This window comes from Anolis sagrei, chromosome 1, assembly GCF_037176765.1.
Source record: "Anolis sagrei isolate rAnoSag1 chromosome 1, rAnoSag1.mat, whole genome shotgun sequence".
NCBI classification, from domain to species: Eukaryota; Metazoa; Chordata; class Lepidosauria; order Squamata; family Dactyloidae; genus Anolis; species Anolis sagrei.
Genome location: NC_090021.1, coordinates 328,560,489 through 328,704,667, shown reverse-complemented (window position 1 = coordinate 328,704,667; position 144,179 = coordinate 328,560,489). Strand labels below are relative to the sequence as shown.

Genomic DNA, 144,179 nt, shown 5'->3' with positions numbered 1-144,179 from the left:
TAGTCAAGGTGGCAAGGGTTATTAAGTAGAAAGAAGATACAAGCCTAAAAATGTGCAGCAGTTTGCTTTTGCCTTAGTCTACTGGAAATGACAAGATTCTGACTCTTCTCCTCCTCACTTGCAAATTAAGTGCAAATTACTTTTCTGTTTGCAGCTGAAGTGTCCTATATATATATATATACATATATATATATATATTCATATATAAATCTAGAAGAATTTAGTCAAAAAATCAGCCCCAAAATCCTGGGTCATTTTACCCAAATTAGTATAAGTACTGTACCTTAACTCTCATCATCATCATTATCATCACAATCATCATCGTCGTCGTCATCATCTATCTTCGTATCTGAATAGAGCGGCAAAAGGCAAAGGCTTAGTCCATCTTGAGAGAATCTAAAAATTTTAAATTGTCTTGAACAGGCAGGATTACTTTTAATATATGTGTGTTATGGCAACAATTTTTATGCTTATATTGTTTTGTTAATCTTATGGTTATGTTGTTATACAAAGTAAAACATGCAGTTTTGTGATGTTACCTGGGAACCGCTCTGAGTCCCCTTGGGGAGATATAGCAGTATATAAATAATGTTTTATTATTTTATTATAAGCATTGACTCCCTCTACTTTCTCTGCTATGGTGCTGTTTCTGGGCTTTTTTAATGCCTGGATGGGAAAATGGACTGAGGTAGCATTGGTGCTTTTCGCTCTCCTCAGAATGAGCCCTGACTTATTCATGGGTCATATCAAAATCCATAATTTTGGCCACAAACCTACCCTCTGCAACTGATACATAAGATCAACTTATACATTAGGGAAGGCTGAGCGAAGAAAGATAGATGCTTTTGAGCTGTGGTGTTGGAGGAATGTTCTGAGAGTGCCTTGGACTGCAAGAAGATCCAACCAGTCCATCCTCCAGCAAATAAAGCCCGACTGCTCATTGGAGGGAAGGATACTAGAGACAAAGTTGAAGTACATCATGAGGAGACAGCAAAGCCTAGAGAAGACAATTATGCTGGGGAAAGTGGAAGGCAAAAGGAAGAGGGGCCGACCAAGGGCAAGATGGATGGATGGCATCCTTGAAGTGACTGGACTGACTTTGAGGGAGCTGAGGGTGGTAACTGCCGACAGGGAACTCTGGCATGGGCTGGTCCATGAGGTCACGAAGAGTCGGAGACGACTGAACGAATGAACAACAAAATACATTATCTACAGTAAGCTGAAAACGAAGAGGGAATGTAGGAGGAGGAAGAGAAACTGGGACATTTTAAAATTAGCTTAAATGTAGGACAATAAAGGATTGACATTGTCCTGACAAATCAAGATAGTTGGGTGATAGGCAATATATAGGGGCCCCTGTTAGCACAGCGGGTTAAACCGCTGAGCTGCTGAAATTGCTGACCGAAACATAGGTGGTTCAAATGCGGGGAGCAAGATGAGCTCCCGCTGTTAGACCCAGCTTCTGCCAATCTAGCAATTTGAAAATATGCAAATATGAGTACATCAATAGGTACCGCTTCTGCGGGAAGGTAATGGCACAGTCATGCCAGCCACATGACCTTGGCCTGCATCAATAGGAGCATAGTGTCTAGATCTAAGGAAGTAATGCTACCCCTCTATTCTGCTTTGGTTAGACCACATCTGGAATATTGTGTCCAATTCTGGGCGCCACAATTCAAAAGAGATATTGACAAGCTGGAATGTGTCCAGAGGAGGGCGACTAAAATGATCAAGGGTCTGGAGAACAAGCCCTATGAGGAGCGGCTTAGGGAACTGGGCATGTTTAGCCTGAAGAAGAGAAGGCTGAGAGGAGATATGATAGCCATGTATAAATATGTGAGAGGAAGCCACAGGGAGGAGGGAGCAAGCTTGTTTTCTGCTTCCTTGGAGACTAGGACGCAGAACAATGGCTTCAAACTACAAGAGAGGAGATTCCATCTGAACATTAGGAAGAACTTCCTGACTGTGAGAGCCGTTCAGCAGTGGAACTCTCTGCCCCGGAGTGTGGTGGAGGCTCCTTCTTTGGAAGCTTTTAAACAGAGGCTGGATGGCCATTTGTCAGGGGTGATTTGAATGCGATATTCCTGCTTCTTGGCAGGGGGTTGGACTGGATGGCCCATGAGGTCTCTTCCAACTCTTTGATTCTATGATTCTATGATTCTATTCTATGTCTGTGGACAATGTCGGCTCTTCAGCTTAAAAATGGAGATGAACACTACCCCCAGAGTCGGACACAACTAGATTTAATGTCAGGGGAAACCTTTAGTAAGCAATATATAGAGGAATTCTGTTTCTCTGATTGAAGACTGTCTTGCAGACAAAACATTATACTCCACTTTTTCTGGAATTTTAAGTTACTAAAACCACTCCCCAAAATAGAAAATATTCTACTGAAAGGTCCGTCCCCGTCCCCGTCCCCCCCCCCCCCCCCACTGAATTCCATAAAGCTTTCCATTTTCCCACTGGAAAATATGGAGTTACAGCTTTCCCAAATGTTTCCTCAAGGAGGAAATTGTACGTATCTAAACACAAGCAAAGATCTGTATCTTGAACTGACTCTAATTCTCCAAAAAGGACCATCTCTCATCTCTTATCTTGGTGACTTTCTTTTCCAGGCTAAGCTTTGCCATCTGTCTGCGGATTCTCAGTGTCTCCGCCTCTCCTTCCTTTTCCGGTTCTCGGTGGTTATACTGTGTATGCAAAGGAGCACATTAGACCTCTTGCGAGCTGTTATCACCACTGTTATCAGTTTTTCACATACAGCTTCCTGTGATTTTTGTTTGAAAGCAGAACAATGCTTGGAGTCAAAACAGTCGTTTATAACATTGTTCCAAGCGGTTTGAGAGAGATTGATCCCCTGTACTGTATACATATGGGTAAGGATGACCAATGGCCACTTTTGTCAAGAACGAGACACAAACGTCATATAAATTATGGATTTTGTAGAAATCACAAGTGCCCATAAGGTAGCCCTTTCTTGCTGGGACAATCTGGGAGCTGTCCTCCAAAAAGTAATTTTTTTCCAGGCTCTTTATTTACATATCCTCTTTCCTCCCCAAAATTCAAGGTATCGCGCCAGCCTCCTCTTTGGCCCCTTCTACACTGCCATATAATCTAGATTATCAAAGCAGATAATCTAGATGTTATAAAGCAGTGTAGATGGGGCCATAGAGAGATTTACTACCCCAGGATTCTTGTAATAAATGGAAATATCCTTCCACCTTTCTTGCAAAGCAGAACAGGAATACTTCATTTCTAAAAAAAAATCAAGTAGTTGTCACCAGTGAGGCTTACATATTTCTTTTTAAATGCTGTCTTGATTTTCTTATGTTTGATGTGAATGGTGAAAGGTGCTTGTTCTATCTTTGTAGGTGTGGGTTATTCTCTATTTCTGTGGTCCATTGACCACCAGTAGTCTGCAAGAACAAAAATATACTCCACAGCCTCACCATTACTACACTTTTATGTATTTATTTATTTATTTATTTATTTATTTACAGTATGTATATTCTGCCTTTCTCACCCCACAGGGGACTCAGGGCAGATTACAGTGCACATATAGATGGCAGACATTCAATGCCATAGACACACAACATATATAGACAAACACAGAGGCAATTTAAGCTTCATGAGGGGATGCTTGAATTCCAGCCACCAGGGGAATTCATGGTCCACTTGTGACACCGAGTCCTTGATGGACTATTTCTTCATTCTTTTAACTACTGCTAGAGATTTTTATGGCTTCGTAAATTAATTAAATTAGCCTCCCAGCATAAGCAGTACTTAAATTTCCTACTTGACAGATGCAACTGTCTTTCAGGCTGCAAAGGTCGACAGCAAGCTAGACAAATGGTTGGGAGCTTACTCCAACCTGGGCTGGCTTTGCACTCATGACCTTTCAGTCAATGGTGATTTAATGCAGCTGACTCCTAGCCAACTGCGCCACAACCCGGTCCTCGAAACCACATGGCAACGAGAGCTACCAGTCTCACTAAACCCTCTTATAGTGCTGAGGCAACAGGGATATTGGGAAGGGATAGGCTGACTACTCACTGAAGATTACTACTACCACATCAGCTCTAGATTATTAAATGTGGTTTTCTGTGAGCGAGCAAATGGTGACTACTGGATGACATATGTTCTGTATCAGAAACTAGAGCTGATGTGGCCTATCCAATGCAATTTTCTGAATCAGCACCCCAAATAACCAAACCGAATCCAAAGCTGACCAAAAGCCGATTCATAACCCTTTTGGTGCTAATGTTGGAGAGTGGTCCCTGGTCAAAAAAAGGTTGAGAACCACTGCTCTATTTGGTATCCATGCTCTTTCCGTGCCTTCCTTGATTTATGTACTGGATTGTGAAAAGCAGAGACAATATTACACAAATGTATATCACACAGGCCTTCTACATTTCTCCTGTTCTGCCCATGAATAGGATTACAGTACTTCAATGTTAAGGACTCAAGTCCCCCTTCCAAATGTGCAAGCCACACCAAAAACAGCTTAGGTCTATTCTATTTGTGCAAGAGACACTCAGGAAGGGCACAAAGGCCATATTCCCCCCAGTCTTGATTTAATGTCCAGTATACAGCTGGAAGTTTGAATAAATCCAAAGGGGATGTGCATTTCAGTAAGAGATCCTGCTGGATGTTTTCTGATATTGCAAGGAAGTTTGGCAAATAATAATACACTTTATTTGTATTCTGCTTTATCTTCCTGGAGGGACTCAGAGCAGATTACAGTATGCGGATATAAGGCAAACATTCAGTGCCGTTTACACAGTGAACAACAACGACATACAGTACACAGACACAAGTAAAGGCCTTCCCTTCTGTCTCCAGCATCTGGATGTGATGCTCACTCCAGTCATGGCAGTGAGCATCACATCATGGCAAGGTGCTCTTGTTCCAATTTTTCCATGCCAAGAGGCCTGTTGTCCATAGACATCTCCAATCATGTTGCTGGCATGTCTGCATGGTGTGCCAAAGTGGTACCTATTGATCTACTCACATTACATGCTTTCAAACTGCTAGGTTGGCAGAAGCTAGGGCTGACAGCCGGAGCTCACCCCAACTCACGGATTCAAACTGCCAACCCTCCAATCAGCAGATTTCCTGCAGCTAATGGTTTAACCTGCTGTGCTACTGTGGTCCTAAAACAAAATCCTCACTTCGGGACATTGTCTACTCTCCAAAATTTGAACATTGCAAAGTTCTGAATTCTTTTCTGCAAATTTTGAAGGCTGGAGAAATCACAGAGATATGCGTATGAGGGTTTAAATTTTGTTATAAGCTGCTGTCAAGTTGACTTCAAGTTATTGCAATGCCATGAATGAGAGTTCTCCAAGTCACTGCTCAGGTCTTGGAGACATGGGACAACCATGGCTTCTTTGGTTGAGTCGATCCATCTGAAATGCAGTTGCCTCTCTTTTCGAGAGAGTCGTGTTTTTCATTATGTGGCCAAAATACCAGTCTCTGTTAATCATCTTGTCATACACCAAGCCCAAAGTTTCCTGTCCTATCTCAACTCTTGTGAAAACTGAAGGTGATTCATCCCAGCAAGAAAAAAACGGAAATAGTTACAATATCTCATGTACATAATTCATATTAGTCTCTTGGTTATCTTCTGAGCCATTTTGCTCATAGACACTTGAAGACACAAAGAAGGACGGCAGAAGTGTAGGTCTCACTGTTGTAATCAGGATACCTCTCTGAAGTTAACTAAGAAAACTAATTCATTTTAGTTAAGAAAGAGATTTTGTGGACCTTTTTACTCCTCATACAAAGGTTCCCACATGGCATAGCCCACTGGTATCTTCAGTTTTTCTCCCCTACACTTGCAACTAAAAACCCAGGGTTTCCTTAATCCTTTGAGCCTAGGAAGAAACTATCCCTTCAGCTGTGTTAGCCAGATAATGGGAGACTCTAGATCAGGGGTCCTCAAACTAAGGGCCGGGGGCCGGATGCGGCCCCCCAAGGTAATTTACCCGGCCCTCGCCCAGAGTCAACCTAAATCTGAAACTACTTAAAAGCACACAACAACAACAATCCTATCTCATCGGCCAAAAACAGGCCCACATTTCCCATTGAAACACTAATAAGTTCATATTTATTAACATTGTTCCTCATTTTAATTATTGTATTGTGTATAAGTGTTTTTTGCACTACAAATAAGATATGTGCAGCGTGCATAGGAATTCATTCATTTTTTTTCAAATTATAATCCGGCCCTGCAACAGTTTAAGGGACTGTGACCCGGCCCTCTGTTGAAAAAGTTTGTGGACCCCTGCTCTAGATGATATCAAAGCTCTCAATACAATAGAATAGCAATACCTTTTTGGAGTGCTCCTTACAACACTTTATCACATAAATGACCATCGGGAAGTACCGGTAATTGTCTTAGTTAATGGAACAGGCTTGCCCAATGTTTATTGATTCCATTAATTTTTTTCATGTCAGGAGCAACTTGAGAAACTGCAAGTCGCTTCTGGTGTGAGAGAATTGACCTTGCCCAGGGGACTCCCAGATGTTTAATGCTTTACCATCCTTGTGGGAGGCTTCTCGGGCTCCTGCATGGGGAGCTGAGCTGACAGAGGGAGCTCAACCCGCTCTCCACAGATTTGAACCGCTGACCTATTGGTCAGCAGTCCTGCTGGCACAAGCATTTAACCCATTGCCCCACCGGGGCTCCATTAATGATCACTTACAACTACTGCAGCCTCTAGTCAACCAGGTGGATTTCTATAAAGGTTCTTTGTATCTGAACTCTTCTTCACATGACAAGCTTCCAACACACATACAGCACAACTACGTCTAAGGTCTCTTCTAGGATTAAAAGGACTAAAGAGGATGAAAATGTCTAAAACATGACAATTTCCCCCACATCCTCAAAAGGCCTGTTTGAGGGAGGGGCATTTGGAGGTATCAGAAATAATTTTTGGTGAGTCTGTGCCATGGGGATGTTGACCTTCCAGGTCTCCTGAGGCTTTCCACAGTTGCCTAGTCCTAACACACCATCCAAATGTGTGTGTGTTTTTAAAAGTTTATCATGTCATGATACATGTACCCAAACTTTCCAAAGCCATGCACCCGGCCAAAGATTCCTCCACTTTATTGTTATACCTGAGAATAGGCTCTAGGTCCTTATATCTGTGAACCCTAGGCTATACATGGCTTGGAGTTCCTTATTGAAACAGTCTAGTAGTTAATAATATATTTTGTAAAAAAAAATAATTCTCATCTGGTTGGCAGATTATTTTTATTTACTGTGTCAGAAACAAATTGAGAATACAGTTATATTGTACAGAAAAACCACAAACAAAGTATTATACTAGATTTCCTTTGACCAGAACCTGGCCACTTGGAATGCCTCTGGTGCTGCTGTGAGAAAGTCCTCCGTTGTGCATGTGGCAGGACTCAGGTTGCATTGTAGTAAGTGGTCTGTGGTTCACTCTTCTGCACACTCGCATGTTGTGGACTCCACTTTGTAGCCCCATTTCTTAAGGTTAGCTCTGCATCTTGTGGTGCCAGAGCACAGTCTATTCAGCACCTTCCAAGTTACCCAGTCTCCTGTGTGCCCAGGAGGGCGTTTCTCATCCAATATCAGCCACTAATTGATGTTCCAGGTTTTTACCTGCCACTTTTAGACTCTCGCATGCTGAGGTGTTCCTACGAGTATTTCTGTAGATCTTAGAAAGCGGTTACTTGGTTCAAGGTGTTGTTATGCTGACTGATATCCAAACAGAGGATGGGCCAGAGATGTCAATGCCTTGGTCCTTTCATTACAGACTGCTACTTCCCGACGGATGCCAGGTGGTGCAATACTGGCTAAACGTAATTTTTCCAGTTGTGCAGGGCATAGACATCCTGTGATAATGTGGCATGTCTCATTATGAGCCACATCCACTGTTTTATTATGGTGAGATGTATTCCACAGTGGACATGCGTATTCAGCAACAGATGAAAGAGATCTTTTCAGTTTCTATAAGGTTTGCTGGTTAGATGCCTTAACCACTCTAGCCAGGAAACGTCTTCTTCCCCACATAATCCTGCCTGAGCTGGTGTTGTTGAGTTCTGCTTGCTCTGCATTGAACTGGAGGAGGGAACCCTGTGTAGTTTCCTTGTGGCTGGATGTTGGATGACTCATTTTTCCATTGACACAAGGCAGCCCCTCAAACTGTGAATTGAAATAGCAGACCAACAGAGCAAGAAGGGTTTCGTAAATGTTTCCTTTACGCTGTTCTACTTCTGAAAAATGTCCCACCCCCCTCAAGTTATCACAATGAAAAAGGAAATAAGAGGGAGACTGGTGGATTCCATGGATGAATGGCTTTGAAGCATAGAGTTCTTCTTTCAGTACCTTCATGCCCTTTTTGGCACTAAATTCTCAAAGACTGGAAATTAAACTTTGACTTATGATCAGGAAACCATTGCTTTGTTGTTTCTATCTAATTTTCCCTAGAGTTTTCTATTTTTAATATTTACAATATGCTCTAATTTGGCCAGGACAGTCTTGTTTAATCATCTACTTCTGCAGCTGCTTAGAATGTCCTACTTTCTCTTTCTGGCATTTCTGCTACACAAAGTTGTAGTTTTGTTAGGTCGTTAGCCATCTCTGACAATGAGTAACACCTTTCTCTGACACCTGAGCTTCAAACGCCAGCGATGAATCCAAAAGGATTCCCATACTGTGGGCCTGTGTCCTCAGGGAGAGTATGACCCTATCGAGCACAGGTTACCACCCTGTACCCCGATCGGCCTCATGACTGACCAAGAGGACCTCTGTCTTGTCTGGTTTAAGTCTCAGCTTGTTAGCCCTCATCTAGTCCATCACAGTTGCCACGGACTGGTTTAGGATCCGGGGAGCTTCCCTGGAATTAAGTGGGAAAGAGTGGCAGAGTTGGGCGTCATCTATGTAGAGATGGCACCCAACTCCAAAACTCTGGATGACCTCACCCAGCGGTTTCATGTTGAAAAGTATGGGGAAAAGAATGGAACCTTGCAGGACCCCACAGGTCAATGGCCAGGGGTTTGAGCAGGTGTCTCCCAGCATCACCATCTGGATACGACCCTCCAGGAAGGAGCAGAGCCACTGCAACGCAGTAAGTCTGAGACCTATTCCAGAGAGCCGATCCAGAAGGATATAATGGTCCATGGTATCAAAAGCCGCTGAGATGTCCAAGTGGACCAGCAGGGACACACTCCCCCTGTCTGGTCCTCTGCAGAGGTCATCCACCAAGGCGACCAAAGCTGTCACCATTCCATTACCAGGCCTAAATCCAGACTGTGAGAGATCAAGATAATCGGTGTCATCCAAGAATTCCTGAAGCTGAGAAGCCACCACCTCGCTCCAGAATCTTGCCCCAAAAAAGAAAGGTTTGAAATAGGTCAGTATAGTGTTCACTCGCTACCTCGCGGTACTCTTACCGCGGACTCGTTGTTTCGCGGGTATATACTGCAGACTCGCTGTTTTGCAACCAGGAGGAGGGAGGTAAAGAGGGCGAGGGGGCGACTCTTCTTCCCCCCTCACTCTCTTTAACTCCCTCTTCCTCCTAATGGTTGCCGCTGGGGCTTCTTGCTACCACTTGGCAGCAAGAGGCCCCAACAGCAACCAGGAGGAGGGAATAAACAACAAACAACACTGTCATTGTGACAGGTGACATCGCACAGGCCCTGGTGATTTGCGATTGCGATGCTGTGGCTGTGTGAAGCCGCACTTCCAGATAGACAGCCAAACTCTGCCCTCTCACTGTGCCATTTCTTCAGGGAAGAGAAATGGATGCTTCCACAGAAGCTGGGGAAGGCTTCGCCCATCAATAGACCCTAATAGCTTCAACATGGAGAAGTGATGGATCGGCAACAACGTCGTGCAACAGGGACCCTTAATGACAGTACTGCTACTGTGCCAGTTTGCCACCTCCATGCAATGAATACCCAAATTACTTCCAAGTATGACCCATATACACTCATGTATAGGTTAATAGCAGGTGTTGGGGCCAAAATTGTGGATTTTGATACGACCTATCAAGGACCATTCCATGAAGAGTGGAAACACTAGTGACAACTCAAGGAGGAGGTAATGGCTCCTGCCTGCCACCACCATTTCCTTACCCAGGCATTCAAAGAGGACAGAAGGGGCACCATGGTGGAGAAAATAGAGGAGGTTGGTGCTGTTTTTCAGGATCTCCTGGGATGGACAAAGCTCTAGTCAAACAAAGAAGTTGTTCTTTTATGTATATAAGAATTAAAGTACAGTATGTACATTGATCCATGGATAAATTGATCTTGGTTTTTGGAGTTAAAATGTCTACACTTTCTAGACCTAGACGTGAGCATATAGGGCATGGAAATTCCATAAACTCAAAGACCCTTACTGTCATGTAAACTGTGTGATGAAAGAGGGTGGGCAGCCTAAGCAAAAACTGTGCGACCAGACCACAATGAGGAAGTTTATTTCAGAAGCATGCAACTTTTCAGAGCTCCCTTTCTGATGAATAATAATTTCCATGACCTTGCCATTTTCATACCCCACCAAGTCTGATTAAGATGGGTTTGGGAAAGAAAGTCCACAACCACAACTTCCTATTATCATCACCCTAGGACTCAGGTCCAGATGTGTGGCACTCCTATTATCCCTTATCTTGAAATGAGATACACGTGGGAAGCTCTGCAGTATTTTGACAGTTCTAGTCTACCTTACAGAGTAGTTGTAGGAGGTCACTATCACAATGCATATGAGATGCTTTTTCATGTGGGCTGAACATAATCCTTACAAAGGATTATGTTGTTAACTGCCTTCAATTTGACTTAGACTTGTGGCAACCCTACAAATGCTCGGGAGCTCCAAATCAGCCTCTTATCAACAGACTTGCTCAGGTCTTGCAGACTTGGGGGCCATGGCTTCCTTCTTTGAATCTATCCATCTGTAATGTGGCTTTTTTCTTTTCCTACTGACCTATTGGCTTTTCTAGTGAGACAATCTGTTTAGTCATCTTGGTTTCTAGAGGAAGAGTACAAGTCTTGTTTAATCTAGATCCCATTTATTTGTCTTTTTAGCACCCTGAGGTATCCATCAAAGTCTTGTCCTGCACGTTTCAAATGTGTTCGTTTTCTTATGTTTTCTTTCTTGTCCTGCTTTCACAACGATTCATAGAAGGGAAAATAAAAAGATATAGAACAAGTCTGGGCAAACTTGGGCCCTCCAGATGTTTTGGACTTTAAAAAATGTGGACCATTTCCGCTACCTTGGCAGACACCTCTCCACCAAAGTCAACATCGACACCGAAATACAACACCGCCTGAGCTTTGCGAGTGCAGCATTTTTTTCAAATGAAGCAGAGAGTGTTTGAGGACCGGGACATCCGTAGGGATATCAAGGTGCTTGTTTATAAAGCTATTGTCCTAACTTTAGTGCCAAATGACATATCTTTATGCTTCAAGGTATGTGTAATTTAGAATTAATCTCAGTCCAAAATGTGCCTTCTGTTCCAGAACTAAACTTGCAATTTCTTCACAAAAGCATAGATACACATGCAGCCTTAAATCTGTACCTATTAGTATTGCCAAGGTATGAGGAAAAACATGCAGGCAAAATTCTGCCTAGGTTATTTAAAACGGCCAGGCTTGTGTCCACATCTCGAGGCTGTTGCCACCAAGAAAAGCCAGCCTTATGATTTGAGATGTAAAGATATTTCCATGTCACCTGGAGACAAAAAGAGCCATTATTCCTTTTTCAGTTATTGTAAATATGTATTACCATTTCCCTCATCATCGGTGAAAAAATACCAACAATATTAAACTCCTCCTGCAGCATAAAAAAGTGTCTCTGCAAATAGCACTTTGAGATACAATTTACCGGAGGAATCCTGGAGTTTGTGGTTTCCACAGATTCTGTATCCAAGGTTTCCACAATCCACGGCTTGGGGGGTGGGGGGCTGGGGATTAATTCTCTAAAGTGCATTTTGCTTTTGGCATTTTCTATAAGTGACATCTAGTTACCATTTTAAATCATGAATTTGAACATTCATGGATTTTGGTATCTATGTGGTCCTGGAACCAAACCCCAGCCCATTTTACTTAAAAGTCTATGCCAATGTTTTTCAACCTGGGGTTGGGACCCCGGTGGGGGGGGGGGGCTGTCACAAGGAGCTGTCAGAGGGGTCACCAATGACCGTCAGACAAAATATCATTTTCTGTTAGTCATAGGGGTTCTATGTGGGAAGTTTGGCCCAATTCTATCATTGGTGGGGTTCAGGATGATCGTCGATTGTCAGTGATTTATAAATCCCAGCAACTACAACTCCCAAATGTCAAGGTCTATTTTCCCCAAACTCCACTCATGTTCATATTTGAGTATATTGAATATTCATGCCAAATTTTGTCCAAATCCATCACTGTTTGAGTCCACAGTGCTTTTTGAATGGAGGTGAACTACAACTCCAAAACTCAAGGTCAATGCCCACCAAACCCTTCCAGTATTTTCTGTTGGTCATGGAAGTTCTGTGTACCCAGTTTGGTTCAATTCCATCATTGGTGGAGTTTAGAATGCTCTTTGATTGTACAAGGGTTGAATGAAAAATAATGCCTCCACCTTCATAACTCCTCAACAGATGGCAGTACTGGTATGTGGCAGGTACTGGCTTGTTCAGTAGATTCTCCTCGACAGTTCCATTTTGGCAGAAAGGTTTAGCATTGAACGATTGTGTTGTTAAAGTGCGAAGTATAGAACCCTGCGCAGACAGTCAGTCAATGCGACTTAAGCAACGTGCAGTCATTGAATTCTTGACAGAAGACATCAGCGAATGCAAGCTGTTTATGGTGATTGTGTTGATGTGAGTACTGTGTGTCGTTGGGCGAGTAAGTTTAAAGATGTTGAGGTGAGAACATCCAACTTGCATGACAAACAAAGAGTTGGACATCCTGTGACAGCAATCACCGAGTTTCACAAGCAAAAGGTTGACAGATTGATTCAGGACAATCGTCGTATGACTCAGAGAGAAATTTCAAGCATAATCAGCATTTCTGTTCCCGATAATGAAAGAAGATCTACAGGGACATCATTATGCTTCTGATGAAGACGTTGAGAGAACTGTGAGACACTGGTTGCGGAAACAGAGTGTCGACTTCTCCCGTGACGGCGTCAGAAAACTTGTTAATTGTTGGCAGAAATGTATCCAATTGACTGGGGATTATGTGGAAAAGTGAATAGTGGTAGTTAAAGAGCACATTCTAAAGATTATTTCTCCGTTTGATTTATTAAAATATTCCCATCCAAACCCAAGTAACGAAGGTGGAGGCATTACTTTTCATTCAACCCTCGTAGGTGAACTATAAATCCCAGCAACTACAACTCCCAAATGAAAAAAATCAATCCCCCTCCGCTACCCCACCAGTATTCAAATTTCAATGTATCGAATATTTGTGCCAAATTTGGTCCAGTGAATGAAAATACATTGTGTATATCAGATATTTACATTACAATTCATAACAGTAGCAACATTACAGTCATGAAGTAGTAATGAAAATAATGTTATGGATTGGGGGTCACCACAACATGAGGAACTGTATTAAGAGGTTACAGCATTAGGAAGGATGAGAACCATTGGTCTATGCTAAAATGCAGAGGAGCACATGAAAGCAATGATTCCCTAGAATCATAGAATTGGAAAAGACCTCATGGGCCATCCAGTCCAACCCCCTGCCAAGAAGCAGGTATTTGATGTGGAGGTTTAACAATGATGTTTTCCTCCACTGTTTCAGGGACTGGCACTATACCAGTGGTTCTCAACCTTTGGCTCCCCAGGTGTTTTGGCCTACAACTCCCAAAATCCCAGCCAGTTTACCAGTTGTTAGGATTTCTGGGAGTTGAAGGCCAAAACATCTGGGACCCACAGGTTGAGAAACACTGCACTATACAGTATTTGTACCCATTCAGTACAACTGTTTCTCACGGGAAACTTTCTTTCCAGGGAATCACCACTTTTCGTGGCACTGCACTACTAGCAGAAGAATCGAAGTCCCCTCACTAAAAATCCTAGGACGCAGTAGGAGGCAACCATGGGAGCTAAAGCAGCATCAAACATTTATAATGGGGTGCACCTACACCAGACATGGGCAAACCTGGGCCCTCCAGGTGTTCGACACTTCAACCCCCACAATTCCTAACAGCCAACAGTTAGGAATTATGGGAGGTGAAGTCCAAAACACCTGGAGGGCCCAAGTTTACCTGTGCCTGGTCCACACTGTAGAACTAATGCAGTTTAACAGCCATGGCTGAATGTTATGGAATCCTGGGATTTGTAGTTTGGTGAGGCACCTAACCTTCTTTGGCAGAGAAGACTAAAGACCTTGTAAACATCTCCCATGATTTCATAGCATTGAGTAGGAGCCCTTGGTGGCGCAGTGGGTTGAACCCTTGCGCGGGCAGGACTGAAGACCAACAGATTGGAGGTTTGAATCCGGAGAGAGTGCAGATGAGCTCCCTCTGTCAGCTCCAGCTCCCCATGCAGGGACATGAGAGAAACCTCCCACAAAGATGGTAAAACAACAAAACATCCAGGCGTCCCCTGGGCAACGTCCATGCAGACAGCCAATTATCTCACACCAGAAGCGACTTGCAGTTTCTCAAGTCACTCCTGACAGAAAAAATAAATAGCATTGAGCAATGGCATTTCATGTAGTATCAAACTGCAATAATTGTACAGTGTAGAATGATATACTCCAGAATGAAAGGGGATGGGAGACCTTATGTTTTGGCTTCTGGTCTTTTCTCAGACCTCTTCCCTCCCTCAACACTTCTCTCAGTTCCTTCTGACTTCACCTGCTTTCCTTTCTTTTTTCAGTTTTCTCTTCCTCTTTGAGAGTCTGCCTCTCCCTTTTGTGGTTGTTTGGGAAGGCTGGTCTTAATCAATGAGCAGAAAGAGAAAGAAGAGAAGGAAACAGAAAGGAGAAAGCAGCAACTCCAAAAGTAAACCCCAGTGAGTACACACACAGCCTCCATAAGGACAAACATCATTCCCATAAATATTTGGGCAGATGTTTAGACCATTACTAAGAACTTGTTATCATTGTCATGATTAAGAACTTTTGATGTGTACTTGTTTTAAAAAACCCTTTTTGTGTGGTTTATCAAAATAATAATGATAGGAATAATAATAACACCACATGTAACACAATCTTTTGGCCCTTGGTTATCAATATCATTTCTTCACTGGTTCTATCATAACTTTGTTTTTGCAGAACATCCTGTAGCACATTTTGCTTTAGTTTTCCAATGGCTATCTCGAAGAGCAGCGTTTCTCAACCTTCCTAATGCTGCAACCCCTTAATACAGTTCCTCATGTTGTGGTCACCCCCAAAAAATCATATTAGTTGCTACTTCATAACTGTAATTTTGCTACTGTTGTGAATTGTAATATAAAAATTTGATATGCAGGATGTATTTTCATTCACTGGACCAAATTTGGCAAAATACCCGATACGCCCACATTTGAATACTGATGGGAATTGTGGGAGTTGAAGTCCAAAACACCCAGAGGGCCAAAGTTTGGCCACGCCTGCTGTAGATGCACCCTTAAACACTGGTGTTTTTTTTTTTATTCTTGATTGGAAAGAGAGCAAATATGGTTTTAAAAACAAAAACTACATTGTACCTGTTTCCATGATACTGGTTGCTAGGTTTTTCCGGGGTGGCTCTTGATATTCTTGCACCAGAAGTCCTTCGTTTCAATTGGGTTTGCTGTTGTCGGCTGTTTTGCTTATCCGCACAAACACTGGGAACGTAGCCCTCATGGATACAGGGTTGTACTGTATTCAAAGCCCTCTAGGAATAAAAAGATATTTGCCTGTTAATATAGAGAGAAAAGGATGGGATCCTTCTAGCTTCTTAGAGTGGGGAATCCATAGCCTGGAGGCAGTCACAGAAAAAGTCCTATCTGTCCCTATTGACTTGTGGTATCCAGAACTAGACACAGTATTCTAGGTAAGGTCTAATCAAAGCAGAATAGAGTGTGATTATGACTTCCCTTTCTTTTTACACTGTACTCCTATTGATGCAGCCTACAATTGCATTGGCTTTTTAAGCTGCTGCATCACATTATTGGCTCATGTTCAGCTTGTGGTTCATTTATTTATCCTGTCAGAAGCAAAATGGGAATACAGGTGTTATATATATATATATATGAACACACAAAGTTAAAAACTTGGTATTATAGTAAATTTCCTTTGACTAGAAGCTGGCCACTTGGAGATACTCTGGTGTCACTATAAGAAGGTCCTCCATTGTGCATGTGGCAGGGCTCAGGTTGCATTGTAGTAGGTGGTCTATGGTTTGCTGTTTTCCGCACTCGCATGTTGTGGACTCCACCTTGTGGCCCCATTTCTTAAGGTTGGTTCTGCATTGCGTAGTGCCAGAGTGCAGTCTGTTCAGCGTCTTCCAAACCACCCAGTCTTCTGTGTGCCCAGGAGGAAATGTCTCATTCGGTATCAGCCAGTGATTGAACTTCTGGAGTTTTGCCTGCCACTTTTGGACTCTTGCTTGCTGAGGTGTCTAGAGAAGGGGGACTAAAATGATCAAGGGTCTGGAGAACAAGCCCTATGAGGAGCGGCTTAAGGAGCTGGGCATGTTTAGCCTGAAGAAGAGAAGGCTGAGAGGAGATATGATAGCCATGTATAAATATGTGAGAGGAAGCCACAGGGAGGAGGGAGCAAGCTTGTTTTCTGCTTCCCTGGAGACTAGGACGCGAAACAATGGCTTCAAACTACAAGAAAGGAGATTCCATCTGAACATGAGGAAGAACTTCCTGACTGTGAGAGCCGTTCAGCAATGGAACTCTCTGCCCCGGAGTGTGGTAGAGGCTCCTTCTTTGGAAGGTTTTAAACAGAGGCTGGATGGCCATCTGTCAGGGGTGATTTGAATGCAATATTCCTGCTTCTTGGCAGGGGGTTGGACTGGATGGCCCATGAGGTCTCTTCCAACTCTTTGATTCTATGATTCTATGAGGTGTTCCTGTAGATCTTAGAAAACTATTTCTTGATTTAAGGCATTGGCTTGCTGGCTGATATCCGAACAGAAAATGGGCCGGAGATGTCACTGCCTTGGTCTTTTCATTATTGGCTGCTACTTCCCAACGGATGTCAGGTGGTGGGATACTGGCTAAACAGTATAATTTCTCCAGTGGTGTTGGGCGTAAACATCCTGTCATAATAAGGCATATCTCATTAAGAGCGACATCCACTGCTTTAATGCGGTGATATGTGTTCTACTCTAGGCATGCGTACTTAGCAGCAGAGTAGCAAAACTCAAGGGCAGATGTCTTCACTGCATCTGGTTGTGATCTCCAGGTTGTGCCAGTCAACTTTAGTATGATATTATTTCTAGCACCCACCTTTTGCTTGATATTTAGGCAGTGCTTCTTAGAAGTCAGAGCATGGTTCAGAGTTTTATTTATTTGTCATGTCAGGGCAACCAGTCAATTATATTACATTTCTAACAGAACAAAGCAAACAAACAGACAAAATACAAAATTTGTGAGTTTGGTAGTTGATTAAATGTCCTTTGACCAGTATCTGGCCACTTGGAGTACTTCTGGTGTTGCTGCAAGAAGGTCCTCCATTGTGCATGTGGCAGGGCTCATTGCAGCAGGTTTGCTCTTCTCCACACTCGCATGTCGAGGATTCCACTTTTCTGAAGGTTGGCTCTGCATCTTATGGTGCCAGAGTGCAGTCTGTTCAGCGCCTTCCAAGTTGCCCAGTCCTCTGTGTGCCCGGGGGGGGGGGGGGGAGTATTTCATTTGGTATCAGCCATTGGTTGAGGTTCTGGGTTTGAGCCTGCCACATCTCAAGCTCTGAAGATGACCTAGGAAGGAATCCCACTGGGGCACTGCAGTACACCAAAATACCCGGGGGTTACTCTGAACCGTGGCAGGCATGGTTCAGAGTAACTCGCGGATATTTTGGTATGCTGCAGTGCTCCAGTGGAATTCCTTCCTAGGTCATCTTCAGAGCTCGAGATGCTTGTCTGTGGTTCACTAAGACACTAAGTACCCTACATTTCTCCCGGTTGAAATGCAATTTGTTAGCTTTGGCCGAGCTCTCTAATCTGTTAAGGTCATTTTGGATTCCAATCTTGTCCTCTGGGGTATTAGCTCTTCCTCACAATTTGGTGTCCTCTCCAAATTTGGTAAAGCATGCCTCCTATTTTGTCCTCAAAGCCCTTGAACAAGATGTTGGATAGCACTGGGTCCAGGACATAACAGTTATAGCATTATATGGGGCCATAATAATAAAAGAGCAGTGGCAAAAAGTTGTCATTCAATTCAGGGGAAGCCCCAGGATTTGCAAAGGTACAACAAATATTTTAAAACACCATCAGTGGGGTGGACCCTTCCAGAGGAAGAAACAGTAAAATGAGTGTATCCAATGTGTACGGAAAGGCAACTAACTCTTGTGGCATGATGGAAAACTCAGTGCAGGGGCAGAATTGAGAACTAGAAAAGTGAATCTGTGTCCGTCTGGAACTCTACACGAGAGCCTTCTATGCTGCAATGTCTGTACTGCTGACTTGCAAGGAAAGTCCATGATTGTTATTATTTTCTCAAAGGCTGCTAAATGGGTGGTGACAAAACAATTGAGCTGGTTGTCTGAATTTTTTCCCCCTTCTTTTTTCCTTTGTTTAAAATGTGAGCTCACGCCACAACTGACTGTCACTTCCTGGCTCTGGTTTCATACATGTGTGGCAAGAAAAGTCGATGCCAGTGTTTGCTGGGAGGCTCTCCGTCACTCCACAAACGCCATCAATAGAAAATGCATCTCTGAAGATCTTAAATTTGGGGATTGCTTCTTGCAAAGGTAAGACATCTATTTTGTTTTAGCACAAGTGTTTGGGGTTTTTTTAAAAAGAATTATTACTGATGTTCACTCAGGCCCCTTCTACACTGCCATATAATCCAGATTATCAAATCAGATAATCCCCATTATCTGCTTTGAACTGGTTTATATGAGTCTACTCTGCAGTATAATACAGATTGTCCAATCAGATAATCCACATTATCTGTTTTGAACTGGGTTATATGAGTCTACACTGCCATATAATCCAGATAGTTAAATCAGATAATCCACATTATCTGCTTTCAACTGGGTTATATGAGTCTACACTGCAATATAATACAGATTGTCAAATCAGATAATCCACATTATCTGCTTTGAACTGGTTTATATGAGTCTACACTGCAATATAATACAGATTGTCAAATCAGATAATCCACATTATCTGCTTTGAACTGGGTTATATGAGTCTACACTGCCATATAATCCAGATAGTTAAATCAGATAATCCACATTATCTGCTTTCAACTGTGTTATATGAGTCTACACTGCAATATAATACAGATTGTCAAATCAGATAATCCACATTATCTGCTTTGAACTGGTTTATATGAGTCTACACTGCAATATAATACAGATTGTCAAATCAGATAATCCACGTTATCTGCTTTCAACTGGGTTATATGAGTCTACACTGCAATATAATACAGATTGTCGAATCAGATAATCCACATTATCACTTTGAATTGGTTTATATGAGTCTACACTGCAATATAATACAGATTGTCAAATCAGATAATCCGCATTATCTGCTTTGAACTGGTTTATATGAGTACACTGCAATATAATACAGATTTTAAAATCAGATAATCCACATTATCTGCTTTGAACTGGGTTATATAAGTCTACACTGCCATATAATCCAGATTATCGAATCAGATAATCTTGATTTTATGTGGCAGTGTAGAAGGGCCCTCTGTGTTTTCTTTGCATTGCCTATGTGGAGGGAACTTGAGTTTGGGAAATTTACTTTTGGACTACATGTCCCCAAATCCCTCAGCCAACACAACCAATGAATATATTTGACTGGGAATTTGGGGGAATGCTGTCATCAAAAGTAACTTCTATAAGTTTCATCAAGGAAAATACGGGACCCTTCCACACAGTAATCTACCTACTACAATACCGTAGTATGCAGTGAAAAAATGCCATACCACAGTATATAGAAAATCTCAATGTGTGTTCCCTGGGAAACATCCTTGCAGACAGCCAATTCTCTCACACCAGAAGCGACCTGCAGTTTCTCAAGTCGCTCCTGGCATGAAAAAAAGCTTGCCAAATAGTACTCTGTTCTTTGCACTTCTTCCAATCCCCTGGTCCTATACTACGCTGTTTTGAACAATCCCATACCTGGTTCTTTTCATAGCCTGATGATCATGCCCATCTTAGTACTTCTGGTAATTGTGTGTTTGTTTGTTTGTTTGTGGATTGTTTGAGTGAGTTTTAAGGCTGTTGTTTAATAGCCTTATGTTTTATTTGGTGGTGTTTTACCTGCTTGTTATGCTTAGCTATGTTTTATTTTAGTTGTATTTTTTTTTTGTTCTAATGGACTGTTTTGCTCTGATGTTTTGTGGACATCTTGTCCCATGTGTAAGCTGGCCTTAGTCCCTTTGGGGAGATGGACGTAGGCTACAAAAATAAAGTTGTTATTATTATTATTACTATTATTATTATTTAATACATAACAAGATTGGTACACAGCAAACAAGATCGCTCTGCTGGCTGTTGTATTGGATCACACGTGTCTAGGACTGTGTGATGTATCGGCAAATAATGTGTGCAGATCCCAGTAGGGTCGCCTTTTGCAACTGGCAGATGGTAATCTTGTCAGTGCTGATTGTGTTTAAGTGCAGGCCAAGGTCTTTAGGCACTGCACCCAGTGCCTGATTACCACTGGGACCACCCTTACTGGTTTGTGCCTTTGCAGTTCGATCTTTAAATCCTCATATCGTGTCAGCTTTTCCAGTTGTTTCTCTTCAATCCTGCTGTCGCCCGGGATTGCAACATCGACTATCCACACTCTGGTTTTTTAACATGATTGGAGCCCCTGGTGGCACAGTGGGTTAAACCCCTGTGTCGGCAGGACTGACAGGTCGCAGATTCGAATCCGGGGAGAGGCGGATGAGCTCCCTCTATCAGCTCCAGCTCCTCATGCGGGGACATGAAAGAAGCTTCCCACAAGGATGATAAAAACATCAAATCATCCGGACGTCTCCTGGGCAATGTCCTTGCAGACGGCCAATTCTCTCACACCAGAAGCGACTTGCAGTTTCTCAGGTTGCTTCTGACACAATTTTAAAAAAAAACCACGATTGTGAGGTCAGGAGTATTGTGCTCCAAAACTCTCAGTCTGAATCCTGAAGTCTCAGAGTAGGTTGACGTGTTCATTTTCTGTAACTTTTTCAGGCTTGATCCCACTAGTTCTTTGACGCAGGCAGATGGTGTTTGTGGCACAAGTTTCAGTGAACCATCTGAGCAACGGTTTTATGCCTCTGCTTATAGTCTGTGTGCACGATTTTCTTGCAACACCTGAGGATATGATCAATTGTTTCATCTGCTTCCTTGTAGAGTCTACATTTGGGATCTGTTGTCGACTTTTCAATTCTGATTCTGATGGCATTTGTTCTAATGGCTTGTTCTTGGGCTGCCAGAATCAGGCCCTCCATTTCCTTTTTCATTATTATTATTATTATTTGATACATAACAAGGTTAGTACACAGCAAACAAGATCACTATTCTGGCTTTTGTATTTGATCACACGTTGGATACTTCCCAAGTGTCTAGAACTGTGTGGTGTATTGGAGAATAATGTGTGCAGATCCCAGTAGCGTAGCCTTTTGCTGCTGACAGATTTTATTTATTTATTTATTGGCATTATATATATCCCGCCCTTATCAGCCTTCAGGCGACTCAGGGCGGTCTACATATCGGTACAATTCGATGCCATCAATACATACATTCAAAAAGCAAAAACAATTAAGTGCATTTAGACAAAAAATACAATTTAAAAAGAGCTATATCCTCTCATTCTAATCCTCATCCGTTTCATCGTCTTGGCTGTTCCTGGGTCATTCTCCATCTCAAGCTTGACTATCTATTCCGGGGTTCCGAATGCTTGCTCGAAGAGCCAGGTTTTTACTCTCTTCCGAAAAGTCAGGAGGGAGGGGGCTGATCTAATATCCCTAGGCAGGGAGTTCCACAGCCGAGGGGCTACCACAGAGAAGGCCCTGTCCCTCATCCCCGCCAAGCGTGCTTGCGAAGCAGACGGGATCGAGAGCAGGGCCTCCTCAGATGATCTTAACTTCTTGGAGGGTTCGTAGGAAGAGATGCGTTCGGATAGGTAGGCTGGGCCAGAACCGTTTAGGGTTGATTTTGTCAGCACTGAGTGTTTTTAAGTGCAAGCCAAGGTCTTTAGGCACTGCACCAGTGTGCCAGTCACCACTGGGATCACCTTTACTGGCTTGTGCCAGAGTCTTTGCAGTTTTATTTTTAAATCCTCATATCATCATCATCATTATTTTCTTTCTTTTTTAATACCACATAAAAGATAGAGAAAATGCGTCTAGAACATAGCCATATAACCCGGAAAACCTACAACAACCCACATCAAAGATACATTCTGATTTTTAAAAAAAAGTATCCATTGATTTCTCTTTGATCAAACAAGATAATTTGTCAATCTATTTCTAGCATTTTTATAATCTGATTTTCACTTGAAAGTCAATCTATACTCTTCCGTTTGCGCATGAAGTTTTCCCCCTGCTAAGATCATAGTGGAGTATCTTAAAGTTTGACTTTTTAATCTTTTCATTTGATAGACGCAGTAAAAATAAAGTTGGATCAAGTTCTAGTTTGGTTTTGAAAATTTCTTGTAGCACATTCTGCTTCATCTTCTAAGCATTTTTTTTTTGCCTTTATGACACGCCCGCCACGTATGATAAAACGTTGCTTGGTAGGAACTTTCCTGTAATGAAACTTGTGGTGATTCCCCTTAGAGAATTAAAATAAATAAATGCTAGAAGCCAGTCCTGCCCCTAATGTTGAAGTCTTTCTCACAACTGTCTCTGGTACATTGGTTTTGCAGGGTGACATAATGCTTTAGCTTTGCTCGTGGACCAGATGGTTTGTTTGTTTTAATTATAGTATTCTCAACTCATTGTTTCTGTTTTAATGGATTTTGATACATTATTATTATTGTTAACACATATTATTTTTGCCAATAATGTCACTCAAGGTAATACATAGCATAGCATATAACATGCAACCCCAATTAACAATTATACAAAAGTATACATAATTCTTAAAACAGTTTCAGAACAGAACTTTGCAGTAGGAGAGTGACAAATATAGGTAATGATTGGGTTGCTGTGAGTTTTCCAGAATGCATGGCCATGTTCCAGAAGCATTCTCTCCTGACATTTTGCCCACATCTATAAAAAGCATCCTCAGAAGTTGAGGCGTCTGTTGGAAACTAGGCAAGTGGGGTTTATATATCTATGGAATGATGTCCAGGGTGGGAGAAAGAATTCTTGTCTTCTGGAGGCAAGTGTGAATGTTGCAGATGGCCAACTTGATTAGCATTGAATAGCCTTGCAGCTTCAAAGCCTGGCTGCTTCCTGATTATTTACTGTCCAGAAATGCTGGACCACTCTACAAACCACAATATCAAACTACACAGAGAAGCCATGGAAATCCACAAGCATGTGGACAATTTCAGCAGAAAGGAGGAAAGAAAATCTGGCTGCCGGTATTTTAAAAACTCTAAAATCAGAACAGTTATTAATGAGCAACACTCAGAAAACAGGGGAAATCCAGACAGAAAACAATCGGGGCCAGCTAACACCTCCCAAAAAAGGATTCCCCCAAGCAGGAAGCAGCCAGGCTTTGAAGCTGCAAGGCTATTCAATGCTAATCAAGCTGGCCAATTACAGCATTCATACTTGCCTCAAACAGACAAGAGTCCTTTCTCCCACCTTTGACCTTCCACAGATATATAAACTCCTCTTGCCTAGTTTCCAACAGACCTCACAATCTGTGAGGATGGCTGCCATAGATGTGGACAAAACGTCAGGGGAGAATGCTTCTGGGACATGGCCATACAGCACGGAAAACTCAGACAACCCAGTGATTCTAGCCATGAAAGCCTTCAACAACACATAGGTAATTATCATCTGGACTCTTCAGACTTGACAGCCTTATAGAATATAGCCTCTTTAACTAGCAATATGTTTGGCTCAGAGTTTTGGAAAAGTTCCTTTTTGAATTATGCTTCCCAGAAGCCTCCAGCCAAGCACTGGCCATGCTGGCTAGGAGAGTCTGAAAGTGAGAGTACAAAATACTTTTTCCACAATCAGGTATTTTTACTAGCTCCAGATATAGGCAGACTTCCACTTTTTGGAATTTATTTTGTCAGGTGCAAAACAACCGGCTGGTGGGGAAGTGGGGAAGGGTGCTGCTGACATACACTGAGAAATAAGGAACAACGTTTTTCTCCGCACATGTTCATCACCGCAAATTGTTCTCGCACCAAACTAAGCTTCTGGTACTTTCACATTAAAATCCACTCCTTCTTTCTTCCAAACTTTCTTGCTTTTAGTACCTTATGTGAAGGTGCATCTACACTGTTGAACTAATGCAGTCAAGCACCACTCAATGGCCGTGACTCAATGCTATGGAATCATGGGAGTTGTAGTTTGTCAAGTCTTTAGCTTTCTCTGCCAAAGAGTGCTGATGCTTCACAAAACAATACTTTAATTGCCATGGTTGCATCCAAAAGGGCTGGAGGATTTGTAACTCGATGTAGCCCTCAAGTTCTTTGGAAAAGAATTCTCATTGTTTTTGTTGATGATGATTGCTGTCAAATTGACCGTGACTTATGACAACCCTGTGAATTTTTTGATGTTGGTTTGTGTTGGAGCTCAGCCTGTGATTGTGTTTCAGGATCAGGGTGCTTTGGATGTGGGGAGTGATGTCAATGACTTTCAAGATGGCAATGGTTGGTCAGTGAGATTGATGCAGAGAATGACCTGGAGACCCCTATTCAAAGTGTAGTTTCCCATGAGAATATCCCTGAAGGGTGTGGGGATGATGATGTACTCCCTGAATTGCTAGCAGAGAGTTCCCGGGATTTGGGGCTTGAAAACAACTCGGCACCTGCAGAAATTAATGAACAAATAGATAAAAGGCAGGAGATTAGTCAGAACAGACAGGCCGAACAGTGCCTTCGACATTCTGTCAGGCTCCGACAGAAAAAGATAAGGGAGTCTCAATTAAAGTGAAACCAATTTCTGAGTGTGGGGAATAGCTTAATGAGGGGATAAAAGTTCCAAGTATGGGAAATGTAGTCAGATGAAGCATCATTTAGAATCAAGTTAAGTTCTCATCCTTGTTTCATGGAAACCTTGCTTGGAAGATTCATGCTGAAGTATTTCTTGTTTCATGATTTTGATTCTTGTATTTTATGATTGCATACTCAAGCCTTGGATTAATGTTTCCTGGGTTTTATTACATTAGAGAAGTGTGGTCTTTGTTTTCATTGACTTTGCTGAACTGTACCCTGGACTATTTTGTTCTTGCTTATCTTTTTACTTAATTGGATTTACATATTTCTTTAAAGTGCTTTCTATTCTGCTGCTTTTTATTTATCTTCAATAAAAGGATTGTTTTTACCTATTCAACGTGTGGTGATTAGAACCAGAGGGCTCTTCCTGTCCTGGGGTGCAACAGTTTGTTCGCAGGTTATACATGTTGGTTCTTTGTATCCTAAAAACGTGGTCACAGTCGACTAGAGGGCGAAAACTTCTTTGTATCCTAAAAACATGGTCACAGTTGACTAAAGGGCGAAAACTTTACCCTGGCAAGGGAAACTTCGTACTCCAGACGTTTAATGAAGTTTCTAACACAAAATCAAAAAATTTACCATATAATCAACTTTCTCCATCTTTTCAGGATAAAGCAATGGAGAACAGACATGTATAACCCAGGAAAAACTTGTATGAATGATGTGCATATTTGCATCTGCTCATTTAAAGTTTTTTTAAAAAACACCGAAATTGGCAAGTGGCCATCTTGCAGGCTTCAAAGTCCAGTAACGAAGCAGCAAGTCTGGATGTTGCAGGCAGAAATCCCAGGACCAACAGGTCTGTGTGCGAACCTGCTGTCAAGTCCTGGATTTTTTTGCCCTTTGTGGAAAACTCACAATTTGGTGCTGTCTGGAAGTGCCCTTTCAGTCAGAAAGTTCTTCCTAATGTTCAGGTGAACTCTCCTTTCCTGTAATTTGAACCCATTGCTCTGCATCCTAGTTTCCAGAGCAGCAGAAAACAAGCCTGCTCCCTCTTCCTTATGACATCCTTTCAAGTATTTGAACATAGGGATGGGTGTCTCCTTTCAACCTTCTCTGCTGTAGGCTAAACATATCCAACTCTTTAAGATGCTCCTCGGAGGGATTCATAGTCTCCAGACCTTTGATCATTTTAGTTGCCCTCCTCTGGACACGTTCCAGCTTGTGAATATTCCTCTTAAATTGTAGTGCCCAGAATTGGACACACTATTCCAGGTGAGGTCTGGCCAAAGCAGAATAGAGAGACACCATTACTTCCCTTGATTTAGACACTATACGCCTTTTGATGCAGTCAGCTTGTTTGAAATGTGCTTCTGCAGGTAACATAGTGAACAACATGTTTAGGGAAAGTCTGGGCAAAGTGGGGTTGCATGTGGTTACTTTAGAGTCCTTCAACTCCTCCAGACTCCCTAGCCTTGGACTCGTCTGCCCCCTCTTAAAAAAAACTAAAAACACTTGATAACTTTCCTGGAAGTTATCAAGAGCTGCCTTTCATCTTTGAAATAGGTTGCAGGGCCCCCTATTTTTAAAAAAATACCTGTTTTTCAAAACCAAAAATAGGTCACATATATTTTTAAATATATGGCGTTCTGCCCATTTCTCTACATTGAAAGCTAACTCCCTGCTGTTTCCTTTCTCAGCCATTTCTGCCTTGTGGCTTGCTTTGTTTTTCCGAATTGGGCGTTAACCTCCGTGGACTTCTCAAGCAATGCTTAACTGGTTCAGGAAGTGACTTTATATTGGTCCTTCCATGCAGGAAAGTTGGCATGACCAGTCTGGGTGAATGGGGTCATTCCGGGATGTGAAGATACTAAACTCCCTACATACAAGAGTTAAATGAAAAATAATGCCTTCACCATCGTTATTTGGGTTTGGATGGGAATATTTTAATAAATCAAATGCAGAAATAATCCTTAGAATGTACTCTTTAACTCCCACTATTAACTTTTTGACATAATCACCAGGCAATTGGATACATTTCTGTCAACGATGAACAAGTTTTCTGAAGCCGTCACGGAAGTAGTCAACACTCTGTTTCCACAACCCATCATGCACAGATCTTCCAATGGCCTAGCAAAGCAATAATGTGACCCACATGTTCTTGTAAAATGCCAATCATGCTTGAAATTTCTCTCCGAGTGATATAACGACCATCCTAAATCACTCTGTCAACCTTTTGCTTGTGGAATTGCTGTCACAGGACGACCAACTCTTTGTTTGTCACCCAGGTCAGATGTTCCCACCTCAGCATCTTTAAACTTTCTTGCTCAACGACACACAGTACTCACTTCAACACAATCACCATAAACAAAGAAGCCCCCGGTGGCACAGTGGGTTAAACCCCTGTACCGGCAGGACTGAAGACCGACAGGTCGCAGGTTCAAATCCGGGGAGAGGCGAATGAGCTCCCTCTATCATCTCCAGCTCCTCATGCAGGGACATGAGATAAGCCTCCCACAAGGATAATAAAACATCAAATCATCCAGGCGTCCCCTGGGCAATGTCCTTGCAGACGGCCAATTCTCTCACACCAGAAGCGACTTGCAGTTTCTCAGGTCACTTCTGACACGACCAAAAAAACCATAAACAGCTTGTATTCTCTGATTAATCTACTTTGGGGTGACACCTTCTGCTACCAATTCAATGACTGCACGTTGTTTAAGTCACATTGACCAACTGTCTGCACGAGGTTCCATTCTTTGCACTTTAACAACACAACCGTTCAATGCTAAGGCTTCCTGCCAAAATGGAACTGTAGAGGAAAGTCTACTGAACAAGTCAGTACCTGCCGCATACCAGTACTGCCATCTGTTGAGGAGTTACGAAGGTGGAGGCATTACTTTTCATTCAACCCTCATAGATACTGCAACAGACCCACCAAAGTAGTATCTAGGGAAGTGAAAAAAACCTCGAGTAAAGAAAGGTCCCCAAAGGCTATAGAAAGATAGGTGCCAAATGTGGCGCAGGGGTACATTTTGAACACTTTCCTATAAGGATCTTGCTTCTTCAAAAGCTGTACTAGCAGGCTTAATTGTTTCTGAATTATACATACATAATACTTTTCCATGGTGTTTCTGTATCCTCTTTCACAGGGTGAGTATGTTGTCCTCAGATCCTCATTTGTGAAATATGAAATCAAACTAGGAACTGGTTACTTTCACAAGAGAAGAGAACCGTACGTTATTGCAAAACCAGCCTGCGTGTGCCAGAGGACATTGCCTTCATGATCAGAAATTAGTACTTTCTAGAGATAGGGATTTTAATTAGGATCACAGTCGGCTGGCAAAGGATTCAATTTCCTCTTTCCATCTGCTGTGTATTATTGATCCTTGCACAAAATTTTCACAGCTGCTATATATTGGTAAGGGGGAAAAGATGCTTAGAGTGTTTGTAAACATATATTTTAACACAAAGTTTGGCAAAATTACTGTTTTTGAACCACAGCTCTTCTAATCTCCCGAGCTGGGGACTTGGCGACATTAAAGTTCCACAAACTAACTTCATGAAACTATGGTTTAACATCACATATAATTTGAAATCCGAGAGAATATGGAGCAGGACCACCCCATTAATTAGGTCGAAGGAAGCAGCCACCTCAGCAACAGATGTTGGATGACAGGAAATGTTGGCAGGTGTTAGAAGACAGAGTTGTTTTCACTTCACGTTCTGTCCTTTGTGCTTCCCGTTCTGGCCAGCTGTCCCATCCCATTGTCAGCGTTGAGGTAAAACTTAAAAGTCCATCTGTCTAGCTTCTGTTCATTGGATGTGGGACAACATCTCATTTGCTTCAGACTGGCCATCATTTGATGGCAGAGGTTCTGATATTTTTTAAAGAACAAGAGTTTGGAAATGCTCCTTTTGGACTATAGCTCTCAAAGCACCTTAGCTAGAAGGTCTATTGGCAGTGCTGGGGGATTTTGGGAGCACTATTCCAAAAAATAAACTTCTCCAAGATATTTATTTACTATATTTATATCCCACCTTTCTCAACCCTGAAGGGGACTCAAGGTGGCTTACAGCATAGGCAATATTGAAATTGAATCCAGACAAGACAAAGGTCCTACTGGTCAGTCGTAAGGCCGAACAGGGCATAGGGTTACAGCCAGTGTTAGACGGGGTTGCACTCCCCCTGAAGACGCAGGTTCGCAGCTTGGGAGTGATCCTGGACTCATCGCTGAGCCTGGAACCCCAGGTCTTGGCGGTGACCGGGAGAGCTTTTGCACAATTAAAACTTGTGCACCAGCTGCGCCCGTACCTTGGGAAGTCGGATCTGGCCACGGCGCTCTTGTTACATCCCGGTTAGATTACTGCAACGCACTCTACGTGGGGTTGCCTTTGAAGACTGTTCGGAAACTTCAATTAGTCCAGCGGGAGGCAGCCAGACTGCTCACCGGAGCGTCATACAGGGAGCATACCACCCCCGTTATGTCAGCTCCACTGGCTGCCGATCCAGTTCCGAGCACAATTCAAAGTGCTGGTTTTGACCTACAAAACTCTACACGGTTCTGGCCCAGCGTATCTGTCCGAACGCATCTCCCTTTACGTCCCACCTCGGAATTTGAGATCGTCTGGGAAGGCCTTGCTCTCGGCCCCGCCTCTGTCACAAGTGAGATTGGCGGGGACGAGGAGCAGGGCCTTCTCAGTGGTGGTTCCTCACCTATGGAATTCACTCCCCGGGGAAATTAGATCAGCAACATCCCTCCTTTCCTTCAGAAAGAAATTAAAAACATGGATGTGGGACCAGGCGTTTGGGCAATCTGGCAGATGAATAAAGGACTGTGACGACGGATAGGAATGGACAATGTGGAACGAAATATGACTCTGAGTTGGCGAACACTGTGTCTGAGATTGGCTATCGATTGTGTGATATATTGTTGTTTTATTGTTTTAATTGTTGACCATTTATTATTGTTTTTATATGTTATTGTATTATATGGGCACCAAGATGTGCCTTTTTGTAAGCCGCCCTGAGCCCCCCCTCGGGGGTTGAGAAGGGCAGGGTAGAAGTATACGAAATAAATAAATAAATAAATAAATAAATAATTTAATGCCTTAAAACCAATATACATCCAATATACAATTAAATAAACTTTTCAATTAAAATTTTAAAAACGAACTTACAATCATTAAATATTTAAACATTACAATTACTACTATAAACCACTTTATCCGCAATCATAGACCAGGCCATTCCGATAATCATTACACATAATTCCAAGTCCATCTATTGCACTGTGTTATTCACCAAAGGCTTGATCCCAAAGCCACATTTTCACTATCTTTCTGAAGGTCAGGAGGGAAGGGGCTGATCTAATATTGCTTGAGAGGGAGTTCCACAGCTGAGGGGCTACCACTGAGAAGGCTCTGTCTCTCATTCCCACTAATCGTGCCTGCGAAGCTGGTGGGACTGAGAGCAGGGCCTCTCCGAATGATCTTAATCTTTGAGATGGTTCATACAGGGAGATATGTTCCCTGGGACACAACCATTTATGGCTTTATAGGCTAAAGCCAGCACTTTGAATTGTGCTCAGTAGGAGACTGGCAGCCAGCGGAGCTGATATAACAGGGGGGTTGTATGCTCCATGTATGCCACTCCAGTGAGCTATCTGGCTGCCACCCGTCAGACCATTTGGAGCTTAAACAAGGATTTAACCCATTGCACCACCACAGCTCCCGTATTTCTCAGTTGATTTGAGAACAGTTAATAACACCCACTGGGGCTGGGAGAATGTGATTTTCTCATGTTCACTCAGTGAGTTCACTGCTAAGCATGGATTCAAACCCTGATCTCCAAAATCATAGTCCAGCACTCAAACCACTCTGCTTTCCAGTTTACCTTTCACTTTATAAGCCTGATTATTGGGCCAATATTTGTGGATTTTATAAGCAATATCATATTTTCCAGTGAGTCATGTCATCTCATGTTATGCCCTCAACGCAATAGCCTCAGTTTAGTCATTTTGTACAAAGAGTTCAGACTTAATTTGCTTCCACACCCATTTGTTTATCATTTTTGGCAATCGATTTTACCCTTAAAACTCTCTTTTGTAAAACTCTCCTGCATTCTTGGAATGATTTACTTTCTTGTCAGCTGTCTTCACTGTCCAGCTATCATAATTATAAATACTATGGCAAGGACGATTATGATGTTTGTGTTTCTCCTGATACAACTTTCTATTTAAAGGTTTTGTCTGGTTCCTTCATATCTGCCCTTCCAAGTCTCAATTGTCTTCTGATTTCTTGAGTACAGCCTCTATTTTAGCTAATGAGTGAGCCACAGTCTAGAAATCCTTTTTTTAATTTCAATGACTTCATCAAAACCAATATTTGAGGCACCAGGGAGGACTACTTGTGTTTCTTGGTTTGATACGACCTCAACTGATTCTTACACATAACAAGACAGCAAACATAAATGAGAAAAGGAAATGAGAACGGGTGTAGACAAGATATGGCAGAGATAGGAAAGGCTATGTGAGCTGAAGTGCTACCTAGCTTCAGCTAAAGATGACACATTGCCTAACCTACTTCTGTGTTACTTGTGCAAGATGCAATGGAGCAAGACGGAGGGGAACCACAACCCAATGTGGTCATCTCAGTCATGGAAGCATTGCAGAATCTACTACTATGGCTATGGAACACTCTCCCGGTTGAAGTTAGACAGGCGCCCTCCTTGATGGCCTTCCGTAGGGGCCTAAAAACATGGCTCTTTGAGCAGGCCTTCAACTAAGTATAGTTAATTGACACTGGAATGAATTAAGACTGCGAATTTTGGCTATGACCCCAGGACTTGACGAAGCGGATTTTTAGTTGTGTTGTATCTGTCTGTTTTGTATGTCTAGACCTGCTGTACACTGTCTTCTTTGTGTTGTTCACCGCCCCGAGTCGCCTCCGGGCTGAGAGGGGCGGTCAATAAATGCAATAAATAAATAAATAAATAAATAAATACTACAACAACCAGGACAGGAGAAACAATTCAAAGGCATGCTGGGTAGCAAAGAAGGAGAGCTCAGGGCACATCTTTTAAGTTGCAAAATGCTCAAACTGGTTGCAAATCAAATATTGCAGAATGTCTCCAATATGTGAACTGGTTAAAATCCGGGGAGCGGCATAAGCTCCCACTATTAAGCCCAGCTTCTGCCAACCTAGCAGTTTGAAAACATGCAAATGTGAGATCAATAGGTGCCACTTCTGCGGGAAGGTAAGGGTGCTCCATGCAGTTATGCTGACCACATGACCTTGGAGGTATCTACGAACAACGCCAGCTCTTCGGCTTAGAAATTGAGATGAGCATCACCCCCCAGAGTCAAATACGACTAGACTTAATGCCAGGGGAAACCTTTACTTTACCTAAGTTTAATTATGTTTGAATATTATAATATATTTGTTTTTGAGTTATTATGCTGTGAACCACTTGGGGTCTCAATACTGGGGGAAAGATGGTGTACTAATAGTAGTCCCAGTAGGAATATTGAAAACCGTTCTAGTAATAGTAGCAATAATTGAACATTTGGACCTCCATATTTGTAGGTTTGACTTTTTTGGATTTGATTATTCATGGGTTTAATTTAAAATGTCCTCTGTAGGAATATCTGCATCCTCAAGTCTGACTCAATGGGCAACTTCCTCCAGTCATGCTGGAAGACCTAGATATTCCTATAGAGAACACCTCTTTTGGAATCTCTTGGCCCTCCAGTGCGATCCTATCCAGCAGAAGTTGACCAAAGTGCAGTGCCGGAGAACCTACAAATTCTTGGAGAGGTGTTCTTTCCAGGAAAATAATAGCAATTACTTTATCTGCAGTTTTTCACGTTCACAACAGCCTTGCGCCTCTAACTCTAGAGAATGTGAAGGGCTGAGTGAAATAATAATAATAATAACATTGTTGATATGTTATGACCTTCAGCACCACCACCTCCATCATTAAACTATGAAAGCAATGACGACAATGAAGGAGGAAGAGGATGGGAGAGCAGGTTTAGTTCCTCACCCTGTTTCAACATATCTAATGGTGTTCTTTTTTTCTCTCGTTATAGGCCTATTGATAGCCCAGATGAAGGACATGTTTGTTGGATGATCCTGCGCATGGTGGCAACATGTGCAATTCCACCGTTATGCCATATGAAAACAGCCGGCAACTTTTGGTTGTTGTGTACAGTGTCATCTTTGCTGTGGGGCTCCCAACCAACTTCTTAACAGCCATCCTCACCTTCATGCAGATCAGGAGGAAAAACATCACTGCCATCTACCTGCTTGGCCTGTCACTGTGTGAGCTGATGTACTTGAGCACGCTCCCCCTCTGGATTATCTATGTGCAAAATGACCACAAGTGGACAATGGGGATGCAGTCATGCCATGTGACCGGCTACATCTTCTTCTGCAACATCTACATCAGCATCCTTCTCTTGTGCTGTATTTCCGCCGATCGTTACGTGGCAGTCGTTCAGGCCCTGGAGAGCAGGGGAAAATGGTATCGGAGCCAAAGAACTGCTACTGTGATCACAGTTGCTCTCTTCGCTGTGGTTGCAGTGATCTATTGTCCTGTATTTTTCGTAAAGGACATCCAAAACTCAAATTTCACCACATGCTTTGAATCACCCTTCAACACTCAGCTGGCCTATTACAATGCCTCCCGCTTCTTTGTAGGCTTTATTGTCCCTTTGCTGATCCTGATTTTCATGAACTACAAAATTTTTCAAAGCATTAAGACCAGCTGTAGCCTCAGCCCACTGCAGAAAGCTAAAGTTAAGCGCCTGGCTATTGCCGTCATTGTCATCTTTCTTATCTGCTTTGCTCCCTACCACTGCATTGTACTCATACGCGCCATCTTCTATTTACTGTATCCAAACGAGAACTGTGGTTTTGAAAAAAAGATCTACACCACATCAGTGGTGTTCCTGTGCTTTTCCACTGCCAACGCTGTGGCCGACCCATTCATCTATGTGCTGGCCAGTGAAAATGCCAGAAAGGAAATATGCCGAACTTTCCAGTTCTGTGGGTTTCGGCTCTCCAACGTTTCGCAGACAGAGAGTAGCAAGGTTCAGGATTCTCCTTCTCAGATATCTCCACGAAAGGAGACACTTACAGTTGGAAATCCAGAGAACAGGTAGCACATCTTTCCTCTACGGAAGCTCCATAGCAATAAGAAGAGGGAGATAATAGTCTGATGTTTTTCCTTATGGGCTTGAGGTCGAGAAAAAGCTTGCCTGCTCTAGGAAAGAGCGTGAACCATTCCACTGCACGTGGTGAATAGCCCTTTGAGTACATCATGGTTGTTGTTTACAATGGGATGATGTCATGACATTTGGATTTGCAGCTGGATCTGAACATTTTGCAGAACATGATAATGTACTAGGAATGGGGCACACAGAAGGTTCAAACTGGTGGGTCAGACAACACAACTCACGGGTGGTAGATAATCTGATTATCATCCGCTGGGTTGAGAGCAAGAGTGATGTATAGCTGTTTATGACAATTTTAAATGGAGAGAGGAATAATAAACACTATTGCCTTTCTGGGGTCATTTGTTATATCATGCTGATTCTTGTCTAAACATTTATGTTGTCTTAAATAAATGACCCAATATTTTACTGATTTTATTACTGCTTCCAATACCAACAAGTCTGCTTTAATAGCAATCCTTTAGGCTGCTCTGTACACAATTTTCTTCCTCAGGGATGGCTGCAGGAAAATGTCATAGCCCCCAGGACCAGCCAACTTCCTGAACTCCCAAATATTATCATTTTATTTATTTACTGTACTTATACCCCACCCTTCTCACCCCCAAAGGGGGACTCAGGGCAGTTTACAAACTATGGCAATAATTCAGTGACAGAGTCAGACAATAACAATATCAGTAAAACTGTGCTGGTACGGCTATACCAGGAGCTCCAACTTTGTTTGCTTTGTATTAAATGTTTGCTTACAGTCCAGGGTTTCAGGGATTCTGCAGAGGGGTGGCTTCCTTTGGTTGCAGTCGTAGGGCAAGTCACCTGTCCATCGTCATTAAGTTTTGGTTCTGCCCCTTGTTCAGGGCAATTGGGAAGGGAAGGGAGCCATTTTTAGTTAGTCTCAGTAAGGAAAGCTAGTTTAGAGGTCATGTACAAGCTTCTCCTGTACAAAAGCTTCAACCCTTAAGACTTTCTGGAGGAGAACAGTCTTAAGAGCATCCAAAAATCTCCAAAGATTTCCAGGGAAACAACCCTAAAGCTTTGAGGAATTTCAGAGGGTAAAAGTTTGGAAGACCAAAGAACTCGAGCTGGAGAATCTACTGGCCTTACTGGTAGGTCCACTCGGTGCTTGAGACGCAGTTCGACCCGGTAGCGGAGCCCACATCAGTAAGACTTAGATTACAGTCAGCCCAGGAGAAGTTAAAAAATAGATTTTCCTTTAAAGTAAAGAAGCAGTTATTTAAGACAGTTGCCTGTCCTTCGTGGGCAAGATTAGGAAGCCACCAGTTGCATAAAATCCTGGAAGCATTTGTTTAACTTTATTGAAGACAAGAAAAGTTTCTGTTTGATTGTTCATTAATAAAGGACTTTGTTATACTTCTATAAGCCATCTAATGACCATTTGTGGTGGAAAATCTCTGATGCAGTAAATAACTTAAGAGATTTTCTTGTTGCTGTTACAAAGTCGAGAACAACTGTGCCAATTTTGAAGGTCATCCAAGATACAGAATTATCTTTATCAAGGTTTTTGGGCACTCAAGAAAGCCACATTTTGACATTAAAATATTTTGTATAGTCCAATATGAGCATACGAAAGGAAGACATTTTTCAAGTAACAATACTTCAACCCACTGAGGACAGAATACTTTGAATCCAATATTTCATGGTGTTCATGCCAACATGGCACTGAAAATACGTTGCATAGGTTTACCTCTGTGAATGAGATTACTCATGGGGCCTGTTATGCAAAAATAGCCTTTCTCCCCAAACTTTTTCATTTCATGTTGTCTCATCATATGTCTAAAGTATGATAACTTCAATTATAGCACAGCATAAATATTAGCTGATGCCAGATATCACAAGTTGGCAGTCAATTGGGTAACAAGAACCAAGGCTTCGGGTTCACCAATTCCTCAGGTGGTCAAGACGGAGGAACAGCGCAGGTGGCAGAGAAAGCTGCATCCCATATATGATCCCCAGGTGTTTTCCATTCTTTCCGTTACCGAGTTGCTCCAGTGCCAGATGTCTCCATTACCGGCAGAGGTGTTGCTGGCAGCCTTTTGGAAAAAGAGTCTTCAATTACCTTGCTACTATTTCTGTCTGAACAGTAAATTTGTTTCCAGAGCAGCATGCCAAGATTGAGTTTCCCAACCCTAACACCTATTTCTATTGCAATACATAGTTCTCACCACCAGAGAGTAGCAAAGCCTAGCAATTTATTCCAATCACAATCCTGTGGAAGGAATAAAAGTTTTCAACTAGCTTATTTATTGCTAAACTGATTCAAAGTTAACTTCGATATATGGCATATATGGAGAAACCTCCAAGTCACCCAACCATCAACTGCCCTGTTCTTAAGTCGCAGGTCCACTGCTTTCCTAAAGATGCATCTTCACTGTAGAATTAATGCAGTTTGGTGTCACTTTTGCTGCTATGGCTCCATGCTTTGGAATCAGGGGAGTTGTGGGTTTATAAGGGCTAGAGCAGTGATTCTCAGCCTGGGGTCCCCAGATGTTTTTGGCCTATAACTCCCAGAAATCCCAGCCAGTTTACCAGCTGTTAGGATTTCTGGGAGTTGAAGGCCAAAAACATGGGGACCCCAGGTTGAGAACCACTGGGATAGAGCCTCACCAAACTACAACTACCATGATTCCACAGCACTGAGCTATGGCAATTACGTGTAAAGTGGTGTAAAACTGCATTAAGTCTACAGTGGATCGGGCTTAGCACAGTGGGTTAAACTGCTAAGCTGCAGAAAATCTTGCCGGTTGAAAGGTTGGCAGTTCAAGCCCAGGTCAGGGTGGGCTCCCACCGTAAGACTGCTCACCTTGCAGATCAAAAACAGCAATGTGAGTAGACAAATAGGTACCGCTTTAAGCAGGGAGGTATTAAAAGGCCATGCTGGCGACTGGGTTGGGAAGACACCTATGGACAACAAAACTCGGCATGGAAGATGGAGCGATTGCACCTACCTGTGGCCAGAGTCGAGCACAGCCTTCAGATGCCAGAAATGGAAAAAGATGGGGAAAGCCTTGACCTCTGTTTATGTATTGCCTGTCCTTGTTAATTGTATAACGGCATTGAATGTTTGCCGTATATGTGTTCTGTAAGCCCCCCTGGGTCCCTTGGGGGAGATAGAGCAGAATATAAATAAAAGTATATTATTATATATTAGATGTACCCTAAGTCTTTCAATGATCCAATTTTCTTCTTTTCCTTCTGCCTTCTACCTTACTAGACATTAATGACATCTCTCCTCGTGATACTGCCAAAGTTTGACAGTCTTAGTTTAGCCATCTTGGCTTTAAAGGAGAGTTTAGGTCTGCTTGGCTCTAGGACACATTGATTTGTATTTTTAGCCAGTCTTGTTATCTACAGAACTCTTCTCTGGAACTTCAATTGATGTTCTTCCTATAAGCTTTCTTTACTGTCCAGCTTTCACAGCTAGATATAGAAATGAGGAATATGATGGCATGGACTATTCTGATTTCAGTATTCAATTATCTATCTTTACACTTCTGGATCTTAACTAATTCCTTCACAGATGTTCTTCCAAGTCTTAGCCTTCTCATTTATTGGCTTATCCACATTAACACATTGGCTTGACAAGCATGGCTGTATCTAATCTCATTATTACATGTAATTTAATTATAGGATGCAAAATTGATGGCTCTTTCTTATTCTGCAAAGCAACTTCATTTTCTCCCAGAATGGATATAGAATTCAGGCCACACCACCATGTACTAAATGCTCTAAATTGCCCTTTTGGAAAGAAAAAAAGCCTACTGATGTTGCTATGAATTATGACAATGATCAGCCTTCACATTGACATAAAATGGACACACCACGTGTATTATTAGGTTGCTGTACGTTTTTCAGACTGTATGGCCTTGTTCCAGAAGCATTATCTTCTGACATTTTGCCTGCATCTATGGCAGGCATCCTCAGAAGTTGTCAGATCTGCTCACCTAGCAGATTGACAACATCACTGTGAGTAGACAAATAGGTACTGCTTTAAGTAGGGAGGGAATAAAAGGTGCACATAAGGACATGCCAGCGACTCAATTGGGAGGATATCTACGGACAACAAAGCTCCTCAGCATGGAAGATGAAATGCCAGCACCTCCCTGTGGCTGGAGTTGAGCACAGCCTCCAGATCCCGGAAACCTCTGAGGTTGCCTGCCATAGATGCAGGTGAAACGTCATGAGAGAATGCTTCTGGAACATGGCCATACAGCCTGAAAAATTTACAGCAACCTAGTCATTCTAGCCATGAAAGTCTTCGACAATACATTTGTATTTTTAATGGATTATAAACAAAATTTCCAGGATATTTGTATGAAATATTAGTATGAAGCTAGAAGGTAGATGCTGAGATGAGTAGAGGGTGAGCCCTAGTATTACCACGATTGGAAGGAATAGTCCCTCATATTGTGTGAGTTTGTGCCACACAGTTTCAGTTACTTGCCAAGATTCCCTTTGTGGATTAAGACAAGGGCAGTGGAGCACCAGGGTATCTGCAATGAGCTCTTGAAAGTAGACCCCTCCCTTGCTGAGGTGAAGAATATTTTCTCTACTCCAAGAAAAGCTCTTCCTCTGCTGATGGAAACAATGAACTGCTCTTCTGAGAAAGAAGATTGACTCTTTTCTCTGGGGAGAGAATGGCAGCCAGGATGCGAACTCCTTTCTCGCTGGGCAAAAGCACAACTGAACTGCCATAATTTCTGTCCTCAGAGGAAGGAGACAGATTCCTTTCTCTGGGGAGAGAAAGAAAAGAAGGCTTCAGTTGTTTCTCTCCACAGAGGAAAAGGATTGACTCCTTTCCCTAAGGCAGTGGTTCTCAACTTGTGGTTCCCCAAGATGTTTTGGCCTTCAACTCCCAGAAATCCTAACAGCTGGTAAACTGGCTGGAATTTCTGGGAGTTGTAGACCAAATTACCTGGAGACCCACAGACTGAGAATCACTGCTCTAAGGAAAGAAGCACAACTAGGCTTTGGTTGCTTCTCTCTGCAGAGAAAGGAGTTAGAGCTGTTTCTTGGCAGAGAGAGGTATATGGCTCCACTCAGCTGGGTTTCCTGCTAGATCTGGCATCCAGGAGGGGAGGACTGTGCCCCAATATGTCTTTCTTTTAACTTTGTACTGTATCAGCTATCAGTGGCATGCTGAATGGGGATTTGTTTGTTTATTTATTTAATGCATTTCTATACTGTTCTCTCTCACTCTGAGGGGGACTCAGAGTGGTATACAACGTGACAAAATTCAATGCTGTCAATATGAAAATGAACAAAATCTGGCTACCAGTATTTTAAAAAACTAAAATTACAACAGCTAAACAACAGAGGGAAAACAATCAGGGACATCTAATCACCTCTCAACAAAAGATTGCCCCAGGCACTGCTAGGTCATCAAATGCTAATCAAGGTGGTCAGTTGAAACATTCACACCTAGCTCCAGCAGACAAGAGTTCTTTGTCCTATCCTGGTCATTCCATAGATATATAAACCCATTTTCCTAGTTCCAACAGACCTCACTACCTCTGAGGATGCTTGCCATAGATGCAGGCGAAACGTCAGGAGAGAATGCCTCTAGATCATGGCCATATAGCCCGAAAAAACCTACAACCACCCAATGCTGTCAATATACATACATATAAAAACAATGCATAGCATTAACTAAAATCAATAACATATAAATATGAATTAACCATTAAAGCATTATACATAAAACATCATCACATAAAACACAGAGCATTGTAACATTGCACCATTCCCATTGTTGTCATTTAGCTGCTTCATTTATGGCTATACTAGCTGTGCCCTGCCACGCGTTGCTGTGGCCTATAGTAAAACTTATCAAAGTTGAGGTAGATATCTGGACTATTATGAAAGAGAGGTACCTACCTATTCCTTCCCACTTTTCCTCCCACTTTCTCTCCTTTCTTCCTTCTCTACCTCTTTCTTTCTTTCCCTCTTTCACTACTTGGTTTCATCTTTCTCTCTTTCCTTCATTCCCTCCCCCTTTCTTCCTTTGCCTTTCTTCCCTCCCTGTTTGCTTCCTTCTTTCACTTTTTATTTCCTTTTATTTCACCACCATCATAACAATAATGCAGTGCATTGCCTCTGGGACCTGACACCTCTCCCATTCCCCCTAAAAGGGTCTCATAGGAATAATAGCATCATAATAATAGAAATAACAACCTTTACCCGTCACGTGTTGCTGTGGCCAACCTTCCCTCTTTCTCTCCTTCTTTCCCTCCTTCCTTCCTTCCTTCCCTCCCATCTTTCCTTCTCCTCTTCCTTCTCTATTTCTTTCCTTCCTTCCCCCTTTTTCTTTCTCTTCTAGTCTCTTTTCTTCCTTCTCTCTTTCCTACTTTCCTTCCCTCCCTCTTTCTCTACATCTTCCCCCTTCCTTCACTCCCTCTTTCCTTCCTTCATTCCCTCTTTTCTTTCCTTCTCTCCTTCCTTCCCCCTTTTTCTTTCTCTTCTGGTCTCTTTTCTTCCTTCTCTCTTTCCTTCTTTCATTCCCTCCCTCTTTCTCTACATCTTCCCCCTTCCTTCACTCCCTCTTTCCTTCCTTCATTCCCTTTTTTCTTCTCTCCTTCCTTCCTTCCTTCCCCCTTTTTCTTTCTCTTCTGGTCTCTTTTCTTCCTTCTCTCTTTCCTTCTTTCCTTCCCTCCCTCTTTCTCTACATCTTCGCCCTTCCTTCACTCCCTCTTTCCTTCCTTCATTCCCTTTTTCCTTTCCTTCTCTCCTTCCTTCCTTACCCCTTTTTCTTTCCATCCCTGTCTCTCATTTCTTCCTTCTCTACCTCTTTCCTTCCTTCCCCCTTTTTCTTTCTCTTCTGCTGTTTCTCTTTTCTTTCCTTCCATCTTTCCTTTTCTTTCCTTTTCTTCTTCCTTCTTTCTCTAACTTTCCTTCCTTCCCCCTTTTTCTTTACCCCCCTTTCTCTTTCTTCCTTCTTTCCTTCCTTCCCTTCTTTCCTGGATTTTGACAGGGCGTGAAGGGGCGGCGTGGGGTTTGGAGGTGGCGTGAAGTAAAAGGAGGTAAGATTGGGGCAGGGGAGTGATGGAGCGTGGGGTTGTGTGTGTGTGTGTGTGTCGGCGGGGGGAGTGATGGAGCGTGGGGTTGTGTGTGTGTGGCGGTGGGAGGGAGTGATGGAGCGTGGGGTTGTGTATGTGTGTGCGGCGGCGGGGGGAGTGATGGAGCGTGGGGTTGCATGTGTGTGTGCGGCGGCGGGAGGAGTGATGGAGCGTGGGGTTGCGTGTGTGTGTGCGGCGGCAGGGGGAGTGCTGGAGCGTGGGGTTGCGTGTGTGTGTGCAGCGGCGGGGGGAGTGATGAAGCGTGGGGTTGCGTGTGTGTGTGCGGCGGCGGGGGGTGTGTGTGTGCGGGAAGTGGCGTGGTGGGGCTTGGAGTGGGCATGGCTTCCACAGAGGGAACGTTGGCTAGAAGACTGTGTGCGCGCGCCAGGGAACTTGCGGCTGGGCACCAATGCGCATGTTCAGTTGTCTTGCCGTTTTGTGAGTGTGTTGTTGTGTTGTTTTTCATTTTGAGTAGATATGTTTGTACCTTGTGGGTTGTGTTATGAGCATGGGAATTTTGGTTAAGTTTCGTTGGGAGGTTTTTGAGTTTTGTTGTTTTGCCGTTTTGTGAGTGTGTTGTTTTGTTGTTTTTCATTTTGAGTAGATATGTTTGGAGCTTGTGGGTTGTTATGGGCATGGGAATTTTGGTTAAGTTTCGTTGGGGGGTTTGTGAGTTTTGTTGTTTTGCCGTTTTGTGAGTGTGTTGTTGTTTTGTTTTTCATTTTGAGTAGATATGTTTGTACCTTGTGGGTTGTGTTATGGGCATGGGAATTTTGGTTAAGTTTCGTTGGTGTTTTTTGAGTTTTGTTGTTTTGCCGTTTTGTGAGTGTGTTGTTGTGTTGTTTTTCATTTTGAGTAGATATGTTTGGACCTTGTGGGTTGTGTTATGGGCATGGGAATTTTGGTTAAGTTTCGTTGGTGTTTTTTGAGTTTTGTTGTTTTGCCGTTTTATGAGTGTGTTGTTGTGTTGTTTTTCATTTTGAGTAGATATGTTTGTACCTTGTGGGTTGTGTTATGGGCATGGGAATTTTGGTTAAGTTTCGTTGGGGGGTTTGTGAGTTTTGCTGTCCGGTTGAACCAACCTAACAGATTAATATATATAGATTGTACTAGGTGTTATACTGCAATACTATCACTTGCCAAACACCTGCGTGCATAACCAAGTTTTGAGTTTCTTCCTGAACACCAGGAGGGAGGGGGCTAATCTAATCTCATTGGAGAGGGAGTTCCACAGCTAAGGGGCCACCACCGAGAAGATTCCGTCTTTCGTCCCTGCCAATCGCACCTGCAAAGGTGGCAGGACCAAGAGTAGGACCTCCCCATCCAATCTGAACTGGGTTCCAGATTTTATCTGAAAATCATATTATGAAAAGGGGGGCACAAATGGAGCCGTCATGTAATTTGCAAGTACACAGTGATTCTTTGCAAGTTGCAAGAAGAAATCAATGAAGTCTTCAAAATGTATCAGCCTGGTCCTCTCCTCGCTGAACTGATTCTTTCTATGTAGCCTAGTGTTTCTCATCCTGGGGTTGGGACACCTGGGTGGGTTGCGAAGGGATGTCAGAGGGATACCAAAGACCATCAGAAAACACAGTCGTTTCTGTTGGTCAGGGGGATTGTGTGTGGGAAGGTTGGTCCAATTCTATCATTGGTGGAGTTCAGAATGCTATTTGATTGTAGGCGAACTATAAATCCCAGCAACTACAACTCCCAAATGTCAAGGTGTATTTTCTCCAAACTCCACCATTTCACATTTAGGCATATTCAGTATTTGTGCCAAGTTTGGTCCAGATCCATCATTGTTTGAGTCCACAGTGTTCTGTGGTTATAGGTGAACTACAACTCCCAAACTCAAGGTCAATGCCCACCAGACCCTTCCAGTATTTTCAGTTGGTCGTGGGAGTTCTGTGTGCCAAGTTTGGCTCAATTCCATCCATGATGGAATTCAGAATGCTCTTTGATTGTAGCTTAACTATAAATCCCAGCAAATACAACTCCCAAATGACAAAATCAATCCCCCACCAACTCCACCGGTATTCAAATTTGGGTGTGTCAGGTATTTGTGCCAAATTTGGTCCAGTGAATTAAAATACATACCGTATATCACATATTTACACTGCAATTCATAACTGTAGCAAAATTATACTTATGAAGTAGCAACTAAAATAATGTTATGGTTGGGAGGACTGTATTAAGAGGTTGCGGTATTAGGAAGGTTGAGAAACACTGATGTGGCCCTTTCTTCTTGTCTGAAGATCAACCCATTAAAACTGGATAATTTGCACTTCTTTCCTTTGCCAGGAGATGGCCCACAAAAACTGAAGACTCTACACCAGGGTACTTTTCATACTTCAAAGTTATAGTACTAAGGGTGAGTAGAGAAAAACCTCCTCCTGTAGAGGAAGAGATGGCACATTTTAGGAAGAGGGAGAGACAAATTTAGGCAAACAACTGCATGAAAGTGCAAAGCAAGATGGCTTGGCAGGCACACAAAACACAACCTATAAGCCCTCCTTATAAGGAGTACAATGAACTTTGAAGCTAAACAGCAGGAAGTTGAGAATGACTGGCTCCTATTAGTCACCGAACTTCTAGGCTCAAGTACAAAGGGCCTGCCGTTCCTGTTTCTGGCTACCAGGGGCGCACTGAGTGAAGAATCTATGTGGGTTGAATGAAAAGTAATGCCTCCACCTTCGTTACTTGGGTTTGGATGGGAATATTTTAATAAATCAATCTCAGAAATAATCCTTAGAAGGTGCTCTTTAACTACCACTATTCACTTTTCCACATAATCGCCAGAGGATACATTTCTGCCAACGATGAACAAGTTTTCTGAAGCCGTCACAGAAAAAGTCGATACTCTGTTTCTGCAACCAGCGTCTCACAGTTCTCTCAATGTCTTCATCGGGGACGAGAGATAGGGCCTTCTCAGTGGTGGCTCCTCGACTGTGGAACACCCTTCCCATGGACATTAGACTGGCTCCTTCCCTGATGATATTCCGCAGGAAATTAAAGACTTGGTTGTTCAAGAAGGCGTTCGAACAGGAAGTGCAATGATTGGTAATGACTATAGGAATGGAACAACGGAAAATGATATTGGATTGTGATTTGGACGATGAGACGACGCCGATTGGTTTTCGTAGTAATGACGATGTTTTTTGTATAATGCTGGATTGTGAATTATTTTATACTGTGTCTTGAATTTTGTTCTTCCTATGTTGTACACCACTGTGAGTTGCCCCTGGGCTGAGAACAGCGGTATATAAGCAAAGTAAGTAAATAAATAAATAAATCAGAAGCATAATGATGTCCCTGCAAATCTTCTTTCATTATTGGGAATAGGTAGAAGTCAGACGGTGCTAAATCTGGACTGTATGGTGGTGAGATCCAGTCTCTGAAGTTCTGCTATGGTGCGCTTTCATTTCAGGTGTCAGCATCCTGGGTACCCATCGTGCATAGATCTTCTGATAGCCAAGCAAAGCAATAATGTGATTCACACGTTCTTGTGAAATGCCAATTATCCTTGAAACTTCTCTCTGAGTGATACAACTATCATCCTGAATCAACCTGTCAACCTTTTGCAGGGAGCTCTGGCGTGGGCTAGTCCATGAAGTCACGAAGAGTCGGAAGCGACTGAATGAATAAACAACAAACAATCTCTGTCTTTAAATCCAAGGTTAACAACGCATCACTTTAACACACACACAAAATCTATACCAGTGGTTGTTAACCTGTGGGCCACGGACCACTAGTGGACCGCAAGGATGAAAATCTGGTCCACGAGCCTCCTTCCTCTTTATTTATTTATTTTATTTCTGCTCCTTTCGCAACACCTGCCACTCCTTCCCTGTCACTGACCATGGCATATGTTCTGTATTAGAAACTAGAGTTGATGTGGTCTATCCAATGCAATTTCTGAATCAGCACCCCAAATAATCAAACTGAATCTAAAGTTGACCAAAAACTGATTCGTAACCCTTTTGGTACTGATGTTGGAGAGTGGTTCCTGGTAAAGTGGTCCCTGATATTAAAAAAAGTTGGGAACCACTGATCTAGACATATAACCTAATTATTTCTAGTAAGTGTACGTATCCAATTCCTAACAGCTGGTAGGCTGTTGGGAATTGTGGGAGTTGAAATTCAAAACACTTATGGGGGCCAAAGTTTGCCCATGCCTGATCTATAGTATTTGATTCTGTCCGGATGTATCCTCCCCTATGAACCATCAAGATTGCTAAGATCGTCTGGAGGGGCCCTGCTCTCGGTCCCACCGGCCTCACAAGCGCGTCTGGTGGGGACGAGGGACAGGGCCTTCTCAGTGGTGGCCCCTCGACTCTGGAACTCCCTTCCACTGGAGATCAGAACTGCCCCTTCTATCTTGACTTTCAGAAGACAGGTGAAAACTTGGCTCTGGAAATTGGCATTCGACGAATGAGCCACAATCCCGTGATATGGGTGCATGACGACGAACAATGATTTTTTTTTATGATGACTGACCATTGTAAATATATAACTGTATTTTGCTATTTTAATGTTTTAATGTTTTCATGTGATTTAGAATATGATGTTTTTAATGACTGTCTGTAATATTGATGTTGGAAACCGGCCTGAGTCCCTCGATGGAGGTGAGAAGACCGGTATACAAAACTGCTAAATAAATAAGTAATAATAAATAATTCTGTGCAATGGAATTCCTCCTCACAATTGTAGTTGTCCTGGCTGTAATGCTGCCATGGGCCTTGCTTTTTTGTTTATTTTTGTTTCATTGTGGTCTCTTAATTTCTCTTTGATGCTAGCGCACTCTGATCAGTCAATTTGACCATTTGGGATCAATTTCTTGCCATAGGTAATCTTCTTGTCCTATTTTCCAAAAGATGGGAATGCTAGTCTCAATCAAGACAAAACCACAAATAACACTTTTTTTCGCTCAAAAAGATGCTTTGTAGCATCTTTTAAGAGGAAGGGTTTTACCTTTAGTGTGGCATTTGTGGGTTGTTTCATTTATATCTCACTTTTCTTTGCAATGGGATGCAAAGTGCATACTACATAATTTAAAACAATGTTAGAGATCTTGATTTGATAGATGTTAGAGACCTTGATTTGAGAAACAAACACACTAATGGCTTGGAAAATGAAACTAGGATTTATTGTAGGAAGTCCATTTGAAGAAAGGATAGTGCTAATTTTTTTTCGTATCAGAAACGATTTGAGAAACTGCAAGACGCTTCTGGTGTGAGAGAATTGGCCGTCTGCAAGGACGTTGCCCAAGGGACGCCGGAATGTTTTGATGTTTTACCATCCTTGTGGGAGGCTTATCTCATGTCCCCATATGGGGAGCTGGAGCTGACAGAGGGAGCTCATCCATGCTCTCCCCGGATCCGAAACTTTGACTTGTCAGTCTTCAGTCCTGCCGGCACAAGAGTTTAACTCATTGCGCCACTGGGGACTCTTTAGAGTTCTGATGTAACCCAGCTACTTCTTGGAAGAGATGACAAATGGGAAGCAGAAGAGGTGGAGAAACATCCCTAAGAGTCTCAGTTTACATCACAGAAGGGTCAGGGTAGGTAGACATAGGAGGAGGACACTTCAGGTCAATCAAATATTTTAGTACTGCCCACTGGGAGGCATTCTTCACTCTTCAGTGCTAAGCGTTGTTTCATTTGTAATTGAAATAAGGTTTTAAACAAATGTTTTAAATGTATAGTAAGACCCCTGTATCCATGGGAGATACCTTGGTTACGTGAAAACGCCTATGCATCCAAATGCCATTAAATTACTTCACTTTTGGTCCCAGTATACCATAGAATTGCATTGGATGACCTAGGCCCCATCTAAAAAGAAAAGTAATGCAATTTAAAACTCCATCATATAGAATCATAGAATCATAGAGTTAGAAGAGACCTCATGGGCCATCCAATCCAACCCCCTGCATTCAAAGCACCCCTGACAGATGGCCATCTAGCCTCCAAAGAAGCTTCCAAAGAAGGACCCTCCACCACACTCCAGGGCAGAGAGTTCCACTGCTGAACGGCTCTCACAGTCAGGAAGTTCTTCGTCATGTTCAGATGGAATCTCCTTTCTTGTAGTTTGAAGTCATTGTTCTGTGTCCTAGTCTCCAGGGAAGCAGAAAACAAGCTTGCTTCCTCCTCCCTGTGACTTCCTCGCACATATTTATACATGGCCATCATATCTCCTCTCAGCCTTCTCTTCTTCAGGCTAAACATGCCCTGCTCTTTAAGCCACTCTTCATAGGGCTTGTTCTCCAGACCTTTGATCATTTTAGTCGCCCTCCTCTGGACACTTTCCAGCTTGTCAATATCTCTCTTCAATTGTGCAGTGCAAGCTCATATCATGCAGTTCAATGCAGTTAAATTATGTTATATGAGTCAATCATAGAATCATAGAATCATAGAATCATAGAATCAAAGAGTTGGAAGAGACCTCATGGGCCATCCAGTCCAACCCCCTGCCAAGAAGCAGGAATATTGCATTCAAATCACCCCTGACAGATGGCCATCCAGCCTCTGCTTAAAAGCTTCCAAAGAAGGAGCATCCACCACACTCCGGGGCAGAGAGTTCCACTGCTGAACGGCTCTCACAGTCAGGAAGTTCTTCCTAATGTTCAGATGGAATCTCCTCTCTTGTAGTTTGAAGCCATTGTTCCGCGTCCTAGTCTCCAAGGAAGCAGAAAACAAGCTTGCTCCCTCCTCCCTGTGGCTTCCTCTCACATATTTATACATGGCTATCATATCTCCTCTCAGCCTTCTCTTCTTCAGGCTAAACATGCCCAGTTCCCTAAGCTGCTCTTCATAGGGCTTGTTCTCCAGACCCTTGATCATTTTAGTCGCCCTCCTCTGGACACTTTCCAGCTTGTCAATATCTCTCTTCAATTGTGCAGTGCAAGCTCATATCATGCAGTTCAATGCAGTTAAATTATGTTATATGAGTCAATCATAGAATCATAGAATCATAGAATCATAGAATCAAAGAGTTGGAAGAGACCTCATGGGCCATCCAGTCCAACCCCCTGCCAAGAAGCAGGAATATTGCATTCAAATCACCCCTGACAGATGGCCATCCAGCCTCTGCTTAAAAGCTTCCAAAGAAGGAGCATCCACCACACTCCGGGGCAGAGAGTTCCACTGCTGAACGGCTCTCACAGTCAGGAAGTTCTTCCTAATGTTCAGATGGAATCTCCTCTCTTGTAGTTTGAAGCCATTGTTCCGCGTCCTAGTCTCCAAGGAAGCAGAAAACAAGCTTGCTCCCTCCTCCCTGTGGCTTCCTCTCACATATTTATACATGGCTATCATATCTCCTCTCAGCCTTCTCTTCTTCAGGCTAAACATGCCCAGTTCCCTAAGCCGCTCCTCATAGGGCTTGTTCTCCAGACCCTTGATCATTTTAGTCGCCCTCCTCTGGACACATTCCAGCTTGTCAATATCTCTCTTGAATTGTGGTGCCCAGAATTGGACACAATATTCCAGATGTGGTCTAACCAAAGCAGAATAGAGGGGTAGCATTACTTCCTTAGATCTAAACACTATGCTCCTATTGATGCAGGCCAAAATCCCATTGGCTTTTTTTGCCGCCACATCACATTGTTGGCTCATGTTTAACTTGTTGTCCACAAGGATTCCAAGATCTTTTTCACACATACTGCTCTCGAGCCAGGCATCCCCCATTCTGTATCTTTGCATTTCATTTTTTCTGCCAAAGTGGAGTATTTTGCATTTGTCACTGTTGAACTTCATTTTGTTAGTTTTGGCCCATCTCTCTAATCTGTCAAGATCGTTTTGAATTCTGCTCCTGTCCTCTGGACTATTGGCTATCCCTCCCAATTTGGTGTCGTCTGCAAACTTGATGATCCTGCCTTCTAGCCCTTCATCTAAGTCATTAATAAAGATGTTGAACAGGACCGGGCCCAGGACGGAGCCCTGCGGCACTCCGCTCGTCACTTCTTTCCAAGATGAAGAGGAAGCATTAGTGAGCACTCTCTGTGTTCGTCCACTTAACCAATTACAGATCCACCTCACCGTAGTTTTGCCTAGTCAAACTTCATTATATGGCAGTGTAGATTGGATTCATGGAGTTCCCAGAAAGATATCTTCTCTAAGAATTTGCTAGGTCCTCCAAAGCAATTATGTGGAAACCTCCAAAGGAAGCATACCATCAAATTGTATGGAGAACCTAGAAAATGCTTATAGAGACCATTTTTCCCTCTGTGGACGGCCAATATGGGATGCAGTCAATTAAAACATCACATTTAGTAAATCAAGACAATTGAAACACACATTACATACTGCATTGCATACATAATTGCACATTACTTCACTTCAGTCAAAGCTGAAAGCCTGTTTAAACAGGAAAATCTTTGCCTTCTGGCAAAAAAGGAGTTCCAAAGTCTAGGCTCATCCATTGCGAAAGCTCTCTTCTGTGTCGTCACCAGTTGAGCCTGGGAGGGTAGCGGGATGAAGAGAAAGTTCTCCACTCAACGTCATAAGACTAGAGCAAGCTCATAAGAGGAAATGTGGGGTTTCAGATACTCTGAGCCTAAACCGTATAGATCCAAACCAGCACTTCAAATTGTGCTCAGAAATAACTGGCAAAGAGTCAAACTGTTCCACAACACTCACATATACTCCCTATGAACAGATTACACTTCCTCGGATGCACTGAAGCCTGAGACCCCATCTACACTGCCATATGATCCAGTTTCTGAATCTAGATTGTCTACTTTGAACTGGACTCATATAATCCAGTTCAAACCAGATAATCTGGATTCAGAAACTGGATTATATGGCAATGTAGATCCAGCCTGAGTGATCAAAGGAATCCATTTGATTTCAATGTCATAGCGGTGTAACTATACACGCACACCACACTGAGGTTTAGGTATTGTGTGCCTTCATTGCAATGCTAGCTCAAACTTTTCATGGTTTTGCTTCCCCAAGAATTGTTCGAATGGGCTTTCTTTTTGCTTTCTTCTGAGGTTGAACTGTGTGTCGCAGCACATTAGTGTGGTTGGCTGCAGCGTGTACGTGTGTCACGAGAACATAACGAGAAACTTCTGAGTCTACGTGAAATAAGCAGTAAATCATATATTTTTAAAATATATAAATGAAAGGTTTTCATGAGATATGTTGTGTGTGCCATACATTTAATTATTATAATTTATAAAAGTGTTCGTATCTCTTATAAGAGGCTGGTTTTGTGGCAGAATGAAAATTTTATTTATTTATTTATTTATAGTAGTTCTATCCCGTCTCTTCTCTACCCCAAAAGGGGGACTCGGGGCGGAAAATCACATGTAGTTCACATCTTTACCATTCCACACACTGTCTTGATAGAGAAAAGATATGCCATGCAGATGATCAGCAAAGAACAAGGTGTTTACTCTTTGTTATGCAGAACAACATACATACAGTTATGTGAACAGTTGCATTAACTCAGTCAATGTCCTTTGAGACAGATTCAAATTATCCTTAGGTGTCCATGTGAAGGATCTTCTTCCAGCAACTCAGGAGCAAAAATACAAACTGACTTGGTAAGCTCCTGCACATAAAGCCGAAACATGTAACTGTTGCCAAAACAAAGCTCAGCTAGCCTCTTGGGCATGGCTCAACAAATCAGCAGAATGCTTTGCATTTTTCAGTTATATTGTGTTAATTTTGCTTTATTGTTTTGTTTTGCTACTGTAATTATTTTCTGATGTAAGTTTTGTTTTTTGCATTCTGTATTTTATTGTGTTGTTGTTGTGGCTCAGTCTGAGTCTGAGTCTGAAACTGAACTGTTTGGGCCTGTTGGGCCTTCTGACCCTGACTTTCTGCAGGATGACAAGGAGGCTGATGGGTTGCAGGTTCCTGTACATGTTTCAGACAGGGCTTATAGTGTGGCTTCTGAAGAAGAAACAGCAAGCCTGTTCCCCAGGGAAAGGAGTGTGCCTTTAGATAGAGATAGTGAAATTCCACAAGTGCAGGTGGAGACTCCTTTTGGTTCCGAGTGAACCGGCCCAGCTGGGCCAAGATAAGCAGTTGTATAGCCTTGAAGATAATGGTGAATTAATGAGCAGACAGGATCGTTTGCAATTAAGGCTTTGCAGAAACACATGCCTTGCCAGCAAGAAGGAAGCCAAAGGTCAACGCAATGCTTTCATGTCAGGTAAACTTATTTAACGATGTAGCTGACAGGCATTTCTTGTCAGCCCAATGTTGCTTCTTACCCATTAACTTCTGTGGAATTACCTTGGCTTTTGCGGAACACCTCTGGCTCCTTTGAGACTTGATTCTGATCCTGATTTTACCTGTTTGCCATGGACTCTTGTTTGACATTGCTAAGGGATTATGCTTCATGCTATTTGCCTGTGGATCTTGTGAAGCTTGTCTTTGCATTTAAGACTCTGTTTTGCCTATTGAATTTTTGCATATTTATTTCTCTGTTTTGATTTTGCTTTTTCTCAATAAACTACAAAACCTACAGCTTTGGTGTATGGTGGTGTCTTGAGCAAGGTGAAAACTACCCTAAGTTGCGACAGTTGTACTGTATTTTTTGGGCTTGACCTCATGTTAGCCACCATGAGTCCCCATTGGGGAGATGGTGGGGGGTATAAATAAAGATGATGATGATGATTATTATTATTATTATGGTGTATTGGGCATCGAGTCATTGCCTCTGTAAACCGCCCTGAGTCGCCTGAGGGCTGAGAAGGGCGGTATACAAAGACAGCAAATAAATAAACAAATAACACAGTCCCGAACTGATTTTTACATGCTCCCAACAGGTTTAATCTCCAATTTGAGAGAAAAACTGAATGAGTGTGCCACGAAATGATGCAGGTCTAAAACGTGTGTCACCAACATGAAATGTTTGGAAATCTCTGCTTTATGGGATTGATTGAATGAAGCTGTAGTGTGAGTTTGGAAATATTGTAACAGCACCCCATTGATGGCCAATACATACTGAAATACTGTATCTTTTGGTGTTTACAGATTCCCCTTTTTCTCCTTTCTTCCCTTCTTTCTATCGCGTTGAGCTTGTTTGCCTTTCCTGGGTGCTTAGATAGAAATCTCTGGCCGTTTCCTCCTGCCTTTCTGTTTCCAGTTTTTGAACCTCCTCTTCCCTTCCCAAAGAAAGCTGCAAGTCAGGAGCTGCAAGGCTGCTGCCTCCCGCTGCCTTTCTCTCCTCTTTTCTCCTTGTCGCCTGGAGCAAACCTGCCTTTCCCCTCCTCCCTCCTGATCAGAAAAGGCAGCCAGCCAACTCTGGAAAGCGCCCAAGGCCTTTCAAGCCAAGCTCAGCAGAAGAAGCAGCCAAAGGATTGGCAAAGGTGCAAGAACAGGCCAGGCAAGCTGGAAGGGAAAGGGAGAAGAAGAGAAGAAATGCAGCAGAACCACCCAAGAACAGCGGAAGGAAAGTTGCTCCTAACTGCCATCAAGTCACCTTCGACTTATGGCAAGCTTATGAATGAGACCTCCATGTCCCCAAATCATAGTATCATAGTTGGAAGAGACTTCGAGGGCCATCAAGTCCAACCCCCTGCCAAGAAGCAGGAAAAAAAATTAAAATTTTTATTAAGAGTTTTCTACATGGGGGATACATCCATGTTATGAGAATCGTCGACACAACAATTACGTAAAAGCAAATGATAAGGATTGGGGTGGGGGAGGGGGTAGAGGTGAGTGAAGGGAGTACAGGGAGTAGGAAATGGGTCGGGGAGAGTTCGTGATCTTAATTACTGATTTTGCCCCATATAACATTGTTAGTGTTAGTATTATTTTCTAGTCTTGACTCTCACATGTCTAGGTCTGGTTGACATTGAAGTATTTTTTGATTGGAGACCAATCTGTCCTGGCTATGCCAGTCGTCTGTTTATATTCCAGGTGCTGTGTTAGAGTGTCCATATTTATTATGTCTAGGAGTTTAAACATCCATTCTTCCACCGTTGGTTTCTCTTTATTCTTCCATTTTCTTGCTAGTACAATTCTTGCAGCCATTGCCATATGGAAGAATTTGTTGTTGTTCATTCATTCAGTCATCTCCGACTCTTCGTGACCTCATGGACCAGCCCACGCCAGAGCTCCCTGTCGGCCGTCACCACCACCAGCTTCTTCAAGGTCAGTTCAGTCTCTTCAAGGATGCCATCCATCCATCTTGCCCTTGGTCGGCCCCTCTTCCTTTTACCTTCCACTTTCCCCAGCATAATTGTCTTCTCCAGGCTTTGCTATCTCCTCATGATGTGGCCAAAGTACTTCAACTTTGTCTCTAGTATCCTTCCTTCCAGTGAGCAGCCGGGCTTTATTTCCTGGAGGATGGACTGGTTGGATCTTCTCGCAGTCCAAGGCACTCTCAGAGCTTTCCTCCAACACCACAGCTCAAAAGCATCTTCCTTCGCTCAGCCTTCCCTAAGGTCCAGCTCTCACATCCGTAGGTTACTACAGGGAATACCATGGCTTTGACTAGACGGATCTTTGTTGCCAGTCTGATGTCTCTACTCTTTACTATTTTATTGAGACTGGACATTGCTCTCCTCCCAAGAAGTAAGCGTCTTCTGATTTCCTGGCCACAGTCTGCATTTGCAGTAATCTTTGCACCTAGAAATACAAAGTCTGTCACGGCCTCCACATTTTCTCCCTCTATTTTCCAGTTGTCAATCATTCTTGTTGCCATGATCTTGGTTTTTTTGACGTTTAGCTGCAACCCAGCTTTTGTGCTTTCTTCTTTCACCTTGATTAGAAGGCTCTTCAGCTCCTCCTCGCTTTCGGCCATCAGAGTGGTGTCATCTGCATATCTGAGGTTGTTAATGTTTCTTCCAGCAATTTTCACCCCAGCTTTGCATTCATCCAGCCCCGCACATCGCATGATGTGTTCTGCATACAAGTTAAAAAGGTTGGGTGAGAGTATGCAGCCTTGCCGTACGCCTTTCCCAATCTTGAACCAGTCTGTTGTTCCGTGGTCAGTTCTGACTGTTGCTACTTGGTCCTTGTACAGATTCCTCAGGAGAGAGACAAGGTGGCTTGGTATGCCCATCCCACCAAGAACTTGCCACAATTTATTATGATCCACACAGTCAAAGGCTTTAGAGTAGTCAATGAAGCAGAAATAGAGTTATGTATACTTTTGTATAATTGTTAATTGCTATGCTATGTATTACCTTGAGTGACATTACTTTATTTATCGTGTCATCAGCAACCATACCATTGTATTACAATTCTAACAGAGCAAAACAAACACACAGATTAAAAAGAAAAAGAAAAAAACACACAGATTTTGCAAACTTGGTAGTTGGTTAAATGTCCTTTGACCAGGATCTGGCCACTTGGAGTGCCTCTGGTGTTGCCGCAAGAAGGTCCTCCATTGTGCATATGGCAGGGCTCAGGGTGCATTGCAGCAGGTGGTCAGTGGTTTGCTCTTCTCCGCACTCGCATGACGAGGTTTCCACCCTGTAGCCCCATTTCTTAAGATTGGCTCTGCATCTCGTGGTGCCAGAGCGCAGTCTGTTCAGTGCCTTCCAAGTCACCCAGTCTTCTGAGTGCCCAGGGGGGAGTCTCTCATCTGGTATCACCCATGAATTGAGGTGCTGAGTTTGGGCCTGCCACTTTTGGACTCTCGCTTGCTGGGGTGTTCCAGCGAGTGTCTCTGTAGATCTAAGAAAACTATGTCTTGATTTAAGTCGTTGACATTACTGGCAGAATATAATAATATGTGTTAACAACAATAATAATGTTTCAAAATCCATTAAAACAGAAACAATGAGTGGAGAATACTATAATTAAAACAAACAAACCATCTGGTCCACGAGCAAAGCTAAAGCATTAGGTAACCATGCAAAACGTATGGGTTTCAATGGCTTCTCTGTGTAGTTTATATGTGTAGTTTCAATGGCTTCTCTGTGTAGTTTATAGTTTCTCATAAGCTTTGGCAGGCATTTGAAACTTGCCTTTCCTGGCGCCAGCCACTTACAGCGAAGGGGCGGGGCTAATCCAGCAACCGCCAATAGGAAGCCGAGAGCGGAGCAATGAATGGCGGGAGGGGCTAGTAACCATAGCAACTCTGAAGGCACATTCGATCACAGAGAGAAAACCCCTCCTTTCCTTGCCCACCAATAGGAAGCGAAGGTTCAGTCCCTCCTCCAATGAAAAGAGAGAGAGGGATGAGGGGCGTGGCCACAGGCGGCAGCGGGCTCCTTTGTGGAGTGTGACAATGAGGTGGCGGGGAGGGGCGCGCGAGTGAGCGGAGGGGGCGTGGCCTCTGCGGCCGTTGGCCCCGCCCCTTTTCTCTCAGGCGCGGAGGAGAGCGTTGAGGCGAGCGGGCGGGCGAGCGAGCGCCGTGGCTTCGTCCGGGCGGAAGGTAAGCCCATCGGGGCCGCGGGCGCGCCAGGGAGCGGAGGGGGCCTTTCCGGCGTGACGCTCGGAAGCTAGGCCTCGGCGTGGCGGCAGGGAAGCCGCGGCGGAGCCCTCCGAAGAAGAGGAGCCCGCCAAGGGTCACTGGGCCGCGGCTCCAAAATGGCGGCGGAGGAGGAGCAGGCTCTGGAGTATCACACAGGCCCACGCTGAAGCCTCTCTTTTCAGAAGGAAGTGGATCAGGAGCGAGCCAGGAGGGGCTTTGTAGTCTTTGAAAGCCACATTTTACAGCAGGCCTGGGCAAACTTGGTCCCTCCTTCCAGGTGTTTTGGACTACAACTCCCACAATTCCTAACAGCCTCAGGTCCTTTCCTTTACCCCCTCAGCCGCTTATGGAAGCAAACTTAACCAATTTGAACAAATAATACAGAATGGAAGGGTTGTAGAAGAGCATGAAAATTTGAGAGAAAGAACTAGGTCAGTGTTTCTCAACCTGGGGGTCGCGAGGGGGTGTCAGAGGGGTCACCAAAGACCATAAGAAAACACAGTATTTTCTGATGGTCATGGGGATTCCATGTGGGAAGTTTGAGCCAATTCTATCGTTGGTGGAGTTCAGAATGTTCTTTGATTGTAATGAACTATAAATCCCAGCAACTACAACTCCCAAATGTCAAGATCTATTTCCCCCAGACGCCACCAGTGTTCACATTTGGGCATATTGAGTATTCGTGCCAAGTTTGGTCCAGATCCACCAATGCATGAGTCCACACTGCTCTCTGGATATAGGTGAACTACAACTCCCAAACTCAAGGTCAATGACCATCAAACCCTTCCAGTGTTTTCCATTGGTCATGGGAGCCAAGTTTGGTTCAAATCCATTGCTGGTGGAGTTCAGAATGCTCTTTGATAAGTGAACTATAAATCCCAGCAACTACAACTCCCAAATTACAAAATCAATCCTCCTCCAACCCCACTAGCATTCACATTTGAGTGTATTGGGTATTTGTGCCCAGTTTGGTCCAGTGAATGAAAATGCATCCTGCATATCAGATATTTACATTATATATTTACATTATATTATAACTGTAGTAAAATGACTGTTATGAAGTAGCAATGAAAACAATATTATGGTTGGGGGTCACCACCACATGAGGGACTGTATTAAGGGGTCACGGCATTAGGAAGGTTGAGAACCACTGAACTAGTAAAATATATAAGATCATAATTGAAATAAAGGAAGGAAACACAAAAAACAACACCCTCAAAGAGGTTTGGGAAGAAGATTTAGGGATAAAAATAAACGAAACAGAGTGGCAACAATTATGGAGACAAAGACATTTAAAAGAATTATCAATACGGGTTCAAGAAAATTATTATAATAAGCTAATATGGAAGTGGTATCTTGACACCAGTAAAAATAGAATATATAAATAAAAGTAATTCAAAAATTGTTGGAGAGGATGTCAAGAACCAGGAACATACATACATATGTGGTAGCAATGTAAATATGTAAGTAATGTTTGGGAGAAAGTATTTAGAGAAATAAGAGAGATAATGTATATGAAAATTGAGAAAAGTCCTAGTATAGCTTTATTATCATTATATAACAATAAACAATTGAAAAAGGAGGATAAAGAAGTGATAACAAACTTATTAACAATAGCAAGACTGCTCATAGCAAGGAACTGGAAAAAAGAAATAAATATACAAATAGAGGAGTGGTACAAGGAAGCATGGAAACTGGCAATAAACGATAAGCTGACATGTATATTAAAAGTTAAAAAAAGGTATATGGAAAAAAAGTGATTTTGATGTTGTATGGGGAAAATTTGTTGTAAATGGTTTAAAAAATTTACCGCCACAAGAAGAAATGAGATTTTGGACAAATGATATGTAAAAGTTGTGGCTTGAGTTGGGGGGAGGGAAGCACAGTGGTGGGAAAAAAAGGGGGGAAATGCTTAAGCAGAATAAGACTATATGTTAAAGAGTGTGCTGAATAATATGTAACTGCTATAAACAAATGTATAACAAATGTAATAACTATGATAAAACAATAAAAATATATTTTTTTTAAAAAAGGAATTGTGGGAGTTGAAGTCCAAAACACCTGGAGGGAGGGACCAAGTTTGTCCAGGCCCTTTATACAGTCTTTAATGGGTTTTAGGGAATTTCAACAAATAATAATAATATATATACACATACTTCTATTTAAAACTAGCCATCCCCTGCCATATATATATATGGATGCTCTGTGCATAATGAGTACCTTAAAAACAAAAGAACCAATGAACAAAATCACATCAAAATTGGCAACAAAACATCTTGCAACACAAGGAGTGCCCATCACTCAAAAAATTATGATTTTGTCATTTGGGAGTTGTACTTGCTGGGATTTATAGTTCACATACAATCAAAGAGCGTTCTGAACTCCACCAATGATGGAATTTAACCAAATGTGGCACACAGAACTCCCATGACCAACAGAAAACACTAGAAGGATTTGGTGGGCATTGACCTTGAGTTTGGGAGTTGTAGTTCATCTATATCCAGAGAGCACAGTGGACTCAAACAATGATGGGTATGGACCAAACTTGGCACGAATATTCCATATGCCCAAATACGAACACAGATGAGGTTTGGGGAAAATAGACCTTGACATTTGGGAGTTGTATTTAGTGGGATTTATAGTTCATCTACAATCAAAGAGCATTCTGAACGCCACCAATGATAGAATTGGGGCAAACTTCCCACACAGAACCCCCATGGCCAACAGAAAATACTTAAGGCCAACCAGTCCAGCTGTCTTCACCAGGGCAAGAAAATGTAATCAAAGCCCTTCTGACAAAGAGCCACCAATCCATAGATATAGATAGATAGATAGATAAATATGAGACGCACACACATAGTATCATAGATTTGAAAGGGACCCCTAAAGAAGGACAATTATATGTTGCATGTTCCAGAGTAGGCAAACCAGACAATCTCCACATCAACACTGACAAAGAAACAGAAAGAAATACTGTTTACCCACAAGCATAAAGAAATTACATATATTAGAAATCAACACTTTCTCATTACTTTATTTTCCAGATCACCAGACTGGGCCACAGCAATGCGTGGCAGGGGACAGCTAGTAACATATAACTATGAATTAACCGAATTAAAACATAAAATAAAATTTAGGCATAAAGCATAAAAAATTAAACATTGATAATACAATAACATTTATTTGAAACCCACCTATAAACAACATGATTCAAAAACAGTTATTAAAATCACGTCATCTAAAATCAAGTCCGTAGTCCTTCCATTCCCTATTCCTTATTATCTTATTGCACTACAAGTTTTGCTATCCGAAAATTTGGTCACATAACCATGTTTTTATTTTCTTCCTGAATGTCAGGAGGGAGGGGGTGCTCTAATTTCACTTGGAAGGGAGTTCTATAGCCAAGGGGCCACCACTGAGAAGGCCCTGTCTCTCATCCGCACCAGTCGCACTTGCAAGGAAAGTGGGATTGAGAGCAGGGCCTCCCCAGAAGATCTTTATGTCCAAGGTGGATCATAGAAGGAGATACGTTTTGACAGGTACAATTTCCCATTTTTCCAGTCTCTAGTGACTTTTGGCACACCCTGTCTATATTATTATTATTGGGATACATAACATACACACATATGAATATTTTGTAATGCAATGTACATTTACCTACAATATCCCATTCCTATATATGGCGACAATATCCTATTATTCCTATCCAATGCAATTTTCTACATCAGCGCTTCAAATAACCGTAGGAACAGTACTATTTTTTGTTGTTGTTGGGCTGTGTTGTTATTACTCTGCAGAATCAATATTCATGGTTCTTTGGAAGGGGATACTAAATAAAGAAGAACTAAACACCAGCACTGGAACCCTTGTAGTTTAATTGTGTATGTATAGATGTATGCCTATGTGCCATCAAAATGGGCCTACACTGTAGAATGACAACCACTTTTAACTGTCATGGCTCCTTGCTGTGAAATCGTGGGACCTGTAGTTTGAAAAGGTCTTTAGCCTACTCTGGTAGTGCTTCACCAAACTACAAATCTCAGGATTCCATACTCTTGGCATCTGAAGTGGCATCAAATTGCATTGATTCTATGGTGTAGATGTTGCCTCAAACAAGGAATCCTTAAGAGATCCTTCCTCTGAAATAGCACATACAGCACCTGCGATCCATTAGTGGACTCCCAACCAACTACTAACCAGAACTGACCCCTCTTAACTTCAAATATCAGATAGTATCTGGTGCCTTAGAGCATTTAGGCCTTAGATGGAAATATTTACCACAGCTTGGAAAAACTCCTTTTTAAATAACACACATGGCAAGAAAACAACCCTGTTTTATTCCCCTCCCCTCCCCACATCATCCCAGCTGAAAAATCCTGGTAGTTTCCAGCTCTGCACCTCTAACTCACTTTTAAAGTATTCACACATACAGGTCTTTTATACAGTTTTCGTTTCCCCTGTCCAAAATGCTAGAAAACAAAGGTATTATTTTCCGATTTTTGCTTTGCAATTATATTATTCCTGTATTTGCATATCTTCACATAATCTTTAAGATGGACCCAAGTCAAGACAGGAAATGTATGTTTTTTACATACACCTTATACACAAAGTGTGAATGTAATTTTGTGCATGAAACTAAGTTTGTGTATATTTAATTATCAGAAAGCAATGGTGTCCCTAGCCTTTTGGAGGATTTAGAAATTGCTCAGTCTGTACCTGTATTTGCATATATGTACATAAGGAGATTTCTTGGACAAGGGAATCAAGTCTACACATGATTTTTAAATATATTTTTCATACACCTTATGTGCATAGCCTGAAAATAGTTTTGAAGCATCAGAAGGCCAAGGTGTAATTTTACCTCAGCCACCCATTTGAATATTTTTGTAGTACTTCTAAGGGTGTATCTGTACTGTTGAATGAATGTAGTTTGACACCACTTTAACTACCATGACTCAATGCTATGAAATCCTGGGAGTTGTTGCTTTTTGCCTTCTCTGCCAAATATGCTGGTGCTTCACCAAACTACAACTTTGGTTATTCCATGGGGATGCTCACTCTCTGTGTCAGCTACCACAGAGGCAACCTTGGAATATCTGTTCTCCACCCTTAATGGACAATGGGACAAACATTCAGGGAAAAATATTGGACGATTGTGTGGTGTTGTCAGATTTGCAGATACCTCAAAAGTCCTGGTGTTAATCATGGTACGTATAGTTCCATTCAAGGAGGTGGATAGGTGCTATTCTTTACCTTACACTGGTTTCTTCAAGAGACACCCCACCCCCCTCACAATAAAGATGTTATAGACTATAATAAAGTTACAGGCTTACCTCCTCAATATACATTGAATGATAATTCCCTTCTGTAATTTTGAGGTTTTATCTCCACACCATTTAAGATGTACTACTTTTCTGATGTACTATTCCTGCTCTACCTCCTGCACCTATTCTCTCATCATTCCTTCTGTGTTGTGACCCTTTAACAACACATCTTTCAGGGCTTTTTCCTCCCAATTTACCACTACTATGGTCAAATTTTCAAATGTTTCTCATATTTAGACTTGTGCTTTCTCTAAAACACTTTTTCATCTGAATTTTGCATTCATTTGCAAGCCATTCATTCTCCATATTTGCCTTCTTCCTTGTGCCCTTTCTGTAACATTGTATATTCTATGAGCTCCTCATTATTTCTCGACATTATTATTTCACTGCCTTGTCTACTTTGCAGAAATAATTTACATCACAATCTTAACCCTGTTTATTTAGAAGTCGTTCCTGTAAAGTGAAAGTGATTTATTCCCTACTAAGTGGAAGATTAGACGTTTATTTGCTTTCAGTTGTCTGAAGTGACAGTCTTTAATGATCTATCTCCACATTGCTTCAATTAATAATGATCTGTCTTTCTATAGCTCATTTCACTTGCTTTGAGTACTTCACAATGTTTCAGTAGCCTGGCATGAAGGGCCCACATCCATCCTGCTTTTCTAGAACTGGAAAAGATAGACTGTTTTAGAATTTATTTATTTATTTATTTACAGTATTTGTATACCGCTTTTCTCACCCCGAGGGGGACTCAAAGATACTGCCCAGGATTGCTCTAAAATCACAACTTCTGGGGGTATAGTTCTCTATTTTGGAGGGTTTTTTTCATAGTACTAATAGACCTCCACACCACTGTGTCTTAGTGTTCGATCCAAAGTAACCCATAGTATCTGAGGATGCATTAATACTACGCTGTAGTATTACTGCAGTTCAACACCATTTTCATTCCCATAACTCAGTGCGATAAAATCCTGGGATTTGTAATTTTTATTGAGGCTCCAACACTCTTTAGCAGAGAAGATTGCCAAATTATAACTCCTAAGGTTCCATAGCATTGAGCCAGTTAAGGTGGTGTCAGGCTACATTCATTCTAAAATGTAGATTCACCCGAAGTGTGGTTCTGTATACATTTTTATCTAATCCCTTTCTAAAGTTAAAAAAAGTAATCTTAATACATTGTTTATTGTTACATTTTGTAGGGGGGAATTCCATAAGTTAAATGTTTAGTGAAAGTAGTACTTTCATTTCTGCTGCCCATCCATTTTGCTTGTTACATTGGAATGAGAGTGAGTAAGCTCTTTTAGCTTTCACTTTTTCGTGTCAGGAGCGATTTGAGAAACTGCAAGTCACTTTTGGTGTGAGAGAATTGGCCGTCTGCAAGGACATTGCCCAGGGGACACTCGGATGCTTCAATGTTTTACCATCCTTGTGGGAGGCTTCTCTCATGTCGAGCTAACAGAGGGAGCTCATCCATACTCTCCCTGGATTCGAACCTGTGACCTTCCAGTCTTCAGTCCTGCCAGCACAAGGGTTCAACTCATTGTGCCACCAGGGGCTCCACTGCACACTGTATAATATTTAAGCCTAAATTTGCCTTTTTGTTTTGCTTTTCTTGAACTAAATGGCCATGGACTGTGAAGCCCCTCCAAACATTGTTCCTGCACATGGTCTTTAAAAAAGATTCACCAAGGCTTTCCCCTGTGATTCCTTTTACTTGTCATGTTGCAGAAGTTTGCCATGAGCCTTCAAATTATTTCTGACTTAAGGTATCCCTAAATATCACGTTATTTTCTTGGCAAGATTTGTTCAGAGTGGGTTTTCCTTTGCCTACCCCTGAAGTTGAGGAAGTATGGCTTGCCCAAGTTCAGCCAATATCTGAAGTCTGTGGTGACTTACATATAAATATACTGCACCCATATTAACTCCTACTATTACCTTGTAAAACAAAGAATAGAAATGTCAATTTCCATTTTATCACTTTCACTTTTCAAAGCCAAATTGCTCTAATATATCTTGGAAACTGCAAGTCCATTGTGGTGAAACATTGGTTTTATTGTATCTAAATGAGCTATAAATCAGGAACTTCCTGGTTGTTATCATATCTATGCAGTGAACATGCAAGCCACTCAGCTTGTCCCTTCCCCTGAAAATACATCTGTACCATAGGCATGATGTTAATCTAGCTTGCACAGTAGCTGAGGCAATGCAGCAATGTAGTAAGAGTCATGGCTGATGGAAATTACCATCTCATTAGTGGGCTTTCCTACACAATTCCTATCCCCTCACAGCACAGACATGGGAGGAGGGTACAGGGAAATCCCCTTCTACCAGTCAAATTACACATGGTGACATTTGAACTGAGCACAGTGTCTACAAATTCCTGCCAATACCAAATGTGGTAGCCATTAGTCTTGTGCATTTGTATAGAATTGCTATCTGTTTCTCTTTGCTTCGTTTGTAAGGCCCCATTTTCATTTTCAAGCACTTCTCCTGAAAATGGGCGCCTTTCCAAATGAGATTTTTCGTTCTGGGTCCGAAAGAACAAAAATGTTTGGACCATTGGCCAAAATAGGTGTCCTTCCCAGGCTCCCCTTCCCCTCAGTTTTAGGGCTAGAGGGGTGAAAATTGCCACACCTCTACTACTCTTAGCCCACCAAGTTTTATAATGTTAGGCTCATCCCACGATTTTTAGGAATTTTTTTCTTTCTATAAATAAAATCTTTAAAACATCCCCTCTTTTCCTCCTGCTGGCCCCACCCTCTAACTTCTCCAGAAGCAGCAGCAGGAGGGAGGCAGGGCAGGGCAGGGCACCATTCCTTCCTGCCAAATGATGATCCACACACAGCCCAGTGCCCAGCCTCACGTCTTCTTTAACTGTTGGAATCCCCCTTCCCTTCCCATCATTTTTGGCAATGGTATGGTTTGTCTTGGAGCTGCCCCTTTGGGTCTTTGCTTATTGCTGTTGCTGCAGCGTTGGCGCCCTTCTCCTCCATCTCTTGTGCAAGGAAGGCGTCTCCAGCCCCTCTTCTTTGTGCCTCTTACCCCCTCCTCCTCCCTCCTCTTTGGCTCTTGGAGCTGCTGCCGGTGCCTCGGGTAGTTGCTGCTGCTGCCTGGCTTACTTTAGAGTAAGAAGTTCAGAGGAGGGGGGCTGGAGGAGGTACCTTCCTTGCATGAGAGACAGAGGCAGCCCTGCAGCAGCAGCAAGGGATGACCCAAGACAGCTACTCCAAGAGCCCAGGAGGAGGAAAGAGGAGCCACACACTCTCCAGGGCATTTTAGGTAGGTTTCCCCTGAAGACGCAGGTTCGCAGCTTGGGTGTGACCCTGGATTCATCACTGAGCCTGGAGCCCCAGGTCTCGGCGGTGGCCAGGGAAGCATTTGCACAGCTTCGGCTCGTGCGCCAGCTGCGCCCGTACCTCGGGAAGTCTGATTTGGCCACAGTAGTCCACGCTCTGGTCACATCCTGCATAGATAACTGCAACGCACTCTACGTGGGGCTGCCCTTGAAGACTGCCTGGAAGCTTCAGACGGTCCAGCGTTCAGCAGCCAGGTTGCTAACAGGAGCGGCACTCAGGGAGCACACCACTCCTCTGTTGAGCCAGCTCCACTGGCTGCCAATCTGCTACCGGGCACAATTCAAGGTGCTGGCGCTAGCCTACAAAGCCCTAAACAGTTCCGGCCCCACTTACCTCTCCGAACGCATCTCCACCTATGAACCGTCACGAACACTAAGATCTTCCGGGGAGCCCTGTTCTCGGTCCCGCCTGCGTCACAGGCACGGTTGGCGGGGACGAGAGATAGGGCCTTCTCGGTGGTGGCCCCTCGGCTATGGAATGCCCTACCCACTGACATCAGACAGGCCCCTTCGCTGCTGGCATTTCGGAAGAAGGTTAAAACCTGGCTCTTTGAGCAAGCGTTTGGCTAATCAGTGCAATCGAACATAGGAAGACGGTAAATTGAACATAGGAATGGCACAAGGATTACGAGAATGGATTTTGTTTTGTTATCGAGGCATTAAGTATTGATAATAATTGTGTATTTTGTTATTGTGTATGATATGTTTTTTAACTGTTAGTTACATTGTGTAAACCGCATTGAGTCGCCTAACAAGGCTGAGAAACGCAGTATAGAAATGAAGCAAATAAATAAATAATAAATTTCCCACTTCCTGATAAGGAAGAGTGATGACCCCCTAGAAGAGAAGAGTAGATGAGGGTTTACTTTAAACTGTGCTCACAAAAAGCAAGCAAGTAAATGGTACCCGCTCCTGCTTTCTTTCGTTTTGAACTAATTTTTGTTTCGAGTGGGAAGAGGTATTCCTGTTTTGTGCTCTAGCCTGAAACAAAAGGAACAAAAGAACGAATGAAATGAGAGAAACTAGTACCTCACACACCTCTAGTACCCACTGCTAAAGCCGATGGGAAACGTGATTTTTTTTCCAGCCAGCAATATGTAGTTTTCCTAAGGCCTCACTGTTGTTAATTTTGTATTGTAAAAAGGTGAGAGCATAAAGGAACAGAAAATGTGTTTTTAAAAGAATATATTTCCATCACATTTGAAAGCAATATTCTTGAACTGTTGAAAACTCAATCATTTTTTTGCCTGCTGTTCTCAGGTAGGTTGTGCTGGAACACCTGCTGTATGGAATCTTGTTCTGTAATATGGGGGAAGACGAAGGATTGCATCAAACACAATTATTGGTAAGTAACTTTCATTTGATGAGATAAAAAGTAAGCATCACTGGGGTTTTCTACTAATTAGGATAGGGCTAAACAAGTGCAGATTGTGAGCAGGGCGCAACATCCTTGGACTTGTAGATTTTTTTGCTCCAAATTGTAGTGGGTGTGGGAAATGTTACTATATTTTGGGATCCATCTGAGCCCTTTTAGACTCAGGACAGATCTAAAATGTGATCAAGACAAATCTTCACAAAACTTTTTTTTTTTTTGGTAGTATTTTGAGAACTTATGCTTGGGGTTTGAATATGCGATCCTATTTGTAACAAAGCTAAATCTATGAAGAAAGTGCTTTATGCTTATAATACTAATGTGATACCGCAACATTTGCATTTCTTCGATACCAACATCTCTTTTTTGTCACACTATAGTAGAATTAACAATTGTAAGAGGATCAGCTTAGACTTCCAGCATAGCCTTCAGTCCCTCCACTCATACCTTACTTGCTATCTCTTGTGAGAACTGAAACAAACTAAGAGTTCTCTAAGCTCTACATTGTTAATAGAGACTGACATAGTCATCTCTAATGGAGCTGAACAAACTAAAGTTCAGTTCAGGCAAGACAGAGCTATTGAGACTGAGTGGCATTGTCCATGTAAGAATTGGATGAGTTTCTCATCCCAAAAAGACTCATGCTTTGAAAGAAGGTTTGAAGCCTGGAGATACTCTTTGACTCAGCTCTGCATGTAGTGATTAAAGCAACACTTGGCCAGAAGTGCATTTTGCCAGGTTAATGCCAACCACAATCTTACACAGGATTTTTTTCTGGCCACTAATGTATTGCTATAGATACAACTGAAGGGATTGATTCTTGCCCACAATACTCTAAATGGCTCATAGAGCACTTTGTTCCCTCCTCCTGGGAGCCAAGAAGAGATACCATCATATGCAATCCCATTTTGATAGCCATAAAGAAAAGGTAAAGGATTCCCTTTACAGTAATTCTAGTCTTGTCCAAATCTGGGAGGTGGTGCTCATCTCCATTTCTAAGCCAAAGAGCCAGCATTGTCCATAGACACCTCCACGGTCATGTGGCCAGCATGACTGCAGAAGCAGTACCTATTGATCTTCTCACATTTGCGTGTTTTCAAACTGCTAGGTTGGCAGAAGCTGGGGCTAACAACGGGAGCTCACCCCGCTCCATGGATTCAACCCACCAACCTTTCGGTCAGCAAGTTCAGCAGCTCAGTGGTTTAACCCGCTACGCCACCAGGGGTACTTGATGGCCATACTACTCTGATTTTCGGCAGCTTTTTATAAGGGACAGAACATTATTCAACATGGCATGCATTCTCTGAAATTCTCTCCATAAGAGACCTCTTGGGGTTTCCAGTGGCTTTAGACAACTATTGAAGATTCTTTTGCTATTTCAGATTAGAAGTATTGTGATCTGACTATGGATCAAGACTTGGCACTTTATATGGTTTTAATCTATTTTATTGTTTATGTGTTTTAATTGCTCATATGTTTAACTGTTTTTTATAATTTGATAGGGTGTGTTCTATTGTTATGTTCATGCGGCATTGAATTCTGCCGGAGTTTGTAAGTCGCCTTGAATCCCTGGCAGGGTGAGAAAAGTGGGGTAAAAATGAAGTATATAAATAAATGTGGCATGTCAATACTTTCTAGGGATCCATGAAATCTCAAAGTAATCAAAACTGTTTTTACTGTTCAACAGGAATGTGGTAGAGATGCATTTGAATATATTGTTCCCACTACCCCAAATATTGCTCCAGATTTTTGTCCTTCCTTGCAGCAGCTCCCTTTCTATAATCATTAATTTATTAATCTGCCACCAGAAAACAAAAAAGATTTAGAATCTCCTGTTTAGTCTTCTAATTCACAAAATAAACCGTGTTGATTTTATTCTTTTTAAAAATATATCTCCAGTTGGAATTAAATGCCACAGGGACTTGGAGGCATGTGGAAGGAATATAGTCCCAAGATGTGACATTTCAAAGGTTCTACTTTGAGCTCCAGGAAGAGCATTTTGACAGGGGACCAACAGAAACTGCATGACTAAAGCAGCCTTGCTTTTGAGAGAGGAGAGGAAAGAAAGAAAGTGAACATGGTACTGACACCACTCAGATCTGCACTATTCACAGAAAGGAAAAGGCAAGAAACTTCCAGGTGTCACTGAAACCTTGAGAACAGAGAGTCTCTCAAAAATCTCCAAACACCCTTGTTTACCAAGATCAAAGGCTGTTTTAGTTTTGATCTGTTGGATAATGAATTTGTTGGAATATGATTCCTTTTGCAATCCAGGAGGAACAAAAAAAGAAATCAGACTATTTTTGTTTCCCTGTAATGCAGAGATGATCCTGATTGGTGCCATAATGTCTGAAGGCACTTCGTAGTTAAATAATTCAAAACAGTGATTCACTGGTCCCAGGGCAATTGCCATGGAACAGAGTGGATGTGCAAGAGCTTTCCCATTAAGGTAGTAGCTGTTATGTATTGATCTAATCCTAGGTTTTATCAGACATAGCATTTGTCAGGAGGCTGACAACCTGTATTATTATTATTATTATTATTATTATTATTGCATTTACAACATTACTACATTTTCAAAGTTGGCTTGTTCATATTTCTGGAGCCTATATTATTTGTGGCTAAAATTCCACTCCTAGGGCAAGTTTTCAGAAGAATCACAAGACTTAGTTAAGTAATCAAACTGGTTATATTTAAAATGCATGCTCTATGAAAAAGACAGTTTATTAATTTGTTATCTAATGGTATTTTGCTCTGATTTCAACAGGACACAATGTTTGTGCGTGGACTGAAAAGGAAGTGCATTGATGGAGAAGACGATATTGAAGGAACGTTAGCTGGCTTCAAAGCTATTCCTTCTTATAACCTTCAGCGCCAGTCACTGCTAGACATGTCTTTGGTTAAACTTCAGCTCTGCCACATGCTCGTTGAACCTAATTTATATCGTTCGGTACTTATAGCCAATACAGTACGGCAGATCCAAGAAGAAATGACCCAGGATGGAACTTGGCAGATGATAAATGCACAGAATTCAGGGCCATCTTCTCTGGACCGTTTAGTTTCAACAGATATTCTCTGTCGTTCCTCAAAGGAGCAGCCTGAAGAGAAGTTAATTCAAGGTTATAATGGCTTCTCAAAAGACTTTGAGGACACACAAACACAAGAGGGTGAAGAAATTTTGAGACCTCCACTACAAGCTCCCAGAAACCTTCCAGCTAACGTGTGGGAAATGGAGAGCCCTCCAGAAAATAGAGGAAATTTCCATAAATCTTTAGATCAAATCTTTGAAACCTTGGAAACAAAGACTCCTGACTCGGTTGAAGACCTTTTTTCAGAAGTTGACAGTTCATATTATAATCTTGACACAGTATTAACGGGAATGATGGGCAGTACAAAAATGGGACATTGTGATGTACTTGAAACATTTCCTCAAGCAGCAGCAAATCCTAATTCTAATTGTAAATCTGACCTTAATGAGCTTGATCATTTTGTGGAGATTCTTGTTGAATCTTGAGGGAAAGGGTGAAGGAGATACCCTTTTGAAAAAGCCAGTTCTGAAGTAGTAAAAATTCCAAATAGTTGCAAATAATCTTCCAAAAAGAGCAACCCCAAACCCACTTCTATTGCCAGATGTTGTTAATGTGTATAAAATTGATATGCAATTACATATTTTCAGTCACCACAATTAAAATGAGTATTCTAGGCAAGCCTATGGGCTGGCATGAATCCAATAGGTCTTCCAGATTTTTTTTTCTTTCAACATTATGAAACACCACCACCTTCCCTTAGTGCCATATCACAAACTGCTTTGGAAAGCCCCTGGTGTTTCAACAGAAGCATAACTTAAAAGATCCATGGGTGCGTAGGTTTCATCCCACGCTTCTTTGCATTTTGCCCATAGATCTTCCCCTTTGGTCCCAACAATTAAAAATATATTGATTTCCTAACCCTTTCCAACTTTAAGGGATCTAAGCTGGTATAGTAAGACTCCTCCCTTTGACCATTAAATATCTTCCTGCAAGCTACTAGTCTCTAGTCCTTAATGTACAAAGAGTGGCTTTAATGTCCTCATCCTAGATCAACATAGATCCTATCTAGGCTGAAAACCTTTCAGCAACCTTTGACATTTTTCTCTTGCTCAGTTGACTTCAGTGAGTCTATCTTAGAAGTAATTGGTTTGAGGACCAAAGACTGGAGTTTTCCTCTGTCCTTAATTCCAAGCAAATACTTAACTGACTTAACATTCTCTACATTTAATTTACCAGACATGCTGTTGAAGAGCCATAAAGCAGTGGTTCCCAATATCCTAGCTAGCTTTTTCTGTCACTTGTTTTCATTTTTTTTTAAAAAAATAGTTATAGTTTTTTAAAAGAAGTCTTTATCAGTGTTCAAAATCTTTTGGCTATTTTCTGAAGATATATTTTTGCTACAAATCTTCTGCTGGCTGCTTATTTAGTATCCTGAAATATTTGCAGTTGTATTTTTTAATTATTTTGAAAAGGAGAATTTTTTTTTACACCATGGGCCTCTATTAATATAGCTCAGTCAAAATGTGTGAATACATAACATTGAGGTAGGAGCAGCCATCAGCATTCAGTCTTGGAGCACTGTTAAGGATCAGGTTACTCTTACTAATGTGAACATTAGAAGAGAAGCTCTTGATGTGTTTACTCTTTGGTTCAAGCCATGTTTTTGTTATCGTCAGGCATAAATTACACTCATTTTATTTATAAATATTTATATGTACATGTGAATGATTTGGCTGAAGTCTGCCATCCTTCTTAATGTTGTGTTTGAAGGGGATAAAACCCCTATTTTGCACTAATTATTACTAGACTGTTACAGAGGCCTTCAAGAGTGTTCTTCAAATTTGAGTTGCTCCGCTCATGCCAAGAGGGGTGTGCGTGTGTGTTTGGCTGAGTTGGTTATTGACAAGAAAACAATACACTTGTTTAAGTGTGTGTAAATTATCAGAACTCCAGTAAGCGGTTTCTGGCAAGAAGGTGAATTATATGTGGTTGCAGATGCATAAAATTGCCTCCTTTGTTTGCCTTGATGGGTGTGATAAACATAACTGCATGGTGGGGGAAGGGGGTAGAGGAAGTGAGTACATTGGTCTTTTCATAAAAGTTCATGTTCTTGCTTCTCTGTTAAAGAGAATTTCTGCCCTTTGATGAGCAATTTCAGCTGCTTTCCATCAGTTTACTTTGTTCAACATTAGAAATACGGTTTCTAATAATGCCTTCTGATTTTGAGTACAGTACTAAAATTACAAGTCTTGAAACACTGGGCATCTTGTCTTCCAACAGAAGGTCATAGATGCTGCAAGTGTATCTTTGTGCATTATGAATTGCCATGGCCTCTGGCACCAATAAGGGTGTGGACCACACATAACCAGAGCAAGTCGGAGCATAAAGATCCTTGTTTTGTGCATGTACAGCTGAGTGTCTTTGTGTTAGTTTAGGTTGCAACCTGGAATCACTTTGCACAACTAGCCCCTCCTGTCGTGAATTGGGCTACTTGTGAGAAAGTGACTTCCATGATTGAAGCCGTAATAACAAGTGTTTTTTGAAGCAGCTGATTTGAAAATGGCATTGTATGTTTTCCAGTCTTGGCAGGTAGATGCCAACTTCTGTAACTTGGTTTTGTGCCAGACCATGCAGTTTGTAAAGGGATCTTTCTAATGCATTTGAAAGTGATTAATGTCTTTTTATATTAAAGTTGAATATAAAATGACCGCTTTGCTCTTAGTAGATTATTTTTTAGTCTAGACAGCCGTTATGCTGACTGCGAGTTTACATTTAAAGAACTGGACCCATGAGTGTTGTTCTGTAAGTACAAGTTCAACACAAGATCATCCTGACATCAGAGCCCAGGTTGGCTAATACAGAGAGATATGGTCTGCCATATAGGGCTTTGTAGGTCATTAATTGTGCCTGGAAACAAACTGGCAGCCAGTGGAACTGCTGCAACAGAGAAGTTGTCCGCAACCTGGTTGCAGCTCTTTGGACCAGCTGAAATTTCCAAACTCTTTTCAAAGGCCACCCCATGTATAGTATATTTCAATGATTCAAATGAAATAGAACTAAAGCATGTACCACCATGGCCAATTAGTGCTCACATTTTTAGATGTACAAAGGCATTCCTGAACACCTCAGAAATGTGGGCCTCCCAAGTTCAAAGCTGTACACTCAAACTTTGTCTTCAGTGGGAGTGCTGAATCCCTATTCCTCTCAGAAAACAAGCTCATTCCATCTTCCAAGATTATATCTTTGAAAATACTGTATTTTATAGCATTATAGTTGTCATTGCCCCCATTTTTTGGGTCCCAGATCATGTATTTTCAAATCTCTCGCATAATAGTTGCACCCTTGATATACTAGACACCCTCCCCATTGCCCATCTGCTTGCTCGCCCACCGACCCATGCACGCTTCATTTGCTCGCCCATCCACCCGCCCAAAGACCCATTCACCCACTTAACTTGCTCATTCCCCCTCCCAAAGACCCACTCACTTGGACACCCATCCATCCACTACCCACCCCCTTCCAGAAATGCCACTTGAGTGAGTGTGGGCAACTGAGCCAGTCAGTGGGTGGGTTGGAGATGTGTGATAATGGCTGTAATCTATCGTTTAAGATGTTGCAGATGAAAGCACAGGAGGTAGCATGCAAGCACATCATTCCCTCAACTCAGCTTAAGACAAATAAAAAAGCTGGCACTCGATTACATCAAGAAGGTGAAAATGTTTAATTGTTTTGCCTCATGTATCTGCAAGTAAACACCATGCCCCCTTACTCAAATTGGAAATTCTGACCAGACTGCTGTGTTCTTCAATATGCCCTGTAAGAGCATCATTTCACCAAAAGGGTAATTCAGTGTCATCTTAAGAACGAGTGGTCACAAGAGACCCTTATGGGGTCATTTCAGCTGATGGAAGGAAGTTCCCACTTTACATCATTTTCAAGAGAAAAACAGTGACTAAGGGAGTACAATTTTTCCTTGGGGTTCATGTTCGGGTGCAGGCAAAAGGTTGGAAGAACTTCGAACTCATGGTAGATTGGGTTAAAACTGTAGAACAGAAGACCAGGTGTGCTGTGGAAACAGCCAGCACTGCTGGTTTCCGAAGTCACATTGTCATGGAAATGAAGCAACATCTTTGTAACAATAAGACATGAGAGATAGTGGTTCCTGACACCCTCCCCCAGTCCAGTGGCTTAAACCACTGGACTTAATGGTAAACAAGCCATTTAAAGACCATTTGTGTCATTTGTATGGATGGATGATGAGTGGTGATTACCTCGAAATGTTTTGGACTTCAGCTTCCATGATCTCTTGCACTGGCCATATTAGCTATGGCTGGCTGATGGAGACTGTATTCCAAAGCCTTGGGAAAAACAGCAAGTAGATAGATAATAACCTTGTATCTTTTCAGTCTGCTGTTTTCCATAGCTTCTGGTGCAAATGTTTCATGCAAACCAGGGCAAACAGATTTATATTTCTCAATTTTGCCCCAAGATGGCAACCTCTTTCAGGTTTTTGCTTCCCCTGTGAGACCAGTAATATCTGATGAACATTTCCTTCTGCTGCCAGTATTAAAAAGGTGAGGAAAGTATATTTGACCTGGAATAATTCGGTTCCTCTGCAACAATATATTGCATTTGGAATGGCAGGGAAAGAGCCATGACTTCCTTTCTCAATCTCTTATTTTTCCATGCCAAACTCTCCATTTCTTCCATCTGCTTCTATTAGAAAATTCTAAGCATGTATTTGCAATTTTAGTCAGGGCAAGGATGTTTGGATGGATGACCTGAAGCAGAGAAATTATGAACAAGGAAAGGTGAAAGTCCTTCCCTAAACAGTTGTCTTCTTGAAATTGTTCCTTCCCCACCCAATGCTGCATCATAAAGTGAGCACGGCTCTCTGGGATTTTATTACCTAACTGCTGTTGACCAGGTTTGCATTTTGTTTGTGGATTTTTCTTCTCTTCCCCCCTTTCATGCACCTTGGACCTCTCTTTTCTTCCTTTCCTTCTTCCCTTGCTTTCCCTCATATACCTCCCCTCTTTTTTCTTTCCTTTCTTTTCCCTTATTTTCTTTCTTCCTCTCCTCACTTCTTCCCTAAAGAGATAACTCTGAAAAGTTAAAATCCATCAATTATATTAAGTTCATAGAATCATTGAGTTGGAAGAGACCTCATGGCCATCCAGTCCAACCCGCTGCCAAGAAGTAGGAAAATTGCATTCAAAGCACTCTCGACAGATGGCCATCCAGCCTCTGCTTAAAAGCCTCCAAAGAAGGAGCCTCCACCGTACTCCGGGGCAGAGAGTTCCACTGCTGAACAGCTCTCACAGTTAGGAAGTTCTTCCTCATGTTCAGGTGGAATCTCCATTGTTCCGCATCCTAGTCTCCAGGGCAGCAGAAAACATGCCTGCTCCTTATGACTTTCCCTCATATATTTATACATGGCCATCATGTCTTCTCCCAGCCTTCTCTTCTGAAAGCTAAACATGCCCAGCTCTTTAATATGCTCCTCATAGGGTTTGGTTGTCGAGACCCTTGATCATTTTAGTCGCTCTTCTCTGGACACATTCCAGCTTGTCCATATCTTCCTTCGATGAGCTGTTGAGTCAATAGATGAAGGGTCTCTATGCCAAGTTTGGTACAGATCCATTAAGCCATGTAGGAGTCTTTATGGTACAAACTAACCCAACATATATACATACATACATACTTTGGCTTTTATAAATGGAGATTTTCACTTAACACAAGCTTGGCCTTAATCTGTAGAAACAAAAGATCAAGGTTTTCCTGGATTGTACCATTTAAATCTACATTCCAGGTTGTCCACTGTCTCTTCCCTTTGGGTTAAGATTTTAGAGGAGCATACAGTCTTTTGTTGTTTTTGAAAGGGATTGGTCCCATCGCATGTAGGCAGTCCAAATAGGTATAGCTTATGGAAACCATAAAACTGTACCTTAATGCTCCATGGGGTGCGTATGTGTCTTTGACACAAAAGGTTAATCTTGAGCTGTTCCCTGTGAGGACGTAAAACCAGAAAGGCTGTTGCTTAGCAGTGCTTTACTCTTGACACATCACTCTGTTTAATTATTGACGTGAATTGCCCTCCACAGATTATTTCAGGAGCCTACGTACAATTTTGGCTGGACAGAAGCATCTCTGGCAACGTCCTTTGATTGTGCAAGTGGTTTAGGCATTTAGGCAACTGCAATACACCCACACAGATGCCATCTGTGGAATGGCTTAAAAGAAGAGAGGAGACAATGAGTTTGTTGGTGTTTGTCAAATACGACAGGGGTTTTTTTTACACTGCAGAGTTTGAGAGCGCTCATATTTTATGCACAGTAAAAATGGATTTTCCCTTGCTCATATTATTCAGTGGTCTATGAATAAAAACTGGGGACAATACATGGTGGTAAGTAGTGAATTTGGAAATGTGGGTATCAAGAAATAATTGGTAGCCGTTTCCATATTAACAAAGGATTTCCCTAGGCAGAAAGCAGCCGGGCTTTGAAGCTGCAAGGCTATTCAATGCTAATCAAGGTGATCAGTTTCAACATTCATACTTGCCTCAAACAGACAAGAGTTCTTTCTCCCACCTTGGACATTCCACAGATATATCAACTCTACTTGCCTCGTTTCCAACAAAGCTCTCAACCTGTGAGGATGCCTGCCATAGATGTGGGTGAAATGTCAGGAGGGAATGCTTCTGGAACACAGCCATGCAGCTTAGAAAACTCACAGCAACACAATCAAAGCACTCCCAACAGATAGCCATCCAGCCTCTGCTTAAAAACCTCCAGAGAAGGAGACTTTGCCACATTCCAAGGCAGCAAAAGTCTAAGCAGGCTGTGATCAAGTGGTAATTTTTTTCTGGATTATTTGTAGTAAATTGGTAACATTTCTAGACTCTCATATTGTATAACAACAGCAATAATAGGTTTCTCAAAGTTTTAAAAAGCAAGCCTTACTATTGATACTCACAAGGAAGTTTGAGCATATGTTAAGGAAATATTTATTTATTTACGACATTTATATGCTGCCCTTCTCACCCCAAAGGGGACTCAGAGCGGCTTACAAGATATATATATACCTACACTATATTATGTTATTAGCACAGTACAATATCAGTATTAAATATTACTATACTGTACTATACCATTAGCTTAGAGAAGACAATTATGCTTGGGAAAATGGAGGGAAAAAGGAAGAGGGGCCAACCAAGTGCAAGATGGATGGATGGCATCCTTGAAGTGACTTGACCTTGAAGGAGCTGGGGGTGGTGACAGCTGACAAGGAGCTCTGGTGTGGGCTGATCCATGAGGTCACTAAGAGTCGGAAACGACTAAACGAATGAACAACAACAACACTATACCATTATATTATAATATTATTAGTAATGTTACATGTCATATAAATATATAATTATAATATATCATTATTAGTAATATTAATAATACTAATATTAAAAATAACTCTCTAAGATAGGACTGCTGCTATTGCGTGCTTGCCCAGTTGGTTTATATGATGCACCAGACCTTGAAAAACTAAAAACATCCCAGCATTCCATAGCATGGATTGACAGCAATTAAACTGTGGTCAAACTGCATTAATTCTACAGTGTAGAAGAGAGTGATGAAACTCTCCTTTTTCAGGAAGCTCTCCTGGGTGGAAAAGTGCAAGGAGGAAGTGTGCAGGCAGGACATTCCCTCCCTTCGCCTACAGTGTTTGGACAGAGCCAAATAAAGCTTGGAAGGAATCCAACCCAGAAATGAACCCAGTGTATCAGGACTCAGCTCTGCTGCAGAAAACAAATTCCCAGGCTGGCCATGTCCTCAAAGATACCCTGCACCCTCATGATTTGGCTGAGATCCTACTGAGAGGCAGTGGAGCAGAAACCTTCCTTGGCCTCCTTAAACCAGCTTGCAGTCTAGTAGAAAGGGAAGACTGCGTCCCCATCTACACTGACCATTTAGTGCAGTTCAAAGCTATTTTGAAACTGGCAGCCAGATATCAAAATCCCACAAAAGTGCCCAAAAGAAATACCTTAATGCGCATCAGTGCTTTGTGGTTTGTGTAATCACCAGCCAGGCAAAAAGCGGAGTCCAGGATTTCCTATGTAATAATCTGCACAGTGAAACCACTTTGCTCAATACCAGTTTGAAAATGTATTAAATGGTCAGTGTAGATGAGGGCTCAGGTGGACAGACCCATCAGAAACATAGCTGAGAATTTCCTAGCAAATACTTCAAGGCTTAGTTTAATTAGTCATACGTATTTGCCTTTAGGTGTTGAGAATTTTTTCTGATTTTTTTTTTTTTTTTTAGAAAAGGAGATGTAAATGCTGTCTTCCCATTAACCTTCTCCAACATCAGGACCCACAACAAAAGGAATGATTCAGGTAATGACCAGGTGCCGGGTCTTGTTAGTGGCAGCAAGTTTTTGGGATGCCCTTCCTGATCCCATCATTCTTTTCCTTCAAACCAAAATAAATCTCTCATCATTATCTTCCTTCAAACCAAAATAAATCTCAGAATTCTCTTTGATTGCAGGTGAACTATAAATCTCAGCAACTACAACTCTCAAAAGACAAACTCAATTTTTTTTAGTGATGGTCATTCCTTGGGTAAGTAAGTGTCTTGTGGCCAAATTTGGTGGCAATTCGCCCAGTGGTTTTTGAGTTATGTTAATCCCACAAATGAATATTACATTTGTATTTATATAGATAGATGGGGCAGGCATGCTAAACAGTTTAACACAACAAGGCCAGAGCTGATGTTCTTACTAATTTTGGGTCTGCTCCCCATGCGCTACTAGTAAGTTTCCACAGGGTGTTATTACATGCAGCTACTTTGTGCTTGGTGTTCGTGCAGTGTTTCCTAAATGTTAGTGTTTGATCTAAGATGATGCCGAGATATTTAGGATGTGAACAGTATTGAAGGTCTTACCAGGTAACTTTGTGGTAAGACGCTATTTATTTTTTGTTCTTGCTTATTAGTCTTTTCCCAGTAACAGAAAGAACATTCCCCTTGTGAAATGTTGCTCTTTTGTTGACTACTGCTTTTAAAGTTCTTCACTGTTTTAAAGGACACTCCCAAATTAGAGAAAACCCACTGGAGTGGGTAGTGGGTGAATGAATACTTTGGGAAATCCCATCGATTTAGTGGGTCTACCAATAGAATTCAGGTCTCTATTCCCCTGCTTCAATGTGATGATGATAATGTATGGCTTTAAAAGCCGGCGCCAAGACAGAATTGGAGAGTGTAATGCTAATCCCAAAAAGCAAAAAATTAACAGATGCGCTGATAAGGGAGCTTTTGATAGTTATCTTTTGGCAGCTGTTTTGGCATGAAGATACTAGGAAATGGTAGCAAGAGGTTTGAATGATAGGAAGCCCTTTTCAGCTGCATCAAGTTCCAATATAAGTAGCCAGATGTGATATTCCCAGAGGCCTAATTTATCTTGGCTGTCCTAGTGTTTTATGTATAGGGTTTTTAAGGGTTTCCAAGGTGCTTGTTTATAAGGCTATTTTCCTCCCTGCTATACACCTGCAATACGTGGACTATCTATTGATGTCACATGCAACTCCAACCTAGAACAATTCAATCAGCGTTGCCTCCAAGAAATCCTCCAAATCTCTTGGGAAGACAGGTGGACAAACGTCAGCGTGCTGGAATAAGAAAAGACCACCAGCAGTGGGAGGAGAGCAATGTCCAATCTTGATAAAATAGTGAAGAGTAGAGACATTACACTGGCAACAAAGATCTGCATAGTCAAAGCCATGGTCTTCCCTGTAGTCACCTACGGATGTGAGAGATGGACCTTAGGGAAGGCTGAGCGAAGGAAGATCGATGCTTTTGAACTGTGGTGTTGGAGGAAAGTTCTAAGAGTGCCTTGGACTGCGAGAAGATCCAACCAGTCCATCCTCCAGGAAATAAACTTAAGCGGCTGAGGGAGAAAAGGAAGGGCCCCGAGGCTGTTAGGAATGGTGGGAGTTGAAGTCCAAAACACCTGGAGGGCCCAAGTTTGCCCAGGCCTGAAAGGAAGGGGGCTTATATCTGTCGTGTCAGAGCAATCAGTCCATTATATTACATTTCTAACAGAACAAAGCAAACAAATAGAAAAATACAAAACTTGTGGGTTTGGTAGTTGGTTAAATGTCCTTTGACCAGTATCTGGCCACTTGGAGTGCTTCCAGTGTTGCTGCAAGAAGGTACTCCATTGTGCATGTTGTGCATTGTGCAGGTTGCATTGCATCAGGTGGTCAGTGGTTTGCTCTTCTCCACACTCGCATGTCGAGGATTCCACTTTGTAGCCTCATTTCTGAAGGTTGGTTCTGCATCTCGTGGTGCCAGAGCGCAGTCTGTTCAGTGCCTTCCAAGTCGCCCAGTCTTCTGTGTGCCCAGGAGGGAGTCTCTCATTTGGTATCAGCCATTGGTTGAGGTGCTAGGTTTGAGCCTGCCACATTTGGACTCTCGCTTGCTGAGGTGTTCCGGCGAGTGTCTCTGTAGATCTTAGAAAACTATGTCTAGATTTAAGTCGTTGACGTGCTGGCTGATACCCAAACAGGGGATGAGCTGGAGATGTCTCTGCCTTGGTCCTTTCACTATTGGCTGAAGTCCAAAACACCTGGAGGGCCCCAGTTTGCCCAGGCCTGACAGAAGCCTTGTCTTTCCAAGTTGCTCAAGTTGGTTAGACTGCTGTCCAATGAGAGGCCCCCTCGCTACCGCCTCCCCCTTCCAAAAGAGGGGGGAAAAAGAGGCTGCTTTTTATTGGCCAGCACGACGAAGCCGACCCCGCCAGGTTGGGAACCAATCAGAAATCGGTTGCTGGGCTAAGTGAGGCGTGTCGAGCCAATGGGATGAGAAAGAAAGAAGAAGGGAGGGGGGAAGGAGGAGGAAGAGGAGGACGAGGCGGCAACGCTCAAGGCAGCCTCGCGCGCCCCCTGTGGCCAATGAGCGCGAGGGAAGGCAAAAGGGGGAGGAGCCAACGGCTCTTGTTCTCGAGAGGGCGGCTCATTCGCTTCACGGCGCGCGGAGAGAGCGGTCGGTGGTCTTGTTTCTGTCGCCTCAGCTGAACGAGGGAAGGAAGGCAGGCAAGGCGAAAGCAAGCGAGCGGCCAGGGGGAGGAAGGCACGGTCCGAAGAGGTCGTCGTCCTCCTCCTCCTCGCCTCCCTTGGCGGTGCTGCTGGAGCCGGGCTGAGGAGGGCGAAGGAGCAGCAGCAGCTTGGAGGCCAGAGGTGAGGGAGCAGCAGGAGGAGAGGAGGGCAGCGGGGCGTGGTGGGCCTCCCCTCCTGAGGGCAGCAGCAGGCCCAAGCTTATTATTAGGGGGCGCTGGTGTTTCTGATTATTATTATTATTAGTAGTAGTAGTAGTAGTAGTAGTAATAGTATTTGGAGGATCTGGTGTGTCTAAATTATGTTATTTGTCTTAAATACATTATTATTACTTTTATTATTATTATTAGGAGGAGGAGGACTCTGGTGTGTCTTATTCTTAAGGGGCTCTGATATGTCTCTTATATTATTACTAAGGGACTCTGGAGTATCTGATTATTATTAGTAGTAGTAGTATTTGGAGGCTATGGTATGTATAATATTATTTGGAAGACTGACTGGTGTGTCTTAATTACATTATTATTATTATTATTATTAGGAGGAGGACTCTGGTCTGCCTTACTATTCTTAAAGGGCTCTGGTATGTCTGCATTTTATTATTACTAAGGGTCTGGAGTATCTGATTATTATTATTATTATTATTATTACTATGTTATAATTAATATTAGTATTTGGAGGCTATGGTGTGTCTGAACTATAATATTATTTGGAAGATTGACTGGTGTGTCTTAATTGCATTATTATTATTATTATTATTATTAGGAGGAGGACTGGTGTTCCTTATTATTCTTAAGGGGATTGGGTATGTCTCTATATTGTTGTTGTTGTTGTTGTTGTTATTATTAGGGGGCTCTGATATGCCTCTATTGTATTACTACTAAGGGGCTCTGGAGTATCTGATTATTGTTATTATTATTATTATTATTATTATTACTATATTATAATTAATATTAGTATTTGGAGGCTATGGTGTGTCTGAATTATAATATTATTTGGAAGACTGACTGGTGTGTCTTAATTACATTATTATTATTAGGAGGACTCTGCTCTGCCTTATTATTCTTAAAGGGCTCTGGTATGTCTGCATTTTATTATTACTAAGGGGGTCTGGAGTATCTGATTATTGTTATTACTATGTTATAATTAATATTAGTATTTGGAGGCTATGGTGTGCCTGAATTATAGTATTATTTGGAAGATTGACTGATGTGTCTTAATTACATTATTATTATTATTATTATTAGGAGGAGGAGGAGGAGGAGGACTCTGGTGTTCCTTATTCTTAAGGGGCTCTGCTGTGTCTATATTATTATTATTATTATTATTATTATTATTATTATTGGGGGCTCTGATATGTCTATTATATTACTACTAAGGGGCTCTGGAGTATCATGATGATGATTATTACTATATTGTAATTAATATTAGGATTTGGAGGCTATGGTGTGTCTGAAATATAATATTATTTGGAAGATTGACGGGTGTGTCTTAATTACATTATTATTATAAGGAGGACTCTGGTGTGCCTTATTATTCTTAAGGGGCTCTGGTATGTCTCTATATTATTATTATTATTATTATTATTATTATTATTATTAGGGGGCTCTGATATGTCTCTATTATTACTAAGGGACTCTGGAGTATCTGATTATTATTATTACTATATTATAATTAATATTAGTATTTGGAGGCTGTGGTGTGTCTGAATTATAATATTATTAGGAAGACTGGTGTGTCTTAATTACATTATTAGTATTATTAGGAGGACTCTGGTATGCCTTATTATCCTTAAGGGGCTCTGGTATGTCTCTATATTATTATTATTATTATTATTATTATTATTATTAGGGAGCTCTGATATGTGTCTATTATATTATTACTAAGGGGCTCTGGAGTATCTGATTTATTATTATTACTACTACTACTATATTATTGTTATTATTAGTAGTAGGAGTATTTGGAGCCTCTGGTGTGTCAGAATTATATTATTTGGAAGACTGGTGTGTCTTAATTACATTATTACTATTAGGGAGCTCAGGTATGTCTATTATGTTAATATTCTTCTTCTTGGGGGGCTCTGTTGTGTTACTGTTCTTAGGGGACTCCATGATGTCGTTGTCTTCTTCTTCTTCTTCTTCTTCTTATTATTATTATTATTATTATTATTATGGAGTTCTGGTGTGTCTGATTTTTATAATTATAATTATTTTATTAGTAGTAGTATTTGGAGGCTCTGGTGTGTCTGAATTATATTATTTGGAAGGTTCTGGTATGTCTTAATTACATTATTATTAGGGAGGCTCTGGTTTATCTTATTCTTAGGGGGGTCTGGTATGTATGTATGTATTATTATTATTATTCTTATGGAGCTCTGGTGTATCTTATTCTTAGTGGGCTCTGATGTATCTGATTGTTATTATGTTAGTTTTTAGTATTAGTATTATTTGGGGCCTCTGCTGTGTCTGAATTAGATTTTTATTAGAGGGTTCTAGTGTGTTTTAATTGTTAGTATTAACATTGGGGGCTCTGGTGTGTCTTAGTTGTATTATTATTAGGGAGATTTGGTGTGTCTTTAATTGTTTTACTGTTATTATTTGGAGGCTCTGGTGTGCCTTAACTATATTACTATTATTATTAAGTTTGTATTCCGCTTTTTTTCTCCACATGGAGACTCAAAGGAGCTCACAATTAAAAACAGTACCGTGCAACTTAAACCATACAAATATTAAAACAGTATTAAACATAATTAATATTGAAAAAGAATTCATGTTAAAATCATAAACGCATATAAAACCACAGCACTCCCTGTTATTGTTATTGTTGGTTTCTGGCGTGTCTGAATTATATTACTACTGCTATTGTTGTTAATAATAATTCATGCTTATTATTTGAGGGCTCTGGTGTATGTGAATTATATTATTACTGTTAAGAAGAAGAAGTCCAAATGGTGGAGGATGTTGGAAGGGCTTTGGATCGACTTTGGGGGCTCGGTGATGTCTGGATTATATTAGTATTATTTTGTACCCACCTCTTCCCATGGATCCAGTCGGAAAGCAACAGCATATTCATTGATGATATATCAATTAAAAATACCTAACACCTGAGGAATGAGGGGAAGCTTTTAGTTCAGGGGCTCTGAGGTGCATGATTTATTTTATTAGTATTATTAATATTATATTTTACTATACATCCAAAAGAGGAATACCAGCATATTAAAATAGAACATATACCATCTGGAAAAATATCTAAGATATGAGGATGATGAAAGTGCCCCACAAAGTTCAAGAATTGGGCCTATGAGTAAGAATCGTGGGACTTGAATGGATAGTAGTAGGTAGTTATTATTAGGGGGAGGCTTCTTGTAGAGAGAAATAATGGGAATTAGAGAGCAGACACACTTCTCCCCATCCCCCAAATAACCATGTGTTAGGTTATGGAGGCAAATGGCAGAGGCTGAGGTAGAGGGGAAGTATAAAAGGTAAGGGTAAAGGTGGTGGGGTGTGACTCGGGCTTGGGGTTCCGTGGGGAGACCAAGGTCTTTATCAGGTGGTGGTGGGCAGAGATATGGTAGATAAGGCACAAGGGCGAGGCAAATAATATATGGGAACTCAGGTGGTATTTGGTTGGCAGGGACAAGAGCTTTGTGGGGTGACCATGACTGGGGGTGGTGTAGAAATTCAGTTTGTTTAACATGGACAATTGCACTGTTTTGACTTGTGGTGAGACTTGCTGGTTTGAGGTTGTTAATATTTGGGGTGTGTGCATGTTAAGGAACTGTGTGGTATGGGAAGAGAAGACAATGTCGCTCTTGAGGCCTGTCCATATCTCCTGGGTATTGGAGACTAGGAGAGCAAATACACTATAGAATCAATGCACTTTGACATCACTTTAATGGCAATGGCTCAGTGCTATGGAATCCTAAGATTTGTAGTTTGGTGAGGCACTAGCACTCTTTAGCAGAGTAGGATAAAGTCCCTATAAAACGGCAACTTCCAAGATTCCGTGTTGTTGTTGTTCATTCGTTCAGTCGTCTCCGACTCTTCGTGACCTCATGGACCAGCCCACGCCAGAGCTCCCTGTCGGCCGTCACCACCCCCAGCTCCTTCAAGGTCAGTCCAGTCACTTCAAGGATGCCATCCATCCATCTTGCCCTTGGTCGGCCCCTCTTCCTTTTGCCTTCCACTTTCCCCAGCATAATTGTCTTCTCTAGGCTTTCCTGTCTAGAGACAGGAAAGCCAAGATTCCGTAACTGGCATTAATTCTACAAAGTTACAGGGGTGGCAAACTGCATTAATTCTACAATGTAGATATATCCTAGGAATAGGTTGAATTAGTGTTTTAGAAGGAGCTTTCTAGTGCTAATTGTTTTGAGCGCTCAGTAGAGGTCCTCGTTTTGGTTTTCAGGGTGAGTGGTTGGGGCTAAAGCAGCCTCTGCGGAGGAGATAGGTAGTTTAAAGAAGGGCAACAGATGGTGCCCTTAAACTTTTAGGGAAAAGTGAAAGCAGAATACATAGGGGATTTATTTATTTTCTGTATCAGGAGCAAACCAAGGGTACAGTTGTAATGTATTTTTTTAAAAAACCCACAAAGTTTGAAAACATGGGATATTACACGTGGTGAAGTATTCTGATGAAGGAAGTGAAGCACCAGAGTGGTACTTGCATGTGAAGAGGTTGCCTGAGGTCCTGTTTTTGGATAGGATTGATGAACAAAGTGCTAGATAACGGTTAAGGACTTGTAAGAAACTACCAAAACATTTGGACACTGAGACAGACTGAAAATGGTAGACAAGTAAGATTGCATCAGGTGCTCTGTGGAGGCGTTTGCTGCTGCTTGTTGAAAAGGCTGGTTTTAGATGGAAGGGGTTAAGCAACTCATCAAAATTGTAGTAAACAAGTGAGTTAAATCATAGATAGGGCTCCTGCAGCTCTCCTAGTATTGCGGAATTATTATTATTAGTTGTTGTATCATAATCATGATTGTTTAGGTAGTTTCATTGATGTACATGGCATTTTCCAAGTAAAAAAAATAGAAAACAGTAGCTTCTGCCACAGGCATACCTCTAAAATAGATGTATATGCAGAGGGGAGGGGGAGGAGAAAGAATAATAAAAATATAAAAACAACATTTCCCATCATTCCTGATTTTGGCCATTTTAATTGGGGTTAATGGGAGTCAGAGTCCACATTTGAGGGCCACAGTTTCCTTAGCTCTGGATTTGAAGTTCCTCAGGGACTAACTGTAGAATATATAGGCCAGTTTTATTAGAGGTGAATATTTCTTAAATTGTATGAAAGGTTGTGAGTAGGAAGGCTTTAGAAGAACTAGACTGGAAATATCTAACTGGTTTTTAAAGGAAGTAAGCTTATGTGTGTTAAATGTGAGAGTCAGTGTGCTTGAATGTTGGAGTAGAATCTGCATTTTGTTTCCCATTCAGCCATAAAGTTTATTAGATGACCTTGGCTGGTTGTGTTCTCTGTCTATCGTACTAAGCAGAGTTGTTGGGACAATGTGTCAAGTACCATGTATGCCTCCCAGAGTGTTTTGGAAGGAAAGCAGAAAATAAATGGAGCGAATATATGTATGTTATAAATTCAGGGGCTTTCAGTGGTTTGTGGTAGACTGAATGTTATAGGACATAGATTTGAGGTTGAAATGAAAGGAGGCAAGAGAGATATTGAAGGAGGGAATTTTTGGTTCTATTCTTTTTGCAGATGAGGACTGGGGGAATTCACTCTAAAAAGGAAAGAAGTTGTGTAGTAGTGGGGAAACAACTGGAAGCTTAGATCAAGAGATTGTGGAGGCTTTTTAAACAGAAGCTAGATGGCCATCTGTCGGGAGTGCTTTGAATGTGATTTTTCTGCTTCTTGGCAGGGGGTTGGATTGGATTGCCATGAGGTCTCTTCCAACTCTATGATTCTGTGATTCTATGATTAGGGCAATCTTCCTGGGCTAAGACTGACTTGAAAGCTGGGCAGTTGAATGGATGAGAGAGTTAGACACAGGCCAGAAGCAATTCTAACAGTGAAGGATCTGAACAGTGTTTATCATGGCATTTAATCCTAATATTTGTCACAGTGACCACTTTAGATTGGTTGAATTTTGCCTGTTTCATGGGAAGTTTAATCAAGTGATGAATAAGAAAGTAGAAACTGGACATGTTTTAGTAGGACTAACTATGCCAAAATGGGTATTTCGTGCAAAAGGGGTTGGATTTTGGTATGACTGGTATACATTTTTTTGTGGCTAGTAGTAATTGTGATGGATACAGTGAAAGGGAAAATGAGAAAATACTGGAAATTGCAGTTGAGGTAAGAGCAAGGTATGGATGGAAGGATCAAGTTTGGGTGGGGCTTATTGAAAGAAAACTTGTTGCATAAAAGGACTGAGATGACTGAATGTAAACAGAAATTGAATAGTTGTGGGGGAAGAGCCTGGAAAAAAGACTTGAACTGGTTCAGCTTGAGGTTAGAAGAGAGGCATGTTTTGAAATATTTTTGTTTACTTAAAACGTTGTCTACTGCTTGAAAGAGACAGCATGGTATAGTGATTTGAGTATAGACTACAAGTGTGGAGACCATGATTCGAATCTCCCCTCAGTCACAGAAAGCCAGAGCATGACCTTGGGCAAGTCACACACTCTCCGTCTTCAAGGAAATTAAAGAGACATCCCCTCTAAACAAATCTTGCCGAGCAAAGCCAATGACAGGTTCACCATAGGGTCATCATAAGCTAGAAACAACATGAAAGTATATAACAACAACTGCTACTCCAGCTAGAAAGGCTTTCAGAGTGCCTTGCACAGTAGTAAAAAAAGACAAAATAGTTTCAGACCCAGGCTTACACATGGTACACACACACACACACAAAGAAGAATTGGAAAGGAAAACAAGTACTGTAAGTTTTGACACATATTCTCGATAGCATGGGAAATCTTAGCTGAGCAAGATTAAGATCATCCGGGCTAGGCCCTGCTCTTAGTCCCACCTCCCTTGCAGGTGCGATTGGTGGGGACAAGAGACAGGGCTCTCTCAGTGATGGCTCATCTGCTATGGAACTCTCTCCCCAGCGAAATTAGATCAGTGCCCTCCCTCTTGGCCTTCAGAAAAAAAGGGACCAAGCCTTTGGGTAGTAAGCAATACAAGGAATGATGAGGATCATATGCAATAGATATTGATATTTGGAACGGCCCTAGACTAGGATTGTTAAATTGTGTGATTTTAACGTTCATATTAATATATTTTAACTCAATGATTTAATGTTTAAATGTTGGGTTTTTATGATTTAATTAATAGCTGTATGTTCTTGTTTTATGTTAGGTTTTATGTATGTGAGGCATTGAATTTTGCCGTATATATGTTGGAAACCAGTTTACAGTTTGTTTTTGAAGGTGCTGTGATGGGGTTGGATATAGCTATTTTTGTTGTTCATTCATTCAGTCTCTTCCGACTCTTCGTGACCTCATAGACCAGCCCACGCCAGAGCCCCCTGTTGGCCGTCACCACCCCCAGCTCCTTCTACGTCAAGCCAGTATAGCTATATGTTGGGGTAAATCCAAGGGAGTGTACAACAGGATGCAGCATTTAAAGAGAAAGTGGATGTAAACAGCACTGAGTACACGTCACTTCCATTGAGTGAGCCTTAAAAAGTACAGTGAATGTGTGGGTTGAGTGCATGAGAACAGTCTTAAAGGTATAATATTTCTCTTTGAAATGTGAGGCTGGTTGGCACCCTGGATCACAACTTAGGTTGTGTTTTTGTTATAAGCAGCAACTGTGTAATTTGTCCAGAGAGCAAAAGTATGATTGCAAACTCCCATCTTGCTATTGTGGGAGGTACACACAATAATTTCCAAGAAATTCTATCGAGTTGCTTTTTATGTGAGCTATATTGAATCTGGCTCCCTTGTGTCATAGTCTTATAGGAGGTGAAATGTAAAGGGGGGTTGAATCTTTCACTCCTCTCTACTTTATTTCAGAATTTATGAACACTTTAGTAGCATTAATGCTCCCTTTAAAAGAATACACTAATTGCAGCTAAAACTAAAGTGCTTTCTGTCTCTGCTGTCTGTCTCAGGGCTTCCTGAATTTTCCATAAGGTGCCAGGCTTTGATCTAGTCTTAATCATTTATATATCTCTCCAACTTGCTAGTAGCAGATGTCATCAGTAATTTCTGTTCACAAGAGTCTTGAAGTTTATAGACCGGGTATTTATTTTATTTATAAAAGTTGTGCCCAATAAAGTAACATTTAAATACATAATTAGGGATGGCTCAGAAAAGCACAGTGAAGAGGAATAAATCCTGACAACTTTTTCTATGCAGCTCCCATAGTAATATTTTGTAGAAATCTTGGCTCAGCTTTGGAAGCTGTTTTCAGAGGTGTGTGTGTGTGGTGATGGTAGGAGGTTCCACGCATAAGGAAAGTTTGCTTTAACTTGAGAAATCTAGTGTAGATGGAATTTGCTTGTGGTTGGGGTGTCTAAAATCCAACACCATTTTATATTCAGCCTATGTATAAACTATGCTATTTGATTTTTATGTAACATCATGCTTGAATTTGCAGCGTGTGTTGCACCTTCCATCTTCGGTGCTGACCTCATGTCAGATTGCCTACATTTATTTTAATTTTGGTAAATCTCTAAAAATGCAAGTGCTCTCATGATACCAGTTTATTTGCTTGTTCCCTCAGGTCCTCACCATAGAGTAGTATCTGTTAAAACCAACAAAAATATTACAAAAAAGAGAACAAGCGTCTTTCAAATTGTTCAGTCTAGCTCTTAAGGAAAGCAACATAATGTGCGTAGGGGAAATTGATTATCATAAAGCCCTTAAGTTTTATCAGGACTATGTCCAGTTTGTTCTCCTGTTCTTCTTTTCCCTTTGCTATTCTCCCTGAAGAATGTTTGAATAAGTATAACTCTACAAAATGAACATATAACCTGATCCCAAGAAAGGTATTGTTCTATTCTGATTTTTAAAATATTTTCCTCCTCCTTAATGAACAAGTATGCCTATGATTATTTTGTAGCAGGATTATTAGTAGTTAAAAGGTAATGGAGATAACAGTACTAGTCCTAAGTGAGTTTGACATTAGCTGCCGTTTGCAATTATTTACCAAATGATCGATCCCTGACATTCATTTAAGGTGTATATGCAATCACCATGCATGAATATTATCCAGGAATTAAAAAACTGTGTGTATAACAGGAAGAATGTTGAGTACTGAGAAGAATTGAAAGCACCCTGTAGTATGTAAATTGTATGTTATTACCTGACACTATGTGTAACTTCTCCCTCACAATAACCTTTGGGCCCACACATCCAAAATAGCTCCTGTTGGTGAGGGGGAGAAATATTGTTGTCGTACTAGGGTTAGGACAGGAGAGGGTTTTACCAAAAGCCCATAGAGTATATGCAGCTTGTTAAAAGAAATTGTGCATTGTGGATTTGATCATCCTTTCTAAGGAGCCCCCGGTGGCACAGTGCGTTAAACCCCTGTGCCGGCAGGACTGAAAACCAACAGGTTGCAGGTTTGAATCCAGGAAGAGTGCGGATGAGCTCCCTCTATCAGCTCCAGCTCCTCGTGCTGGGACATGAAAGAAGCCTCCCACAAGGATGGAAAAACATCAAAATATCCAGACGTCCCCTGGGCAATGTCCTTGCAGACGGCCAATTCTCTCACAGCAGAAGTGGCTTGCAGTTTCTCAAGTTGCTCCTGACATGACAAAAAAAATCCTTTCTGAAACATCATAGTGACCAAATTTTTGTTTACTTGTTTTCTACAGTTGCTTCACTTCATTGAAAAGGATTTCTTTGGCTGTTACCAGAGCTGTGATTAACAACTTTTGGGGTTGAGCTCTCTTTGCACTGAATCTGGACTGTTCTGACCTGAATTCATATTTCCTTTTTCATTTTAAGGGTAAGATTTTTATTATTATTCAAAATGTATTTCCTTAATTCATTCAGTGACGTTAGAATGGTTTTATTCTTCTACACTGAAAGTTTGTTCAGATATTGCAACAGATAGAAGTAGAAATTTAACCTATTCTTCTTTAGCAATAACTTATCTTCTCATTTTATGGCCTCAGAACAATACTTTCATTTATCTTTCCTTTAATTCCTGCAACCAGTACTATGAGTCAAAAGAAAATGTAGGAAAAGCTGACTTTAAAACTCTTACAGTGTGTAAAAATGTGTACAACATGATTGTAAACTAGGAGACAGGAAACATATTTTGATTGTTTGGTTTCCCCAGTTTCTAAACATAATAATAATACCCACCTTGTTCTTCTAATGTTCAGATCACCTGGTTTTAAGCCATAAAGAATGTACAGAAATCTAAGTTAGGAATTGACTTAGGAGTTAAGAGATAATCAGTTCAATAAAACAATGGGTCATATACAGAGAAGTAAAATTCTTGAAAATTTGAAGCAATAGAAGACATGTTTTTTTAAAAAATGTTCAGATAGATAGATAGAGATAGATATGATACTAATACTTTGTAGATGTTCAAAACCGCTTTCTTTTTAATTGTATGTTTAAAACAACAAAAAACCCAAAACATTCTTTTCTTTCCTCTCATTCTCCATATTGTCAGGGGGACATAAAGCACACATTCCCAGAAAAAGAACAGAGAAATAAAATAAAGACTAAAAATTGCAGTGATCTGATACTGTATACAATCTTACAGAAAAGCCTCTTTACACAATTTTTAGATAAAATTTCTGGGGCATAATTATATGAACACTTTGTCTTAAACACTTTATTCATATTTCTAGAAGAAAATATTCCATAATCCTTTGAAAATGTGTATTGTTCTTTCTAAACAAGGAAATTTGAAAAAACAAGGGGAAGATCATTTTCCTGTTTTCCCTTGTCTTTGTATCTCTATTTAGTCAGCAAACTTTAAAAGAAAATACAAGGCAAACAAGGGAATCTAGTTCTGAAAATGCGAAGAGTGATAACTTACTACATCACAATCCAGATCATTGTGGGACACATCTTCAGAAGAAATGTTTCTGTCTGTTTCCTTCAGGGAAACCTGAGGAAAGGCTCTGTTGGTCTAAATACACTGAACTGCAATACATTTTCATATTTCATTGTGTTGACATCTAAGCAACTTTCTGTTTCATTTGTAGTGTTGTCTGAAGGCGTATCTGTGATCAGGAACTTTTCACATAAAAGCAAAGCCAGAAAATCAGTTAACTTTTCATTGGTTCAGGTCACAATACTCTAATATTTAAGTTATGTTTCATAAGTTTTCATAGGATTTGGTGGAAGCTCTGCAAATTGTTAAAGCCCAAGTTGTGTCATTGCTATGGTAGACATACTTGCCAAATGAACTTGTTTTGCTTAGGAAATGCTAATACTAGGTTTTGTACTCTGCTGGCCAGGATGCAGTGGCAAACAGTCTTAAATAGTTGAGTGTTGTGGATGGTACTGATAGATTTGTGGCTACTCCAGATAAGGTGTAAAGAGAAGTAAATCTCAAAATTCTTGGCCACATCTTCACAAAAGAATGTAGAATATAGTACAACTCACAGCGCACCCATATTCTATATTTTATTGTGAAGATGTGGCCAAGAATTTTGAGATTTTCTTCTCCAACTCTCTAACTTCATGTTGTGTACTCTCAGAGCTCACGAAGGAGAAAGGGCACAAACTGTTCTTTCCCCAGAACACATAGGGAATGTTGACCACATTTTGTGTGATGTCTTTGTTTAGAATTCTTAGAGGTACTTCGCCTTTTGACTGCAGAGCAAAAATCCAACAGCAACCCACTCTCAAGCTGGGTATATCAAGACAGGACTCCTAACCCAGGTGAGCAAGGGAAGGGGCAGACATGCTACAGAGTGTGACTACTTTGGCAGATTTTTTCCAACACTTCAAATGCTTGCTCAAATATTGGAAAGTGGTATTATCCATAGATAAGGAAAATACCCATCCTATTTGTGGGTAAGCATTTTTCCAGCAAAGACCAGGCTGTTAGTCAATGCTCCTGCATATTTTTGCTTTGCAGGATCACGGTCCAGATGAATGGAGCAGAACAATCCATCACCAAAAGGAGACCCAGTTCTACTATGACTGCTGAGGAGGGAAGGGTGTGTATACTCCTCTATGAAAGTGAAGCTTATGCTGAGGCATAAGCACTGGCAGACCAATTGGTGGCAACACCCATTCTTCTCCCACACTTTCTCAAATACCCACTGTGCATCCAAGTACACAGATGGTGTGCTGTAACTCTTGCTTATTACTTACTGTCTCTTTCTGTTCTCTACAGACCTCTTTTCTGCAAGTACAGGATCAACTCCATTCTGTAGGGACCACATGGGAGACCCACCCCATGACCAGCAGTTATGACCCATGTACTCCCATTTGCTCTTTGATAGATTCGTGAATCCCCTGCATAAGTGGTCAGCAGTGGCTCTCCTGATGTTGTTCACTATTGGCCATTATGAATAGAGCTGGTTTGGGAAGAGAAGGGAGGGAAAACACACCTTGTGTTATCTGATAAGTGTGCCTTGAAGAACAAAAAATGTGTATTGGTCAGATGGATTTGCTGGAGTGTGGGAGGCTGTCAGTATGCTTGCCTGCAGTGGCTCTCTGCCCTCTTATAGCCTAGATTTGAAGTTGAAAATGTATTAAAACATGAGCTATTTCTCTTTGATGCTGGGACAGAAAGAAAAAAAGCATCCTGTAATATGTAAAATGATCAAGGGCCTGGAGAACAAGCTCTATGAGGAGCGGCTTAAGGAGCTAGGCATGTTTAGCCTAAAGAAGAGAAGGCTGAGAGGAGATATGATAGCCATGTATAAATATGTGAGAGGAAGCCACAGGGAGGGGCTTGTTTTCAGCTTCCCTGGAGACTAGGATGCGGAACAATGGCTTCAAACTACAAGAAAGGAGATTCCATCTGAACATGAGGAAGAACTTCCTGACTGTGAGAGCCGTTCAGCAGTGGAACTCTCCCGGAGTGTGGTGGAGGCTCCTTCTTTGGAAGATTTTAAACAGAGGCTGGATGGCCATCTGTCAGGGGTGATTTGAATGCAATATTCCTGCTTCTTGGCAGGGGGTTGGACTGGATGGCCCATGAGGTCTCTACCAACTTTTTTATTCTATGATTCTATGTATCTCAGCTCTTTGCTGCTTTAACTGAGCAGTTATGGAAGTGTTATGTGGAGCATGTGCTGTACATTTGGAGAACTTCTCATTTTATTTGTGTGGTAGTGTTCTGTGCATGTTCTAAGTGCCAACTTAGATGGGGTGTCATAAAGTAAATTACATTTCAGTATAATTCAATAATATTTACAAGTTCAGATTTAAATACTATACAAATAGGCTTAATGTTGCAGAACTGTATATACACAATGCAGTTCATTGTTCTTAGTTCCCTTACTTTTGCCCCTGACATTGACTATGTTTGATGAAGCACTCAAAAGGTAAATTGGATGACTTCCTTTTTGGAGGGTTTTAAAATATTTTAAAACTGTAACTTATTTCAAAACAGCATACTGCAATTGTTTTGTTACATTGTCTATTCTGTGATCCACCTATACATGTTCCCTACCCCACAACATCCTTCATTTAGCATTATAGAAATACAGCTCTCTCAGTTTTATTAGTTTTACTTATTCTAATTTTATCCATTGGGTATAATTATTATAATACATTTACTAATTATTCATCCACAATCTTTCTTGGTTGTTTGGGTGGTTTGAATTTGCTATCACTTTTAAACATGAAACTTATAAATAGTTTCCATTTATTATCAAATAGATATTCTTTTATTTTTCCTTTTGCTAATCTTCATTTTTCCATTAGAGGTATAGCCCAAATCTTGTTTAACGAATTCTTTATTTTTACAGTTTCTCATTTGTTTTAGGTTCTGACTATTTCAAGTTTTGCGACACATAACATGAGCAATATAAAACTTTTATTTACCAAATCCTCTTACTTTTAAATACGGAAATCATTAATAGAACTCCCTTGGAATGTATTGTTCCCCCCACTATTTAGCTTCTCCCAAGGAGAACTTCATTCCAGAATCATCATACTCCTAGGCATGTTAAACACACGCGTCTCCAGTCCCCTATTTCATCACACTTTCTCCAACATAGTTTAGATATTTCATTATTAATCCAATGCTATTTAAGTGGCTAATAGTACAATCTATGCATTATTTTCAAAGTATTTTCTTTCAGTTGTGCTGAAATTGATTTATACACTTAGTTTTCCCAGTTGAGTTCCACTGTTTATCTTCTATTTTAAACCTTTTAAGGAGGTTTTATGCTCCCTTTTCAAATTTCATGTGTTGTGGTGTTTTGTGTACTATAGCTCCCAGAACTCCATATCATTAGGATTTGGGCTTTTGGAAAATTGGTGTCCAAAATCTTTGGAATGCTAGAGTTCCCAGCTTTGTGGATTGAGGTCCTGGAGGTTTCTGTTTTCAGTGTGTATCTAACAGCCATTCTTTTCTGCCTCTTGTTTTGATCCTTGGCAAAAAGATTTTTTTTCTTCCCTGGATACATCTTGAGCCCTTATCTTAGGAGCACTATATGTACTCTTCATCAAGCAGTTACGTAAATGCTGTTTTCCTATTTGCTACTGTTTATATTTTTGTTGTGTTTTGGGTTGCAAATGTGAGCAAAATAATATGAGATCACAACCGTAGAGAGTAAGATTCTTATTTAAAATAATTTGTGTCCTTAGACATTGCTTTAGAATGATGATATATCTTTCAAAGAGCAGGAACATTATTGCAACTGGAGGTTGCATTTAGTATTTAAAACCTACTCCCCTTATAGTTCATTTTGAACAGTTAATTTTGTTATGAGGTACATTTTTCCCTTCAGTTTGAGTGGTTTTGGGTTGGCCTTAGGAGGGAAATGCACTTTAAGCTGGTCACTCACCAGCTTAAATCTTGGGGAAAATGGGGGAAATTGATTTTTTTCTTGAAACCTTGTTTTTCCAGAAAAAGAAAAAAATTGGGCCCTGTATTGTATTTCCAAAATACCTATATGAATTTTAGAGGTATTGAACTATAACGCTTACCACTTGATAAGAAAGAAACAAGTAATTCAATTAGAAAAAGTTGTTTTTCTAGTCTAATGACAGGGAAAACTAAGATTTGGATAATAATTTCCGATACAATTTTTTTCAGAAATGATTATGAGAAAGTAGTTGTTTTTGACCAGGAGCTATTATCTCTAAACTGTTCATAAATTGTAATTGTCTTTCCTAGCTCAAAAACCAGTGTTAGTGTATGAACTAGCTTGTGGCTTTTCCCCTCAAAATTAATTTTTTGAAAAGGAAAAGTGATTGTACTGAACAATCTGTTCTTTCTGTTATCGAAGGCTTTCATAGTCAGAATCACTGGGTTGCTGTGAGTTTTCTGGGCTGTGTAGTCATGTTCCAGAAGCATTCTCTCCTGATGTTTCCCCCTCATCTATGGCAGGCAATTTCAGAGGTTGTGAGTTGTGATCTTTAACTCATTTCTGCCTCTCATGAAATTAGATATCTCATTTCCTACAGATATTTTACACAACACAGTATTACAACTGGGAGAACAACAGGAATCCTTAAATAGTTCAGTGAATCAAATAAAGAGGGCTCCCTTGATAAGGTATAAGGAGTTATTTCTAAAACAGCATAAGTGGTGAATCTGTGCTTGAACTATAAACAGTTTAACTTCAGGTGATAGATCATGCAGTGAAGTTTCTACAGACACACCCAAGATTCCTGAAAAACCTAAGCGGAAATCATTTCTGTGATATTATCTTTCTTTATACAAGGATTGTATGGACAGGAGGGTGAAATACAGAGTAATGTTTTATCAGGTTCTCACCTCTTGCCTGAAAATTACATAAAGGCATACATCCACAGTAGGACCCAAAAATCTGATTATGCACTTCACTACCATTTGATCCAAAATTAGAGTTGACCTCTTTTATATTGCTCTTATCCTTAATGCTGCGACACGCCCTATGCACTTTACTCATTGGCCCTATCCTCCAAGCTGTTGTGCACCAGGCGGTCCAGCCATATTGAGGCTTGAATTATGTTATTGCTCTTGATTTTGATGCTTGTTTTATATAATGTTTTATGTTTTAAATTGTGGCTTGGCCCCATGTAAGGCGCCCCGAGTCCCTTCGGGAGACAGAGGTGGGGTATAAAAATAAAGTTGTTGTTATTATTATTGTTATTATAGCTAGCACCACGATGCTGAATGTATTTATGTATATATGTTTTGCATTTCAAGGCCTGCCTTTTGCAATTCATAGAACTATCTTATGGGAAACGGGCCCTCTTTTTTCATCTTTTTCTTAGCAAATAGGTTTAATATTTGTCATGCTTGTGATGAAGGAGAAACGGTGTCCCTCTGCAACCTGTTTTAGGAACCATTGCTCAAAAGGTGTTCCTTCATTGTAGTGCCTTAGGGCAACAGCGGCAATGCCGTCAAGAAAAGAATGTTGTTGTTGTTCATTCGTTCAGTCGTCTCCGACTCTTCGTGACCTCATGGACCAGCCCACGCCAGAGCTCCCTGTCGGCCGTTACCACCCCCAGCTCCTTCAAGGTCAGTCCAGTCACTTCAAGGATGCCATCCATCCATCTTGCCCTTGGTCGTCCCCTCTTCCTTTTGCCTTCCACTTTCCCCAGCATGATTGTCTTCTCTAGGCTTTCCTGTCTCCTCATGATGTGGCCAAAGTACTTCAACTTTGTCTCTAGTATCTTTCCCTCCAGTGAGTAGTCGGGCTTTATTTCCTGGAGGATGGACTGGTTGGATCTTCTCGCAGTCCAAGGCACTCTCAGCACTTTCCTCCAGCACCACAGCTCAAAAGCATCGATCTTCCTTCGCTCAGCCTTCCCTAAGGTCCAGCTCTCACATCCGTAGGTTACTACAGGGAATACCATGGCTTTGACTAGGCGGATCTTTGTTGCCAGTCTGATGTCTCTACTCTTCACTATTTTATCGAGACTGGACATTGCTCTCCTCCCAAGAAGTAAGCGTCTTCTGATTTCCTGGCCACAGTCGGCATCTGCAGTCATCTTTGCACCTAGAAATATAAAGTCTGTCACGGCCTCCACGGTTTCTCCCTCTATTTTCCAGTTGTCAATCATTCTTGTTGCCATAATCTTGGTTTTTTTGACGTTTAGCTGCAACCCGGCTTTTGCGCTTTCTTCTTTCACCTTGATTAGAAGGCTCCTCAGCTCCTCCTCGCTTTCGGCCATCAGAGTGGTGTCATCTGCATATCTGAGGTTGTTAATGTTTCTTCCAGCAATTTTCACCCCAGCTTTGCATTCATCCAGCCCCGCACATCGCATGATGTGTTCTGCATACAAGTTAAAAAGGTTGGGTGAGAGGATGCAGCCTTGCCGGACGCCTTTCCCAATCTTGAACCAGTCTGTTGTTCCGTGGTCAGTTCTGACTGTTGCTACTTGGTCCTTGTACAGATTCCTCAGGAGAGAGACAAGGTGGCTTGGTATGCCCATCCCACCAAGAACTTGCCACAATTTATTATGATCCACACAGTCAAAGGCTTTAGAGTAGTCAATGAAGCAGAAGTAGATGTTTTTCTGAAACTCCCTGCCTTTCTCCATTATCCAGCGGATATTGGCAATCTGGTCTCTCGTTCCTCTGCCTTTTCTAAACCCAGCTTGAACATCTGGCAACTCTCGCTCCATGTATTGCTGGAGTCTTCCTTGCAGGATCTTGAGCATTACCTTACTGGCATGAGAAATAAGGGCCACTGTACGGAAGTTTGAGCAGTCTTTCACATTTCCCTTTTTTGGTATGGGGATATAAGTTGATTTTTTCCAGTCTGATGGCCATTCTTGTGTTTTCCATATTTGCTGGCAAATGGCATGCATCACCTTGACAGCATCATCTTTTAAGATTTTCAACAGTTCAGCTGGGATCCCGTCGTCTCCTGCTGCCTTGTTGTTAGCAATGCTTCTTAAGGCCCATTCAACCTCACTCCTCAGGATGTCTGGTTCTAATTCATTCACCACACCGTCAAAGCTATCCTCGATATTGTTATCCTTCCTATACAGATCTTCTGTATAGTCTTGCCACCTTCTCTTGATCTCTTCAGCTTCTGTTAGGTCCCTGCCATCTTTGTTTCTTCTCATACCAATTTTTGCCTGAAATTTACCTCCAATGTTTCTAATTTTCTGGAAGAGGTCTCTTGTCCTTCCTATTCTGTTGTCTTCTTCCACTTCCATGCATTGCTTATTTAAAAATAGTTCCTTATCTCTTCTGGCTAACCTCTGGAATTGCGCATTTAACTGGGCATATCTCCCCTTTTCACTGTTTCCTTTTGCTTTCCTCCTTTCTTGGGCTACTTCCAGTGTCTCAGCAGACAACCATTTTGCCTTCTTGGTTTTCTTTTTCTTTGGAACGTACTTTGTTGCCGCCTCCTGAACAATGTCGCGGACTTCTGTCCATAGTTCTTCTGGGACTCTGTTTACTAAATCTAGTCCTTCAAATCTGTTCTTCACTTCCACTGTATATTCGCTAGGAATGTTAGTGAGATCATATCTAACTGGTCTGTGTATTTTCCCTGATCTCTTTAGTTTTATTCTAAATTGGGCAATAAGAAGTTCGTGATCTGAGCTACAGTCAGCCCCAGGTCTTGTTTTCACCGACTGGATGGATGTCCGCCACCTTTGGCTGCAAAGGATGTAGTCAATCTGATTTCGGTGCTGACCGTCTGGTGAGGTCCATGTATAAAGCCGTCTTTTAGGTTGTTGGAAGAGAGTATTCGTTATACACAGCGAGTTTTCCTGGCAGAATTCTATCAGCCTGCGTCCCGCTTCATTTTGTTCTCCCAGACCATGCTTGCCTGTGATCCCAGTTGTCATTTGACTTCCCACCTTGGCATTCCAGTCTCCTGTAATGAAAATAATGTCTCTTTTTGGTGTATTATCCAGTAGGTCCTGCAGATCCTCATAGAACTGATCTACTTCTGCTTCTTCAGCAGCTGTGGTTGGGGCGTATATTTGGATCACTGTGATGTTGAAAGGCTTTCCTTGCACTCGAATTGAGATCATTCTGTCATTTTTTGGGTTGTATCCAAGCACCGCTTTAGCGAATTTCTTATTAATTATGAAGGCTACTCCATTTCTTCGGTGTTCCTCTTGTCCGCAGTAGTAGATCTGGTGGTCATCTGATGTGAAGTGGCCCATTCCAGTCCATTTCAGTTCGCTGACCCCTAGAATGTCTATCTTTAGTCTTGACATCTCACCAATAACAACATCCAATTTGCCCTGGCTCATAGATCTTACATTCCAGGTTCCTATGGTGTGTTGATCTTTAGAGCATCGGATTCGTCGTTCGCCTCCAGTACCGTCGGCCGCTAGCCTTCCTTTCGGCTTTGAGCTAGCTGCGTCATCACATCTGGGGCTAGTTGAACTTATCCTCTGCTCCTCCCCAGTAGCATTTTGGCCATCTTCCGACCTGGGAGTCCCATCTTCCAATGGCATACCGACATACCTCTGGTTGTACTGGTCCATTTAGTTTTCTTGGCAAGGATACTGGAGTGGTTTGCCATTGCCTTCCCCAGGGATCACGCTTGGTCTGACCTCTCTGCCACAACCGTCCCGTCTTGGGTGGCCCTTCACGGTTTCGCTCATGACATCATTGAGGTGCTCAAGCTCCAGCGCCCCGACAAGGCGGTGATCCTTTGCTGGAGCAAGAAAAGAATGCACACCAGCAAAGTTATCTGCTCTGTAAATGCACACTTCATAAAGAAATGCACAATTCCAGCTATATAGAGCAAACATGTGCCACAAGGGGATGGGATGTTAATCTTAGAAGTTTTTTTTGCAATTTCATAGTGCCTGAAATTAAATGAACATGTTTGTTTTCAGAAGCGAACCATTTCTTTCTTTTCCTCTCAAGGCCTTTCTGTTAAAGACTGCAATGCTGCCTATTTTAGTTTTCTCCAGGGAGCCTAGGATGGTAGGAATACAATTCTGTGCTAGTGTTTCATCCAGGACCTGGTCAGATCCATAAGGAAGAAGGAACAGGCTTGTTTTCCAATGCCCTGGAAACTAGGGCTTGGAGCAATTTGTTCAAATTACAGGAAAGAAGATTCCACCTGAACATTAGGAAGAACTTCCTGACTGTAAGAATTGTTGAACAGTGGAACTCTGCCTTGGAGTGTGGTGAAACCCCTTCTTTGGAGGCTTTTAAACAGAGGCTAGATAGCAATATTTTGGGGGTGCTTTGATTGTGTTTTTCCTGCATGTCGGGTTGGACTGGATGGTCCTTGTGGTCTCTTCCAACTCTTAAATTTCTACCTGCTTAAGATTAGCAAACTTTACTGTGTGCATAACTGCCAGGGGTTGAGAATTTACTGTATATTGACTCTCTGGTTGCTTGAATGGGTGAGGCTACACATCCCATTTTGCTTGCTATGCCTCCAAATTGCCCAGGAATTATTCCAAAATCTTGTAGACGATGCTACTAGCCATAGTCCTTTTTTAGTGGCTGAGTGGTGAGAAGCCTTTGCTTTTTTTTCAGAAGAGGAAGTTTGAACACCTTTGTTTCATACAAATTTACTTATATTTTCAATCCAAGAAGGACTAGGACATTATTTATTATACATCTCAATTGGACAAATTCATATATCAAAGCAGATGGCTACATATTTTTGTCATTGTCACTGGTGAATTTTGTTTAAAATTGTTTTTAAACTATTGTTGAATTGTATTGTCGAAGGCTTTCATGGCCGGAATCACTCAGTTCTTGTGGGTTTTTTCGGGCTATATGGCCATGTTCTAGAGGCATTTCTCCTGACGTTTCGCCTGCATCTATGGCAGGCATCCTCAGAGGGTGAGGTCTGGAGCTGGGAAAAAAGGGGGTTTATATATCTGTGGAAAGACCAGGGTGAGACAAAAGGCTACTGTAAGATGGGCTAGGTGTGAATCTTTTCAATTGACCACCTTGATTAGCATACAATGGGCTGACTGTGCCTGGAGCAAACTCTTAATGAAAGGTGATTAGATGTCCCTGCCTGTTTTTCTCTCTGTTGTTTTAATTTTAGAATTTTTTAAAACTGGTAGCCAAATTTTGTTCATTTTCATGGTTTCTTCCTTTCTGTTGAAATTGTCCACATGTTTGTGGATTTCAATGGCTTCTCTGTGTAGCCTGACATGGTGGTTGTGAGAGTGGTCCAGCATTTCTGTGTTCTCAAATAGAATGCTGTGTCCAGGTTGGTTCATCAGGTGCTCTGCTATGGCTGATTTCTCTGGTTGGAGTAGTCAACTGGGCTCTACAGGCCAATGGATACTCCACCTCAGACATCAGAAGAGCTGCAAGACCAAGAACAAGCCACAAGAATAAAGATGAAGATCCACCCAGAGGAAACGTGTCCCTGCCATACATCAAGGGAACCACTGACCGCATAGGGAAGCTGATGAGGAAACACAACATACAAACAATCTACAAACCCACCAAGAAAATTCAACAAATGCTACGTTCAGCAAAGGACAAGAGGGATCCTCTCACCTCTGCAGGAGTCTACCGTGTACCATGCAGCTGTGGACAAGTCTACATAGGGACCACCAAACGCAGCGCCCAGACACGCATCAAGGAACATGAAAGGCACTGCAGACTACTCCAACCAGAGAAATCAGCCATAGCAGAGCACCTGATGAACCAACCTGGACACAGCATTCTATTTGAGAACACAGAAATGCTGGACCACTCTCACAACCACCATGTCAGGCTACACAGAGAAGCCATTGAAATCCACAAACATGTGGACAATTTCAACAGAAAGGAAGAAACCATGAAAATGAACAAAATTTGGCTACCAGTTTTAAAAAATTCTAAAATTAAAACAACAGAGAGAAAAACAGGCAGGGACATCTAATCACCTTTCATTAAGAGTTTGCTCCAGGCACAGTCAGCCCATTGTATGCTAATCAAGGTGGTCAATTGAAAAGATTCACACCTAGCCCATCTTACAGTAGCCTTTTGTCTCACCCTGGTCTTTCCACAGATATATAAACCCCCTTTTTTCCCAGCTCCAGACCTCACCCTCTGAGGATGCCTGCCATAGATGCAGGCGAAACGTCAGGAGAAATGCCTCTAGAACATGGCCATATAGCCCGAAAAAACCCACAAGAACTGAGTATTGTTGAATTGATATATGTAGTACTGTCTTTTACAGTTTTATACCTTATTTTTTTGTATTTTATGTTTCATGTTTCTTTGATTTTGAAAGCTATGTTAAACAGAGAAGTGGGGTGAAAATGGCAATTAGTGCTCTTCTGTGTCAAGGCCACTTGAGACATCCTCTGTAAATGGAGCCTTGTTAATTCTTTGTTAATAGCTGACAAAGGAGCCTGTCTGGGAAACTGTAAAATGGTTTCCTCTTGAATTCTAGGTCTAGTAAACAAATGCTGAGTACAGTGGAGTAATTGCAGCTCTAATTTTGATGAGTTTCGGGCTGGCTAATTAGATACGGATGAATATTTCATTTTGGATTTTGGTCAGTTTCTCTTTTTTCCATCTTAGATCTATCACATCACATCAGTTTGTGTTTTAAAAGATTGAATCGAAGTATGAATTTTATGTGCATTTATCCTAATATTTATATCTGTGTGTGCATTGTTTTCATCAGAAAATTGTGTCACAAGTACAGGAGGGGGCATGAGGCTAAAACAAAAGCAGTGGGAGCTTTTAATTGCTTTGTGCTACAGATTATTCATTTAATTATTGCTTTCTGTGATGCAATAGCAGCTACTTTGCTGTAACTAGCAGTTAAGACAGGTTACTCCTTTCAGAAGTGGGGCTCAGGAATAGCATTTCTAATGCTTCAAGAATGAAAGAATTGGGGGAAGAATTTTCACGTTTAAATCATTTGAATAGTTTATTTTCACTGCAATATGGACAGCATTAACTATGTCTCAGTTCTTATATGACATTATATACATAAAGCCATAAAGAGCACATCCTCCACTTGATGCAGTCATGTGAGACAGCCAATTCTCTCATACCAGAAGCGACTTGCAAGTTTCTCAAGTTGCTCCTGATACAAATAAAAGCTCACATATTATGTGACATGCCCATTGAGATCTCCCTGTATTTCTGTACTAGTATGTGCTCAATGTGCATCCAGGCATTTCTGTCCCTGTGTAATATAATATTGTTGGTTTTGGTTCTTCCCCTTTTGTGGCAGAGGGGCATTTGATTTCTGTGTGCTTAATTGCATGTTTAGACTTGGATCCAATCTCCAGGATCCCCAAATGTCTCATTAGTTATGCGAAAATGTTGGGGACTACAGCAAGTAGCTGGTGAAGAGAGAAGTTGAGTATCTTTCATCCAAAATATTTGGAACCAGGAATGTTTTGGATTTGGGTTTGTCCCCCCCCCCCGCCTCAGATTTTGGAATACCTGTTTTTGCATATACAAACAAAATATTCAAATACAGTACAAGTGGAGGTTCCTTCATTGGAGGCTTTTAAACAGAGTCAGGATGGCCAGCTGTAAGAGGTAATTTGATTGGGCTTTTCCTGCATGGCAGGGGGTTGCCCTGAATGACCCCTCTTGGTCTCTTCCATGATTCTATAACACCTTGCAGAGTGTGGACTTTTTTGGTCAAATAGCTAACTCATTGGAAATGAATAATGTATTTGCCAGTTCATTAGGTAGGATCAAAAGCTCTGGTCTAACATCTGGAGGGCATCAGGTTGGGAAATGGCTACTATGTTTTAGTTCCTTTCCAGTCTTTAATTTGGGAAACTTTGACAGGATCATTCCTTTCTTCCTCCTATTCATTTTCCTTTTTAGATTTCTTTTTAAGTGCTTAAAGTTGTCTCTAATGCACTTCATGATTGGAAAAAATAGAGCAGAAAAACTATTGCAGTAACATACACTTTTATGCTGCTTCTATCCATGCTGTTAATTCTTAAACAGAGTTGTGTAACATGAGTGTAGAGGCAAGCTTTTCATAGTTGCTGTTTGAGCTCTTTCTCTATCTGCCAAGAACCATAGTTTACAGGCATGTGAGAGAAGAACATATGGTCAAAACTATTTCAAGAACTCAGCCTGTTCAACTTTTAAAGAAATGTAATTCAAATTGCAAAAGGTAAACACTGACATTTCAAAATTGTTTCATATCTTGTTTTCATGAGAATGGGAAAAAATCCTTGGCCTCTAAATGGGCATTGAAATCACAAAATTATACAAAAGAGTAGTTTAAAAAATTCTGTAGCTCTGCATTACAATGTTTACTTTGCTTGTTATGAAACAGAAAGAAGCTATATGTCTTCCTGCATTAACTATTAGGAATCCTGTTCACAAATTCAGGCTGCTGATATTTCATTAGGCTTTGACCATCTGTATCTAAATGTCTCCTAACAACCTCAAGTATTAGAAGGTAGTTGGGTGTAAAATTAGTGGGGGGGGGGGGGGGGGTACTTGGAAAATCAGATTTAAAATCGGTGGCATGTGAAAAGGCCTGACTACCCTTCCAGTTAAATAGGTACTGATGTGAATGGCTTATGCATTTTCCCAGTGTTAAATAATATTCTTCCTCTCAGTTGACCCACTCTAGATTTGATTCCTGCTTAACCCCAAATATATTGATAAGTAGAAACCAGGATCATAAGGTTCCTGGTATGTTCTATCTGGTACGTTCTTATCTAACCTGAGTCATTGCCACCATCATGCAGAAGGACGACTGGATGGAAATGTTGTAAATGAGATAAATACTTGTTTTACTGTATGGTGGACTGTGTCATGCAAATCAGTTTATCAATTCTTATTATTTGTCATTTTAGGTTCATGTTGGGGAGGGGTCTAAAACGCAAGCTGAGTGATTATGAAGAAAACATGGCTGGTGTGTCAAGTGCCTTTGATTCCAGTCGCAACCTGCCATATCCGCTCAAGAGGCAGCTGGTGCTCAATGTGTGCCTCGCCAAACTTCAGATGTACAAGATGCTGGTGGAGCCTAATTTGCACCGCTCTGTCCTCATAGCCAACACTGTCCGGCAAATCCAGGAAGAAATGAGGCAAGAAACTAGCCAGCAGCTTGTTAATATGTGTGGCGGTCTCAGCACCAGCCCTTCTGGTTACCTGAATTTGGATTTGTTGGGCATGCCTTCTCACTTTTTCCCAGGCATGAATCAGCAGGAATCAAGTGGTTATGAAGCACGACCGATGGAAAGCCCCATGGAAAATAGTTTGTTGATGGTTTCTGACAATGACATGTCATCAGCCATTTCCTCAATCCTGAAAGATTTGGACTTCATGGAAGATGTGAGTCCCCCTACATACCTTGCTGGGTCTGGAGATGATCAATCGAAGGCTTTGGAAACGCCATGTCTGAGGTTGGATGATGAGAGACAAGACTTGAAAGGTGTGGAATGTGCATTTGGATCCTTTGAAATTTCAAATTCAACCAGTTACTTGAAAGACTTGGCTATCGATGACATCTTTGAAGATATTGATACTTCGATGTATGATTCAGACTTTGACTGCCCCCCACTGGCTCCTTCGAGAGCCTTGCCTGTGGCGAGCACGGAGGAGATCTTCAAAACCTTCCCCTCTTGCAACTCATCATCAGCAAGCAACATCCCAATAGGTAGAAGTGATCTCAGTGATTTGGACCATATCATGGAGATACTTGTAGGATCATGACACTTCTTTAAAAATCCAAAGATTCCCTGTTCCATGCTGCCACACAGTGCTGGTCTGAAGACAACCAGGAAGTGGAAGGAAACAAGCTGCTATGCGATAGGCCAAATAGCAGCTAGAGGCATTATCTTTGAGTGATTCTCCAAAACTCACATATAAACCAAAAAAATGGCATGTTGTCATATATAAAATGTAGTATTTATTAAATCAATTGTGCAATCGTTCATTTTGTAGTCCTTCTGGGATATAGTGAGGAATGTGTCCTTTGCAACAGCCTCTTTATTCCCAAAGTTCTTACTTTTAAAAAATGTGCAATTTTTAATCTGTCAGAAGAAATTTGCATAACAACAATTTTCATAAGGGGAAAACATCTTCTGAATTCTAAAGATTCTATTTTTAATATTTAATATTAAATTTTCATTGGCATTCAGTGGAGGTCTGTTTTCAGATTTACAGCCCCTGTAAATACCAATATATTTTAAAAATATTTAAAAGCTTACAGATCTGTTCCCAATGAAATGCTTGGTGGTAAACCCCCCCGCATTTTGTAAAATATTTGAAGCTATTTATTTTTGTAAATTTTTATAGTCTTTTTACATTTTACTACATTGTTCTATTTGGGTCTGAAGGTAAATTTCTAGTTGGACGTGGCTGGCACTACCTCTATAAGCAGAAATGCTTTAACTCTTTTCAGTGCTTTGTCTAACTGCAGCTTTTTTGTTTTCATGGATGGTGTTTTCTGGTGGTATAAACGAGAAATTTGCCAGCAATACAGCTTCTTTGTGGAATTTTATGGTATTTAATTGTACACATTTACAAATGTAATTTATATGTATATTGTCCGATTTAAAAACTTTGTCAGTATTATGTGCATCAATTTTGGGTGATAATGAGTTTTAAAATTTTTAGTATTTACTGTACAGGTAGAGCTATTTTAAATTCTGAAGAACATTGTATCTTTGCAACACAGTTCAAAATTTTATGTGCAATATATCACTTAAATGGAGCATTTTATACATAAATGTAAGGAAATGCGTCCAAGTGACGGGCACAAAATGCCAGATAACAGAGAATTTGACATGTTCTTTATTTGCTGGCTAGTCAGCCCTGTAAAATTGAATGGGACTTGTCTAAGAGCACAGCTTTTATCTTTCACAATTCCCTTTCATCTGGAGGAATTTTACTGCAATATGTTGGAGATTATGTGTTTTCATGGCTGTGTTTATTCTTTTCTTACATGGGAAATTGAGCAAACGGCAAGATCACCACAATGGTGTATTTAGGGATCCACCTAGCTGCTGCTGCATTCTAGAACTGTACAAGTTGGTTTTCTCATGTCCTAAAGTAATCTGGACATCAGGGCCTAGCAAGTGAGAGGGTTTGTTGGGAGTCCCATCCCCCAGTAATGTTGCCCATAAGGACGCATCTACCCCAGCTTTCATTGGACTGAATCCTGGTGTTAGTTTCTATTAAAGTACCCGTTGTCATATGGTCAGTGACCACATAATTTCCTCTGATTCAATAGGTCTGCTTTACTTAGGGCTACCACTATGGTTGAGCCTATTGCTGGCATTTCCAGGTTGCCTTAGACCAGTGGTTTGCAAACTGTGGGTCCCCAGGTATTTTGGCCTACAACTCCCAGAAATCAAAGCCAGCTTACCAGTTGTTAGAATTTCTGGGAGTTGAAGGCCAAAACCACTGCCTTAGACAGTGCTGTCTTGGTCTTATGTTAGCTGAGTGGTTGCTGTATTCATTTCCCCATAATGCAGTTCTCTGAGCACCTGGCTTCTCGGGTGAGGGCAATATGGATGAATGAAAGAGGGCAGGAGAAGGCACTGATTGGATAAGTGGTTGTAACTAGTTGGATACACACACACACACACACACATATATATATATATATATATCAATCAACTCGATGGAAAAGTTACAACTGAACCCAAAACTTCCTGAACTATGATAAGCCCTCCATATTGTCAGAGTTTGGGGCACAGGACCCCCGTGAAAGTGGGAAAAATGAATAACATGTATTTTAAGCAGGGAAATATATTTCTTGGAATGTCTAGGTCCTAAAGCAAAATGGCTTAAGATCAAGGTAATTTGGGATAAAATCTGTAGTCTGGAGAAACGACTTAGTTGTTACCACAGTAAATATTAACATATGACTGACATAGACAGGATCGGGAGCTCCATAGACAAGTTGAAAAAATGGTTGTTCAGATATGGCAGGTGCCGTTACAACTGTCTTTTTGGTTACCATTCATTTTCTGCAGTACTTCTATTTGACTTTTGGGGGGATCCACTGAGCTTAAGTAGAACCTTTAAAAGAAGCAAACCCTAATTTTAAAAATAGAAAAAATGTGGTCTTTGATTATAACCTGAAACATTTTCATTAATGTACCTAGCTCTTCATGATTGAGCCAGATCTCACATTTAGTACAAAATCAGTCCTGTTTTGTTGGCTCAGTGCAGACCATGGCAAGTCAAATGTATTTTATGTGACTGAAATCATAGCAGCAGACCTTTTGGGCAAAGGCTTGCCCATCTTTGGCATAAAGGGATTAGGTAGAAAGAATGTATGCAGATTGTGCATAAACGTTTCTTTGTATGTTTTTATAAAATCTTGAAGATGGTAAGAGCCTTCTGCACTGTGATGAAGCAGACTTATGGTTAAAAATATTTTTAAATTCCTGTGATAATAAATATTTCAATCTAACCTCTTCTATTCTGTGGTTGTAATTCTTGTTATGCTAAAAATGAGCAAGCTCATAATACTGAAAATGCATTTTTGATTTGTTTGTAGATGTTTTAATACCGCAAGTTGGGGCTAAATATGTCTATTTCACTTGAAATGGCTAGGTCCTCCCTAGACAAGCTACCATGGATATGGTCTTTTCCCTGGGATCTTACCCTTTCCCCTGTCTTTGGCAAGGCAACACAGTGATATCGCACTCTGCCTCAATAATCCGTTAGGGAACGGTTCCTGACAAGAAATAAAAATTAAGAGTGATGCTCTATGTCTTCATTATTGCAAAGGACTAGAGTACAATCTGTTTTCAAAAGAGAAGGAAACTAGCAGTCTAAAAGCTACCTCTGGGTCTGGATATGTTATCCTTATGACCAGTTTGCTTTGGTAACATAGTCCAGCAAAAAAATATTTTTCTTGATGTCTTGATTTTAGGCCTGCTCCTGGGTTTATCTGGGATTCTGATTCAGAACATTGCATTGGAGAGATTGCATCAGCTATGTGGTTATCATGATTTCTTAATGGGTGGGCAGATGAAGACTGGTATATGGCATATGTTCTTTATCTCAAAAAAAAAAACCTTGAGTCGATAAGGGAAAACTGATGCCATTTTTGAAATCAGCAGGTCAGAAATAGGCCTAACATTTGAGACACCAAAGTGTGTGTGTTGGCCAGTATTCAGTACTGTTCAATATTTCTACATGCTTTGAAAACTTGAAGGTACCATAAATGCCCATTTTCTTCCACGTTACACTATGGGAGGTAGCTGTCATCTAATGTCAACTGTAAATAGCTTCCAAAGATGGACATTTGTTGTGACACCTGGTTTCTGCAAGAGCTTTCTAACCTGCCCCAAGAAAAGGAACTACTTGTAGCCTGTGCAGAGGCTTCCTTTGAAAAGTTGTGGAGCTGAGTAACTTGGGAGAGGAACCCCAATTCCCTCCCAAACTGCACAGTCTACATAAAACATGTTAAGAAAGGAGATTTCCAACATGTAAAGACTGCTATCACATTAGCTGAGCTCACCTATTCCCCTCTGGTTCACTTTCTGCTGCTTCAGAGACAAGAATGTTCAGCCCAGTGGTTTCAAATTGCTCCATTTAAATATGTGGCTGATACGTATGTGCATAGCCTAAGCATTCTTACAGAATTCCAGGCTCAGTTGATTACCAGACAAGACAATCATGTAAGCCTAAAGTGCTGTCAGTGAGCTTGCCCTATGACCTAGAAATCGCACCAGGAATGATCTAGTTGCCACAATTCTAATAGAACATACTTAAGAACCATGACTCTGTACTGTGAATATTTTATTAAAGGCAGTGTTACAAAACATCAGTGCAGACTTGGTAAGTTCTTGTCAAATGTTCTATAGGAGGTCTGTATTATTCAAACTTAAAATCTGTCCATTTAGAGGCCTTTGTATACATGCAGAGACATGACTTCCTTACTTTGTGTTTTTCCACCACACACTTTAAAAGCCTGTCGATGCCCAAAGGCAGCTGAAGTTTCACTGAACTATTGCTCTAAAATGAGTAATAAATACACAAAACTGTTTATCCTAAATTGTTGACACTGTCAAACAGGTTTTACTGTAGAACAACCTACAAGCTCTTAAATTAAGCTTACGAGTATAAACTAGGCCCCATTTATACTGGCATTTACTGCAGTGCTAGGACAAATTCTTACCCTTGTCACTTGTCTTGTCAGACAAGAAAAATGTCTGGGCCAGGCCAACACAAGCAAGTAATGATCCAGGAAGATGGACTAGAAGGCTTTAGAAGAGGGGCGAAATTGTGGCACTCCAAGTAGCGTCCAACTGTGGTCCCTATCATTCCTGGTCATGCTGAGCCAGAAAAGAGGAGTCGTAACTCTCCAGATGATGTTAGAATGCATGTTTCTTATAAGGAATCGCCCCTTAGAGGATTTCCTGCTCTTAATATAGCTCACAAACTTAATTGCAAGCTAATATAATTATAAAACATGAGTCAGATAATCCACTTGCATTATTTATGTTACGTTATTTACAGATATGGGAGAGGTAGAGAACTTAACTCTCTCACTCTGAGGCTCTCTCTACTGCCCTCTGGCATCCTCACCTCAGATGATGAGGTTGCTGCAAAAGCCTCCTATAGTGTAATTGTTGACCCTTTCAGTCCCCTTCCCCAGCCCATACCTCCTTTATCCCACTCCCAGACCACTGCTCTTCCCAATCCATCTCCACTTCAGAGGAATGGACATGGGGTTTAAGTCATGGCTTTCCTGTAGCTGGCATCACTAGTTAGCCAGAGGTGTGGAAGGGAAAGCACAGAAAGTCACAGCTACCATCTCAGGATTTCTTCTGAAGATGTGAGACAGCCACATCTATTTCCATCAGTCCCAACTTTTGCAGTCCAGGACCACAGCAAGATCCTTTGTGGGTAAGGAAAACCTATGGTGAGCCTCCCTTTTACCCCCAAGGGGCCTTTTGACTCCATCTGCCCACTCATCAGCCAAGGCCTCCTCACTCAATGCCTTCATTTCTCTTCTGCACAGATGGATTGGTCTTCCTCGGTGGAGAGAAGCACTGGAAACCCATCTGTGCAGCAGCAGAGGAAACGTTAGCAAATCAAATCTGCAATAGTTAAACCCACCACTGTGGAGGGCTGACTGTAATAACTTTCCACCAATCCCAGATCTTATTTGGTGGATGCATTTGAGCTCTGTAGAGTTGAAGGAGTTACCCTTCACCTACTTCAAGACTTTGTGGGACTTACATGATGTGGCCTGGATCCCTTGTATAGAAAAAAGAGGAATGTTCAACAAAGGGGTCATAAATGATCCAGGGAAGAGGCTGGAGAAGCTTCTTTTGAAGTTTCCTAATTTACTTCCTAATTTACACCCAAATCATTAGTTTAAATGGCTTTTCAAACTTTTCAAACTTCACTGAACTCGTACCAGTGACTTGAAATGTGACCATCACTCTTTATTTTCACTACACTGCAAGAGAGTGCTAGTCACATCATTCAGAAAGGACAGCAGTGCCTCTTTTCCCAAATATAAAATGGCTGAAACCTTTGTTTTTTCAAAAATATTGGCTGTAGAATTCGTAGGCACTGAACTGGATAGAACAAGCTGTTGACAGAGCTTATGTACGCATAGCATTTGTTGAGGAAAGCAATAGGATTTGCTTAGCCCATAAGGGTCCTAGAGCTTTTTAATGTAATGCCAACACTACTGGCCAATTCAACCCATACACCTGTGCTATCACGTTAGAAATAAAATTATTTGAACTGCTCAGGAGTATCAGTTTTAGAACACGATTGAATCAGATACAGTCAGCCATTCACCTTGGTAGATTTAAGTGTTCTCCCTAGGAATCTCTAGGTCCTCCAATGCACCTCCGTGGTCAACTTCTGCTAGAAACTGATAATAGAATCTGCCAGAAAGACCTAGAGCAGTGGTTCTCAACCTGTGAGTCCCAAACGTTTTGGCCTTCAACTCCCAGAAATCCTAACAGCTGGTAAACTGGCCAAAACACCTGGGGACCCACAGGTTGAGAACCACTGACCTAGAGATTCCTAGGGAGAATACCTCTCTAGGTCTCCACTACAATTCTATGGTATGAAAAACCTATAGATTCTTAGATGTTCTCTCAGGCGAAAAAAATACAATAAAATTGTTATTTGCAGTTCTTTGCTTTCATGGAAGTCTTGTGTGCCTAACCCCAGCAGATGTGGAGGGCTGACTGTATTTTACTTTTCAGTTCAATGAAGAGCACAATCAAGAATGTAAGGATAAGTAGGTATCAAATCGTCTTCCCATAAGTTATACAGAAAGTCAGTTCAGATGCAAATTAATGTAATGAAGACCCATGTTTACAAAATAAAAGGCAACTCCTAAGAGTAGGGATCAGTAAAAAGATAGGCAGGGGCAACAAGTAAAGGCTGTCAGGGTTTGTAAGAACATGTGAGTGAAAGGATGGTGGCAAGGCACACCAAAAGCACGTGTTTAATCCTGGCCATAGCTAGAAAAGTTGGGGAAAGGCTCTTCAGTCCCGTAAGGCTATTTCACATGGCAAGAGTGAGTTAGCACCACAAACACTTCAATACGCCCCTAGTAGTTCATCAAATATCAGGAATCCTGTGCGCCTCTTGACAGTGTCATGAGTTACATTGCAGCCACAACCTTGGAGTGAAACATCTTTTCAGAGGCTTTTTCTGGATGAAGATTAGTAATAGGTTATAAGGAATTAAAAAGATGAATGACACGTATTTGTATTAACAGATGTTGCTGCTAAACATTTTCATCCTTAGGCTTTGTGTGGTAAAAATCCTCTTCTTTTGGGGAACAGTTATATATTGCATAATTCCGGTGGATGGGGTTTTCTTTACGAAGAGGTTATATGTGAAGAGATGACTCCGTCTTGCATCAGGGGATACAGAAAGCTGTGCCAAAAAACACACACAAAGGAAAGGAATGTGAAGGTCATTTATGCACTATACGGTAGCAACACAGGATTTACCACAAGGATATGCAACCACCCCAGTCTGAATTGTAGTGTATGTGCTTTCAAGTCAACTGCTGGCTTATAGTAACCCCATGAATGTCATAGTTTTCTTAAGCAAGGAACAACCCTAAGGGTGCAATTAGGACAGGGATGGAAATCGTTCAGACCTTATAGATAAAGTTGAACTACAACTCCCATAAGAAAATAACCAATGTCACTTCAAGACTCTAATACTTAACCACTAAAGCCACATAGCTGTTTAGCCACATGCTTCAATTTTTTAATTCATTGCTATATTCCCATTGGGTTGCAAATAAAACAAAATATATATTTAAAAGTGTTGAGCTAGTGGGCTTATTAATGAAAGACCCTCCTCATAAATGCACAGCAGAGTAAATTAGCAGCAGCGTCACCCGGCACCAGGAACCCAAAGTGATAAAAAGAACAAAAACACACAGACCAATGTTATCTCTTCCATAGGAGGTTTTTCTTTGTAGCAAAATAATATGGTTGCGCTATTTACAAGAACTACATTTCCGTAACACAAATATATAGTAGCTTTACACACAGCAGTCTTCACACTGGAGCTTCCTCACACAAGGCTTCTCTCACACAGAGGTTTACCTCACATCACTCAGGACAACACTAACTTTTCTTTGTAGCAAAATAATATGGTTGCACTATTTACAAGAACTACGTTTCCGTAATACAAATATATAGTAGCTTTACACGCAGCAGCCTTCACACTGGAGCTTCCTCACACGAGGCTTCTCTCACACAGAGGTTTACCTCACATTCCTCAGGACAACACTAGCTTTGCTTTGTAGTAAAATAATATGGTTGCACTATTTACAAGAATTACGTTTCTGTAACGCAAATATATAGTAGCTTTACACGCAGCAGCCTTCACACTGGAGCTTTCTCACACGAGGCTTCTCTCACACAGAGGTTTGCCTCACATCCCTCAGGACAACACTAGCTTTAGCTCTCTGATTCTAACAGGGTTTGGCTTACTATTTCAGAGCTTGACTCACATTTTTGTAATTCAAAATACCTAGTTCATTTTTTACTTTCTGACAAAAAGTACAAAACCACATTTCAAAATCCCAACACTGCACCATAAGTCATAAAAACATATCGTCAATGGCCTTGTAACTGGAGTCACAGGATTATTATAGTCTCTATTTATTTCTGGACTACTATAAATAAAGGCTCAGCATTCTCCAGGCTTGCCACCCCATTTGGCATAGTGAGCAGAACTACTGAAGCAAGCATATGCCTCTGGGTTGAGCTGGATTTCCCGTTTCTATAGACATGTAAATTCATGGTTTGAAGAGGAAACCCCAAAGTCCTCAGGAATTCTGCTTTTCTACTGGGGGAGAAAACCAAATAGACCTTAATTTTTCAAATGGTCATATGGGGAGATGAACAAAGTGTGTCTTTTCACATATGAGCCTTTTTGAGTCTTGTTCAAGAGAGGAAAGCTGGGCATAAATAAATGGGAGAGGAAGACTGGTCTGATCAGCCCTAGCAAGCTTTGCTAATGGTAAGGAATGCTGGGAACTGCAAACTACTAACGCAGTGGTTCCCAACCTTTTTTTGGCCAGGGACCACTTGATCAGTTTTTGGTCAACTTTAGATTCAGTTTGGTTATTTGGGGTGCTGATTCAGAAAATTGCATTGGATAGACCACATCAGCTCTAGTTTCTAATACAGAACATATGCCATTCAGTTTTTGTCATCTGCTCACCCACAGAAAACCATATTTAATAATCGAGAGCTGATGTGGCAGTAGTCATCTTTCGTGGGTAGTCAGCCTCTCCCCACCCAACATCCCTGTTGCCTCACACTGTAAGAGGGTGTTGCGAGACCAGTCACTCCTGTTGCCATGCAGTTTCAAGGCAACAGTGTAGTATGACTGCAGACCATATCTTCGTTCTTGCAGACCACTGGTGGTCCACTGACCACAGGTTGGGGACCAATGTATTAAAACAAGGTGTAAAGTAATTTGGACATCACTGATACAAGAATCAAGAGCTTTGGGGATTTCTTTTTTCACCAAAACTCAAAACTGACATTAGGATGATAAATCCTGTCGTCTACACCCAATGGTGTCCTTGTTGTACAACTCAGACACTGATCCATGTCTAGTGTAGTCTCAAGTGCTAAAGGAACTACCAAAAAGATTCCTTTATGTAGGGAATTGATTATTAATTTCTTGGAGAACTCCCCATGACGAGGAAGACAAAATAATAAAATGCATAAAACAAAATACATCTGGAATACTGTGTCCAATTCTGGGCACCACAATTGAAGGGAGATGTTGACAAGCTGGAATGTGTCCAGAGGAGGGTGACCAAAATGATCAAGGGTCTGGGGAACAAGCCCAATGAGGAGTGGCTTAAAGAGCTGGGCATGTTTAGCCTTCAGAAGAGAAGGCTGAGAGGAGACATGATGATAAATATGTGAGGGGAAGTCAGGGAGGAGAGAGCAAGTTCATTTTCTGCTACCCTGGAGACTAAGATGTGGAACAATGGCTTCAAACTACAGGAAAGGAGATTCCACCTGAAGATTAGGAAGAACTTTCTGACAGAGAACTGTTCAGCAGTGGAATTCTATGCCCTGGAGTGTGGTGAAGGCTCCTTTGGAGGCTTTAAAGCAGCGGCTGGATGGCCATCTGTCAGGGGTGTTTTGAATGTGATTTTCCTGCTTCTTGGCAAGGGGTTGGACTGGATGGCCCATGAGGTCTCTTCCAACTCAATGATTCAATGATTCTATCATTTCCGACCAATGGCAACCCTTAAATTGGGAATTTTCTTGGCATTATTTGTTCAGAGGGGACTTGCCTCTGCCTCGACCAAAATTATCCAATGACCGAGTGCAGATTTAAACCTTGGAGTCCAGAGTCCCAGGCCAGTGCTCAAACCACTACACCATGCTGGGTATATAAAATACATAATTATGAAGCCTAATTATAGTGACAGTACAATCTGGATTTTTCAGGTTACAGGTATTTTTAGCACAGAGTAAATACTGCACCTACTGATGAGTTCCACATGAAATAGAACAAGGCATTCTTTGGAGAGTTTATTTATCAAAAACCAGTGCCAAGTGTTGTGTAACTTTCTCAAAATAGTAACTGCATAGTTCATGACTGGAAAGGCGAGAGAAAATTTGCCATCTCAAAGAAGCACTGGGGAAGTTCCTCACCAAAGTACAGCTGGCTCAGACGTTTCTGCAGTGCCTTTAATTCTGCATTTGCATTTTCAAGGCAACAAACATTTCTTTGGTTTACAGTAAGAAGGCACTCTCTTCTTGTCATCTTATGCAAAACCTACTTGAGCCACTCCTTACTTGAAAGACCAGTTTGGCACAATTATCCAATCTGTCCTTTCTGATTTGACTTCCTGCTATCTCATGACAATATATGCTTCAGTATCACCCAATCTTGCTTTTCTTCCAAGGTGTGACTTAATCTTCATTTGCTGCCTGGTGGATTATTCCACTACAGAGAGGACCTGTCCTACACCACTCTTGTCCATCTGATCACTTCATTCCTTTAGTTGAGATGAGCAGCAATGCAAGCCATCTGCTTTCTGGAATGCAGTCCGCACCCATTGCATTCAGAATCAAAGCAAGGAGGGTGTGCGATTAAAGGCTGCCATGTGGAATGTGCCTGTTCAGGAACCCAACCAGCCATTTTTTCTGTCCAAATACTCTGTTCCTCTTCATGGCCTAAATATCCCACAGATCTTGGAAGCCAAGCAGGGTCAGTTAGTACTTGGACAGGAGACCAACAACTAATACCAAGTATTGGGGGTTATATTTTAGAGGAAGGAACTCACAAAAACACTTACTTATGAAAACATCTACAGAGACATTTGCTGGAACACCCCAGCAAGCAAGAGTCCAAAAGTGGCAGGCTCAAACCCAGAACCTCAATCGATGGCTGATACCAAATGAGAGACTCCCCCCTGGGCACACAGAAAACTGGGCGACTTGGAAGGCGCTGAACAGACTGCACTCTGGCACAACCAGATGCAGAGTCAATCTTAAGAAATGGGGCTACAGAGTGGAATCCACGACATACGAGTGTGGAGAAGAGCAAACCACTGACCACCTGCTGCAATGCAACCTGAGCCCTGCTACATGCACAATGGAGGACCTCCTTGCGGCAACACAACACGAGGAACTCTATTAAGGGGTCACGGCATTAGGAAGGTTGAGAAACACTGGTCTACAAGACGCAGCAACAAGCACCAATCACAAGAGAACATAAAATTTGATTGAACGGACAAAGAGATGAAAATGCTTCCTCGGTTCCTGGTTTTACCTTGGTTTGAATTAGTGATTTGCACATGTTCCCGTTACATTGACCAACACCGGAATCTTCCTTTTCTTTCATGCAGGTTTCCTCCAAAATATCATCTTCACCTTCTGAAAGAACCTAAATAGATATGAAACATCACATAAAGCACTTCCAAGTAACGCAGGTTTTATGGGCATGTTATAAGGCCAAATTTTTCCCTCTGTTGTCACAGAAGCCTGTGTCCTTCACAAATGAGGAAGAGGAACCGACAGCAGAAAGGTTATCTTCTCCCGCTGCAGCAATGCCCCGAAACCCCTGTGCTAATCCCTTTCTTTAAATAAGATGCCTTGGGCCTTTGACTGCGGTACATTCTGTCCTTCTTCTTTCCCAGAATAAAATGGAGAGAGAGAGAGACACTGTGAGTTCCTTAGAGAGAGCAAGATAAAAATACCAGAATGGAGGAATCTCTTTCTTCTTCTTCCTTAAACAGGGAACATCGTGTCATTTGTACTGATCACCTCCCTACTTCTTTTTTTTAAAAAAAAATAATTTGTTGTTTTCTAGTGTACACAAGGGAGTGGCGTGAGCTTCCGCTGTTAGCCCTAGCTTCTGCCAACCTAGCAGTTTGAAAACATGCAAATGTGAGTAGATCAATAGGTACCGCTCCGGCGGGAAGGTAACGGCGCTCCATGCAGTCATGCCGGCCACATGACCTTGGAGGTTTCTACGGACAACGCTGGCTCTTTGGCTTAGAAATGGAGATGAGCACCACACCCCAGAGTCAGACATGACTGGACTTAATGTCAGGGGACTACCTTTACCTTTACCTCAGTGTACACAAGAAACAAGAAACAAAGCAGACAACAGAAAAACAAAATAAAAACCCAGAAAAAGGGGAAAAAGAATAAAAAGGTATACAGAAGAGCAAGCATGTTTACAGAATGGTATATAGTCAGTGCTCGTTAAACATGTGAAAAATCAAATTTGACTGTACAGTTATTATACCTTAATATTTCTTGTCCCTCTAACCCAGGGGTCCTCAAACTTCTTAAACAGAGGGCCAGGTCACAGTCCCTCAAACTGTTGGAGGGCCGGATTATAATTTGGAAAAAAAAATGAACAAATTCCTATGCACACTGCACATATCTTATTTGTAGTGCAAAAAACACTTAAAAACAATACAATATTTAAAATGAAGAACAATTTTAAAATATATAAAATTATTAGTATGTCAATGGGAAGTATGGCCTTGCTTTTGGCTGATAGGATTGTTGTTGGTGTTGTTGTTGTTGTTGTGTGCTTTCAAGTCGTTTGAGACTTAGGTTGACCCTGAGCGAGGGCCAGGTAAATGACCTTAGAGGGCCATATCCAGACCCTGGGCCTTAGTTTGGGGACCCCTGCTCTAACACCCGTGAACCCAACCCCTATTATTATTATTATTATTATTATTATTATTAACTTTATTTGTACCCCGCTAGCATCTCCCGAAGGACTCGATGCGGCTTACACAGGCCGAAGCCTCAAAACACAATACAATAGAGAACATAACACAACAATAGCAAAGCAAATCAAACAATAAGCAAAATAACAACAATGGCAGTACATCAAGACATTATTAAAAACTGGTTCGGCCGGCGCACTGGGGTACAAGGGTTAAAAGTGCTGAAATGGCAGGAGGCACGTAGGATTAAAAGTGCGGTGTGCAGCGACGATTAGTTATGCTAAGGTGCTACTAGGACTTGGGTGGGGATTCCTAGTCTGAGAAGGCACAACGGAACAGCCAAGTTTTTAAATTCCTTCTGAAAACGGCTAGAGTAGGGGCCTGTCTGAGATCCTTTGGGAGGGCGTTCCAAAGTCGGGGGGCCACCACAGAAAAGGCCCTGTCCCGTGTCCCCACCAAGCGCGCTTGCGACGTGGGTGGGATCACGAGCAGGGCCTCTCCAGATGACCGAAGCGAGCGTGTGGGTTCGTAGATGGTGATGCGGTCACGCAGGTAGGGTGGTCCCAAACCGTGTAGGGCTTTGTAGGTGAGCACCTGCACCTTGAATTGGGCTCGGAAAATAAATGGCAGCCAGTGGAGCTCCTTAAACAGAGGGGTAGACCTCTCTTGATAATGAGCCCCGGTTAGCATCCTGGCTGCTGCCCGCTGGACCAATTGAAGTTTCCGAGCCCTATGACCCCTATGACCTTCGACACCCCTCAGTATGGATCACATAACTAATCCACTAACCTACATGTTTTATTTCACTAAATCCCCTTTATGGTGCTCTTCAAATCTACTTTTGTCTTCTTTTCCAGATACCCAAGTGCCAACCTCAATTTTTGTACAAATTCGTCATAAATAATAATAATAATAATAATAATAATAATAATAATAACTTTATTTGTACCCTGCTACCATCTCCCCAAGGGGACTCAGTGCGGCTTACATGAGGCCGAGCCCACAATACATCAGCAAAAACAACAACAACAGCAATACAAAACAATAAAATAAAACTCATAAACAAAAAACAAGCAGTAAACTTTAACAATAGTACGACAACACTTAAAAACCTATGGCTGGGCCAAATGTAATAATTAAAATTTTAAAAAATAATGCTGAGCATGACCAGGTGAAATATATAACTAGGATAGAATTTCAGAGAGGAGAATTTCAGAGTGTGCAGACAATCCTAGATCATTGATAAAGTGCATTTAGGGACATATTGCTGGGAGTTTCCTTATTCTGGGAAGGCACACTGGAACAACCATGTTTTCAGGCTCTTCCTAAAGACTGCCAGAGTTGGGGCATGCCTGATGTCCTTGGGGAGTGAGTTCCAGAGTTGAGGGGCCACCACCGAGAAGGCCCTCTCTCTCGTCCCCACCAATCGCGCCTGCGATGGAGGTGGGAGCGCGAGCAGGGCCTCTCCAGATGACCGAAGAGATCATGTGGGTTATTTCCTCCTCTGCTGCTATTTGTCAGTGTGACCGTATATACTCGAATATAAGCCGACCCTAATATAAGCCGAGGCACCTAATTTTACCACAAAAAAAACTGGGAAAATGTATTGACTCGAGTATAAGCCGAGGGTGAGAAATGCAGTAGCTACTGATAAGTTTCAAACTAGATATACATACTAATAAAATTACATTAATTGAGGCATTACTAAATATTCAAAAATATTTACATAAAATTGTAATTTAAGATAAAGCTGTCCAACTCTGATTAAACCATTAGTCTAACCTTCTTCAATGTAAATGTGTTTACAAATCCTTCCAATAATAATAAAGGGAGTAAAATAATAAAAGTAATAAAAATAATAGAGAAAAATAATGGAAATGTAATAACAGTAATAGAGTAAAAGAATAAATGTAACTAGCACTAATTTATCTAGAGTAGAAGAATAAATGTAATTATTTATTTCGTATCAAAAGAATTTAATAAATTAGTATAAAACTGATAAAAATAGAAGGAGCGCAGGCAGCGAAATATCTTTTGAACAAATCATAATAATTAGAAAGTAAAATAATAAATGCAATAAAAATAATACTACGTAATAATATTGTAAAATAGTAAATAACCTTGACTCAAGTATAAGACAAAGGGAGATTTTTCAGCCTAAAAAAGGGGCTGAAAAACTTGGCTTCTACTCGAGTATATACAGCACTAATTTATCTATCAAACCCTTAATAGTTAACTCTTTTTCCCCCTTCCATGTTTTGTCTATAATTAGTTTCGCAGCAACAAAGCAATATTAACAAATTTCTTCATCTCCTGCGCTAATGCACCTTCTAAATATTCCTAATAAGAAAATTTTCAGTGTTTTCTTGCCCTTTTTGTTAATCATATTGTTTGTTTGTTTTCACCACTTTTTTCCAGAATTCTTGAAGTATATTACAGGTCCAACCTACGTGGAAAAAAGGATCCCTTCACCTTCTTACATCTCCAGCAAGCCCCTCGTCCTGTTTTCTCTATTTTAGCCAATAACTCTGGAGTTTTGTAGGTGCTGTAAAACATTTTAAACATATTTTCTCTAATTGAGCCAACTAGATGTTCTCATTCTTCCAAATCAATATTTCTACCTAAATCTTTAGTCCATGTAAACATTACAGTTTCTATCTGGTTACCTACTAAGTTGTATTCTAAACTGTTTTTGTAGAGCCTGAAGATTAGGCCTTTGCTGCCCTTCTCGAAGATATTTCCTAATTCCATATCCTACTTTTGCTAAATCTGTCATGTAATTGGAAGAAGCCCCTTGATTGGGGAGCAGAATGGACACATGTCAGTTAACTTGCAGTGGCACAAATGTTGCATAATGGAAAGTCTCTTTACAAAAGAAAACAAGCAATGCAGTTTGCAAGTGGAAAACTATCATGCAAAAAGCCAGCTTTGAACAGTGATTTTCCCTTTCCTCGTTTGAGATATAAAGTTGCTTAGCGCTTTCTGGTTGTTCAGGAATGCTCCAAAGTCCCTTGGACCAGATCCAAAGAGCCAGTAGAAAGCATTTTTGTAGATGTAGTAACGGCGCTCCATGCTGGCCACATGACCTTGGAGGTGTCTATGGACAACGCTGGCTCTTCGGCTTAGAAATGGAGATGAGCACCACACCCCAGAGTCAGACATGACTGGACTTAATGTCAGGGGACAACCTTTACCTAAGACAAATTCAGAGAAGCCTTGAATGCCCACTTTGCATCCTGGGATTTTTTTCCTGTCCCTAAAGGGCCAAATCCCCTAATTGTATGTAGAGTTCCCATTTAAGTCAGTGGTCACAATAGGACTGTACTGTGCAAAGTAGCAGAAGATTGCACTTAAATAAGGTAGTTTATAAAATACAAGATATTAAAGGTAAAGGTTTCTCCTACATATATGGGGACTGTATTGTATGATATGAAAAGGAGAATGGGTTTGAAAAATTGTTCAAAAGGCTCATGACAAGGCTGAGGCATATATGAATGGTTATGAAGACATATTGGTTCATCTTCTAGTTGGGCTTCTCCTAGCACTATAAACTAAGCTATCATATCATATTAAAGTAAAAGGTCAAGGTTTCCCCTGACATGAAGTATAGTCATGTCCGACTATGTGGGGTGGCGCTCATCTCCATTTCTAAGCCAAAGAGCTGGCGTTGTATGTAGACACCTCCTAGGTCATGTGGCCAGCATGACTGCATGGAGAGCCGTTACCACCAAGGCGGTACCTAACTCACATTTGCATGTTATCGAACTTCTAGGTTGGCAGAAGCTGGGCCTAACAGTAGGAGCTCACCCTGCTCCTCGGATTCAAACCGCTGACCTTTCGGTCAGCAAGTTCTGCAGCTCAGTGGTTTAACCCACTGCGATACTGGGGGCTCCAAAAATGAAGGTAGGAAACAAAATTTTTGATATCAAGCCAAAATAGGGCAAACTCCCTTGTCTCATTGGAAGATGCCTGGCACTTCTGTATGAAGATGGCAGTAGCTATTAAGAGGTTTAGCACAGCTGGTAAATCATCAGCAATTATAAGATCTATCAACCAGAATGTTGCATCTTCGAAGCCCCGAGTTGGCGTGAGCTGCCAACTGTCAGCCTAGCTCCCTGTTTACCTAAGCAATTCGAAAACAGCTTTAGCTGTGATTAGAGAAATTAGGTACTGCTAAAAAGCAGGGGAGGTGTTTTACGACGCCATAAAGAAAGAAGATCAGAAAATGCTGTGCGATCAAAAGGAAGGAGGAAATCCTGACGGTTCCTCATAGAGGATAGATCAACAGCCACCCCTGGACTCGAGCCCAACCTTCCATGGCACCTCCTTCTGTTCTGTCTGTCTGTGTATTGTCTATATAAAGCAGCAGTCAATGTTTGCCGTGTATGTGTACTATGATCCGCCCTGAGTCCCCTTCGAGATGAGAAGGGCAGAATATAAATAAAGTATTATTATTATTATTATTATTATTATTATTATTATTATTCCACAAAATTATATATGCCTAGTACCTTTTGATGAAGATCTATTCCAAGCACAGCTAAAAGGTTTTCCTGATGACGAGATTCATTATGACGACATTTTAAACTGGAGAGGTGACTGCAAGAGGTGAGGGTCTTCCATATGTCTGCCGAGTCAATGCTTTGAAAGGAAAAAAAACAATTCAGATTAATCCAAGATTGCCAAACACATACCAAACACATGCCTCATAGTAAACCACTCTTCCACCTGAATGATTCAGTTACAAAGAATAAAGACAGTGAACACACCCAATCTGCAAATGACCTTAAGTAATATATAGGAACAAAAGCAGTGGTTCCCAACCTTTTTTTTTTGACCAGGGACCATTTTGACTCGGGACTACTCTCCAACATTAGTACCAAAAAGGATATGAATTAGTTTTTGGTCAGTGTCAGATTTGATTTGCTCATTTGGGGTGTTGATTCAGAAAATTGCATTGGATAGACCACATCAGCTCTAGTTTCTGATAAAGAACATATGCCATCCAGTAGTCACCGTCTGCTCGCCCACAGAAAACCATATTTAATAATCTAGAGTTGATGTGGTAGTAGTAATCTTTCGTGGGTAGTCAGCTTCTCCCCTCCTGACATCCTCGTTATCTCAACACTATAAGAAGGTTTTGCGAGACCAGATACTCTCATTGCCATGTGGTTTCGAGGCAACAGGTAGTAATGGTGAGGCCGCGGACCATATTTTCATTCTTGTGAACCACTGGTGGTCAACAGGCCACAGGTTGGGAACTACTGGACTAAAACGTGCACTTGGATCACTAGCAATACATCTAAAAGGTTGCTGATTTGGGAAACACTTTAAATTTGAACCTTTCTGCACTACAGGTAAATAAATAGCATTCATATTGATAATTTTCACAGGGCACTGTAATTATGTGATAAAATACTGGTACTTTTCACAAAATTACAATTTCTAGCATTCTTGAAAAACCCACAACAAGCTAACACAAAAAGCAGTTCAATACACGGTAACGTTATGTAGTAATTACTGTATTTATGAATTTAGCACCAAAACATCGCAATGTATTGAAACAGCTGTGGATCTGGGCAGGAGGCAGACTGCATTGGATAATACAGAACGTTGGATGAGCAAAGGTTGGATAAGCGAGACTCTACTGTAGTTAGTTTAGTATAGTCTAAGGGTCTCCCTTTCCCCATGTTTCCTGTATGACAGTTTGGAATATATCTATTTCTTCTCTGCTCTCATTCCGATTGGTTGTTTAAAATGAAAACTTTTCTACTGCAAGCTTTTTGTATCTGACTTCTGCCTTCTTACACTTTAGTATGGAGTGTATGTGATGTGTTCTTTGAGATCTCTCTCTGCTTGTGTGTCAAGAGGGATGTAATGATTTGTGTTTTTCCCTGGGGCTGATGGAGGTGTTGTCCATCAACATCAGGCACTCCACACTTTGACCACATCTGGCCTAAATCCAATTGTTAGTCCCGACCAGAATCGATTCACCTAATATATTCTTAAAAATATAAACTATTACCAAAGTTGTTGCTCTGTACATTCAGGAAGTTCTGTTTTTTCTGTTTTTGCGTGAAGTATTTGTTCCAAACTGCTTATTTTTCCCAAGAACTGCGGTACTGGAATGTCTGGAAAGCTCCGTTTAATGACATCTTCAGTACTGGAGACAGCCTAGAGAAAGCAAAATAATGCATATGCATTGAAGCCAGCAGTGTGATATACACAGTGTCAAAACATGCAGTTTGATTATTACAGTGAACAAAGGAAATCATTGTATATTGGATGTCTCCGAGACATGCTTACAATATCTGTACCAGGGAGCTTCACATTTGTTTAGACAAGCTAACACAATCCCCACCATTTTAGACATCCAGCAAGCCTACAGATTATCAGACATTGGAAAGATATCCAACATAGTGAATCCAGCCAGTCAAGATTAACTAGTAAGCGTTCATGTCTGTGTGATTTTGCTAGTCCCCTCAAATATTTTTCAGACAGGTCAACATAACAAATGCATGCAAATTCATGATTTCGTCTTTATACAACAACCTCCATAACTGCCTAGATCAGGGCTTGCTCCTCTTGTACACCTTGATTTCCCTCCTTGGATGTCTCCCTAACATATTTGGTCACCAAACCCAAAAATAAACAAACCCACAATGTTAAACCTGTGAGTATAGAGAGCTGACTATATTTACCTAAGTTTGGTTTTTGCCTTGGGAGAACTCTCACTGTTGTTTTGCTGCTGATGCTGCTGTTGTTGTTGTTGTGTGTATTCAAGTCGTTTCTGAGCCATGGCAACCCATAGGTGAATTTATTTTTCTTGGCAAGATTTGTACACAGAGGGTTCGCCTCGGCTTCCCTCTTGAGCAGTGTTTCTCAACCTTCCTAATGCCACGACACCTTAATACAGTTCCTCATGTTGTGGTGACCCCCAACCATAAAATTATTTTCGTTGCTGCTTCATAACTGTAATTTTGCTACTGTTATGATTTGTAATGCAAATATCTGATATGCAGGCTGTATTTTCATTCACTGGACCAAATTTGGCACAAATTCCCAATAAGCCCAAATTTGAATACTGGTGGGGTTAGGGGGGGATTGATTTTGACATTTGAGAGTTGTAGTTGCTGGGATTTATAGTTCACCTACAATCAATGAGCATTCTGAACTCTACCAACAATGGAATTGAACTGAACTTGGCACACAGAACTCCCATGACTATCAGAAAATACTGGAAGGGTTTGGTGGGCATTGATTTTGACTTTTGGAGTTGTAGTTCACCTACATCCAGAGAATACTGTGGACTCAAACAATGGGATTTATAGTTCACCTACAATCAATGAGGATTCTGAACTCTACCAACAATGGAATTGAACCAAACTTGGCACAAAGCATTCCCATGACCATCAGAAAATACTGGAAGGATTTGGTGGGCATTGACTTTGACTTTTGGAGTTGTAGTTCAGCTACATCCAGAGAGCACTGTGGACTCAAAAAATGATGGATCTGGACCAAACTTGGCACAAATACTCAATATGCCCAAATGTGAACACTGGTGGAGCATGGGGAAAATAGACCTTGACATTTCAAAGTTGTAGTTGCTGGGATTTATAGTTCACCTACAATCAAAAAGCATTTTGAACTCTACCAATGGTAGAATTGGGCCAGACTTCCCACACAGATCTCCCATGACCAACAGAAAATACTGTGTTTTCTGATGGCCTTTGGCAACTCCTCTGGTACCCCCTTGCTACCCTCAGGTTGAGAAACACTCGATTAAGAGGACCTCCATCTTGTCTGGAATCAATTTCAATTTGTTTGTCCTCATCCTTTCCACAACAGCTGACATGCACCGGTTCAGGGTCTGGGCTGGTTCCTTGGCTTATTACACAATTAATGTGTAATTGTATTTTTAAAAATGTGTTTACATCGTAGCTGCAAGTTTACGATCCAAGACAATAAGGAATAGGAGTTAACTGTACGGGTATAGCTTAGGGCCAAGAAATGCAAAACTGTGTAGACAAAAACCTGATTGTACGAAGACAAGGACACTCTTATTTGGGAATCGTAACACAAAGGAAGGGAGATATTTGAAAAATGTATGAATTAAGAGAGCTTTTTTCCCTCTGTTTTATGAAGAGCAACCCTTTTCCCTCTCTTGTCTGAGACAAGTTATCATACAGCAAAGAAAGATACAGAAAATACATGGTAATACCATGGAAACAGCATTCTTAAACAGGAAAAAGTGGTGAGGATTAAGTAAATAGATTTCTTATCAAAACATACCATAACATTAGCTGAAGTTTCTTTTCGGTTGTGTCTAGCCACTTGTGAAAAACACTGTGTCCATGAGGTAGTGGTGCACTTGTGGTTGAGGTCGGCCCCATTCATATAAACTTGTTTTTCACTTAGCTTTCCCAAAGACTCTGGGCTGTCGCTTGCATTCTCCAACTTGACTTCACTGAATGCTTCAAAGTCACCCCATGAACTGCTGGATTCCACTGCGCTGGTGTCATAAGAAGTCTCCGGTGACGTTTCATGCACATTTCCATTGCCATTCTGGCTATTAGGAAAACTTTTCTGAACTTTCTCCACTTCAAAACTTTCATCAAGATTCCCAGCTCGGTTTACGCAATATTCATGAGCTCCATCACTGTTGAGAGCGGCGATAGATGTCTCGGCTGGCAGATCTTGTGAATACGACTGTCCAGAAAGCACCTCATTGCTATGCATTTCCGCTAAATTCTGGCCCTGCATTCCTGCTACAGCAGCAAGGGAGAATCATTCAGAAAACTGGACCAAAACACTCCAACATCCAACAAAAACTGTTAATATTTCAAAAACGTAACCGGGTACTGCCTTGTGCCTTCAACAGCCTACAAGAATGTTGCTAAGGAGAGCAAGGTGTCCTTCAACGCCTCCCGAAATGTCCAAGCAATGCTTGTTTTTCAGTCTTAACTTGATTCCAATCCAGATTCCAGTCTGCAAAAGAAAGGTTATTAAATACAGAGCTCTCTGATAATGCTGTGCACTAAGCTTAGAAAAGATAAGCTATGTGGAGGAGGGAGGCTCTTGCTGAGTCAAACACATTCCACCGTGATGCATTGAAAGCTTGCACATTAAAAGCCCAACACTGAAATCCCCTAGGCGAGTTTTACTTGCAGAGTTCAACATCTATTCAAAAGACCGACCGAAGTTTTGAACTTGAGTTTCTCAGACAGGGCTTCCTGTGATGTGGTAAGCCACTTTGGAAACTCATGGTGTTTCATAACCAGCTTGAAAACAGAAGAAAGGGCAGCAATTAAGTGGGCACACAAAAGCTTTAGTTAATGGCTGACTGTTTTGTTGTTTTTATGTTTATTAATTGCAAATCGGGTGTTTCCCAAATGGGATGCACCCCACACTGCAGAATTAATGCAGTTTGACACCACTTTATTTGCCATTGCTCAATGCTATGGAATCAAGAAGTTGTAGTTTCACAAGATCTTTACTCTTCCCTGACAAAAGTCTGGTGCCTCGCCAAACGACAACTCCCAGGATTACATAGCATTGAGCCAAGGTAGATGTGGTGTCCAACTCCTTTACTCATAATTCTACAATGAAGGTGCACCCTGGGTGGTATATTACAATCCTAAGGTAAAGGTTTCCTCTGACATTAAGTCTAGTTGTGTCTGACTCTGGAGGTTGGAGCTCATCTATAATAATAATAATAAAACTTTAGTTGTGCCCCGCTACCATCTCCCCAAGGGACTCGGTGCGGCTTACATGAGGCCGAGCCCACAACACAGCAATAACAAAAGCAAAAACAACAGTAATACAAGCAGTTTTCTCTATTTTTAAGCCGAAGAGCCGGCGTTGTTCATAGACACCCTCAAGATCATGTGGACAGCATGACTGCACAGAGCACCTTTACCTTCCCGCAGAAGTAATACCTACTGATCTACTCACATTTGCATGTTTTTGAACTGTTAGGTTGGCAGAAGCTGGGGCTAACTGTGGGAGGTCATTCTGCTTTCCAGATTTGAACCGCCAACCTTTCGGTCAACAACCTTTTGGTCAAGTTTAACCCGCTGCACTACCAATCCTAAATAGCCAGAATTTAGAGAATGGGTGTGATTGACTCCTTTATGCTCCATTTAATCACTACCTGGTTTGCCGCAAACTGTAGTTTGCAAACTGTAGTTTGTTGTTTCATTTGAACTAGCAAACGTACTAATGTTGGAGAGTGGTCTCTGGACCAAAAAAGGTTGGGAACCACTGCTGTAGTTGGTCCCAGCGAGATCCAAGCTTTAGATTCGGTTTGGTTATTTGGGATGCTGATTCAGAAAATTGCACTGAATAGACCATGTCAGCTGAATCAGAAGAATCAGAAAATTTCATTGGACAACCACATCAGCTCCAGTTACTGATACTGAACATATGCCACCCAGTAGTTGCCATCTGCTCGCCCACAGAAAACCATATTTAATAATCCTCGGCACTTATAAGAGGGTTTTGTGAGACCAGTTGCTCTCGTTGCAACGGTGTAGTAATGGTGAGGCCGTGGACCATATTTTAGTTCTTGCAGATCACTGGTGGTCCATGGACCACAGGTTGGGAATTACTGAACTACAGACACGACTTGCTTCCAAGATTCCCTGGTGGTAATAACCCTAAAAGATGGTTCCCTTTTCCCTGGGCAAAAGGGCAGGCAAACTTATTGATACAAACCAGGAAGCGTTTTCTTAAGCACCATCCTCGTAAAACTAACAGAAAAGCGACTATTCTCATACAATGGGTGAGTCAGCCTAACAAAAAGAGCTGGGACTTATACAGTTCCATCACACATTTTTTAAAAATTGGATAGGAAGAATAATACTAAAGCTGGCAGGGGTCAGCATAGTTCTTAGAGAGATTTATTATTATTTGGGTTGTAGCTTCAATTTTTCAGGGGAAAAAAAACCCCAACTTGCCTTCTGGCATTAAGATACTCATTCATCATTCTGTAGTATTTTAAACCCACAAATCTGGAAGAAATTATTTATCTGCCCAATATATGCAAATAATTGTTGCACTACAGAAAGACTTAGATCTTGACACTGACAAAGCATCACTTTGGAAACAAATCAGAGGATGTATTGCCAAGAAGCCAGCTTGTTTTAATTGAGAACTTCCCTGTATAGCTTTATCGGACAGTAAAACCCTCGGCCTCTTGCCTTATATTCTGTTAACTTGGGAGGACTGATTACAATAGTAATGTAAAAACAAGTTGTGTATTTCAGTCTAGATATTTTGTTAGAAATGGCAACCTTCTCAAGCCTCCACTAGTTGTTTGTTATGTATATAATTCAGATTGCTTACTGTATTGTATATGTGTGCGTTGGTTTGCAGTTTTTCTTTAACTCTTTGTTGTGGGAGGGGCTGCAGACCATGTGTGGGAAAGATCTTGGAGTCCTCATGGACAACAAGTCAAACATGAGCCAACAATGTCAAGCGGTGGCAAAAAAAAGCCAATAGGATTTTGGCCTGCACAAATAGGAGTCTAGTGTCTAGATCCAGGGAAGTCATGCTACCCCTTTATTCTGCATTGGTCAGACCACACCTGGAATACTGTGTCCAATTCTGGGCACCTCAATTGAAGGGAGATGTTGACAAGCTCGAATGTGTCCAGAGGAGGGCGACTAAAATGATCAAGGGTCTGGAGAACAAGCCCTATGAAGAGCGGCTTAAAGGCTATGTTTAGCCTTTAGAAGAGAAGGCTGAGATAAGACATGATGGTCATGCATAAGTATGTGAGGAGAAGTCATAGGGAGGAGGGAACAAGCTTGTTTTCTGTTACACTGGAGACTAGGATGAGGAACAATGGCTTCAAACTACAGGAAAGGAGATTCCTCCTGAACATTAGGAAGAACTTCATGACTGTGAGAGCTGTTCAGCAGTGGAACTCTCTGCCCCGGAGTGTGGTGGAGGCTCCTTCTTTGGAAGCTTTTAAAGAGAGGCTGGGTGGCCATCTGTTGGGGATGCTTTGAATGACATTTTCCTGCTTCTTGGCAGGGGGTTGGACTAGATTATCCATGAGGTCTCTTTCAATTCTATCATTCTATGACCAGGCCTGGGCTTGTTCAGGGCTCAGACTCCATTTTAGAAACTGTACACATTTAGACCAGTTTGGAACAGTATGCTTAGAGATTTCATTGGACTTCCAGAGTAGATAGACACTCTATTAGACACTCAGAACAGAGAGATGCTTTAAACTATGGACTGTTAAGATTATATAAAAGATGCCCTGTGTTATCTGCCCAGAGAAACTACTTCAAATCCTATCTGTAACTGGTCTGATAAGCAATGTACTTGTATATTGAATACATGAAGTTTGTGAGTAAACCAATTATGTTACTTTTGTCTCTTGATAGCATGATTTAAAGGCAAGATATTTTAAAGGAGAATAGGTGTTTTGGGCAAGTAAAAGAACACTCCTGAAGCTCTGCTATATATGTGGTTTTTGTGCAGTGGCATGTCTTTGTTCCTAACAGTTCAAAGACATACCTAGGTACATCAGTTCAGCAGCTGAGAAACCTAGTTGCCTTGCATGAATGCTGGTAAATGCCATTTCTCAAATAGGTTATGGCATCACTTCTCAAAAAGGTTATGACTTCTAACGAGGCAATTTTCCATCCTGGGAGGGGGTAGGACTGAATGGCCCACAAGATCTCTTCCAACTCTATGATTCGATGATTCCAAAGATCATAAAATCTCCAAAAAGTTATGAAAATTTCCAATTTCCAAGACATTTTAACAAATTGTGTGCCCAAGTCATAAGCTGGTTCTAATGCCATGAAAGCCTTCTAAACATACCAGATAATTTCTAATAAAATGAAAAACAGAAAAAAGAGAAAATGCCCTGCAATCAGAAATGTCTACTTTGTGCCCCAAATAAGACAGGTAAATCTCACAAAGTTCAACGCAGCTAATCTTCTACTAACTAAACACACTCAGGATTTCAGTTACGTCCCAGTCGTAAATACTTATTCCGGGAAAGAGCCCTTATGAGTCCAGCGGAATTTACTTCAAAACAAACACACAAAGGATTACACTTTAGTGTTAGCATTACAGCATTCCAGACTGGTGTTTAGAAATGAGTGTGTAATGCAATGCTATTCATGTCTGCTCAGAAATAAGCCCTGCTGTGTTGAAAAGGAATGATTCCCCGTGTTAGAATGACACCGCAGCACAACACAATAGGCAATTCTTCCAGCCAAAGAGTATTTCCATAACCGTCAAATAAAACCTGCCAGGATGGCTTCTGAGAAGGTTTTACAATATGGAACACCTACCTTCCCAAGATCGAATACTGGGAAATCAGGTTTGGGGAGCCCATTGCTGATACTCCGAATTATTCCAATTGCAATTCCAATTGCAAGTTGGCATCTAAGAGTAATCTCTACACCAGGCATGGACAAACTTCGACCCTCCAGGTGTTTTGTAGTACAACTCCCACAATTCCTAACAGCCTCAGGCTCCTTCCTGTTCCTTGGAAAAGGAAGGGGCCTGAGGCCGTTAGGAATTGTGGGAGTTGTACTCCAAAACACCTGGAGGGCCGAAGTTTATCCATGCCTGGTGTAGAGATTTATAACACACTCCTGCATAGCTTTTAGTGTTAGTCTTGCTTGGGTTTGAAGTATTTTATTTACAGTAGAGTCTCGCTTATCCAACCTTTGCTCATCCAACATTCTGTGTTATCCAATGCAATCTGGCTCCCACCCAGATCCACAGGTATTGCAATACATTGTGATGTTTTGGTGCTAAACTTGTAAATACAGTAATTACTACATAACTTCACCATGTATTGAACTGCTTTTTCTGTCGATTTGTTGCAAAACATGATGTTTTGGTGCTTAATTTGTAAAATCCTAAAGTAATTTGATGTGTAATAGGTTTTTCCTTAATCCCTCCTTATGATCCAAAATTTTCGCTTATCCAACGTTCTGCCGGCCCGTTTATGTTTGAAAAGTGAGACTCTACTGTACTTTGATTTATTTTATCTTTATCCTGCCTTTCTCCTGATCATAGAATCATAGAATCAAAGAGTTGGAAGAGACCTCATGGGCCATCCAGTCCAACCCCCTGCCAAGAAGCAGGAATATTGCATTCAAATCAACCCTGACAGATGGCCATCCAGCCTCTGTTTAAAAGCTTCCAAAGAAGGAGCCTCCACCACACTCCGGGGCAGAGAGTTCCACTGCTGAACGGCTCTCACAGTCAGGAAGTTCTTCCTAATGTTCAGATGGAATCTCCTCTCTTGTAGTTTGAAGCCACTGTTCCGCGTCCTAGTCTGCAAGGAAGCAGAAAACAAGCTTGCTCCCTCCTCCCTGTGGCGTCCTCTCACATATTTATACATGGCTATCATATCTCCTCTCAGCCTTCTCTTCTTCAGGCTAAACATGCCCAGCTCCTTAAGCCGCTCCTCATAGGGTTTGTTCTCCAGACCCTTGATCATTTTAGGTACTGTCTATGTACATGGATCACAAACAAACAGAGTACAATAGAGTCTTGCTTATCCGACATAAACGAGATGGGAGAACATTGGATAAACGAAAATGTCGGATAATACGGAGTCTCCTACTGATACCCATCCAATGTGGCACTAGACACCTAGAATACTAACAATAGGGACTCAAAGGGTTAAGGCAAGACAATGACTCGGGGCTAGATCGGCCCAGCAAGAAGTGATGCAGAAGAGGTGTGGAAATCACAGAGGGAAGGAGGGAGGATGCTTCCAGTCCTGCCTCTTTTCCCCCTTTCCTCTCCCCTCATCTTGCCCTATTCAGTTATTGGGAATTGAGCAAGAATTAAGGAGTGCTCCCTTAATTGAAGGGGAAATGCTGGAGGAAAAGGGGGGGGGGGGGTGCCAGATAAGAGCGTTGGATAAGATGGAATGTCGGATAAGCAAAGTTCAGATAAGTGAGACTCTATTGTACTCTGCAACTACCAAAAGCCAAAATTAAAAGATGGGGAAATGCAAATCCCACCTCTTACATGCTTCTTGGGAGCATCCAAACTGCAGAATTAATGCAGTATGACGCCACTTTAATTGCTATGCCTCAATGCTATGGGAATTGTAGTTTTACAAAGTCTTTAGCCCTTTCTGGAAAAGAGTATGGGTGCCTCGTCAAACTATAGATCCCCAGATTCCATAGCAGTGAGTCACGACAGTTAAAGTAGTGTCAAACTGCGTTAATTCTAGAGTGCAGATGTACACCAAGAAGCAATATATTGGAAACCATACATAGCTACAGAAGGAGCAAGTATGGACTTCTGAATGGGAGTGAAATAAATTACTCAGGAAATTTACTATTTACATTCTCTGGCAGAATGCCAATTATAAATGAGGCCACACACTATTAGAGAGCCATGTTTTGAGAGATCTATTTATATTCATTAATCAAACCTGCAAAAAGACGATGTAGGAGTTATCACATAAACAAAAACAGTTCAATTAAATTAGTGAACCTAGCCTTGCCTTGGTAGAAAATCGATCAGGGATGAGATAGACCAAGCATGGGAAAACTTTGGCCCTCCAGGTGTTTTGGACTTCAGCTCCCACCATTCCTAACAGCCTCAGGCCCCTTCCTTTCCCCCCTCAGCCACTTAAGATACACAATTCCCAGCCATGAAGGCAATTTGGATTGCTGGAGAGCCATTCTGAGACCCTCCATGGAGGTCAGAGAAGAACGGGATACAAAAGTTTTAAATAAATACATAAAAATTGCTGGGAATCACAACTGAACACATGAGGGAAAGTATCAAGGTAAAAAAGACTGTTACGAGGGTTGAATGAAAAGTAATGCCTCCACCTTCGTACTTTAACAGATGGCAGTACTGGTATGCGGCAGGTACTGACTTGTTCAGTACTCTCTCTTCTACAGTTCCATTTTGGCAGGAAGCCTTAACATTGAACGGTTGGGTTGTTAAAGTGTGAAGCATGGAACCGTGTGCAGATGGTCGGTCAATGTGACTTAAGCAACGTGCAGTCACTGAAATCTTGACAGCAGAAGGTGTCACCCCAAAGGAGATTAATCAGAGAATGGTGATTGTGTTGATGTGAGTACTGTGTATCGTTGGGTGAGAAAGTTTAAAGATGCTGAGATGGGAACATCTGACTTGCGTGACAAACAAGCAATTGGACGTCCTGTGACAGCAACCACCAAGTTTCACAAGCAAAAGTTTGACAGACTGATTCAGGATGATTGTCGTATCACTCAGAGAGAAATTTCAAGCATAATCGGCATTTCACAAGAACGTGTGGGTCACATTATTGCTTTGCTTGGCTATTGGAAGATCTGTGCACGATGGGTTGCGGAAACAGAGTGTCAACTTCATCCGTGACGGCTTCAGAAAACTTATTAATCATTGGCAGAAATGTATCTAATTGTCTGGTGATTATGTGGGAAAGTTAAAGAGCACATTCTAAGGATTATTTCTGCATTTGATTTATTAAAATATTCCCATCCAAACCCAAGTAACGAAGGTGGAGGCATTACTTTTCATTCAACCCTCGTATATATGTATTGTCAAAGGCTTTTATGGCAGGAATCACTGGGTTGTTGCAGGTTTTTCTGGCTATATGGCTATGTTCTAGAAGCATTCTCTCCTGACATTATTTATGACCTCACAACCTCTGAGGATGCCTGCCACAGATGCAGGCGAAACGTCAGGAGAGAATGCTTCTAGGACATGGCCATATAGCCCGAAAAACTACAACAACCCAGACTGTTATATAGCTATGGATGTCTCTGTCATATGAAGTTAGTGAGATGCCCCTGTACAGAAGAGCAGATAACGCCATCGGCAGATACCGTCATCCGGTTTCAAAGAAACTCTGCATAATTTATAATGAAATTTATGGGATAATCTGATACGATTATCAGCCCCCACAAACTGTCGTAGGTAGTGCATCTCTCTGTCACTGATAGAATGAGGCAGAAAGGAAATGTGATGCTGCTCAGCCAAAACGATTAACGCAATTCAAGCTCTTGAGTCACCTCAACAAGTGTTCAGACAAGTTATGGGAGGGACAGACTTTGCACGCAAACTTTAATCTGCCTGTTAAAAGGGTCTAAAACACAGCTGGGACAAAATTTCCCAGAAATAGGGTTTTCTACCACACTTTGATCTAACAGTGGTTCCTAATCTTTGGTCCTCCAGTTGTTTTGGACTTCAACTCTCTTAAAATGCAGCCAGCTTACCAGCTGTTAGGAATTGTGGGAGCTGAAGTCCAAAACACTTGGAGGACCAAAGGTTGGGAACCAATGAAAAGATAAAATCATATTTTGGGGGAGGGTGACTACCATTTCTCCCTGATGATCATGGTCTGGGATATCAAGAAGGTTGTTGTTATTATTGTTGCTATATTTACTATTATCCTGCTTTTATCTCTCCACCAAGATGTAAATGTTGCTCATACAGCCCTCATCACGTCCAATAGCAGCAAGAACTTTTACAAGAAAAGGAAGTTGCAATGATGAGCTCTACGCTGCTGTTGCAAAATTATCCAGTGCCTTAATGATATTTGTCAACATCAGCCACTCCTATTTAGCACCCATGATGGAGAGGGTGATGTTTTCACTCATACTTTGTTGTTTGGGCTTGGCCCCATGTAAGCTGCCCCGAGTCCCCATTGGGGAGATGGTGGCGGGGTATAAATAAAGATTATTATTATTATTACTCCCACTAATAAAGCCACTGAGGGCCCTTCCACACAGTCATATAACCCAGATCACTGTCTCCCAAAGCAGTTTGCCCGATCACCGTCTCCCAAAGCAGTTACAATACTCCCAATTCAAGAAATGCAAACATAATTTTGGTGGACAGGAAAAGAGTTTTAAAGATGGGCTTAAAGCCAACCTTAAAAACTGTGGCAAAGGCACCGAGAACTGGGAAACCCTGGCCCTTGAACGCTCTACTGGAGGTCAGCTGTGGCCAGCAGTGCTGCAGAATTCAAAGAGGCAAGAATGGAGGGCAAAAGGGAGAAATGCACCAAGAGGAAGGCGCATCAAGCCAACCCTGACCAGGACCGCTTTCCACCTGGAAATCGGTGTTCTCACTGCGGGAGAACATGCAGATCAAGGATAGGGCTCCACAGCCACCTACAGAATCACCACCAACACACTACTCTTGGAGGACCATCATCTTCGGACTACAAGGGAACCCAGAAAATCCCACACTATCTGCTTTGAACTGGATTATCTGAGTCCACATTGCCATATATTCCAACTCAATTAATAAAATGTGGGATTTTATTCAGTTTTGTGGAAGGGGCCTGAGAAAGCCTTTAGCCCAGCTTCCTAGCAATTTGAAAGCAAAATGTAAGTACATAAATAGGTACCATTTAAGCTGGGAGGTATTTAAGGCACCCATAAGGAAATGCCAGAAAAATGCCGGCAATTCAATCAAGGAGGAAGTTTACGAATAAAGCTCTTCGGCAGGAAGATGGAGCGACAGTACCCCCTGTGGCTGGAACTGAGCGCATGCCTCCAAGATGCCGAAGATGGGAAAAGCCTATATATACCTCCATCTATGTACAATTGTTTGTCTTGTCAGTATATAAACGGCATTGAATGCTTGCCTTATATGTATTCTGTGATCCGCCCTGAGTCCCCTTTGGGATGAGAAGGGTGGAATATAAATACTATGAATAAATAAATATATTGTGGCCATATAGAACTTAGGACCACAGGAACATTATATCCATCCAGACTCTTAGAAAAGCTTAGGAATTTGAAATAGCCTTTCCAGCTCTGTCCTCATATTCCTATTGATGGCATTGAACTGAGGGAGGCAACGCATTCTATTCTGAGGCAACCTCTACGCAAACATTTGAAAGAGTCTTTCCAACCTTTAAGTTAGCATCCATGACCAATGAGATCCTATGTCAGTGATGGGCAACCTTTTGAGCTTGGTGTGACAAAATTTGCCAAAAACCTGAGCATAACTTGGGTGGGGTGTCAACTTCGAGAAAACAACAACATAATTTTGCAATATTTATAGTTTAAATAAGAAAAATGAATATTCCATGCTGAGTTATGGAGTGAGCAATGCTCAAACGTGAAGATGTTAAATTTGTAGAGCCTTTTACAAATTTAAGGATGGAATTAGATTGGCTCTTATAAGATGTACTTCTCTGTATGCGGCCGCATGTGGCTGCGTGTCATCAAAAATAGCCATGCGTGTCAGTGCTGACACGCATGTCATAGGTTCACCATCACGGTCCTATGTTGATTTAACAGTCTAGTATTCATGTTGGAGATGCTAACGATACTGAATTAAAGTACAACATGCTGAATGGGTGTAAAAAAGAATGGCACAAAAATAAGAGTTTAGTACAATTATGGCGCAAAATGTAAGTTTTTAGTGTTATCTATTTATTTATTTATTTTGCAAACCTCTCTTATGCAAGATTGCATGTTTTAAATACGGCTGTCTTTTTCAAAATGTCTCTCGCTTCCAATCTCACTTGGCTTCACACAATTTCTTTCACTAACAGGCAATCCAGGGAGGAAAAACACATACATACAGAATTAGATGTAAGATGCTATCTTCACCATATTTTGAGGATGTGTTTGAATACCTTTCAATGTAATTAGTGCTTGGATTTCTGAATAAAAGAGTGGGCTGGATAGGTGCTATTAAGGCATATTTTAAGCACTTTTGAGAGAAAAAATGAGTGATGTTAAAAAGAACATAGAATTGTTTCAATGGATTAATTAAGTGATGGGGTTTTAACCTGCAGTACAGAATAGGAAATGTGAAATCTGTAAGAACTAAGAGCCTCTTCAGCACAGCTGTATAAAATCCAGATTATCTATTTTGATCTGAGTTAAATGGCAGTGTGGAGGCTGATAAGCCAGTTCAAAACAGATATTGTGGGTTATTGAATGAATCCTTGTGTGTTTATTGTATAAGATCAAGACCAGAATGAAGTCCAAAGAAAATAGCGCACAAATCAGAAATAATTATAACTTGTAAGCCACTCTGAGTCCCCTTTGGGGTGAGAAGGGCGGCTTATAAATGTGGGATTTTCTGCCTTGATATTCTAGGGGCCCTTCGACACAGCGCTATATCCCAGAATATCAAGGCAGAAAATCCCACAGTATCTGCTTTGAACTGGGTTATCTGAGTCCACACTCAAATCCCACACAATATGAGATTTTCTGCCTTGATATTCTAGGATACAGGGCTGTGTGGAAGGACCCTGGATTATAGGGAAGTGTAGACTTGGGGCCATCCACACAGCTGAATAAAATGCCATATTATCTGTTTTGAACTGCAATATATGGCAGTGTGGACTGAGGGCCCTTCCACGCAGCCCTATATCCCAGAATATCAAGGCAGAAAATCCCACATTATCTGAGTATGGACTCGGACAGCCCACTTCAAAGCAGATATTGTGGGATTTTCTGCCTTGATATTCTGAGATATAGGGCTGTGTGGAAGGGCCTGCAGTTGAAAGCAGATATTGTGGGACTTTCTGTATTGATATTCCAGACCCTTCCACACAGCCCTATATCCCAGAATATTAAGGCAAAAAAATAACACAATTTCTGCTTTGAACTGGGTTATCTGAATCCACACTAAGGGCCCTTTCACACAGCCATATAATCCAGAATATTAAGGCAGAAAATCCCACAATATGTGTTTTGAACTGGGTTATTTGAGTCCACACTGCCATATATTCCAGTTCAAAGCAGAAAATATGGGATTCTATACAGCTGTGAGGAAGGGGCCTCAGATAATGTAGGATTTCCTGCCTTGATATTCTGGGATACAGTGCTGTGTGGAAGGGCCCTGAGTCCACACTCAGATAATGTGGGATTTTCTGCCATGATATTCGGGGATATAGGGCTGTGTGGAAGAGCCCTGAATCCTCACTGCTATATATTCCATTTCAAAGCAGATAATGTGGGATTTTATACAGCTGTGTGGAAGGGGCCTATAATATCTAGATTTTTAACTCACAGACAGTGACATCTCAAGTGATTGTTAGGATCATCAAGAGAGCATAGGCAGAATAATTCACATGCTTCGGAATAGTACTAAATATAAATAGTCTGTGGAATTATTCAGAAAATCAGCCTTGAAGCAGAAAGAGCACAACGGAAACACCCACTCAACTATCTTGAGTCTGTTGCAGCATATACAAGGAGTCATGGAGCAAGTCCCAGACCCTGACCAATAGTTAAGAGTTGGCCTTGCACTCCATCCATTACCCCCGGATCTCTGTCCTCTTAGAGCACTTTTACCTCTAGCCCATACCTTTTTGTATAGTCCTTTCATAGGCCCTTGAAATGAGTGGCCCCAGCCCCCAGTATGACCATTGGTGGGACTGGTTCTGTACTTTAGCATTCCTCCAGCCCCATGCTTCTTTCTCTGCACCAGTCTCGGCCCAACCCTCTCAACACTCTAGGCCAGGGGTCCTCAAACTAAGGCCAGGGGGCCGGATACGGCGTTCCAAGGTCATTTACCCGGCCCTTACTCAGAGGTCAACCAAAATTGACCTCCAAAATTATTATTATTATTATTACTAGCCGTCCCCTGCCACGCATTGCTGTGGCCCAGTCTGGTGATCTGGAAAATGAAGTAATGGTTTCTAATCTTTGTTATTTCTTTATGCTTGAGGGTAAACAGTATTTCTTGTTGTTTCTTTGTCGGTGTTGACGTAGAGAGTGTCTGGTTTGTCTACTCTGGAATATGCAACATATCATTGTCCTTCTTTAGGGGTCTCTTTCAAATCTATGATATTATATCTGTGCAAGTGTGAATCATATATATCTATCTCTATCTATGGCTGGATGGCTCTTTGTCAAGAGGGCTTTGATTAGACTTTCTTGCCCTGGTGAAGAGAGTTGGACTGGATGGCCTTAAGTATTTTCTGTTGGGCCATGGGGATTCTGTGTGGGAAATTTGCCTCAATTCTGTTGTTTGTGGGGTTCAGAATTCTCTTTGATTGTAAGTGAACTATAAATCCCAGTAACTACAACTCCCAAATGTCAAGGTCTATTTCCCCCAAACTCCGTCTGTGTTCATATTTGGGCACATGGAATATTTGTGCCAAGTTTGGTTCAGATTCATCATTGTCTGACTCCACAGTGGTCTCTGGTTGTAGGTGAACTACAACTCCCAAACTCAAGGTCAATGCCCACCAAACCCTTCTAGTGTTTTCTGTTGGTCATGGGAGTCCTGTGAGTCACCTTTGGTTCAAGTCCATCATTGGGGGAGTTTAGAATGCTCTTAGATTGTAGGTTGTAGGTGAACTATAAATCCCAAGAACTACAACTCCCAAATGACAAAACCAAAAACTTTTGAGTGAAGGATATACATTGGGTTTTTAGGTGTATGCTGTCAAAATTTGGTGTCAATTGGCCCACTGGTTTTTGAGTTCTGTTAAGCCCACAAATGAACATTACATTTTTATTTATATAGATTATTAAAGACTAGCACATCAAAGACATATGCTTTAATGTACTGGTGACAGTCCATCGAGGGACAGTCCATAGACTTGTTATTGCCCCAACTCTATTCTCCATCTTCATTGCTATGATGCTTCACCTTGTTGATGGGAAGCTTCCCACCGGAGTGGAAATCATCTATCGAACAGATGGCAAGCTGTTTAACCTCAGCAGACAGAAAGCCAAAACCAAAGTTACAACAACATCTGGTATAGAACTCCAGTATGCTGATCACAATGTCGTCTGTGCGCATACAGAAGAAGATCTACAAGCCACTCTAAACACCTTCACAGAAGCATACACAAAGCTTGGCCTGTCACTGAACATCGAGAAAACCAAAGTGCTGTTCCAGCAGTCACCAGCCATCCCCTCCCCAATGCCAGAGATACAGCTTAATGGTGTAGCATTAGAAAATGTTGATCATTTCTGCTACCTTGGCAGCCACCTCTCCACCAAAGTCAACATCGACACCGAAATACAACACCGCCTGAGCTCTGCGAGTGCAGCATTTTCCCGAATGAAGCAGAGAGTGTTTGAGGACCAGGACATCCGTAGGGATACCAAGGTGCTTGTTTATAAAGCTATTGTCCTCCCAACCCTGCTATATGCCTGCGAGACGTGGACTGTCTACAGACGTCACATGCAACTCCTGGAACAATTCCATCAGCGCTGCCTCCGGAAAATCCTGCAAATCTCTTGGGAAGACAGGCGGACAAACATCAGCATGCTGGAAGAAGCAAAGACCACCAGCATTGAAGCGATGGTCCTCCAACATCAACTCCACTGGGCCGGCCACGTTGTCCAGATGCCTGACCACCGTCTCCCAAAGCAGTTGCTCTACTCTGAACTTAAGAACGGAAAACTGAATGTTGGTGGACAGGAAAAGAGATTTAAAGATGGCCTCAAAGCCAACCTTAAAAACTCTGGCATAGACACTGAGAACTGGGAAGCCCTGGCCCTTGAGCGCTCCAGCTGGAGGTCAGCTGTGACCAGCAGTGCTGCAGAATTCGAGGAGGCACGAGTGGAGGGTGAAAGAGAGAAATGTGCCAGGAGGAAGGTGCATCAAGCCAACCCTGACTGGGACCGCCTTCCACCTGGAAACCAATGCCCTCACTGCAGAAGAAGATGCAGAGCAAGAATAGGGCTCCACAGCCACATGCGGAGCCACAAGGAAACCCATAATGGAAGACCATCTTACTCGTCCAACGAGGGATCGCCTAAGTAAGTAAATAATGTACTGAAATGGGCAAATCGGTGTTTAAGGTTGCCTACGTACCCTCAAGTGGGATACTAACTTCAAGAGGACGAATGGCAATTCCACAACAGTGTTTTCAAGTTGTCCAGAACTTTTCAACAGGCGAGACAGTTCAAATAGAAGAGGGACATGGAAATCCAAGAGTTTGACAAGCCTAGGGTGCATCTACACCAGGTTTGGGCAAACTTGGGCCCTCCAGGTGTTTTGGACTCCAACTCCCACAATTCCTAACAGCCTACCGGCTGTTAGGAATTGTGGGAGTTGGAGTCCAAAACACCTGGAGGGCCCAAGTTTGCCCCCAACTGATCTAGACACTATGGATGATACCACACATTTATTCATATGGTCCAACCTACCTGTCAAACCTTCCTATTCTCCCTTCATCCTTCCTTCCATGGCATCCACCATCCCCTCTTTTGGAGGAACCAAAAATAAGGGACCAAAGCAAAGGGAGGGCAATAATAAAGGGAGAACTTACCTTGCCCTCCTCGCGCACCTTCCTCCTTCGAGACACTGGAAAGAAGCAGCTGAGAAGGGGGCGGAGCCACCAGCAGGTGCCGGCCTGCAGCAACCCGATTGGCTGGATCCGCCTGAAGGGGCGGAGCTAGAACGTTGGGGAAGGAGAGTGAGAAAAACAGCCCCCCCTCGAGGGGCGTGGCCTAAGGGGAGTGCGAATAAAGGCAAAGGGACAGTCTGCGTTGCCCTTAGCGACGCAGAGGACTTCAACTCCCAGAATGCCCGGCCGTTGACCAAGGCAGCTGAGGCTTCTGGGAGTTGAAGTTCGAAACGAGGAATGTGGGCAATGGTGCTCAAAGAGGAAGTCTGTATCCTTAGCCAATTGATAGAATCGTAAAGGTGGAAGAGATCTCATGGGCCATCCAGTCCAACCCCCTGCCAAGAAGCAGGAAAATCACATTCAAAGCACTCCCGACAGATGGCCATCCAGCCTCTGTTTAAAAGTCTCCATAGAAGGAGCCTCCACCATACTCCGAGGCAGAGAGTTCCACTGCTAAACAGCTCTCACAGTCAGGAAGTTCTTCCTAATGTTCAGTTGGCATCTCCTTTCCTGCAGTTTGAAGCCATGGTTCCACATCCTAATCTCCAGGGCAGCAGAAAACAAGCTTGCTCCCTCCTCCCTATGACTTCCTTTCACATATCATAGAATCATAGAATCAAAGAGTTGGAAGAGACCTCATGGACCATCCAGTCCAACCCCCTGCCAAGAAGCAGGAATATTGCATTCAAATCACCCCTGACAGATGGCCATCCAGCCTCTGTTTAAAAGCTTCCAAAGAAGGAGCCTCCACTACACTCCAGGGCAGTGTGGTGGAGGCTATCATGGCTATCATGTCTCCTCTCAGTCTTCTCCTCTGCAGGCTAAACATGCCCAGCTCTTTAAGCCGCTCCTCATAGAATCATAGAATCAAAGAGTTGGAAGAGACCTCGTGGGCCATCCAGTCCAACCCCCTACCAAGAAGCAGGAAAATCCGTTCAAAGTACCCCCAACAGATGGCCATCCAGCTTCTGTTTAAAAGCCTCCATAGAAGGAGCCTCCCCCACACTTCAGGGCAGAGAGTTCCACTGTGGAACAGCTCTCACAGTCAGGAAGTTCTTCCTAATGTTCAGATGGAATCTCCATTCGTCTAGTTTGAAGCCATTGTTCCGCGTCCTAGTCTCCAGGGCAGTAGAAAACAAGCTTGCTCCCTCCTCCCTATGACTTCCCTTCACATATTTATACATAGCTATCATGTCTCCTCTCAGCCTTCTCC

The 144,179-nt window shown here is 41.6% G+C and overlaps 4 protein-coding genes across 10 annotated transcripts; 3 read left to right on the top strand and 1 right to left on the bottom strand.

The window, feature by feature from the left end:
- Nucleotides 1-18,665: 18,665 nt before the first annotated feature.
- Nucleotides 18,666-35,777, top strand: GPR132 (G protein-coupled receptor 132). The gene is made up of 2 exons (XM_060754883.2): nucleotides 18,666-18,846; nucleotides 33,256-35,777. Exon 2 carries the CDS (start codon nucleotides 33,316-33,318, stop codon nucleotides 34,327-34,329), a length of 1,014 nt encoding a protein of 337 aa, XP_060610866.2. The 5' UTR covers nucleotides 18,666-18,846; nucleotides 33,256-33,315; the 3' UTR covers nucleotides 34,330-35,777.
- Nucleotides 35,778-55,703: 19,926 nt separating this feature from the next.
- Nucleotides 55,704-71,634, top strand: CDCA4 (cell division cycle associated 4). 4 transcript variants are annotated; one of them, XM_060754509.2, is made up of 3 exons: nucleotides 55,704-55,808; nucleotides 65,787-65,871; nucleotides 68,666-71,634. In XM_060754509.2, exons 2-3 carry the CDS (start codon nucleotides 65,833-65,835, stop codon nucleotides 69,410-69,412), a joined length of 786 nt encoding a protein of 261 aa, XP_060610492.1. In that variant the 5' UTR covers nucleotides 55,704-55,808; nucleotides 65,787-65,832; the 3' UTR covers nucleotides 69,413-71,634. The 4 variants fall into 4 exon arrangements, with proteins under 4 accessions (XP_060610492.1, XP_060610502.1, XP_060610482.2 ...); XM_060754519.2 differs by having other exon boundaries at nucleotides 55,717-55,808; nucleotides 65,791-65,871; XM_060754499.2 differs by lacking the exon at nucleotides 55,704-55,808 and adding an exon at nucleotides 67,798-68,022 and having other exon boundaries at nucleotides 65,785-65,871.
- An 8,265-nt stretch (nucleotides 71,635-79,899) lies between these two features.
- On the top strand, nucleotides 79,900-108,399 carry LOC132761553 (SERTA domain-containing protein 2-like). 4 transcript variants are annotated; one of them, XM_060754531.2, is made up of 5 exons: nucleotides 79,900-80,157; nucleotides 89,821-89,954; nucleotides 91,760-91,855; nucleotides 92,055-92,136; nucleotides 104,828-108,399. In XM_060754531.2, the coding sequence occupies exon 5, from the start codon at nucleotides 104,832-104,834 to the stop codon at nucleotides 105,684-105,686; it is 855 nt and encodes a 284-aa protein (XP_060610514.2). In that variant the 5' UTR covers nucleotides 79,900-80,157; nucleotides 89,821-89,954; nucleotides 91,760-91,855; nucleotides 92,055-92,136; nucleotides 104,828-104,831; the 3' UTR covers nucleotides 105,687-108,399. The 4 variants fall into 4 exon arrangements, with proteins under 4 accessions (XP_060610514.2, XP_060610522.2, XP_060610529.2 ...); XM_060754539.2 differs by lacking the exon at nucleotides 91,760-91,855; XM_060754546.2 differs by lacking the exons at nucleotides 91,760-91,855; nucleotides 92,055-92,136.
- Nucleotides 108,400-111,296: 2,897 nt separating this feature from the next.
- On the bottom strand, nucleotides 111,297-142,987 carry CLBA1 (clathrin binding box of aftiphilin containing 1). Its single transcript, XM_060754567.2, has 6 exons — nucleotides 142,889-142,987; nucleotides 126,958-127,653; nucleotides 124,691-124,839; nucleotides 123,177-123,306; nucleotides 117,249-117,362; nucleotides 111,297-112,853 (listed from the first exon to the last, which is right to left on the bottom strand). The coding sequence occupies exons 2-6, from the start codon at nucleotides 127,426-127,428 to the stop codon at nucleotides 112,686-112,688; spliced, it is 1,032 nt and encodes a 343-aa protein (XP_060610550.2). The 5' UTR covers nucleotides 127,429-127,653; nucleotides 142,889-142,987; the 3' UTR covers nucleotides 111,297-112,685.
- Nucleotides 142,988-144,179: the final 1,192 nt, after the last annotated feature.

Excerpts from the sequence above, each read along its gene's own strand:
- LOC132761553 (XM_060754554.2), top strand. The coding sequence starts at position 104,832 with ATGTTGGGGAGGGGTCTAAAACGCAAGCTGAGTGATTATGAAGAAAAC.
- GPR132 (XM_060754883.2), top strand. The coding sequence starts at position 33,316 with ATGTGCAATTCCACCGTTATGCCATATGAAAACAGCCGGCAACTTTTG.
- CDCA4 (XM_060754509.2), top strand. The coding sequence starts at position 65,833 with ATGGGGGAAGACGAAGGATTGCATCAAACACAATTATTG. Across the intron at positions 65,872-68,665 it reads TGCATCAAACACAATTATTG|GACACAATGTTTGTGCGTGG; the intron begins GTAAGTAACTTT and ends TGATTTCAACAG.
- CLBA1 (XM_060754567.2), bottom strand. The coding sequence starts at position 127,428 with ATGCAGGGCCAGAATTTAGCGGAAATGCATAGCAATGAGGTGCTTTCT. Across the intron at positions 124,840-126,957 it reads AAACTTCAGCTAATGTTATG|GCTGTCTCCAGTACTGAAGA; the intron begins GTATGTTTTGAT and ends TGCTTTCTCTAG. Across the intron at positions 123,307-124,690 it reads TGTACAGAGCAACAACTTTG|CATTGACTCGGCAGACATAT; the intron begins GTAATAGTTTAT and ends TTCCTTTCAAAG.